Source organism: Dermacentor variabilis, chromosome 8 (genome assembly GCF_050947875.1).
Source record: "Dermacentor variabilis isolate Ectoservices chromosome 8, ASM5094787v1, whole genome shotgun sequence".
NCBI lineage: Eukaryota > Metazoa > Arthropoda > Arachnida > Ixodida > Ixodidae > Dermacentor > Dermacentor variabilis.
The window spans coordinates 36,049,362-36,150,388 of NC_134575.1; the positions used below are offsets into that span (position 1 = coordinate 36,049,362).

At 50.8% G+C, this 101,027-nt stretch overlaps 3 protein-coding genes across 3 annotated transcripts; 1 reads left to right on the top strand and 2 right to left on the bottom strand.

The window, feature by feature from the left end:
- Positions 1 to 862: 862 nt before the first annotated feature.
- On the top strand, positions 863 to 19,500 carry LOC142590995 (FAD-dependent oxidoreductase domain-containing protein 2-like). Its single transcript, XM_075703370.1, has 10 exons — positions 863 to 955; positions 3,207 to 3,402; positions 5,941 to 6,107; positions 7,307 to 7,719; positions 10,769 to 10,987; positions 11,667 to 11,833; positions 14,096 to 14,261; positions 15,836 to 16,095; positions 17,392 to 17,527; positions 18,881 to 19,500. Exons 1-10 carry the CDS (start codon positions 929 to 931, stop codon positions 19,068 to 19,070), a joined length of 1,941 nt encoding a protein of 646 aa, XP_075559485.1. The 5' UTR covers positions 863 to 928; the 3' UTR covers positions 19,071 to 19,500.
- An 11,968-nt stretch (positions 19,501 to 31,468) lies between these two features.
- Positions 31,469 to 57,326, bottom strand: LOC142591361 (uncharacterized). Its single transcript, XM_075703685.1, has 12 exons — positions 57,147 to 57,326; positions 53,685 to 54,886; positions 51,893 to 52,386; positions 47,049 to 47,156; positions 45,598 to 45,717; positions 44,361 to 44,507; positions 41,852 to 42,076; positions 37,777 to 37,946; positions 35,295 to 35,643; positions 33,994 to 34,317; positions 32,975 to 33,190; positions 31,469 to 31,839 (listed from the first exon to the last, which is right to left on the bottom strand). The coding sequence occupies exons 1-12, from the start codon at positions 57,254 to 57,256 to the stop codon at positions 31,645 to 31,647; spliced, it is 3,660 nt and encodes a 1,219-aa protein (XP_075559800.1). The 5' UTR covers positions 57,257 to 57,326; the 3' UTR covers positions 31,469 to 31,644.
- Positions 57,327 to 59,907: 2,581 nt separating this feature from the next.
- LOC142590996 (uncharacterized) lies at positions 59,908 to 61,131 on the bottom strand. Its single transcript, XM_075703371.1, has 2 exons — positions 60,917 to 61,131; positions 59,908 to 60,820 (listed from the first exon to the last, which is right to left on the bottom strand). The coding sequence occupies exon 2, from the start codon at positions 60,782 to 60,784 to the stop codon at positions 59,975 to 59,977; it is 810 nt and encodes a 269-aa protein (XP_075559486.1). The 5' UTR covers positions 60,785 to 60,820; positions 60,917 to 61,131; the 3' UTR covers positions 59,908 to 59,974.
- Positions 61,132 to 101,027: the final 39,896 nt, after the last annotated feature.

Below are 101,027 nucleotides of genomic sequence, written 5' to 3' on the forward strand. Positions count from 1 at the left end.
CATTCGGTCTTTATCCGCCTTAAGACTTGGCGCAACTGAGTACGGACGGTTCGCATACGATCAGACTCTCCAGCACGGAGAAGCAGACGACCGGAAGGCTTTGAGGAGACGTCTGCGTGTGCGAATGTGGAGGCACCAATCGGATGCGAGAAGTCTGATCACGTGTGCGCGCCGTGCCTAAACCGCGTGTAAACTATGCACGAGCCGCGGCGCGAACCTCATCTTTAAGTTAACGAGTCCTCGGCGGTGTCGCTTTAGTGACTTCTGCGTCGACCGCAGCAGCCGCCACAAGCCGTCTGCTCGGAGGCATCGAGGCCAGCCCACGAAGGTGGTGTGCGCTTACCACCATACAGCGATTTGCAACGTGAGCAGACGACAGCGCGATCTTCCTTTTAATGTCTTTTAGACAAGCCGTAACGAAGTGCTGCGGAAGTAACAGCAAAGAACGTACATGGGCAAACGCCGTACTGACCAAATTCCGATATGTGTGTGCCTATTGGCGCGGCCATCTGCTGACACCATGTGAGACGAATATCATGGTGGTTATGTGCGTCTTGTGAACATAGAGCTTCCGAGTGATTCTCTCATTCTTGGGAGGCCGTAATGATCGAACTTACGACTCGCGCGCTGACTTCACTTGACACGGATCTCACGTGGAGGTCACTGGCGAGAGACGTGAAGTAGTTTCTCCGTTGGAAACGCTTTCTAAGGGAGGGTTTATGGACAGCGAGCAGAAAGGTTTACCTGGCCGGTACATTGTTTTATGGGTTTGTGCTCGTTCTGCAATACTGTTGTATGTTTAAGAAATTCCGGACGCGGCCTCTGACCGTAATGCCTATAGTTCTTCGCTTGACGCAGGCCCCCAAACATCGCGTCCATTGGTGACCTAAGACAAAACCACAGAGTGGCTCGTTGAGAAGACATCAAGATGACAAACGTCGTGTTGGCATTGCGGGTAAGTGAACAGTATTGCCTTTCACGAGCCTTGATTCTTTGTTTTTTGGGGTCAGAAACGTCGTGCTATAGTCGGTATCGATCAACATCTTTAAAGGGCCCCTCACCAGGCCCCATAGCAAATATTGGTTACACGCTGGAATTGCTTACTTGTCCTTTAGAGAGCGTTCTGGCGCAAAAATTTTTCAAATCGTCTCATTAATAGCCGAGACAGAGATATTTCAGTGCCGCGAACCCATGATTTCAGGAGGCGAGCTCCACAGCCAAGCGAGACACTCTCTCCACTAGCCCCGTCTAGCCTCCGCGATCGAAATTCCTTCCCTACGTTGTCCCATACCGGCCCTATATAACGAAGTTGTACTAGCAACGAAAAACTTCGTTAAATCGCAAATTTCGTTAATTCGAGGTTTCAAGGGTTCTGAATTAAAAACAACTTCACAAATTCCCTGAGCATTCCGCATGAATAATATCTTCTTAGTAAGCATCTATAAACAAATCGCAAGAAGGTCTGGCTATAATAGCGCGGTTATGAGCGCCAGCGCGTGCGGTGCAGATCGCATCGAGAGGCATGCATCGACGTGGCTCGCAGCCTCCGAGATATGCGTGCGTTGGGTCGCGTGGGGCCGTTCATCTTGGACGCCATAGATGAACGCGCTTGAAGAGGAAGCTTGAGCTCGGGCCCAACTCCGATGCGGCCTATTCAAGTACATGTAAAACGCAAAAACGTTTTTCTGAGATAACCCCTGGAACGATTTTAATTAAGCTTGTTGCATTTGAGAGAGAAACCTAAATTCTAGTGACTGTTGGAAGCGGAATTTCGATTGGGGACCTGAATTTTGTTAAAAGAATTTTCAAATATTCGGAATTTCGAAAAAGAAATAGAAGCACGAAGTTTACAAACTAATATCTATGCATCAAGAATAGATATCGCTGTTCTCTAAACGGCATTCATTAGACCATTCAAAGCGGAGAAATTGGATATGTCAATTTATATATTGCGTGAACTTTTGAAATTGTGTGTAAGGGTTCTGCAAAAAGTGAATTTACACATTACTAAGTTCTTTTAGACTCATATGTAACGTGTCATCTTTGTCTTCTTTAGATGTACTATGAGATCCAATTCACAGAATTGTGATATCATTTTTCATTGCTGAGTTACGGAGTTGTAAACTTCATAGCTTCGTTTTCTGAAAATTTGTGATTTTTGGCAGTTATTATTAAAAGTATGACGACCTAAATCGAAAGTTAGAAACCAGCAGTCACTAAATTTTAAGTTTTTGTTTTAAACGCAACAAACCTCGTCAAATTTCGTGCAGTGGTTGCCGAGAAAAACGAATTCTCCTTTACATGTATTCAGATAGGAGCACCCGAGCTAAAGCTCCCTCTTAACGCCTGCAGCCGGCGCCCACAAATTACCTCGGCCGACATAGTATTTTGCTAGATTTGATAGCTATACAGGCCCCAACTACATGATCGAAATGGCAGGAAACTTCGTTAAATCAAAACGGTGTCGCGAAGTTACTTGATTAAATCACGAAAAATAAATGCACGGTTTTCAATGCAACTAAGATCGGGAAAATAAAAATAGTTCGTTACATCGCGAATTTTGCTAAATCGCGATTTGGTTGTATGCACTTGTATAAGGTGGATGCAGTGGAAGTAGTAAATGCAGTAAACCCTCGTTATATAGAACGAAATAATCGGGATATGAAACAGATTTCGTCATAAGCGCAATACTTCGAAACATGCATATACGTCACTCTGAGCTGGAGCATGCGGATTCCCCATTCCGCACTTTGCACTAAGCAAAGTCTGGCGCCACTCCACTTCGAAAATAATCCGCTACAAACTGCACATGAGCTAAATTCTGGACCGCGTCGAAGTTTTAATAAAGCGAGCTTTCGATATAAAGCGTACTAAATAACGGCATGATAACTTCTGAAGGGACAAGAAAAAACGAATATTAAACAAATCCACGTACTGCACCCATCATTCGCATATACACTGTAAAATAATCGACACCCTTAAAAGCAAATAGTGTGTAAATCTGTGTATAACTCACAGCCTTACGTCGGTGTAAGGATGCGAGCTATAGACAGATTTACGCCCTTATTCATTTTCAAGGGTGTCAGTCATTCTATAGTGCAGGGTAGCTGAACGATCTCGGCACTCGAGTTCTCTCTAGCAAATTTGTTCGAAACTCTCATGCTGCAGCCGACGTAAAAGAGACAATGACGATTATGTCCAAACAGAACTCCCACCTGTCTGTCCTGGTCGCGACAGTCCTGTTGCTGGCGTTGGCCGCCTCCGAAGAACAGCGAGGGTCGCAGGACAAGAAAAAGTTCGACTACTGCATTATCGGGGCCGGGCCGGCTGGCCTGCAGATGGCCTACTACCTGAAAAAGGCCGGCAGGGACTACAGGGTCTTCGAGAAGAGCAACATGACAGGTACATATATAGACGCGAGGCACGTAGGTGAGAATTAACCACAACTGCACACAACAGTTGAACTCCTTTATAACGAAGTGCTTGCATACTCCTAAATCATTCGTTATAGAGGTCACTTCGCTGTAAAGGCCGCGCACATCACAGCGCGCAATAGGAACCGGGACAGAATTATTCCTTCGCTATACAGGTCATTTCGTTGTAGAGGCGTTCGTTGTATAGAGGCATTCGTTGTATAGGAGCTCGCGACTGTACGTCGTCCATAACGCTTCTTCCCCGGACTCTGTTCTGCATTGTTATCGGAGGGCCGCCCGGTGAGCGTGCGATGCAAATGAATGTTTCATCTTTGTGTTGTTCTTCACGCTTTATTTTCTGTTCTGTCCCCTCCATCTTGATCTAACTCCTGTTTATCATTCACTAACCTTTTTCTATATACATGCCTGTACGTACGCGGAAAGCTTCCTGCAGAACGCGCTATGGGTAGTGGCACTTCTACAGCGATATCTGTCATGGTCTCACTCGATCCCCCGATCGTTTTTATGTCCGCCGGTGTCGTCGCTTGGAATACTAAAATGCTTTGCGAGAAAATTAAAAAAAGGGAAGAATTATTCTCACTGTACTCTAGGAAATCGAACTTACGACCAACAGATTGGCAGTCCACGACTCTACCTCTCAGCTACTCTTTTATTTTATCATTATTATCAGGCGGGAAACAAAACCGAAAATATATTACAGAGCGAGCATCGCCACACATTCAAAACTCGGGCAGCCAACACACCCATGCGTTCAACAAGTGCATCCAGTTGGGCAGATGTTCCTGTGCAGCATACGCACTTGCCACATAAGCTGCACTTTCATGATAAAAGGACCTTGTAGGTCGCGGGCTGTCGGCATGGCGATCACAAAGTCTCCCGACGGTGTATGGACCCAGTGTTATGAACATATAGGGAGAACCGCCAGTATTGCTTTTTTTTTTCTTGCGTGATATTTGTTGCAGACAGTTAACATATTGCATATGCAAGCATTACACAGGCAAAAGGTCCCAACACACCTTAGCTTAGATTTAAAAAAAATGACAACCCAACAATATGACAATGACAAATGACAATGACCGGCTCTTCTAATGCCACAAAAAACATGCCGCCAATGACACCCCTGAATGCTCCCTAACCTCTCGCTTCCCCAACTCCCTCCCATGCCTCCTCCTTTCTTTATTTTTTCTCTTGTTCTTTCTCTCTTTCTTTTTTCTTCGTCTTGGAGTCGCCCCGGCTTTTTTCCTTTTATTTCTTTTCTTTTCTCCCCGCCTTCCCACTCTCCCGCTCTTGTCCCCTCGTCTTGGGAACGAAGCTCACAGACGTCGGACGACAGCGCTCATTACCTCTGAAGTCTGTCCCTCTATAACCAGCCGCGACCGACAACACCCGCACGTGACCTCACTGCACTAACCCTTTAAAGCTAACATGCCGAGGATGACGAGGCCGCCTTTGACGAAGACAGGTCCTCCTATCGAAACATTGGCCAGCATTTCTGACGCACCTTATCCCTGTTTACAAACTAGTGTGCTATTCCATCTGTCAGCCCCTTTCTTGATATCGGACTTCAACGAAACCGAGCATATTTGCCTTCATAAAAGGGCGGCAACGACCAAGAACCAATCAATCGAGGGAACCATGCAATCCGATTCCCATTCTATGCGGTGATAGACGCGTTTTAGGTGCGCAAATCATTTGAATGAACTGTACAGACGAAAATACAACAGCAGAGAATGCGGATCTTTGAGAGCGCGATCGCTCCGGGAGCCCCCATGGCGGCAAAGGCCCACTCAACATTCGCGTATTAGATATAGATGACCGTCCGCACCTTCTTTATGCTCTAGCACGCTGCCTTCCTAGCTGCGGAGGCGATACTAGAATAAGTTCTCTTCGTCCGCATAGAATTATGCATATGTCGTGATTGCTATATATATATATATATATATATATATAATCTTCCCGCGTTCGGCTCCTCGTGTTTTACTGGTTGGGGCTGCAGCGTCGTCTTGATTTCTTCAAGGCTGCATAGCGTGAGGCCGAACGAATACTGTTTTAGCAGAGACAAGTGGCCAAGTCCGGAGAGGTAAATGAGGATCGAAGAAAAGCCGTCTCTTCACGTCACCTCTGGGAGGCGCAACTTCTACGAACAATACGACACACACAATTTTTTTTTCTAATTCTCCAAATGAGATCGCTCGCGTCTGCGAATGTTTACTTAGGGAAACGTCGCACGAAACAAACACCTATACGGCACATCACATTTCGCCAGGCAATCACTTCCAAGTAAAACTCTTGCTTGGGCTAGTTGGTTCATGCTTGAAGTAGTAAAGGCAAGGCGCAGAAGACCAGGACTCGGGAAGAAGAACACAAACGACAGGACCGGCGCCGGTCCTGTCGTTTGTGTTCTTCTTCCTGAGTCCTGGTCTTCTGCGCCTTGCCTTTACTACTTCAATCACTTCAACGCTCCGCGCTACGGTCGAAACTGTAATTTTATTTTTTCTTCGTGTAGGTTACTTCTTCGGTACGTACCCGAAGCACCGTAAGCTCATCAGCATCAACAAGCTCCACACAGGTCAGCAGAACCCGGAGTACAACCTCAGGCACGACTGGAACTCTCTGCTCAGCGACGACCCGTCGCTGCTCTTCAAGCACTTCTCGAGGGACTACTTCCCGCACGTGAGTCTGTGCGAACAACTTGATTTCATATATCCGGGTATGATAAACCTCTGCTGGAAGGGGAAGTTCGAATACCTGTGCGTGCGTTTCCGCGTCCTTGTGTGAGCTGTGTGCGCGTGTCTATCGTTGTTGTTTATGTTTTTCTTTTGTAGCCGTAGTAGTTGTGAAACGTTTTCCTATAGGTCGAAACGAAGCTGGCAATCGATGTAAGAAAACCCCAGCCGCACAAAGGGAAAAAAAAGTCGCATATTTGCCCGAAAATGCGAAGCATCGATTGCGATAACAAATTAGTGAACAGCTAGCTATACGAAGTAAGAATAGTAGCTTTATATGTCACAAACTTGAAAACATAGGCACACTAACTAAATTAACAAGCATGGTGTCACGCGCGCGCACGAGCAAACATGAACACATCGCACTCGATGACCGCGGAAACTCGCTGTTAGAACGCTGGAGTTAGGAAGCGCGGCAGCAGCAGCGAGCGAATTGTCCTTCGTGCTGCGTCTCGCATCAACGCGAACTAAGCCGCGAAAACGCAGCGCGTGGCGGCCCCGGCCGCCCGGAGCAGAACGCGCACCCCTCCCTACCCTCTCCTCATATCCTCGCGCGCGACAGAAGACGGCGCGCTTCCTCCCCGCATTCCTCGCTTGGGCGCGCGGGTTTGAGCCGCGGTCGCCCGCTCACTCTCGCGCGATTTCATTCGCACGTACAGCACACCGCGCGCGGCGACCATTTTATCGCCCTTGAACTTTACACGGAACCCCACGGCGACGCCGACGTCTACAGCGACAACAGAAACGCGCCTGGAATGTCCATACGATTGCCATATCGCAATAATAAAATTGAAATCGCGCAAACCGCAGGTTATATATTGAAGGAAAGACTGCTTCAGCAAGGTGAAAATACGCAAGCTACGTGTAACCATTCGTCCAGCAAACCACCTTGCTTAACGCGGTTTATATATGCTCGTAAACTTCGCACTCGGAACGGTAAGGTTGTTCGGCGCTGCGAGCTCCTCGCAACCCTGGTGTCCTCAAGTCGAACCGTTAGCTTCAGTGTACGTTTGCTCCAAGGCTGACGAGGCTTCTCTTGTCTGACCGCTTCCCCCGCCTCCGTCTTCCCCTGAACCCTTCGTCTTATTTTGGCTTCCTTCAAATCGCCGCACGTCCAGTTCCCTCTCGCTCAATCTCACCGCTCAGGCGGACGCCATGGTCAAGTACCTCGACGAGTACCGGCGCAAGCTCGGCCTCGACGTCCAGTTCGACAGCGAGGCGCGCAACGTTCGCCGGCTTCCCAGGGAGACGCCGACGGGCCACCGGTTCCAGTTCGAGGACCAGCGCGGGGACACGTACTCGTGCAAGTACATGCTCATGGCCAACGGCATGTCAAAGCCGAACGAGCCGTACTTCGAGGGCCACGAGATGACCGTGGGCTACGAGGAAGTGTCCACGGACGTGGCCGACTTCGAGGCCAAGACGGTGCTCATCCTGGGCCGCGGCAACTCGGCCTTCGAGACGGCGAACCACGTGGCCGGCGTGGCGAACTACGTCCACCTGCTGGCCAGCTCGCCCCCGCGCTTTGCCTGGAGCACGCACTACGTGGGAGACCTTAGGTACGGTCGACGCCGGCCTCGTGCAGAGAGGGTGTATACGCACATAGATAGAATCACGTACGGGACGGCACACACAAGGGGTGCGATCTTGTACGCGTTCCAAAATAGAACGGAGGAGGCGTTCCGTTCCACCGAACCGCACACGATTGGTCAATCTAAAACGTGACGAACGCCATGACGTCAATTGTGATGCGATATCTGCTGTCAATCATTCCGTGTCGTCTGCTGTCGGACGAACGCAACGGAACGCACAGCCTATCTCGAGACGTAAAGAACGGACCGCCTCCGTTCGATTTTGGAACGCGTACAAGATCGCACCCAAGGACAGTGCGTTGTCGAGCAATGTACGCCAAAGAGAAGCACAGAAAGTGGGTGTAAGTGGGACCTGTTAGCTGGCACCTATTTAGCACCAAAAGACAGACAGACAGACAGACAGACAGACAGACAGACAGACAGACAGACAGACAGACAGACAGACAGACAGACAGACAGACAGATATCTGCTGTCAATCATTCCGTGTCGTCTGCTGTCGGACGAACGCAACGGAACGCACAGCCTATCTCGAGACGTAAAGAACGGACCGCCTCCGTTCGATTTTGGAACGCGTACAAGATCGCACCCAAGGACAGTGCGTTGTCGAGCAATGTACGCCAAAGAGAAGCACAGAAAGTGGGTGTAAGTGGGACCTGTTAGCTGGCACCTATTTAGCACCAAAAGACAGACAGACAGACAGACAGACAGACAGACAGACAGACAGACAGACAGACAGACAGACAGACAGACAGACAGACAGACAGACAGACAGACAGACAGACAGACAGACAGACAGACAGACAGACAGACAGACAGACAGACAGACAGACAGACAGACAGACAGACAGACAGACAGACAGACAGACAGACAGACAGACAGACAGACAGACAGACAGACAGACAGACAGACAGACAGACAGACAGACAGACAGACAGACAGACAGACAGACAGACAGACAGACAGACAGACAGACAGACAGACAGACAGACAGACAGACAGACAGACAGACAGACAGACAGACAGACAGACAGACAGACAGACAGACAGACAGACAGACAGACAGACAGACAGACAGACAGACAGACAGACAGACAGACAGACAGACAGACAGACAGACAGACAGACAGACAGACAGACAGACAGACAGACAGACAGACAGACAGACAGACAGACAGACAGACAGACAGACAGACAGACAGACAGACAGACAGACAGACAGACAGACAGACAGACAGACAGACAGACAGACAGACAGACAGACAGACAGACAGACAGACAGACAGACAGACAGACAGACAGACAGACAGACAGACAGACAGACAGACAGACAGACAGACAGACAGACAGACAGACAGACAGACAGACAGACAGACAGACAGACAGACAGACAGACAGACAGACAGACAGACAGACAGACAGACAGACAGACAGACAGACAGACAGACAGACAGACAGACAGACAGACAGACAGACAGACAGACAGACAGACAGACAGACAGACAGACAGACAGACAGACAGACAGACAGACAGACAGACAGACAGACAGACAGACAGACAGACAGACAGACAGACAGACAGACAGACAGACAGACAGACAGACAGACAGACAGACAGACAGACAGACAGACAGACAGACAGACAGACAGACAGATAGATAGATAGATAGATAGATATAGCGAAGCACGACAAACCTGCCCCTGTCTCGAGGTTTCTTGCACTAAATTACTTTAGCTAACATGTCATATACAACTACACACGCTTCCGAAGGTGCGGGCTGCAAAGAATACAAGTACAGACACACAAAAACGCGGACATCATCAGTCTCTGGTGCAGCTCAAAGAACACTTGGGAAACACAGCACGATTAGGACAATAAGGAAGATAATACGTCAGAAGGAAGCGGGAAAAAAAGGGGGTGAGGGTTGATGTGAACGGGCGATATGAAATCGACGTGCGTGATATTTGGTGGGACACGCGCTATAGGTGACACTCCCGATACTGTAGAGCTGGAGTTACAGATAGGGTCAAGAACGAAGATGTGTCCTTCCCTCGTCCTTCGCGCGCAATGAGAACACTATTGGCATGGAGGCAGTGGCGCTGACTGAGGAGTCCGTAGTCACGTACACCCAGCCACAAAATATTGCATTCTAAATGTGTTTGCACCTTTACCGTTAGGGCCTTACAAAATTTTCTAGGGGATGACAACATAGCTCTAACTAGACGTGCGATGGCAAAAAGACGCAGTTGAAAACTATGTAATCGTTCTGACAGCTTTTTGCGCACAGAAACATCCGACGGGAGAGCTTTCATATCTCTCCCTGCGAAATTCCCTTGTCGGATATTTGTGTGCGCCCAAGGCTGTCAGAATGATTACATAGTTTTCAGCTGCGTCTTTTCGCCATGGCATGTCTAGTTAGAGCTCTGTTGTCGTCCCCTATAAAATTTTGTAAGGCCCTAATGGTAAAAGTGTCAGTGCGATAAGAAAACACCCTTCAGGATGTAAAACATTCTTAGAGTGTACGGAACACGAAATCTGAGAAAAAAACTGTCTGAGGAAATCTGAGAAAAGCCACACAACGCAGCCTGGTATTCGCATATGCAGCCTCCACTATAGTATATGTGAACAACGTTGTGAAGTTAGCTTTTACTGACTACACTGTTACAGGCTGCTCGGAAACTGAACGTTTTCTTAGATCCCGCGGTCCGTAAACTTTTGTGGCCGGATGTATACGCGTTTGGTATTTGTGCCTGGAAGTCCCTTTGATATCACACACGTGTCTTTGAGCGTCACACGCCTTCTCGCTCTGCTTCGGCCTTACGCCTGATTTTTCTTATTTGCTCTTCGCCCGCCTTGCACGTGCCTCCTCTCCCCTCTTGTCGCACACTCGACGCCCTCGTGTGGTGACGGTGCAGTTTCGAGCACCGCGGTCTCAGAAATGGAAGGACGCAGGTTCGACTCCACGTGATATAGCTTTCATATTTTTTTTTCTACAACGGGCTACGCACGCACGCAGGGCCGTGAACAACGAGCTGCTGGACCACTACCAACTCAAGTCGCTGGACGGCCTGCTCGAGGCCAACCTGAACATCCTGCAGCTGGTGCGCACGAAGTCCGGCAAGATGGCGCTGCAGCTGCGAAACGACAGCGCCTACAACTACGCGCCGCCCGAAGACGAGTACGACGTGGTCGTCCGCTGCCTGGGCTTCACGTACAACGACGACATGTTCTCGCCGTGAGTGCACACTCCGTGCACCGCATATTATATATATATATATATATATATATATGTATATATATATATATATATACATATATAAACATACTATAGGCGGTTAGTCAGTAAGAGAACGTTCCGTAGGTTACAGCTAGCAATATACTACTAAAGGACCCGCTTCAGCAGTGCGTTAATCGAGGCCGTAGTGTGGTCGGTTTGTAAAGACTATATATGTTTCCAAGACGAACTGTTTAAAGGCTAGTTAAAAACTGGCGTCGTAAAGTTAAGGTGTCGGAAGGTAGTTTGTCCTGGGGAGGAAGACAAATGCTGCGGCCAGCAATGTCTCTGCCTTGACCGGCTTATAGCTTAGCGTACTGCAAGGAGGTGCGCTTAGACATGCGCCTTCGTGTGCCTCGCTCTGTCCTTTTCTTCCAAGCGTATATACCACAGCACAGTATAAATTACCAAATCGCCAAAGAAGTCGCCACAGCTTATGCATGGCGTGTTGGAGAGCCAAAAGGTCTGTCGGGTCTTACATACAGAACGACTGAGGGTTGAGCATGCTGAAGTTGGTATATAGAGATTCACACGTTGGTTGGTTCACGCGGGGCCCGAGGCCGTTCTCGAGCAGCCTCGCGATTTCGCATACTCGAAGCGGCTGAATTAAAAGACGCGACTTGTGTGTGTGTGCGCGCAGGTGCACGAAGCCTGAACGGGCCACAGGACGGAAGGCCAAGTTCCCTCTCGCCAACCGCGACTTCGAGTCCGCCAACGTACCGGACCTGTACTTCGTCGGCTCCGCGGCCCACTCCCTGGACTTCAGGGAGACCGCCGGGGGATTCGTCCACGGTTTCCGATACACGTGTACGCATCGCGCACCGGCGACGTGTCCGTGCGTCGCCGCAGTACCATAGTTACCAAAAGCAAAGCAAGAACTAAACTTTCTCTATATTGGAGCTATAGCATATTTTTTAGACAGCCAGATAACTTCGCCTCGAACTTCTTCCATCGTGCCGTTGACTTACTTTCCGGAACCGTAAATCTCTAAAAGCCGTCGTCACAAGGCAGCGGCGTTGAGCGGCGACTTCGACACATGCACAGCTATATATAGTGCTCGGCAAATGAAGCGCGATGCACAGAACTCGCATGGCGGCCGGCACGTTTTAAGGGGCGGGGGGGGGTGAGGAGGGAGGGGCATAAGTGAGTGCCGGTTGGTCGCTAAGGGGCCGTACGCCGTCACAGTGCATCACAGGGATTTTCGCTGTCGTAGTACACAAAAAAAAAAAGTCGCTGTTTCGCCCGAAAGGCGAATCATCGATTGAGATAACAAATGCGTAGACAGCTGTACAAAGTAAGATCAGTAGCTTTATCGGCCGTATAAACTTGCAAACATTCGCTTACTACCTAAGTTAACAAGCATGGTGTAACCGCGTACAAGCAAACAGGCGCACATCTCACTCGATGACCGCGGACTCTCGCTGTCAAAGCGATGGCGCGAGGAAGCGCGGCAGCAGCAGCGAGCGAAGTGGCCCTTCGGGCTGCGTATCGCTTCAGCGCAAACTGAGCGGCGAGAACGGAGAACGCACAAAAGTACCAGCCGCCGTCGCACCTAGACTCAGCCCCCGACGGAGAGAGAGAGTAAAACATCTTTATTTATAATATTTGAGTGGCGAGAGCAGTGTGGGAGGAACCCTCAGTCCAGGGTCCCTAAGATGATTCCGGCGATGTTTCGAGCCCGTTGTATCACAGCTCGGAGGACCTTGGGAGGTCCGTCGCGGCGGGCATCGTCCCACAGCTCTTTGTTGCGTAGGGGGTAAAGGAGAGTTGGCAAGGGAGGAAAGAGGTTAGCAGTGCACTCAATCGTGACGTGGAAGATTGTGGGCGAGCTGCCACAGCCAAGGCAACGATCTGCATAACAGTGTGGGTAGCATTTATTGAGAGAGACAAGATTTGGAAAAGTTGCGGTTGTAACTGGCGTAATGCCACTGCTTCCTCCCGCGAGAAGGACGGCGGTGGTGCGGCGTGGGTGCGACGAATGCGTGTATAATGACGGAGTGTCTTTGTAACGGAGCAAGGGATCCTCCCCCCCTCCCCCCCCCCCCCCACTGAACTAGTCGCCTCACCACGCCGAGTTGCCCGGAGGGAAATTTCTCGGGCAACCGCATGTGCGCGTTCGTAACTCGGCAGCGAGGTATGACCAGGGGTCCAGAGTAAGTGGATTCGGGGAGATGTGGTTGGTGTATTTTTCGGGATCTGTTTGAGAATCTGGTGCGCCGCTCTCGGGATGCCATGTCCATCGCTTTCAACATAGCACGCGTGCGGCCGCGCAATGTTCAGTTGCTCCTGGAGTACAATAACCCCGCCCCCCTCCCCTCCCCAAGGGGCCATGCGCGCGACGGAAGACGGCGGGTTTCCTACCCGCTTTCGTCCTCTGCACGCACAAGATTCAGCCGCAGTCGCCGTGACGTCACGGATTTCTCACCATGAGGTCATGTCTGCTAGGGCGCAGCTCGCTTTTTTAAAGGTAAAAATGGACTATGAGCACTGTACTCTAAAAAGGCCAAAAGAGTGATTATAAAATACTGATGGGCTAGCTGGTGAGCCATGATATTGAAGCAGCGCACTTACATCCAGTCCAGGGCCTGTGTATGCCCTTTCTATGTGTACGTGTACGTGTCAGATGTAAATGCGCTGCTTCAATATCGAAAGTGTGAACTAAATTTTCAAGTACGACTAATTTTTACTGAGCGACAACGGCCCAAACACGAAAAAAAAGACATTGTAATCTGTGACGTCACACTGGCTTGCAGGGGAGCGCGAAATTCACGAAAAGAAACTTCGATCTTCATTGTCACTTCTAACAATCAGAATATTACACTGAAATCAGCCTAACCAACTTTTCTTTTTAACCTTAGTGCCCTATTAAAGGTTGGCCCTTTGTACCGAGTGGTTACAGAGGTCGCCTTGCCATACAGGGATAATTGTCACTCTCATCCATGGCCTGACGGGTTTCTCCTGTCCCCCTTCTCCTGCCAATCGTCCAGCTTTCTCCTAGCTTATCTCCGCGACCTGTACTTCCGCACGGCGCCGCGTAGGCATGACGTCACCGCGAATCAATGTGCGCAGCGCGCGCCCTCCACCGGCTGCTGGAGTGGAAGAACCACGGCGTGCCCTGGCCCAGCGAGCGGCGACCCCTGGCGCAGCTGACGGACGCCATCTTGACGCGGGTCAACGAGGCCTCGGGCATCTACCAGATGCACCACTTCCTCGGCGACGTCGTCATCGTCGACCGGTACGTATGCACGACGCGAGAAATCGATTTAAGGCAGTAAGCTTGCTGGGCTGGATGGTGGTTATTCGTACAAGGGGACATTGCACTAGCGCGTAAAAAGCGACGGTGACAGGAACACGAAAAAGCGTTCCGTGCGTCCTTTTCATGTTCCTGTCCATGTCCGTTTTTACGCGCTAGTGCAATGTCCCCTTATGCGAAAATCGACTTTAGGCAATACGAAGTGTGGACCGGAAGCTCTGCAGCCAATATGCGAGCGTTTGCGAGAACTATTTCCTGCGTACTGCAGGGGGAGGGGGGGGGGTGTAACCTGGGACCAATTAAGTGCTCGGGGTCGGAAGTACACGAGGCCGGACGAGTATTACAAGCGTTTCCTTTGAAATTGACGTAGTGGACGATCCCACCAAGCGATCGCTATTTTAATGCGAAGCATTGTCGACGAGTTCAACCCATTTTTTTTTTTTGTAACGGGTATCTCTAGCCTCTTTCGCGAAACACGAAAACGCTCTACAAGTGTGGCTTATGTCAAATTCCCTTGATATCTACGTGCGGGCATCTAAATTTTGAATGAAGGAACCGTACATAGGAATCGCTAATGTCTGTGGGCTGAAAGAAGAGTATTCACTTTAGATTGATATATTACGTCGAAAGAAAAAGACAGCTGAAGAGCACGCATTTGACCAAGGGAGAGGGACAAGCGAGTGTTATAGCACGTCGTTTAATGCTGGGTATCTTGTACATAAAACATTCGGGGAGGGGGGGGGGCACCTGTCACGTGGTCCCTTCCGCCTCACCGCCACGCTGGCTATTCTCTTTGTTCACGTTCCCATGGCGCTGCTTTCTTTTATTCTCTTTAAGTGGCCCTGAAACCCTTTATGAACATAGAAAATAAAAGTGGCCGATCTGCTAACGAGGCCCCTGTGAACATGCGAGCCAAATATTATTGCACTGTATATGCAGCAGGAAACTTACAATCTCGTGTCGAAAGCAGTGAACAGTCGCTTGCTCTCGCATCCGCAACGCCGTCACCGAAAGCATCTGGCCCACCAACGCTACTGGCAGATTTCGTGATCGCGAGAACCTTCTCGGTAATACACAATTGCTAATTTTGCAATTGCTAATAAATGAAAAATATTAATGTCTGCGATATAAAAAGAACGAAAAAAAAAAGGGGGTTTCACCTTTGCACTGCGCGTAGCTGCGTCAGCTGCACGTGGCCTCCGAGATGGCAGCGGCGTGCTGCCTAGCCTATTCTACTGCGGTCGCCGCGGGGGGGCCGCGACGAGCGCCTTCATCGCCGCGAATCTCCGAGGCTTCGCCCTCTTGGCATAGCCGCGTAGCTTCCAGCGCCCTAGCGGAGGCGAAACTAGAGATAAAGCCGGGTATCGGTGCGATAACTGCTCTTACGCTTGAATGATTCGAAAAGAAAACTCCGGCATCAGATTCGTGGGGCGACGTACATTAAAGGGAGGCTACATTCTATAGTTAGAAAAAAAATAGCGCTAGTGCAAACAAACTCCGCTAGTCAACTCCCGCAAACGGTTAGCCAATCCGCGCTTCCCTCCGATCGTTGCCAGGAGCAAACTGGAGTTCGAGTACCTGCAGGAGTTCCCGCTGCCGCTGCTGCCGCAGTTCGAAGAGAAGACGGGCCGCAAGGTGGAGGGAAAGGAGGTGATCGTGGTGGCGCTTCGTTACAATCCGGACTTCTCGGGACCCCGGCTGGACACCTTCCACTCGCAGCGCTCGACCGACGACGTGGAGAAGGCGCACCTGTCCAACTTCCTACACCCGGTCATCTACTACTACAACCGCCTCGCCCAGGCACCCGGTGAGCCGTGCGGGCCGTTTTGGGACACGAGGAGTGTAAGGAAACGAGAATGAGTTTTAGCCTGTATGAACCTCATCTTCGGAACAGCACTGAACACTGAAAAGGCAACGCATGCGACAGCGCTGTCGCATGCATACCTGACAACCTGTATACCTTCTGTGGTAGAGAAGCTACTACGTAAACAGGGATAAAGTGCCTCAGAAAGGCACTTCATCCTCTGAGGCATATTATGCCTGTTTATGTAACTTCTATACCCCAGGGTGATACTCTATCTGTCGGCCTCCTTCCTGATTTTCGTCCCGTGAACACTAATATTCGTTAAAATATCTAGATGACGTTATATTGCAAGGATGGGAAGGCGGCGAGAACTTAGCGTGCACCTTTATTTAATGTTTGCCCTCAGCTAGTGCGTAACTTCCGTGGCATAGATACACACTTTATTAACGATGATTTACATTTAGCCGCAGCACGCGGAACATAAGCGGCGGCAAACTTGTAAAATTCGAAACTGACAAGCAACACACTGTTTAGAGATCACAGCGACTCATTCAATGTGAGCATATGAGCGTTTTCTTCTTTTTTTTTTGCATTTCGCGGTCCTCGTGGAAACGCGGACGCGTCGCGAACGGGATCGAACCCGCCGCGACCTCGATCTCCGAGCAGCAGGATTCCACGTCCACGAGGGTTGCACACGGCAGGTTGGATTCTTATAGGCTGGCGTCGCCGTGATGTCCACTGATTCTGGATACTTCCTTTTTATATATACAGGAAGCGCGACGCTAATGCCATTCATTCTCCTTTGAAAATTGCGTATAATATCGCACTGAACATTTTGCACCTTTATGGGTGAATAAAGGGTGTTTCATTGTCCCGCGGCTAGCACGTACCCTGACGTTTAAGGGCCAAGATTGAATCGTTGCTGAGGGCCAGTGAAAGTATCTTGTTTGTAGACTCTTTTTGTGGCGAGTAATAATGATTAAAGCTGTGAGTACATGACACGAAAAGTGAAGGAAGTAAATTTTCCAAGCTATCATTGTCAAATTCTCTTTTGTCAGATATATCTGCGAGCCCAAGGTTGTCACAGTTATTAGTTTTCAACAACGCCTTGTTCTCATCGCACGCCTATAGTTAGACCTGGCCGTTGAGCCATAGTTTATACTGCCCTAATGGTAGGTGCGTTGCCCATGCGACAAGCCAACACCATCATGGCCGTGAAATTCCTCTAGAGTGTGGTCTACCTGGAGCTTTAGAAGTTAAGCTGAAGAAGCTTTTTACGGTGTCCGCTCTAAGTGGTGCTCTTTGCAGCGGGCGAACGTGTAGAAGAGCTCGAGAACCGCCACGGCAACCCCAGCGTTCCGGTACCCGACAAGATTCACCACATGCTCGAAGACTTCCTGACGCGCTGGACGTCGCCGCACCTGCACGTCGAACCGCTGCGAAGGTATTCAAGCTTATACGCGGTTGACGCCTACACGCGTACGCGATGACCGCATTAACCGAAACCGAAACCGCATTAACCGAAACCGCATTACTCTCTACGCGTCCGCATTCCTAAACATGTGGTTCCGGAAGTATACGCCAGTTATCGAAAGAAATTCGGCTCTCCCGCGACGTCACGGAACCGAGCCATTGGCTGGTGCATCCACGTGAAATTATTGGAAATTCCGTGGAAACTGAAAAGAAAGAGAGCTTAAAATTTCTTTTTTTTCCCCCTGAATGAGTGCAAGTAGAGTTCCCCAAGTAATACACTTTACCATGTCTAAACTGATATACTGTTATCGAAAAAACCACGAGCAGAGTAGTTGACATGAAATTTTCCCGCTTCTCATTTCCGGCCGTAAATCAAGATCCCAGGCCTCCAGACCCTATAAGTGCTGGCAAAATTCCAGCGCGCCCGAAATATCAGACTATAACAGATTTTCTGCGAGCCACTTTCGATTTCGTTTCCCGGGAAATGCATGTGGGGCCCAAGGTGCCAAGAATCACTTGCTCCCTCATACTTTTTCTTTTGTTATTGTGAAAACTCCGGTTCAGTTTACTATATTATAGAGAAGGGTTAACCAGCACGAGTGACCACTCCCGTATACAGTGAGGACACCTTCCGTACTGCAGTAGGGCGGCAAGTTGCGCTAGTTTGTGGAAGTGTCACCTTGTAACACGGGGGTTGCTGCGCTACGAACACACGGACGACGTCTAGAAGCATAGAAATGGACGCCACGCGCACAGTCCTGTCCAATTCTACTTCTGTCGTCTGCGTGTTTTGCGCTATAAACACACGGACGACAGAAGTATAGAAATGGACAGGACGCACACAGTCCTGTCCATTTCTACAGTCCTGTCCATTTCTACTTCTGTCGTCTGCGTGTTTTGCGCTATAAACACACGGACGACAGAAGTATAGAAATGGACAGGACGCACACAGTCCTGTCCATTTCTACAGTCCTGTCCATTTCTACTTCTGTCGTCTGCGTGTTTTGCGCTATAAACACACGGACGACAGAAATATAGAAATGGACAGGACGCACACAGTCCTGTCCATTTATACAGTCCTGTCCATTTATACTTCTGTCGTCTGCGTGTTTTGCGCTATAAACACACGGACGACAGAAGTATAGAAATGGACAGGACGCACACAGTCCTGTCCATTTCTACAGTCCTGTCCATTTCTACTTCTGTCGCCTGCGTGTTTGCAGCGCAGCAACCCTGCAGTATTACAAGGTGACACTTCCACAACCTGGCAGGCGGGCACGTGCATGCAGCTGCAAATTGCGCGTTCTGCAAAATCCACGCGCAGGTTCCTGGAATCGTGCCTGGGTGTGGACCTGCGTCGCTACCGAAGCACAGAGTGCTTCGCCAAGCTCCTGGACGGGGCGGCGGCGGACGTGACGTCACCGCTGCCGCTGAATTGCGTGCAGCGGCCCGAGTTCGAGACCGGCAGCCACTTCCTGCACTCAGAGCACGACGACACCTTTGCACGGAACTAGGTCGACCACGGCTTGCCGCCGACCACAGTGGAAAGCCGATGAGGGCAGCTCTGTGTACATAATAACGCTCTGCACACCGTCCCATTTCCCTAACCTCGGGCCCAGCAAGCTATAATTTCATATTCCCATGCTCGTGCTTGTGGAGTCGACATCGCTGGACACGGGCCGAAAAAAAAAAACAAGTGGAATGAGGGGAGGGGATGCAGGGTCAATACTGCTATTTATATTCGCTCATTCACGCGCCCACCAGATACGTGTGATGCAAATCGGCATAGATGTATGTATCACGTGAACAAGTTGCTTCTCTGTATAAAGAATTGTTGTGATGCCGTATTTGTGTGAAATATCTCGCAGGCATCGTGACAGGTTTTGGCTTTGTCCGTTTTAGATCCGAGCTTGAGGCCAACAGCAACGCAATTTCACTTTGGTTAAATTTGTTATAAATGAGTAGTATATATACCATGCACTGAATCAATATTGACAAAGCCGCAGGTCTGGTAGTCATAACGTTTTCTTGTTAGCTGTCTCTACAACAGCACCTGAGCAGACGACGCATGCACCTGGTGGCCTTCTGTCTCTTAGGCGAAAGTTTCAGCACACTGCACCTCCGAGATTCTTTCAACACTCCGCGCGGGTGCTGCCTCATCTTGGAGGCCATGCGTCACTTACGGTTAGGGCTTGCCGGCGTTTTTTTATTTTTCGGTATCAAAGACGGCTGTTTCTTGCGAGCTTCTCGTGACGCTTGCGAGCTCGCATATTAAACGCCAAATGTTACACCCCCGGAGGTCTCTCTCTTTCTATTTCTACATTACCTTAGGCTTTTCATCCGATCCAAAATTTCATTGCAGTTGGCTTTTCATTGAAGCTTGTGGTTTAACATAATACAGGGACTATAAGAGAAGCCATACTAAAAGGTTCCTATTGACTTTGGCCACCTGGTGTTCATTGGCGTGCACCACCAAAAACATGGCACACGAGTATTTTACGTACCTCTCATGGCCACCCTCATTAGTACGTAGCTGTGCCGGTCCCGAGCCGAACCCACGAACCAGCGTTCAAGAGCTGAGTGTCTCGGCCGCTGAGCTACTGCAGTGCGTAGATCAAATCTTAACAACGAAGAAGCACCGCACAGATACATACACTCCTCAAAATGAAGCTGCCATGTCCTATCTCACTGTCACATTCTAGTATGAAATACATTTCCTTCCTTTCACTGTGAGTGGTTCTTGGACAAGGAACCTGCAGACCCACAAAAGCCAGTGCGAATCGTGCATTAAGTTGACGGAACCCAATGAAATGCAAACACAATCCAAACGCAAACCATATCCATTCATCATAAAGCAACAGCAACGACACTCAGGCTCCCAAGCAGAAGCATGTGGGGCTAAGATTGAACCCAGATCTGGCCAGCTGTAGCTTACTGCTGACTAGGCCATTGCGTAAGTGCACTTGGATATAGTTCACGCATAGTGTGATACGTGGAACAGTTCATCACTGGCCCGAGACAAGCACAGTCGAACGCCTTTATAACGAAGTGCTTGGAGCCTCCGAAATTATTCGTTATACAGGGCACTTCGCTGTAAAGGTCACGCGCTGCACACCTCACAATAGAACCGGGGCAGGCTTATTCCTTCGTTATACAGGGCGCCTCACTGTAGATGCGTTCGCTGTAGACTGCACTTTCTTGAACTGGGAGTACACAGGCAACCGAACCAAGTTAGGAAAACGCATTAAAGAGCACAGCAACACGCACATTACACTGCAATACGAAGACCAGTAGAACCTTGTTGATACGTTCCTGCATGTCACGTTTCCTCGGCTCTATACGCTCTGCAACACGGCTACCTTAGAGATCCTATCAGCCGCGAGATCGAGCATGCAGAGTCGCCGTCTGGCGATCACAGGCTGATGCACGGACCCAGTGTGGATCACGCCGCGCGTCGTCTGCTAGGTGCCCTACGTCTCGACATGTGCGTGAACGGCGTGAATATCCTTAAAGACCCGTTCTCCCGTGGCTGTCATAAAGGCACGTCTACAATTTTTTGACGGTGTACAAAGGCATTCAGCGTTGCGCTGTTGTCTTTGCGCTGTAGTAAGATGAGTGACTGCCCGTGTTCCGATGGTCCTACTAGCAACCTGACGGTTCTATACCAACGTACTGTCTCTCACAGTGGCTGGCTTGCCCAATTGAGCTCACCAACTGTTTGCATTTCACAGCGAATAAAAAAGAAAAAAATGAGCTGTAGAGTGCGCAATAACCTGCTATTTTAAAGAATATCAGGGTTTTACGTGCCAAAACGACGATCTGATTATGGGGCTTGACGTAGCGAGGGACTGCGGAATCATAACCTGCTATCCCAAAAAATTAAATTATGGGGTATTACGTGCCAAAAACTACGATTTCATTCTGACGCACGCCGTAGTGGAGACTGCGAGGGGGGAGGGGGGCTCGGGAATAATTTGGAGCACCTGGGGTTCTTTAACGTGCACCTAAAACTAAGTACACGGGTGTTTTCGCATTTCGCCCCCGTCGAAATGCGGCCGCCGTGGCTGGGATTCGATCCCGCGGCATCGTGCTTATAACAGCCCAACACCATATATATAGCCACTAAGCAACCACGGCGGGTAACTTGCTATTTTACCTGCGTTGTAAAGGAATACATACTTCCTTAAACCGGTGCAAGACTGGCAGAGAACGCGGTAGTAATAACTGCCGCAACGTTATTAACAGAGCACAGGCGGAACGTAGGCGAAACATACCACCCTTTCGGCCGATTTACGCTCGAGCCGCCCATCGCCGCACGCCGCACCGCACGCGTGCGGTCGCGCGAAAGATTGCACGTGTCAAACACTTGTGCACAAATTTCTGTTTACAATGTGTAAGGTATACACTGTGCGCACAGTGTAAATGGTAATTTGCGCACAAGTGCTGGATACGTGCAATTTTTCGCACGACCGCAAGCGTGCGGTGCGGTATGCGATGATGGGCGGCTCGAGCCTAAATCGGCCCTTACCCAAAATAAAGAAAAAAGGAAGCCCCGTGAACGTGCCGGAACAGAGACTTTGTGGCTGGGTGCAAGTCCCACCATCGAGTGACAGTTTGCGCTTGCTTCAAATAAATGGAAGCGTTGTGCGCACTTTGCGCAAAGGCGTGGCATTGGAGGGCAGTATAAGATCATATCACTGCAGTCAGCGCGCTTCGTCACCGGAAAATCGGGTCAGATCGTTCCCAGCGGTGAAATGTACGCCGCCGCGTACATTTCAATGCCTGCTGTCGATCCGCCTATATCCACACTAACGTGGCTATACGATGCTGCCACCTACAGTTCGATCTCGCGGCCAATAGGGCCGTGCGTGCCAGCTTCCCGCGTGTGATGGTTGCCTACCCGTCATTTATTGCTTCCAAAAACCGCGACAGCTCACCACCTGCGCAGCAGCGGCATGATCAGTCATCAGCAGTGCACCTACGGTGACCGCTGCCTATATGTCACTGCTGAAAACGGTAACTCAAGTCAACTCATTTCAGCAATAAACTTCGCACGAACTGCCGAGCAGCGCAGGAGGATCACATTGCCGACGGCCACGTAGCTGTCACGTGTCACGAAGCCGAAAGCCGAGAGGAGGTGCACACGGGAGCCACAAGTGGTCGTCCCGCACCCACATTCGCAGGCGCTGTCGCCGTGCCCTTCGACATATCTTGCGCGGTTACGTCGATATAGGCGTCCGCACGGAAATTGAAAAGGGGCTGCGAGCTCTCGATAAGAGGCCTGCTATTATCGAACATTCGACCACAGAACCAGATGAAAACCAGAAACTTCACTTGGTGTAATTCACGGCTACGACCACTACAAAAAAATAAAAAAATAAAAAACTGCATGCTTAAAGTTCACTCTAACTGCTAGGCAGCGATAGAGAGCTTTACTTATTTTTTTACGTGAAACTGAATTCATAACGCTGAAACAAATTATAACAGCTCCGTCTTTCTCTTCTTTTTTTTTTTTGCCTTTCTGGAAACGGTCACGAGCTCCTCGGATATGGCATGCTCCTTTTCCCTTGTTACCGATTGTGTATCTTTTTTGGTTAAAAAGTTAATTTGTACACCTTCCATGATGTAGACATGTCTAACTGATATATCGAGTAATTTTAAATGTACGGCTACGTATTTAAAGCTGCCCAGTGAAAAGCATTGGATTATCTCATCTTCCCTACATTAAAGAAATGTCGAACCTTTTTTCTGAAACATTCGGTACAACCTCTAGAGAAAACAACGAAAACGCAGGAAAACATTAGCATGGTACTCGGAGAATGCAATCTGTTCACGTGGGCGCACATGTATGAGATTACTGACGAATATTTATTTGAGGCCTTGCAGTTCTTAAGGTCAAAGAAATTAACTCTTGTTCCGAAAGGCGCTCTCAACCCTTTTTTTTTTCTACAAGTGCTGCCAAATGAAGATGGCCAGACACAGCAGTTTCCGCCCCTCGCAACGTTGTTATTCAAAACCGCAGCTATACAAAAGGACGCGTCGTGTAACATTTCAGACCGTGAAGCCTGCTATATCTTATTCCACCACTCTGCTGATTGTGAGTAACGACTGGGCGTGGGAATCCATTGAATTGCAAGCAACCGAACATATAAACCGATTGACATGCACTCTTCTGAACATGAAACACTCACAAACTAATAATTTTACGAAGGAATGAATTGACTTACAGACAGAAATAAAGACAGAAATCCAGTCAGTGACCTGCAAACGTTGCACTAAGGATCGCAAGTGTAGCATAGTGTGAGAGGGTAAACGTGATTAAGTACGGTACATAGGTTGACGTATACACTAAATATACCATATAAAGTACGGCATTACATACGCCAAATTGCACTCTAAAGGCAGGAATATTTTAAATGCGTAAGCATTTGTACGCTTACCCAACGAGAAAAAATGTCCCTCCTTCCATCCGTCAGTCCGCCATGTAAGACGATCGCTTTCAACATAAAGCTCGCTGCAGCGAGCGTCTTCGTGCTGCCTGTCGTGCTGCCTTCGTGCTGCTTGTCCCTTCAACGCGAACGAGGCGGCGAGAACACAGCGACCACGAAGCTCACAGAACGAGCCGCGCCCTGCCCCTTTCGCAGATCGCTTTCAAGGTGCAGGGCCGCACGTCTCCCTTCAAAGCGAAGCGGCGAAAACACAGCGCGCGAAGCTATCAGCAGTCGGCGCACTCCGTCCGAATCGCAAGATCGATTTCAGCATACACGTCCGCGCAGCTGCCGTCGGTGTACGTTTGATCACGGTTCACAACAGTTCGACGCCGACGGATAAGGCGCTAACGGGCGATAACAGCTTGCAGTGATCGTGACGTCATCAGCGCACCTGGCGCCGCCACCTGCGGTACTTTGCTTGCGTCGTCAATGCAACCTTGCGCCGCCGCCCGCACCAGTTTGTGTCGCCGCCGCACTGTCGTCTGCACACTGGCCGGATCAAGTTCCTTAACACTGATAATTGCACCGTGTTGTGTAGAGAATGAGCGAGTGGCACATGTTACAAAAAAAAAAAGACGGCTCTGTACGCGGTTCTGGGTAGACTATCGGCGCCTGAACAAGATCATCGCAAAGATGTATACCCGCTACCGCGAATCGATGACGCCATCGATAGCCTACGAGGAGCTGAATTCTTTTCATCCCTGGAATTACGAAATATTTCATCACGGATTTACGCTGGCTACTGGCAAGTGCCCGTGGCTGACATCGATAGGCCGAAGACAGTCTTCATCACACCCGACGGCTTACACGAATTTAACGCCATGCCGTTTGGACTTTGCAATGCGCCGCCAACCTTTGAACGCGTGGCGGAGACAGTTCTGCGCGGTTTGAAGTGGCACACGTGCTTACGTAACCTAGACGACGTTGTTGTATTTTTGCCCCTGACTTGATCGCGCACCTTCCACGCCTCCGACGTCTTTTGACGTGCCTAACAAACGCTGGCCTGCAACTGAACCTAAAGAAGTGCCGACTCGCAGCGCGGCAGCTCACGATGCTAGGTTACGTCGTCTCGAAGGATGGAATCCTCCCCGATCCAGACAAACTTCGTGCCATCGCCGAATTTTCTAAACCGACGTGCGTCAAAGAACTGCGCACTTTCGTACGCTTGTGTTCCCACATCAGGCGCTTCGTCCGAAATTTTGCCGCCGTCATATCGCCCCTGACGAAGCTCCTTGGAAGCAACGGATTCCTCCATTCGTAGTCGCAACCGAGTGCGAGGAAGCGTTTGCAAAGCTCCGTCGTTTGCCGATCCCGTCTCCTCCCATTTTGCGCCGCTATACGACGCCACGGCACCTATTGAGGTACACAGAAATGCCAGCCGCGTTGGCCTCGGCGCTGTCCTATCGCAGCGCAAGCAAGGGTTTCCTGAATATGTTGGGGCATATGCAAGCCGTACGCTTACTGGCGATCATCTGCGGTGCCCGGCGATCATCTGGGCGCTAAGTTCTGGCCCTACTTGTATGGTCGCCAATTTGATGTCGTCACGGACCACCATGCACTATGCTGGCTGTCTCGCCCGGTCGCTGGGCAGTTCGCTTGCAGGATTACGATATCCGCGTGCTGTACCGCAACGGACGCCAGCATGCTGACGCCCTCTCACATTCTCCCTTGCCTGACGACAATGCCTGCTTCTCGCTATCCCAGAGTGACGTTTCTTCCATCGACATTGGGACCATCGCTTCCGAGCAGCGCACGGACCCCTGGATTTCCTCCATCATAGACTTGCTTACTGATCCGTCATCGCAGCCAACGAATCGTGCATTGCGCCGTCAAGCTCGCCATTCGCGACAACCTGCTTCACCGACGCAATTACACCACTGACGGCCGCCAGTGGTTATTAGTAGTACCTCGAAGCCTCCCAATTGCCGGACGTTGAAATAGTGTGGACTCCAGGACACGAGTCCCTCCGTGGAAATCAGCGTGCGCACGCTGTAGCCCGAGCTCATGCCTCCCGGGCGCCACAAGAGAGGGATACGGCCGCCTCCATGGAGCCCGTACCTTTACAATACAACGCCATACTACAACACCACAGATTGAACAGACGACAATACCCGCCTCCACACAAGACCCTCTCACGTGAAGACGCCGTAACATGGCGACAACTACAAACCAACACATACCCCCATCTAAGCAGACTACACGCAATACACCCTACACTATATTCATACAAATGTCCCCTTTGTAATGATTACGCCTCCCTATATCACACCACATGGGCGTGCCCCAACGTGAAGGCGGCCCCGCAAATACCAAACCCCACACCCGAGCAGTGGGAGGCCGTGCTGACTAGTTCGGACCCTCGTAACCAGCAGCAACTGGTGCGGCGGGCCCGGGAGACAGCAAGAGCCGCAGGAGCCCTGGACTAAGGGCGCCTCCCGCACAAGCAGAAAGACACCTGCTTGTCCTTTCTTTTTAATAAATGTTTCTCCTCCTCCTCCTCCTCTGAAAGATCTGCGCATCGTTCCACTCTGATCCACAGTGCGCAGAGGCGGGATTTTTCAAAACCTACCAGCGCCTCCGACAACGCTACTACTGGCGAGGAATGTACAACTACGGTCAACAGTTCGGTCACTCATGGCCCGACTGCCAGCGCCGAAAATCTTCACCCCCGCTCTCGCCAGCTGGTCTGCAGCCCTTACCCTGCCCTAACCAGCCGTTCGGCCACGTTGGAATCGATCTGTATGGGACACTTCCTTTGACATCAGCTGGCAACCGCTGTGATATTGTTGCAGTCAATCACCTCACACGATACGCCGAAAGGGCCACCCTCCCGGCAGCTACAGCGCGCGACGTTGCCACATTCCTTCTTCGCCGATTCATTCTTCGGCATGGCCCACCTCAAGGACTGCTCAGCGATCACGTCTTCCTGTCGGAAGTAGTTGAAGCCATTCTCAAAGAGTGCCACGTTGTTCATCACACAACTAAGGCGTACCACTCTCAAACGCACGGCCTCACAGAACGTTTCAACGCTTCAACCGTACACTCGGCGACATGCTTTCAATGTACGTCGCCTCCGGCCACACGAACTGGGACGCCATATTACCCTTTGTAACCTAAGCGTATAACACCGTTACGCCACTGGATTTTCACCCTGCTTCTTACTATACGGTCGGTGCCCTGCGCACACCGTCGACACAATTCTGCCGCACCGGCCGGATGCATCCGAGTGCGTGCCTATTTCTGCCGCGGTCAGACATGCACAAGAGTGCCGCGACCTCGCGCGGGCCTTGCGATGATAATAATAATATTTGGGGTTTTACGTGCCAAAACCACTTTCTGATTATGAGGCACGCCGTAGTGGAGGACTCCGGAAATTTCGACCACCTGGGGTTCTTTAACGTGCACCTAAATCTAAGCACACGGGTGTTTTCGCATTTCGCCCCCATCGAAATGCGGCCGCCGTGGCCGGGATTCGATCCCGCGACCTCGTGCTCAGCAGCCCAACACCATAGCCACTGAGCAACCACGGCGGGTGGCCTTGCGATGATCAAGAGCGCCAGCGGAGCATTCGCGGTGACGCCACTTTCACGGGTCACCTTCGATCCGGGAGCGATCGTGTGACCCTCAGTCCCTATCACTGCCCCTCACCTCTCTTCGAAACTGGTTCCGAAGTACGAAGGCCCTTATCGTGTCCTCGAACGCGCATCTCCTGTAAACTATGTAACAGAACCAGATGGAGCCATCTTCAGACATGCCCCGCCGTGGACGAGACATTGTCCGCGTCGACCGTCTAATAAAGCCTTACCACGACCCGCTCATCGTGACGAGCTGCTAAGGTCGCCCGTCGGCTCCCTTATCGCTCCCGGGGGTGATTGTAACGGAGAGAGACGCTAGTGGGTTCAGCGCGACTGGATCAAAACGCTAGTGGGTCGAGCGCTCTTGCTCGGGGCAACGGCTCTCGTGCTTAGAAGCTGTCACTGTCCTGACCTTTGACGTTGCACTGCTCCGAGCTCTGCCAAATGCTTGTAACGTAGACGACCCGGACCGCTATTCCGATCAACCGGAATCGTCGGACGATCTAGCCTGCATCTCGTACCAGCTGCACATGCCGGGGCTACGGCCAACAAATCAATGTGAAAGTAACACTGCCGCATTGCTTTTTGTGCGTGTGTTATAGACATTAGACTAAAAGTCGTGTGCTGACAACAATTCGTTTGGACAATATATTAATGGCCAGGAAATATTTCGAACTTTCACGAAATATTTTATCAAAAAACCACAGAAGTTGCCAGAGTGTTTCTAAAGGTAGTTCAGTATGGCATACCTGAAGCAATAATTCATGACCGACATTTCCTATGCAGTTACACCCACAAACGACATAACCGCCCACTCAGAGAACTTCCGTTACTTTTCTTTTTTTTTTTTAGGGGAGCGCGTTATTATTGTACACGGTACTGCTCAACGACAACCCGTAGGTTTGTGGGCGTTTTTTCTGTTGCATATTCTGACTGCAAGTTACCAGAGAACCTTCATATGCTGCGTCATCGAAGACGTCATACCCTTTATCCAGGAATGAGTATGCTTACGAAAGCGGCGGGGGTAGGAATTCCGGATCTTATAAGGAGAGTTAATGAACCACCACCCTTATGTTCAAGAGCTACTTAATAGCTGTGACAGTTCAGTGTAGACTAGTACATTTCAAGACTCTACCAGCGTCTATACATGATTTAGATATACTCATTATACTAACGAACTAACGTAAAACAATGTTTCTTTGCGTAAAATAAATTTGACAGGAATACTATCTCTGTATACGTCAGTGCGACGTAGCATTCTTACACAAGTGAAATTAGTTTCTCGAGTCTAAAAGGTGCTCACAAATTAGGTGAACTTGCAAAACTGAAACAACTTATTCGATGAGCTTGCGCCGACTGAACAGACCACAAATTGACATTCATAGTGGCGATGGACTAGTCCACGGTCGGACTGCAGGGGGGGGGTGATTCTGTAAGAGTCCACCTAGTGGACTGTCCAGTTCGACCACTGCTGACTGGACGCAGCTGCACGAGAGAGGAGACGAGCGGCCCTAGCCACTCAGCAGCGACCGAAATGGACAGTCCACTAGGTAGACTTACAGAATACGCCCCCCCCCCTCCCCTGGACTCTCCGTGGGGAAAGCGTGCGGTGAGTCGTGACTCAAGTTTTCGTCCGCGGCTCGAACGCCGCTCTCTTCCGGCCATTGCCGACAGATTGGAATACAAAAATTGGAAGACGCTTAAACTACGCCATTAAGAGTGGAACGCGATAGCATTCAAAGGTCCCCCACTGCTGCAGCTTATGTAACCGTAAGGTTTACCGGGAAACGCTGGCGGCGAATGCTATGCACGAAAACGAGCTTTCTGGTAGAAACACGCGGCCTCTTTCGTGGGCTGATCCCGGAGGTAGTGCACAGCCACGCCAGAATAAATTGCATCATATTGAACTTTCTGTGGGCGTGTGCCCGAATAAAGCGTTTGGGCCAGTGGGTTTTCTCGATGCTGTTGACACTATTTTTGAAAATTTTCTACACCACTCGGGCGCCCAACTGGCTCAACATCATGCGCCTCCATCGAATACTGCGGACCGTCCGCGGAAGCCAAGGAGAAAGAGCGCGCGGCACGCTCTTTCTCCTTGGCTCCCGCGCAATTTGTCGGCCAGTGTTGTGCAGCCACTGTTTCTTGTGCAAGTCGTACGTCACGCTTTCCTTGTGGTATCAAAAAGACTGGGTAACCGCCTTCAGGCTTCTTGCAGCAGTTATATGCGCTACAGCACGGCGTAGCGCTGGCACAACACCGCAGCAAACACAACAGCGTGCAACGTTGCTGCGCCGAGCCAGCCGAGCTAAGGAGAAAAATGGCGCCGACGAAAAAAAAAGAACCCAGGGAATGCGCAAGAACCGCGCGTTTCCAAGGGCAACGGCAAGGGGACCAATCGTCGTGCAGAAAAAAAGAACGGCCACAAAACTGGTTCCCGCGGAGGGGACGCGCAAAGGGCGAGGAGGAGGCGAGGAGGTCGCGTGGCGGCGGCAGAGTTCAAAGAGTGGCGGTTTTTTCGAATCATCAAGGGGCTTTGCTTGAACCACTGAATATGCGTCCAAATAAAGAAGTGGGGCACTGGGTGTGTGCAACTGGGCAAGATGTGAATAATTTGGTAAAAGAAAGAAGTGGTCTGCGTGCCGAAAGATGCAAAGGGGACGGAACGGGACCCAAGCCCGGATACAACGAGAAGCTTTGACCTGCAGACCATTTAGGAAGTCGGCTGCACGGAAGTGTAGAAATAGTCGGCAACAGAAACAGCCAGGTCTGGAGAATGAAGCTTATAAGGGGAATAAAATGGGACAACGGCGTGCCGTGGGGAAGGAGCATTCAGCTACATACAAAATGAAGAAGCGAAGACATTTCAGCAAGCATCGAGGAAAGTTTCGCTCACAATAGATTCCCACGTATTCGCCGGATCTGCGGATTTATCCCCCCTCTGCTAATTCTTCCCTTCAATGTTCTTATTTACGAGGTCATTATTTCGGCCTTAAAATGTTTGTTCTCCCAAATAAGTGACTATGGCGCCTTTGCTTAGTGCTTTAAGCTAGCAATTGCACATTGTTAAGCGGAATGAGTTGATGTCCAAGGGTGGCCGCAGAGGCTAACAAACCTTTGAAGCCTATGAGTGACGTCACTGCTTGTGCCTCATTGGCAAGCATCAAGCAAGCATCCTTAAAAACCGTTCTCCGTCGAAGCTTTATGGTTGCCCCACGGTGAGGCGCAAGCAGTCACACCACTCAAGAGTAGCGAGCAGTTGCGCTCTTCGGCTGTAAAGTTTCGCTTTTCTTGTGTGAAATTGGTGGCATTTATTACGCTGTAAAAATTGTAGCAGCGTGAAGTTATTGCATTTCTGGTAGCGGTTACGAGCTCCTCGATCGATGGCGCACTTCGTCTCTGTGTATTAAGAGCGATTGCGTGCCTTCATGGTTAAAAATTTAATTAGTATAGTTTGCATAATTACATGTCTAATTACTAAGTCGAGTATTTTCAGAAGTACGACTATGTGGTTAAAGCAGTCTAGAGAAGAGGAAAAAAACATTTTATTATCTAAATTTCGAGACTGTTTTTTGAAACATTCGGTACAGGCTGTAGAGAAAACAACGAAACGTAGAAACAAATTAGCACGGTCCTTTTGGCGAAATCAATACGATCACACGGCCGTAAAGTCACGAGGTTATTGACGAATGCTTACTGAGGCCTTGCAGTGCTGAACGTCGAAGAAAAGAACTTTCGAGATCTAAATGGAGCTTAGAATCTTTTTTATTTATTTATACTTATTCACAGTCGCTTACAGGCTCCTAAGTTGAGCATAGTATAAAGGGGGTAACTTGATTAGGTGCGTTACATAGGTTGACAACTACACCAAACAAACCACATAATGTACATAACTGCATACGCGAAAATGTGTTCTAAACGAATGATTAATTTTTCATATATTTAAGTAGATTACGCAGAGTATCTAAAGGCTCGATTGAACAGCGTAGGTATATACAGGAAAGCGATTGAGCTACGCCATCAGCTCATTGCAGTTCGCGACTCGTGCTCTCCGAGATGGCAGCCAGCTGGGGCGACATGCGCGGGCTGTCTCCGGGACAGAGGCCCGCGAAGTCGTCCAGGAAGGCATCGAACACCGCGACGGGAGCGTCGCCCATGTCGTCGTCGTAGGCGCGGTGCATCCGCTCCTGGAGCTGCTTCGGCCCCGCGTACGCAGCCACCTGCAGTGCACCGTTATTTTTCCAGCGATTGACGGGGGCACCAATACCGATGAGTATAGCTTGAAAAGTCGAAGGTCCGTTCGACTCGCCCGGCCCTACGTGAACTATAGTTTGCTGGAGTTACGTGGCCACTTTTTGGGGAGTAGCTCGTGCCGCGAACCGACAGCCTGGCACCTCCTGCACAAGCTCAACCCATCTACGTCTATACCGCAAGTGCAGGAAATTGACTGCGAACTCCTTCTGACGAAACGCTTGCATCAGGTGAAACGAAACGGCGACGTACGGATGATGCCGCGTTGCACTCTATAGCGAAATGACTACAGTGAGCTGGAGCCCCTTCCTGGACTGATTCGGGAAGTGCGGGTGATCCGAACGAAGCAGAACAATTCGCCCGTAGAAATTTATTCATCTTTCTATTTACCCATCGGACAATAATCTCCTGCACTGTTTACAGTAAACGCCAACTCGCCACGAGAGGCGTGGCAGCCATTGGTGCAGTAGAGCGGCGCCACCGTCGAACAGAAATTGATACTTGTCATTGGGAGAGCAGGGACAACTTGCGTCGTGCGCTACTCTGCTAGCAGCTGCACCAACAAGCTACGCGTATTTGCGTTCGCGTATCGTGCGGTAGCCAGTCATCGGTCCATCTTCTAGCGTCTCCGACGTCGACTCTCTGACGCCGCTGCAGCTGCTGCGAGAAGAAAAGGGTCTCTTTCGAGAAGTTTTCGACACACGCCGACCGCAGCTCAGTGGTGCTATGAGTGCGAGTGTTTTGGTGACATATTAGGCACGTGCCGACGTAAACGAGACGTCAAGATGGCGTACCCGTATAGAGTTTCCCAGAATTCTACCTATGGGGACGCTTGGCACCTCCATCTATGATATTTTCTATAAGGGCTCTCTGATGTAAGAAAGCCCCTGCCTGCCCGGCATTACCACGCATGCAGCGAGACGGGTGCACCACTTTATCATTTCCTCCGAGCAAGCTTCAGAAACTCCGACGGGAAAACATGGCCTCCGAGACCGGAAGGAGGTGCGCGGTGTCGCGCCTCCCGATCTCGCAGGCCATGGTGGTCGCGCCACCGAGCCCGCCTGCGCCGTCGTAACCCATTCTCCGAAGAGGAGCTATACTCACGTAGTACAGTATGCTGGTGTCTAGCGACTTCTCGATCTGCATGATCGCTACGACGCACTCTTTGTCGGCAGGGTTCACAATCACCGGCTTGACGTTGCACACGCTCTCGAAGCTCGTCTTGTTGGGCCGCAGAACGAGGCCGGAAGTGGGAGGAGGGGTCGCGTGCGCCGCCGCACCGAGCGCCACGCTTCTCGTGACGAAGGTGTCGCCCCCTGCCTGCGTGGAATGCGCCGAGGAGGGCGCACTAATTACACTGGGGGTGCTTGCTCGTTGTAGCATGAATTTATTACCGGGAATCTCAGTTATGCAGGTTACACTGTACGTGAGGAGGAACGGCGGCGGCCTCTATGTTAGCCTTTGAAAGGAGTAATTTTGCTCCCTCATGGATGGCATATAAGAACGGTTTCAAGACTTAATAGACCACTATATATATATATATATATATATATATATATATATATATATATATATATATATATATATATATATATATATATATATACATAATGGCAGTTTTATACCGCATGGTGTCGAACGCGTACAAGCAAACACACTCGATGACTGCGAAAACTCAGTATGTTGGAGTGAGGAAGCGCTGAAGTAGCACCGAGCGAATCGGCCTCGGAGCTGCGTTCTCGCATCAATGCGAACTAGGCCGCGAAAGACACAGCGCGTGGCGGACACTATCCCTGTCAGACATGACTTTCATGATACCGCGGCGCGCGCCCGCCCGGAGTAGAGCGCGTCCCCCTCATCCCCCCTCCCTCACCCCCCCTCCCTGGATGCCTTTTCCGCGACGGAACACGGCGCGCTTGCTCCCCGCTTTCCTCGCTTGCGTGCGGAAGATTGAGTCGCGATCGCCTGCTCACTCGCACGTACACCGGACGACGATTTTATCGCCCTTGGACTTTATACGGAACCTCACGGCGACGGCAGAAATACGCCTGGAGTGTCCACGCAATTGCTATCGCGACAAAAAAGCACGGTGCTTAATCCGCGCGTGCTCTTTTGTTTCTCACCGACACGCTGTAGGCGAACTTCTTGCGGTAGGCGGCGCTGTAAGCGTCGCGTATCTCGCGGAACCGGGGAGCAGCGTACAGCCTGGCGCCGCTGCAGTCCACCGACGACCGCGGCCGCAGCTTGTGCGTCGCCACGACCACGTGCTCCACGCTGTCCAGCACCGGCTCGAGGTCGTAGGCGCCGACGTAGCGCGGCAGCGGAGGCACCGTGAGCATCACCCTGACCCGACTGGCGCCCAGGCTCTCGACGAGCACGTGGAACAGCTGCGGCTGCCTGAGCACGTCGCACTCGTCGCCCGGGTGGTTCCAGTCCAGGTTGACGCCCTTGACGTCACACGGGGGAGGAGCCGCGGGGAATCGAGGCAAGACAAGAAAACAGCAGCAGGCAAAGGCAAAACACTCTAACGGGAAAGGAACTTACTAGAACCAGGCAAAGTATATATATATATATATATATATGTGTGTGTGTGTGTGTGTGTGTGAGTGTGTGTGTGTGTGTGTGTGTGTGTGTGTGTGTGTGCAGGAAAGAGGCGACGAATCTTTTGGAAGTGAGACACCTTAACGTTTTCGGCTGCTGGACCTGCCATCGTCAGAGCCTGTGCTCTGACGAAGGCTGGTCCACCAGCCGAAAACGTTATGTAAGCACGTCTTACTTTCAAAGGTTTCGTCGTCTCTTTCCTGGATACATTACGTCGGATCCTGCCTGCTGAACTTTGAAGAAACCATATACTTGTATGGAGTTCTGTGCTCTACTTTCCCAGCAACACTATCGTCCTTGCCCATCACAGTGGCGGAGCGCCTGCGGCGTTATAATGTGGTTCGTGTGAGGCGGCTGGATGCAGTTCCCAGTCCCGGCGTCTGCGTTCCGGTGGGTCCGACGAACAAGAACAAGATGAGCTGGTTGGCTCATCCGATTTTGCTCAATCAGCCAATCGGCGCGCGCCTGACGGCGATATCATTGCCGAATGTGATCGCCGCAGATTTCTCACAAAGAAATATTCGCAGCTGATGAAACATTCGTCCCTGTCCGCAATTTGGACTTGTGCTGCACGACTGCAGGTGGACGTCAATTTTTTTTCAATTTCATTGACTGTCCTACCGTTTGCGGGCTTCCGCTGAACTGATTTGCCACTAAAGTATAATATGTCACGGATAACGTATATCCTATCTGGCCACTTATGTATAGAATCCTTATTTTCATCGAAAAAGGAACTTCACTTTGAATCATTCGCCCCCTACAAGGGACCCCTAGCTTCGGTACGCAACACAAACGAGAAGCCCCCAATAAGGACTTTGCTTACGTCATATTTGGCTCTCTCCGACGAGCTCGTGTCGTTGACGATTCCTTCGACAGTCGCCTTTCGCCACGCGGGATCCCGGAGCATGCGCACGAACTCGGCGCTGTCGCTTCGGCGGCCACCGAAAGTGGCGTAGAGGGGACATCGCCTGCCCCTGTGTCGCAGCCTGCCGTCCAGCCTCGAGGCCGACACGTTCTCGAAGAGCTCGGCGTCCAGCGGTCTTCGAAAGCCGCCGCCGACGCCATCCGAGCCCGCGCCGAATCGGCTCAGGGACAGGCTGTAGAAGATCACCGCCGAACACAGAGGCGTCGGAATCTGGAGGGGAGTGTAGGGCCTCTTCGGATGGAAAAACCTGAAATTGTGTCGGGGACACGGGGGACACTTTTGAATTACAGAGCCGATCCCACATTTAAGGAATGTCACCCGCTCTAAGTGTCAGCCATCAGCCCCTGATGTATCGACATCTGTAATGTTGGAGGCTGTTTGTTGTCGGGCGCAGGGTATTAAAAGCACCTATAGAACATATCATGAGAAGCCAACCAACAAAGACACCAACTAAAACATAGGGGAAATTATTTGAGCTACCGTTGCGCAGTTTCCACATCCACTTGCATGGGTACTTATGTGTTAGGGCTAACATTGCGAATGTTGGCCAGCGCCACCACTCGCACACCTTGGCGGCGGATGTGGAACATACTTTCTGCCGCAGGCGTCACGAGCACGTGATCTTTCTGGGTGCAGGCAACTGGTTACATAACGGAACATGTTACATACATGCACGTGCAGTGATCAGCGACTGAAACGCGGTACTCGGACCGTATGGCGGTCTATTTCTTTTTTTGCGCTACCGGTGGGCGCTGGTCGATCGCTGGTTGATCACTGGGGCCCCAAATTCAGTCACAATGTGTCACAAAGGCCCTCGCTGTCATCGTGTGTAACAATATGCATCAGAGCTCGGTGTGCCATTGCAGCGCCAGCCGGAGGCGAAAAAAAAAAAACACACGTAGTTATGTGCCGCGAGTATCGCATTTCAATCGCTAAGAACTACACGTACAGTCTACCGGGAAAGTTTTCGGAGCACAGAATTCATGACGAATACAATTTTCGTCGCGGCTTGTCCACGCAGCCCAGAATTTACGCGAGAGATTTGATGGATCGTGCGTTAAAGCATCCCCGGAACATTGCTATTCGAGGGCAGGCATCCATCCACGGATAAAGTTGTTTTTTTTTGTCTATTCTATTGCGTGCACATAAACTTTACGGGCGCACGCCCAAACACGCAGATACAGACGCACACATGCACGCATTTTTATTTCGATAGAAATAATGTTTGTGCCCATGCAAGCGTCAACTGAATGCAACAAAGGGGCATAGTAATATGACAGTACAACATATTAATATAGTAGAACAGCATATATGTAAGATATAACCGAACAGCTGCAGCAAGAAAAGCAAATACACTTTCCCACGGCGTGAAAGTTGCGTTTGTGCTAAAGTATATAAACATGTGCTGCATTCCCGTAATAAAATTCAGTTGGTAGCCAGCTGCGTTATGTCTGCGTTCTATACTCCTTTTTTTTCCCGCCAACATTTTGTGCCGTTTCAAGTGTAAAGCTAGAAGATGAACCAAATAGCCCACATCACGCGTCCTTTTTTTTTTTTGCCACGATTATTCCCGAGCTGAAATTCTCGACTCTCAGCCAACGTCAAAGTTTGCTACGACTTCTCGGGAGGAACTTTGCGATACCTGCGAAAGACACCGGCGAACATCAAAACGACTAGAGGATGTAAACCCAAATCAGATCCTACTGTAAAAAAAAAAAAGTATTTTGAGAATGCCGCTATTGTCGCCATAGAGTCCCGTACAATTACTAGAAGGCGCTAGTGTCCAGTGGAACTGCAAACAAGGTGGATTCAGCCAGCGTGAGAAGGATGGTTAGCACAATGGTTTGCCAAACATTGTCCTTTTGGCTTTTAAACGGATTCGTGGTGTTGCAAACCGACGATTTTCGACAAGGTATTTCGTCATCAATCGTTCAATCAATGTTATTAAAATTGTCCGACGGTAGGATTTGAACAAAGGACCTCTAGGCGAGAAATACCGATACAGAAACCATTACGCCAAGGACTAGCGGACAAGCGGAACCGCTGCAATTAGCCAGAGTTAGCAGCGGTTATGCGTGTTCGCAGAGCTTTATTGCCTTCTCCATTACAGAAAAAAACAACGTATGAGTCGATATGAAATTTAGGCCAATGAAGGCATAGAAAACGTAATAATGAGAGAAGCCACGAGGACGTCTGAAGCACGAGCGCGAAAATCACGCAAATCAATGCACTAACCATCATTCCCACAGTGGCTGAACGATCGAAGCGCCAGAGTTCGCTCTAGCAATTGTTGTGCGAAACTATAGACGGTCGCACATAGCCTCCGAGATTCGTCGCTCACCGCCCGATCTCGGAGACCACGGATCGTTGCTATACTCACTCCGCGTCGAAGACGCAGAACACGGGCCGAAACTGGGGCCTCGGTTCGGAGTCGCCCCTGTACGGTGCGCTGTAGGCTCCAGCGACGGCCAGAGCAGACGCGTTCTCCAGCTGCCTGGATGCACTGCCGTTGCACGATATTGGAGCGTCGGCGTCTTCCACGTACACGTCCTATTAGCAAGAGAGAGAGAATAAGCCCGGTCAGAACTTATAGCGCCGCATACTTAGACGGGGATGACTGTGCATTTCTGGACAGCTGCTTGCAGGTGTGCCACGGGGCGACCTTCCACAATCCCTGCCGTACCCTCCATACAACACCCTACAGCGGAGCGATGGGAGGAGCTGCTGGCCACCGAGAGCCTGGAAGATCAGCTGAGTCTGACTGACGGGGCCTGCAGAGCGGCAGCCGCAAGCGGAGCCCTGGGGAGGCAATCTGTAAGAGTCCACCTAGCGGACTGTCCATTTCGCCCCTTCCTGATTGGCTGGGGTCGCTCGTATACTCCTCGCTCGTACAGCTCCATCCAATCAGCAGCGGCCAAAATGGACAGTCCACTAGGTGAACTTTAACAGAATGCCCCCCCCCCCCCTGGACTGAGGCCCCCACCCATCGCTAGCCAAGAACCTCCCACCACTCGTAGTCTCTCCGCAGCAATTTCACTGCAAATAAATAAGTTTTCACCACCACCACGACACTCGTACTTATCGAAGTGACGTTTGTATACTTCGCGTCTCTTGCAGAACTTGCGATTTCGCGCGCACTGTGACGCGCTCGCGTACAGACCCTTTTCACGGCGGTCTCGTGGGCGCCGCCATGTTTGATTACGTGGCGACGAGTCCATTGTCTGTGCGTCAGCTGCCTCCGTTTCCTCCGTGTTCACGATGGATGCGCACGACGCCGGTGCGGATCAGCAAACCTCTGTTTCGGCGGATATCGTAGACGCCGGTGACTGGGTGGACGACGACGCGAAGCTTTTACTCCAGTTTCAGGGGACATGTAAGCGCTTTCGGAGTTCATTATACGCCTTCCCAGACAGCACGAGCAGCGTGTTCGGTGGTTGTGCTAAAAGCGATGCCATAGAAATGCATTCGAAGCAGTCGAAACTTCGCGCTTATGAATTAAATCAGGATCAGTGTGTTTTACTCTTTCTTCTACAATTTGAAAACGCTTTTAAGCAGTGGCTTACTGACATGTTTCTGACCCAGTAAAGCTTCTCGGTAGGGTCCCTATCTGTTGTTTTCCTGCGCAATCACTCGCGGGTGTGCTCAGCTACGATAGATATTTCTTGCCGTGCTCAAGACTTGAAACACAGACGTTCTGCACTTTGTAATAGCTTGTCGCAAAGACGTATTATCGCTATAGTCACTCGGTTACTCCGTGGACCACCACGAAATGTTCAACTTCGAACATCCGTGTGCTGTCGGTGTTGTCGTCGTCGCCCATGCTTCGGGCGAATTGATTCAAGTGTGCGCCCAATCACTTATTTTTCATACGTTTGCGATACAGTGGGCGCAAATTTGCGTGCGAATTGGGTGGATACGGGTAGATACAACATGCGATAAACTTACCATATGCCAAGAAGCGGCGCTACTCCCTTTGTCACTGCGTAACGAGCAGTACTCATTCCTGCCGGTCTTCAGGGGTTGAAGTTCTGTCTTTGGAGGTTAGCAGTACTATACGATGGAGGACGAGCGATTTTTTTAATCCTCAAGAAACTCCGTGCATCTCGGAGGGCCGGCAACACAGGCTGTCCTTATGTGGCAGCGGCTCGCCTGACTTGGTCGTCACACAGATTCATTATATAATCCTAATAAGCTTGTCACTATTCTTGCAGTAAACTGCTGCCCAGGTCTTCTTCCCTCTAGGTAGCTACCCATTTCGCAGCGTGAATGGAGCACAGTGCACTTCGAACAGCCGACAGCTGATCGGCCCATAGCAGAGCAGAAGCGGTAATCTATAGTTTCGTATTCGTGAGCTTTCTCCGAGACAATGTGCAGCGCCCCGCCGAAAGCGCCACCTCGTTCCTCGAGGGCGAACTGCTCCTCGACAAAAATGGTCGCTCAATACGCCTCCAGCTTTCTGTTACAGTTAACCCCCAAGTTGGTGAAGAAGTCCAACAATAATGCTGTAAACAAATGTGTGACCGATGGTGGGGATCCGACTACCCGCGCAGCATTAAACGTTAGGTCGCGATCGCACGCATGCTTCCCTCTTGCCGAAGTCGCTCTTTCAAGCGCTGGGCGCGTGCGTAATGTGCAGCTTCCCGTATTCTTCGCTCGTCGCAGCTAGTACTTCGAGACGTCCCGTAAGGCTGCGCTGCCTTCAGAATACTGTATTGCCTCTGGGATCGGCCCATACTTTCCGTTGGACACCACCAGTGTGGGCGAGGCTCGCCTATAACGTTATCGCCTTAAGATAACCAACGCTTCCGTATAGTTCCTTCATCACATTTAAATCGGTTACTGCGAACAGCCCTTTCAAGCACCCTAATGAGTACGCAGGCTATGCGCACGCAAGACCTTGTAGGAAAGTTTGGCACTCGAATTTATATCCGTTCATCAGAACGACGCGGAGGAGAAGAAGAGAACCTACGAAAGCGGGCTAAATAAACAAATGTCATAAAGTTGGGCAAAGTTGACCGAACGACACCGAAACGATCGGCTGAATTAACGAACAGAAAAAAAATTGGGCAGAAACTATGGGCGAACGATTTCCAAGGTCCAGAGATATCTAGCTGTCCCGTAGACCTGCTGAAATATGCTGCCGGGGACTCTGATTTGCTAGCCGCATTTATTGGTACATGAGGCGCTGTGGTTGCCGCTAACTGTGATCTCCTTCCACAAGTTGCCAGAGTATTAAAGCACATCACGAGCCTTGCAAACACACATCTCGTGCACTGGCACCCAAATCGGCACACGAAATTACCACTTTGATTACAACGTCTCCAGGACCGCAGCAGTTTGCTCGGCCTTGCAGCGTCCGCGTAAAGCGGGGAGAACCAGAGAAAGAAGAAGGAATAACTTACGTGGTAGCCTAATCTGAAACGCTCCGCAACTAGACTGACTTCCAACATCCAGTCCACAAAAGAACCCATCCAAATGTGTTTGTGAGCGTCCTACGTCGTGCAAAATAATGCGCACGAGCATCGTTTTTAATCTTTAGAGAAACTTCTCCAGGCGGTTATAGTTCAGTATACTTCCCCTCCATCTCATACCTGCCAGTTCTTCTTGAGCTTCTGCGGCCACTTCGCCCGTCTGTCTCGCGTTTTCGATGAGCACGACGTCAGCTCTCGGGCTGTTTCTCGCTACTTCACACGAACAGCCCCGGAGCATTTTCTTTTTCTTCCTTCGGGTATACTGCGCATAGCTGTTCGCAACTGAAACACCCGAGCCTTCCTGCACACTCTGTCGCTGACGTCGCGAGCCTCAGCACACAAACACAGGCGGTTACTGCAAAACAGACCCAAGAACGGACACAGGCTCTGCCCGTTTCCCGCAAACGGTGGTACGCGGCGAGTGCGCAGGAATTCACACTAGATTCGAATCCAATTCTTCGGTTTAATGGGGCCAATCTAACACACCGGATATATGAGAGAGACACGTCGCAACGGGGCGGTCTTAGAGCCAGTCTTAGAACGACAGAGAGCTGAGCTAGTTGGTAAGGATTCGTAATGCGAAGAAGGGGTTAGGTGTGCAGACACGGACACAAGAGGAGAGAGGAGTGCTGTCCACTTCTCTACTCTTGTGTCCGTGTCTGCACGCTTTACCCCTTGTTAGCCAGTCGCCGACAGAGTTACTTACTGTACGTGGTTCCCAAAGGGAGGCCTACAGTAACTGTAGTCGCTGATAGTGTCCCTGTGTTTGCTCCTCGGCATATACAGGGACACTGGCCCTGAGTTCGCGACTCCCTGCCACGGCGGCCGCATTCCGATGGATGCGGAATGCAAGAAAATACTCCTGCATTTAGAATCAGGCGTAAGCTAACGGATCGCTGGCGGTCGAGACTAACGCAAAAGGCTCGCCGTGTGTCACTCCAAACGTGGCAGGCGCATATATATACCGGGCTGTTGTTGACTTGCCTGCTTTCGGACGGTCACGACTTGCCCGTCCGGTTCCGTGCCGTTGTGGGAGGAGTGCGAGACGGCGTGTCGCCTGGCACCGCCGGCGGCCGCCGAGGTGAGCAAGGGCACGAGAACGAAGGCCAGCGGCAGGAGTATCATGGCACCCGCGGCCGAGCACAGGATCCAGGGTTGCCAGAGCCGAGTCCTCGCGACGGCCGGTAACGGCGATTCCGCCGGCGGTTCCTGCGAGACGATTCGTGTCCGCGCGCGTTGTACGCGCGTGCGTTGTATGTGCAGAGGTCGCGATCGATCGGGTGGTTAACTACACAGGGTGTCCCAACTATCGTGTACCGAGATTTAAAAAAAAAAAAGATATGCAAGTACCACGTAACTGGACAGAAGCGAGATAACGTTGTCTGCCGTTGCTTGGAGATGCTCAGATTATTCTTTTTCTTGCATTTCGCTTCATTACATGATTCGTCTAAAATGATTAATGCATTTTCCAAACATTATTATAGTTACAGGAAAGGTGTCAATGAGAAAATTGTAGAACCGCGCGAAAAGCTCCAGATAAAGCGTTCTGCTGCTCACTGCGTGCTACATAAAAGTGTTTTTTCCGGGCGTGAAAGGAGCCCGCCGCGCGATTGGCCGCTCGAGGCACTTTAATTAGGCAGCGTGCAAGAAATAATCTGAGTATCTCCTAGCGACGGCAAACAACCACTACCTTGGTTCTGTCCAGCTACGTGGCATTCGCGTATCTTTAAATCTTGGTGCATGAAAGTTGGGACAACCTGTACAACCGGGCACACAATTGGGTAAAGTATTATGAATCATAGTTGCACTTTTGAAAAGATTCCGACAATCTATAGACTATACATAGGCTCTAGAACTTTGTCTGTCTGTAGATTTGTATTTTCTTCCGTATGAAAGCCGAAGGGTTCCTAAAAAAACTGTAGTTAGCAAGTCTGGACGGCCCTTCGTGGCGCGGTGAGACTGAAGTACTGATTTATTAACAGTCTATAGACATTATTCGACATAGAGTGTGAGGTCAATAGTCCGTGGAAAACCTGTTGGCAGTGCCGCAAAGCTCTTTACATTGCCTGTAGGCAGTGTACAGAAAAGCAACAACGGATTTTCTATACGTGAAGCAGGTACTGTCTAATAAGGATGGAAGTAGGTATAGGCGGGGGTAGTTTTACATTCTGACCTCTACTATAGTAAGTACCATCGCAAACACGAGTGAAGGCATGATATAGCCAGCGTTTTGAAGCCTTATCGGTATCGAGAGCGTGTTTCTAATCTTTGTCGTATGCTACATGAAATTCTTGGGAGGTTAATTTTTTAAAAATAAATGCACCGAATACTTCATGGAATCGCCGCAGCGAGTGTCTGTGGTGAGTGAATAGACGCGGTCTCTACGCATTTGAACCGCGGTAGACCGAACGTACGTGGCTCCAAGACAAGTCAGTCAGCTAACAACCCCGCCATGGACTTTCAAATTGTAACTTGCGCGTTGTTTTCTCACTGTGCGCACACTTTGTTCATAATCAAGACGTTGGTGAATTCTGAATAAGTCGACTATGGTGGTCCTTATGATTTGTTGCACAACTTGTGGTGTAATCTTAAGGCGCGGCTTAGGGTTCGGGGTGTATCGCTTCAGCGGTAAGAGGGTTGGTGCCAACATACTTACAACCGAAGATACAACCGTACGAAGCCAACCGAAAAATGAAGCTGTGGAAAGCAAGGAGGACGCGCCTGCGGCCGGAAAGGGCGAACCGCATCCGAACCCGTGATAGCGCGATTTGTACTGGTTAACACTCCCAGGACTATAGGTTTAATACGTGCGCAGAAATACCCAAGAAAGTTGACGGGCTTGAATGAAATTAAATTCTGGGGTTTTACATTCCGAGACCACGATCTGATTAACATGCAAGCCGTAGTGGGGGACTCCGGATTAATTTTGACCACCTGGGGTTCTTTAACGTGCACCCAATGCAGTGTACACGGGGGTTATTGCATTTCGCCTTCATTGAAATGCGGCCGCGGTGGCTGGGATTTGATCCCGCGACCTCGTGCTTAGCAGCGTAAACGCCAAAGCAGCTAAGAAACCACGCCGGATTGACGGTATAGCTCAACTCCTCAGTTAGAACATCACACTCGTCATGCGGAGGTTGTGGGTTCGATTCCCGCGCGCGGCGAATTGACTTTTCTTCTGCTTTAACTTCACATTTCCCTAACAAGAACCCGAAGCATATCGTTGATTTAACCCTTGTTCGTGTTTATTCTGCATTTCATTAACAACAGCACTTTAATTTTTTATATAGTCTTTTCTTGGCTTCATCATCCATTCGCTTCACACGATTGTTGCTAAAACTCTAGCCCTTCTATTGCCCCGTGTGGCTCCTATAGTAATGACGTTAATTCTAAACGCGGTGTCTGTGATTTCAAAGGTATACACGGCTGACGCCGGTTGCAGGAAGCTCCTATCGGAAGAGCATGCGAACGACTCAGCCAGGGATTAACTCACCCGTCTCGGCTCAGCCGTGACCGACCAGTCGGTCTGAGGATGAGACCTGAATTCTATTGTGGGGACTTCTCTGTCTTCAATGGGCGGTGGCGGGGCCTGCAGCTTGGCGATGCTATCCTCCGTCGGCATCGACGGTGGAATAACGAGCTGCGAGAACAAACGAGGAACCGACATGGCAAGGTAGAATCAAACAATTGAGAGAAGTGGTTCTTGAAGGGAGAAGGAAAGGTTGACGCTGTTTTCTGCAGCCCTTGCGGGAGCACGGCTCAGCGTCAACAGGGGTGGGGGGGGGGGGGAGTGGGAGCAAAGGAGATAGGAGAGTAGAGAGTTAAAGTGACGCCATGGGCAGCGGCTGAGCAGTCCGGCAGGGAGGGCCCATTGGGTCCGGTAGGAGTGGTGATCTGGTGACAAGGCCAGGGGGGCGGTGATCCAGTAGGAGCCAGATGATTGGGGCAGGTCGAGTAGCCTGTAGTGGTTTGGATCAAATCAAACAATTGACACGCGAGGCTGAACGGTGCTTTCTCACTCGCCAGCCGAGTTTGTGTACAGACCGAGTTGTGCTGGAACGTGCTGTGGCTTGGTTGGTCACCACCACCACCACCACCAACAACAACAACAACAACAACAACAACAACAACAATGCCACGCAGTTAAAACGATAGCAGTATCAACGTCTTCATCGTCACCGGAGGCAGTCCCAGTATAAGAAACGTTGTGGGCAACGCACGTTGATTCTGAGCCTGTTTTTGAAGACAATGCTGTGAAACAGGGGCAGGGAACATGATCGTGCAGGTGAAGTTCAGACTGCACCTACACGGCAATATTCCTAACACTGAGTTCATAACATGTTTTCTTTAAAACATGCGTTCAAACCACGATGTTCCAATGTTCCTAAGCCTGCCCAGATAGCCCAAGTCAGAAACTCATGGTCTAACCCCATGACTGCCCAACAAAGCATAATTTCGACCAAGGGCCAACATGACAACAAAGTGAATTCAATATGATTGTTGGACATTTTCTTCTTTAACAGGTACCCGCATTATTATCATCATCATCATCATGATCACCACCACCACAACCACCATTATCATCATCATCATCATAGGGACGTTGATTACAATATTTCCTAGTTGTCCAACACCGCCTTAAGCAGGTGCTGTGTTCGATTCCATGTTCGTTCGGTTCGATTCGAGAGACACGCGAAAAGAAAGCATCATTGGCAATAAAGTGCACTCACGCCTACACCGAGATAACTCGAAGACGGCTCCAGTTCGGTTGCCACTGTTGTGACAGGCTCAGTCTTTGCCGCAAGTTCCGTGTCACGTGTCCCGTAGTCGCCTGACGTCAGTGGGGCCGCCTTTTCGGGAGCAGAAAGAAAGGTGATGGCGGGACGAATTAAGCCGGTCATGACCGGGTTCTGCCAACGCAGAAACTACAACTCCTCCATTAGTTCTCTTGTAACCAATGACCTAGCTACGTCAGGTTTCACCCATTTAAAAGAGAAAGATTTGCCTCGTGATCAACAGGCTTATTTCTATATTAAAATACGTGTGAAAAGCGGAAATTCTCTCATCACACAAAAGCTCAGCCGATTTGAGTGCAATCTGTCGCATCTGAGAGAGCAAGCTAAAATACGTAATAGTACGGAATACATTAATTTCGTAAGCTTATGCTGTCTCAAAATTTGCAGTTTCAGAAACTTTGATAACATTGCTAATCGTTGAGTTGTAAACTTGATGCTCTCGTGCTTCTTTTTTAATTTTTCTACTTGAACAATATTAGCAAGAAATTGATGGCATAAACCAAAAATCTGCTTGAAACACCTGGTATATTTTAACCTTTTCTTTTAATTGCCAAATACCTCATCAAATTCTAGGCAGCATACGCTGAGTAAAATTATTTCTCCGTTCCGATGCATCTATAAAGAAGGACCTGTGGTAATGCTTCCTCTTGACTGCTTGGAATTTATTAAACCCGATAATTCAATGCGATTCCGTACCACTACTGACACCGCTTTAACACTTGATTGTGATCACAATGCTTCCGTTGATTGGGATGCATACGCAGCATGTAGTAAGCATTCTCAACGTTCGAGGTCAGGAAAGAAGCTAAGACGAATGGCGTGCTCGAGCAGTGGTGTAACAAAACCCGAAAGATTTTGCTCGCATTGCATTTCGGCAGGTGCAGCTGGAGACGATATGGCGGATTAGGGCGGTCTTGTATTCGAATGCGCTGTGGTTCCGTCTTCAGCGAGAACTCCCTCAAAGTTGGCACGCTCGATCAAATTCCACCGCATAATCGTCACCATTCTCAATGCGACAAAAAAGTTGTGAGTAACGCACGTACATTCTTAGACCTGTTATCGAAGGCAATATACTGTGGAATGAACATTGCAAGTTAGGGACGCATTCGGCTAGCTCACAACACTTTGACGTTCTGCAATACGTTTGTATTCAACCAAAGAAGAAGAAGAAGAAAACTACATGGGATTGGAACTAGGGTAATCTTTCTTTTTGTCGATATGCCTTTCGCTTTCGAAAACAGCAGAAGCTTTCGCGAACTAATGACTCAGCTGTCGAATATTGCCATTTATTCTCACTAAGACATCTGTTAAAACCTTGCGCATTACTTGCGCTTCTTAGTTGGAGCAGCCAGTGTTCTTTATACGTGCGTTCGAGGCACACTTACGTCAGCGGAGGAGCTTTTCCACTGAGGCACCGTGGTCTCCCCTGTATCGGTCTGCTTCTCCCGTTGCAATTCAGATGGTGGGTCCGAGGGCTCGACAAGCTCGCCCACCTGACAAAAGTAAAGCCGCCGCACCGCGTATCGTCCTAGAATTTCGAGTGGTAATTCTATTCTCTACAAGCCTGAGTAATACATAAAGAGGCTATATTTCTGACGTAGCGGTAGTAGAACGTTCATTTCTATGTTGCATAAGTACGTGGTTCAAGAAAGAGACAAAAAAAAGCAAAAATAGCGTTTGGAGCTTTACAGGTACTTCTGAATCCTAAGCTCGAAAGATAAGCACGTATGTTGCTGCATAAAATGAAATGTTACCCATCATACAGGCTGTGCCAGCTAATTTTAGCCAGTGTTTAAAAATATGCGAATGCAACGTCGCTGGACGGAACCAATAGTGATATTGTTTGACGTCGCTTGGAGATACTGGAACTATTTTATGCATTCCGCCTAATCGCATAATCAGTCTTAATTAATCAACTTCTCAAATATTATACTTAGATTAAAAGTGTCAATGAGAAAATTGTTGAGCAACACGAAAAACTTTCGATACAGCTTTCTGTTGCTCAATACTTGCTACATAAAAGTGTTTTTCCGAGCGTGAAAGAAGCCCGCAAATGCACGCAAAATTGTCGCGCGACTCGCCGTTCCAGGAACTTTGCGTGTGTTCGCAGGCTTCTCTACATGCAGTGCCCTAGACTTTACATAAAGTTGTTTAACTTTATGTACAAAGCTGTTCACAAGAAGTCCACAGGCATATTGGGTGCCGAAAGTTATTGTGTCATCACCCGATCGAACCTCGAACCCTCGTCCAATGTTTAGGCTAGGGTTCTTCGTGGTCACGGTCACCACTCGCCCGCGCTGCCGGCCCTTGCAGGCGAGAAGGAGCGGCTGCAGACGACGAGAGCAAGACCGTCTGCGGGCGGGTTGTCCACAGTCCACTTTGTTTATCTTTTTTTTTCCTTTAGCAACAATAGCAGTTAAGAGCCATAGGATACATATATGCATGCAGTGCCCGGAACTTTACATACAGTTGTTTAACTTTTTATATATATAAAAAAAAGCTGTTCGCAAGAAGTCCATAGGCATATTGGGGGCCGAAGATTATTGTGTCATCACCCGATCGGTGACCGAGTGGTCAAGGATCACGACGTCGTCTGGTCGGTAGGCGGAAGGTTCGAGATTAGTGTAGTGACGGGGTGGCCTCATAAGTCACCCCGACTCGGGCTGTTCGCTGGGTGGACTGCGGTACTGTGGCCCCTGTTGGCCACCGTCGAACCCTCGTCCAAAGTTTAGGCTAGGGTTCTTCCTGGTCACGGTCACCACTCGCCCGCGCAGCCGGCTCTTGCAGGCGAGAAGGGGCGGCTGCAGACGACGGGAGCAAGACCGTCTGCGGGCGGGTTGTCCACAGTCCACTTTGTTTATCTTTTTTTTTTCTTTTCGCAACACTAGTAGTTAAGAGCCATAGGCTACATATATGCATGCAGTGCCAGGGACTTTACATACAGTTGTTTAACTTTTTATATATAAAAAAAGCTGTTCGCAAGAAGTCCACAGGCATATTGGGGGCCGAAGATTATTGTGTCATCACCCGATCGGTGACCGAGTGGTCAAGGATCACGACGTCGTCTGGTCGGTAGGCGGAAGGTTCGAGATTAGTGTAGTGACGGGGTGGCCTCATAAGTCACCCCGACTCGGGCTGTTCGCTGGGTGGACTGCGGTACTGTGGCCCCTGTTGGCCACCGTCGAACCCTCGTCCAAAGTTTAGGCTAGGGTTCTTCCTGGTCACGGTCACCACTCGCCCGCGCAGCCGGCTCTTGCAGGCGAGAAGGGGCGGCTGCAGACGACGGGAGCAAGACCGTCTGCGGGCGGGTTGTCCACAGTCCACTTTGTTTATCTTTTTTTTTCTTTTCGCAACACTAGTAGTTAAGAGCCATAGGCTACATATATGCATGCAGTGCCAGGGACTTTACATACAGTTGTTTAACTTTTTATATATAAAAAAAAGCTGTTCGCAAGAAGTCCATAGGCATATTGGGGGCCGAAGATTATTGTGTCATCACCCGATCGGTGACCGAGTGGTCAAGGATCACGACGTCGTCTGGTCGGTAGGCGGAAGGTTCGAGATTAGTGTAGTGACGGGGTGGCCTCATAAGTCACCCCGACTCGGGCTGTTCGCTGGGTGGACTGCGGTACTGTGGCCCCTGTTGGCCACCGTCGAACCCTCGTCCAAAGTTTAGGCTAGGGTTCTTCCTGGTCACGGTCACCACTCGCCCGCGCAGCCGGCTCTTGCAGGCGAGAAGGGGCGGCTGCAGACGACGGGAGCAAGACCGTCTGCGGGCGGGTTGTCCACAGTCCACTTTGTTTATCTTTTTTTTTTCTTTTCGCAACACTAGTAGTTAAGAGCCATAGGCTACATATATGCATGCAGTGCCAGGGACTTTACATACAGTTGTTTAACTTTTTATATATAAAAAAAGCTGTTCGCAAGAAGTCCACAGGCATATTGGGGGCCGAAGATTATTGTGTCATCACCCGATCGGTGACCGAGTGGTCAAGGATCACGACGTCGTCTGGTCGGTAGGCGGAAGGTTCGAGATTAGTGTTGTGACGGGGTGGCCTCATAAGTCACCCCGACTCGGGCTGTTCGCTGGGTGGACTGCGGTACTGTGGCCCCTGTTGGCCACCGTCGAACCCTCGTCCAATGTTTAGGCTAGGGTTCTTCGTGGTCACGGTCACCACTCGCCCGCGCTGCCGGCTCTTGCAGGCGAGAAGGGGCGGCTGCAGACGACGGGAGCAAGACCGTCTGCGGGCGGGTTGTCCACAGTCCACTTTGTGAATTTTTTTGTTTGGTTTGGCAGCAACAGTGGTTGAGAGCCATAGGCTACATATATACATGCAGTGCCGTGGACTTTACATACAACTGTATGATAAAAGCTCTATATATAGAACACCCTCTGCTGGCGGGTGTGGCCACAGTCCACTTTGCTTGTCTTCTTTTACGGCGAAAGCCTTTAATGGCTCATACTCGCGGCGTCCGACCGTCCGTCCGTGCGTGCCCTGGAACGGTGCCAGCTGTGGCCTCTCCCCTCACACATTCTCAGCAGTCACGTGATGGCACAACAGTTGCACCGCCACAGCTGTGGCCTCTCCCCCTCACACTCTCTCAGCAATCACGTGACGGCACATCGGCGCGTGTGGCAAAGCTCCTTCGTCAGACGTCTCGTTGCAGCAGTGGAGTTAGTCGGATGGCTCCCAAGCGGTACGGTGATGATTCCACGGCAAGCGGTTCGGAGAAGCGCCCCAAGAATGTGGACTCCCTCGATACCAAACGCCAGAAGAAGAATTAGTGAATGCGCATGCGGCGGGCTAACATGTCACCGGGCACCAATGCCCCGGGAAGCGGAACGGAAGCGATTAAGGCGAAAGCCTTTATTGGCTCATACTTGCGGCGTCCGACCGTCGGCACACGCTTTCACCGAACACACTTTGGAATTTGCAAAGTGTCCTTCAATATTTGTTTTTTTTTCCTTTTCGCGGCAAGAACGGTAGAGAGCCGTATGCTACATATACAGGGTGTCCTAGCTAACTTTAGCCCTAGTTTTAAGATATGCAAATGCTACGTAGCTGGACAGAACCGAGGCAATGTTGTAGCGTTTATATCGTGCATAATTGTGCACTTTTAGCACACCATTAGAATCTCAAATGCTTAGTTGTATCTATAGCCGTTGCTGTACGTTGTACAATAAATGTGAAGAATCTAATTACCACGCACATTCTACCATGAATTTCCACAGTAACCGACGCTGTTGTATAACGCGCAAAATTGGGCATATGTGTGTGGTCTGCTGTCAAACCTGCCGTTCGCGAGGGCTGAGACTTTTGTCAGGCTTTATGCCTTTGCTCTCAGTCTACCCTCGTTTGAATGAACGAGAAACAAAATTCAATGTTGTTTGCCATCGCTTGGGGGTGCTCGAATTATTTTTTATTCCGCCTAATTAGACAATTAGTCTTCATTATTGATTCAACTTCTCAAACATCACAATCAGATGAAAAGTGTCAATTAGAAAATTGTAGCGCGACATGAAATACCCGTAAATTTACGCAACATTGCTGCGTGACTGGCCGCTCGAGGCACTTTGCGTGTATTCGTGGGCGTCTTTCACGCTCGGCAAAACACTTTTATGTAGTACGTATTGAGCAACAAAGCTGTGTCGCGAGTTTTTCATATCGCTCTACAATTTTCTCATTCATACTTTCATTTAATCATAATATTCGATATGTTGATTGATTGATTAATTAGGACTGATTACGTAATTAGGCGGTATGCAAAAAATAATTTGAGTATCTCCAAGGGACGGCAAACAACGTTACCTTTGTTCTGTCCAGCTACGTCGTATTTGCATGTTTTTAAACTCTAGCTAAAGTTAGCTGGCACATCCTGTATACAGGGCATATGTAAAAGACAACAAAGATTTATTAGACACTTACGAATGCATCTAATAAGCGGACAGTTATACATGTAGTAGCAAACAACGCAATTTACTCGTGCCTAAGCATAAGGAAATATAACGTGTTATGCTAGCTAATGCTCCTAAGTCCTTTGTTTCAGTGAGAAAATGTGTTACCACTACACAACAAGACTAAAGTTTAGTTCCCCGTTTGTTCACCGTTCGCATTCTCGGGTATTGCATTGTTCCATAATCCATAATCACGATCGTGCCGCAATCGGCGCGAATTCCCTATCGCGGGATAACGACATATATCCGCAGATACCGACACCGAAGGCTCACCAGAAGCGCGCCAGTGGTGCTCCGACCGCGGTCTTCTTCGGGAGGCGCCACTGCGGTGTCGCTGCTGTCGTCTACGCCTGTAGTGCTTGTAGTAGTAGTAGCGTGTGTTAAGCGCGGTGTCTCGTTACCGACCTCTCGTCGATCTCGATCGCCCGAGAGAGTCGTCCAACGAGGCTCCTCCGCGAGGACTCGACGTTCTCGAGGCAACAGCCTCTCCAGGACGCGGGCGACCTTCTCCTCAAACCGTTCCCGGTCGACGCTCGTCGGAGAGGCAGCGCCCGTCGACGCGACGCCTTCGGAGCCGTCTGCTGCGACGGCGGGCAGGACGACGACGACGGACGACGACGGCTCGGCGCTGGAGACCCGTTCTATGGAAGGCGTCGAGCTGGCCGGTCCGGCGTCCCGGTGACGTCGCCGACTGGCGTCGAGAGCGGGAGACGCGGAGAACGACGCCGTCCCGGAAGCGTCGCTCGTGGCAACAGATCTGCTGGCGGCTGCGATTCGAACGTCGCGTGGTCATATATAGATATGGCGCGGTTGTCGGATGTAGCAAACGGACGCATCCGTGGTTTCAACGCGTGGTCTCGCGCGTGCGGTTCGAGCGGAAGCCGTCGAGGCGACAAATTTGGGGTAACAGCGAGGTGAGAAGATTCGTAACCAATTAAAAAAAAAAACGCAAGAGCGAGCGTTCCTCACCATGACAGCAGTACATAGAGCTACTGTAAATGCTACAAAAGGCAGTGGTAAGTAGCACATACAGTTGGACATCTGGAAGGGGCGGCGCAAGACGACTAAGACAGAAGTCAGGAACACACAGGACAGCGCTGATGTTCAACCAGTGCCACCTCGCCCAAATGTCGATCCTTCTACAGCACATATACAGTAACGTTACTGTAGTACTACAGCAGCACCACAACACGCCGCCTAGCGAGCGGAACTGGCAAAATGGGAAGGACTTACAATCATGATTCGCGATGACTCTTCACGACTCTTACGACTGTTATTGCGAGGGAAGAGGCGCGCTCGAAAGCGACACTCCGAAAATTACCAGGCCCATGGCTTTAAATTTGACAAAGTTCAGCGCTGAGCACTCATACCGGCGTCTATGCTATGCGTGTTTGAAAGGTAGTTTCGTTGCTTTTTTTTTTCGTAGCCCCAGCAATCGGTGTCGACTATATACACTGGTCATCGTACTGTTATACCAGCGGACGCTGCGACTCTCATTTTAATTGATAAATCAAAGAAGCGCGCAACTTCCAATGACTAGTGCACGGTGCCGCGAGACATTCCGAAACGCAGTTTGCGGGCGCGCCCATGCGATCGTGTTGCTTTTCATCGCGCGTTAAAGGCATTAGGGTTCCAGAAGTACAGCAGTGACGTGTGGTCGCAGCAGTCCTCGCAGAGCATGTGTCCTCATGTTCAAGAACATACTTATGGATAGAAAAAAGAATTCGACCGAAGCACCAATTGCGATAGCAAGCTTTGAACTTACCGGACGGCGTCCTCACTTTTGACCACGAGATCTAACAGAGTGTCCGCCTGGCGGGCACTGGATGAACCACAGATAAAATGGATCGCGCCGCGCGCGCCGTCTGCTATGACACTACGTGTTCGCATGTGCGTGCGTGTACGGTGTGAATACATTCAATAAAGACCATTTTCTTAACCATATTCCTAAAGGGCATTGATAAAGGGATTTTCGCCTTTCTAATCAGAAATATACAATTCGGCAAATCAAATCGTCACGTCCAAAGAGTACAGCGAATGCCACGGAATGTGACTGCGTACTCACTTTGCAAGCCTGTCTTCACTGGCCGGGCAGATGCGAACGCCGCTTGTGTTCGCTTGTGTCCAGGCGCACTCGATGGAGTCGGTCTGCTGCCCACACGCTTCGCAGGCCTCAGGAGGTTCGTCTGGCTGGCTCTGGAAATGGACGCCGGACGTGACGTCAGCGTCTCGTCAGTTTGAGCGGCTGTGGTCCTCTGCTCTCTCTTAGGGATCGCCGTTTGGTCCACGCGGTCCCTCCGGACCGTAGCGTCGTCCCGGCTGCGTTCAACTGAACTCGAACTGGTGCTGCTCGATGATGTCGAAGACTCGCTTCCGGAGCTGCTACTGTCGTCACTCGCGACACGTTTCCTAGAGGAGTAGCGTAGAGAGTGACTGGGCTGGCGTTCGCGACCGCTAATTGTGGCGCTTTCTCGAGGAATGCGCCTCCTCGGTGCTTTCGGGGTGTTCGACTGGCGCCTCTCGGGGATTCCTACACGTGACGTCAGTTTAGTGGGCCTCGCTCCACCAGCTTGCACGCGTCCTCCGTTTTTCTTCAGCTCCAGCTCCGAGGTGCTCGAGCTGCTGGACGAAGAACTGTCGTCCGAAGACCCTTGGTTAGCGGGAATGAAGCTCTTGGTCGACGCAGGTACGGCGGACCTCGACGATACTCCAGTCTCGGCTCTTCGTTCCTTGCTCCCGGGTGTCCTTTTGTCCTTCATCCCGGAGAAACGGACGCTCTGCGCAGGACGCGCCTGAGAGTCTTCGGTCCTGCTCGCTGCTCTCCGAGGCGACGACAGGATGGACGGAGTCCTGGCCGTGGTCGCCGAAGGGCCGGCACCGCTTCCGGTACCAGGAATGGCGGACGTACCCCGCGCTCGCTTCAGGTCGAGTCGAGGCCCTGCGTCGCGCCCAGGACTACGGTTGGAGCGATGCACCTCTGCGAGCCGTCTCGGCGATGCGTGCTCGGTCGGGTACCGCCGATCCGCGGGCGCCAATGCGGCGATGCGGTCACGTGTTTTGGGAGTGACCTCCCGCGTGCGGGATGTCGCGGCAGGGGATTCGCGCCGTGATCGCATAACCGGAGTTCTCCTTCGTCGAGCCAGCGGTCTTCCGGTGTTTGGGTCAGCGGTTGTGCTTCCGTAGCTCCTGGAAGTGCGCCCTGTAACGTCCGCAGAACGCGACAGGAGCGTCCGCGCATTCTCCCGGGCATCCGTGTCTCTGCCAATGCTGAAATCAAGCAGTTACCGGAGAATGCGCTTATTTATTTGTAAACGCTACAACCTTCCTCTGTGCTTATATTTTTGTGGGGTGTGATCCCGACATACCCTGATACGTAAAAATTAAAACTATAGGGTTTTACGTGCCAAAACCACTTTCTGATTATCAGGCACGCCGTAGTCAAGGACTGCGGAAATTTCGACCACCTGGAGTTTTTTAACGTGCACCTAAATCTAAATACACGGGTGTTTTCACATTTCGCCCCCATCGAAATGCGGCCGCCGTGGCCGGAATTCGATCCCGTGACCTCGTGCTCAGCAGCACAACACCATAGCCACTGAGCAACGACGGCGGGTACCCTGACACGTAAGATGTGGCAAAGAAAAAAAAACAACACTAGAGAAATTGCGAGATTGTCTACTAATGCCAAAGCCTACTTTGCGTCGGCTATTACTGCGCTTTGGCTTACTTGCTTTTCCTAGGTCATGCATTTCTACCGACCACTTTTCCGGCGACAGAAAATGAAATCTGTGCGCTTAATGATGTGGAGATGAGTTGCCAGAAAGCTACATGGCCCCTTCGAAGTGATCGTATCAACTGAACCGGAACGCCGTTATAACCGGTTTCACCACAGTTTTTTCTTCCCTTTTTTCTTTTTTTCCTTTTCTTTGTTACGACCTTGAGGCGGCGGCGTCACCGGTTCGTTTAACGCCACCAATCATTTATTATTATTACTATACTATTATCACATGTACGAATCAGTTATTCTTATTTTTTGCACTCAGCAGTTCCACAGCAGGCTTCTCCGCACACACATGCGTAATGCAAAAAAGTAAGCTTTCAAGGCGGCCCAATGAGTGCGGTTTTCTTTCTGATCAATTTCATGTGTTTTCGTTTCAAGCGTACCTGATCGCTTATAATGCTACCAATCACCTATGCTTAGATTATTATAACGAATAAATGTTTTAACTTCGCAAATCACGCATTTTTGTGTAGGTACAAGGCATTACACTTCTCGTGTGACAGATATTACTGGGCCACTCACCGAAGAACGCCTACGCATTAAAAAAGCAAACATTAGGAATGCAGTTTTATACGTCACGAAGTTCTAACATGGCAATGCGGCACGGTCAAATTAGTACGGTTCAAACAGATGTGCAGCACCGTTAGCCAACGAAAATATATGAAACTAGAGTAAAGTCAACAAGCTATCGCTTTTAGTACAATGCAAAATATCCATATAGTACGTTGCCGTACAGTTTAGATACAAGAAATACTGTTAGAGATAACAAAAGTGGAAACTATAGTATTGAGGAAAGTCACTAATAAAGAAGGCGAATAATCGTAGCTGAATTAGCTAGAGGCCAAACTAGCTCAGTGAAATGAACCGCATGAATCTTACTTATTATCTTATTTCCTTCCATTTCAGGCTTGTTAAGCGGGACTTCTCTACCGTTGTGCACTCGAATCAACAAACATTCTGCTATTATGCTGTGCCCCGCTTGAACTGTGATTTCACGGTTAACAGGAGAACAGTTACGATTGCATACAGAAACGGTTAAACCAAGCATTTAAATGACACTGCTGGTTAGTTATCACATGAATATCCTGGGACTGTGTCTTATGTTGGCTGATTCGGAAAGCTGTTGTGCGCAACTTCCAAACTACAATGATGATGATTGATCGAGTTTTATACCAGAAGGGCTAGCATGACTATAGAGAGCCTGCCAATATGATAGGTGCGTGGCAGAGAAACAAATATGCGTCTCGTGGAAAAAGAACAGCTCCAGCAGTGATCGATACTGGATGACTTGCACGGTATGATGGCTACCTGGGTTTATGAGCAAATAATTTTGTTTCTTTATTGTCGCGAAAATGCACATTATATTACGAAGGACGCCATTGAAGACAGGACTAGATTTAATTACGACCCGTTTATTTTATTGTGTACCTAATGAAAATGCACGAGTCACTTCGCCATTACGCCTCTACAGAAATACGACCACTAACGGCTGGAATTGAACCCGCAATCTCGTCCAGGGCTGCAGAACGCCATATAAATAGTGAGATCTCACGGCAGGTGGCGTTTGTGTTAGAGCGAGTCGCCAGAAACTTTCAATGCAAGAAAACTTCACGCAGCCGCTACCGAAAATGAGACCAAGGACAGCTGAGGCTGCACGGAATAATTTCACGTGAGAACCCTGGGGCAGCCTTGGCTCACAGACCAACATTTTCGACTGTCACCGAGCAGACTCGCCGGCGTTCTCACCTGGCAGACCTTGTCTCAGCGTAGCCCTCGCCTTCCGAGCCGCTGCCGAACTCATCAAAGCTGGGAGAGCTTTCTTCAAGGTGCTTTCTTCGACGATATTGCGGATTCATGGCCTTTTCCTGCCCCGTTGAAATACTTCTTCTTCTCCTTTCTCTACAAGGCACGGACTCACGGGGGGTCGGGGGCGGGGGATCGACCTCGGATGGGAGGAGGAGGAAGAAGAAGAGAGGAAAAGACGGGGTTGCTTATTTCGTTTCACGTTACTTTCCCAAGAAAGAACTGACAACAATAATAATTTTTTCCCCGTCCGATTCATGGCCGATCCCCCAGAGGGGGTTGTGCCATTTCACTAACGCACAGGAGCAAGGTTGGTCAGACCCACTGAGCTCCGCTGAAATTGCTCCCTCTAGGGGAGATCGGTTTGCCAGACCGGCTCGCTATCCTAAAGTAATGGGGTAAATGCACTTAAAGACGGCAAAGTGCGAGAAGAACCAATGTAAAACAAAAAAAGTCAAAGAGCAGATAGAGAGAGAGAGAGACATTTCTTGTACAATCCCCCATAGTGTGTATAGGAGCCACATGACTGATAAGAAACAATAACACAGAAAGTGAAAAAGCAAGGAGAGAAAAGGACGGGAGGACGACCAGACGAGCATAGTCCAACCATGCTCGTCTGGTTGACTTCCCACGACCGGGAGGTTGCCACCTCGGACGTGGGTTTACCGGACCTCAGTTCGGCACCCCGTGAGCAGTGCGTAGCCGGCCGGCGCAACCTTTCGAACAGGTCAAGCTGATCAGTTGGAAAATGTCCTCGTTCCAAGTTGGCGCTGATGTGTCGCAAGTCGAGAGACACCCTGATCTGCACGTTCTCTTTACGCGCGGCGACGAGACTACGGACCCAATCAGTCAGCTCTCAGGTGCGACGCTGATACCCTGCAGTGTCAAGGCGGCCAAACTCCACTCTAAGTACAAGGGATACATGTCTCGCTGGCTGGACTACCGATTGGGCTCTCTCATGTCATTCCGTCTTGTATGGATGTTTTACGCATTCAACATAACTGAACACATCAAGACATTCCCAGACAACTGTTTCCTTCAACGCTGGTTGTGTAGGGACTTGCGATACACTGTTGATGATGCCGAGCTCTTCACAAGCGCAAGGCACCAGTGCTGCACCTTCGCGTTTCCTGATGACGAAGAATTTGATCAGCGCTTCGCATTCGTTTCACGCGGTTTGAAGTCTTACAGTGCCCGAGTGTTCAAGGGCAGTCCCACTGCATCGCCTCAGAACGGCGTTACTCCAGCTGACACTCGCAGCTTTTTTTTTTACGTGCCGACGACACAGTGAAGAATGTGTCCGAGTAGGCCGTGCGGTCTCTGCAATGATCGTTAAGCAGCAACAGCGTTCTTCATGAACCCCAATAAAAGATCCGCTTCAACAGCTTCGACCCTCATGGGGAATAGGCTTACGTGTATAGCCTCCTATACGATATCTACCATTGTGCTGGTTAAATGGCTCTGTTCTCTGCGTAAATATGCAATGAGACAGCAAACGCTGTCGAAACGTTGTCACTGCAGCAAATACGTGCTCTTACGCGCATAATTTATTTATTAAAGTGAAAAGCTTTTTAGAAGGATTCAGCTACTTGCTTAGGCCTGCTTCACACAGCCGTGATTCACCAGTTGCCGTCACCGCCGCGAGGGTGAGAGAGAGGCGTACGTTAGGAGAGAGCGTTCCCTTGTAAGGGTGATGGTTTGGGCTAGTTGGTTTTCCATTTTAGATTGTGTGGTACAGCGCGAATCAGGGACAAGATACGCGAGAAAAAGAACGAAGACAAGCGCTTGTCGTCGCTTTTTTTCTCGCGTACCTTGTCCCTGATTCGCGCTGTAGCACACAATCTAAAAAGTTCCCTTGTAGTCGCTGAGTTGTGCTTTCAGCGGGGAACTAGAAATAGCGCCTTCTCTCATCTGTGCACGGTCACTTTTTCTCTTTCTCTATCGGCAGTTTCTGCTCAAAATAAAGCGGGACGCCGACGACGTTCCGAGCATCGGCCAACATGGCCGGCGTCCCGTTTTCGACAGATCAATCGACGGGGAAGGGCTATCTCCCGACGGACGCCGGTGGCCGTGAGCGTGACAGCTACGGGGCGAATCAGGGCAGTATGTACAGGCCGTGTACTTTGTTGGTGAACGTAGATACATTCTGCGTAATTTTTTTGTCTTCTTCTTCCCACGCTTACTATTGCGATAGCAATTACATGGATTCTCGAGGTGCATTCTCGCCGTCGCCGTTGTTGTGATGTCCCGCCAATGACGACGACGCAAGCGCGAACCGCAAGTGATGGATTATAGACGGCCTCCTGAGACGCGAGAAGCGCGATCTGGCTGCAAAAAAGAAAGAAAAAAGAACATCGACGCATTCACTGCTGGCATTTGCTTTGTGCGCGCACAGGCACATTTTGGCAGCTACGCGCACGTCACAACCGAGGTGAAGTTTCAAGCCAAAAAAATTTACGCAGTCCTTTCTTCGGACGCTGACCAAAGTCAAGAGAGTTCTTTTCCCTTTCCCTTTCATCTCGCGCAACGTCGAAGTGCGGCACCTGGCACGCCACCGGCACGCGCGCTCACGTGCTGCAAGGCAGCGTTCCAAGACGCCATCGCCGAAACGCTACGTAAGCCTTGTCATCGCTTTCAACGCTTCGCCTATCACGCGACACTCTCGATTTAACTATATACAAACGAACAGAAAAGAAACCCAAGAAGGAACGCCCACGACAAGTACTTTTAATTTGCCGCGTTGTTTTTTTTTATTTTTTCTTGCAACGTCGTCACTCGACCTCTTCCTTTTCTTCGGCATCCGAACCCGACGGCTGGCTGTCGGTACTGTCGTCGGCACGAGACTGTGCAAACGGGCGCCTCGCGTTAGCGAGGCGTCCGAGTCTCGGCCTCCCGCGGTAGCCGACCTCCGACCTTCCGTCGCTCTCGCAGACAAACTGGTCGTCGACGCGGACGACGTCCGGCTGCCCCTTGTCCGCGAAGACGCCGGAGAGACCGTACGCGTCTATGATGTTCTTGAGATAGTCGGGCACTTGCGCGTCGGCGCTCAGAAGGCGGCCGCCGCGCAGGGCCGGAGGACGGCCGCCGCCGCCGGCGACGGCGCCGCCCGCGTACCGGGCCTTGAACGCGTCCTGAAACGAGCCCGGGAATCCGAGCCTCGTCAGTGCCCTGAACGCGCCGACAAAGTTTGGCGGCTGGCACATCGAGTTGATGCGGTACGTCTCCCTGGCGATGACATTGCAGTACATCCGGCACACGTCGTCGACCACGTCCTCGCTCACCAGCTCGGCGGCCTGCTGCTGCTGGCCTTCCCACTCGACCTCCGGGTCGGCCGGTTCACCGACTGGAACGCCGTCGTCAAGTGCGGGACGACAATGCGGCGGCTCGACCTGGCGGGGGTCGACCGGCGACGGCGGTGACCCGAAGCTGGACCCCGCAGTCTCCGAGACTGACGCGCTCGGTCCTCCGGCGTCGCTCTCCGCGGCAGTCGAGTTGCGCCGAGTAGACCCGTCGTCGCCGGAGGACTCCTCGTGTCCTTCCTCCTCGCTGCGTTCGTTGGAGCTTTTGCCCTTTACGTCCATGGCGTGCTAGCTTGCCTGGACCAAGCTGGTGTGTACCTACGCCGACCGAAGCCGCAGAAGTGTTTAAAACACGAAAAGGGGCGGTTGAGGTCGGTTTCTAAAAAACGCAGCAGACAAAACAAACCAGCTCACTTTGTCTTCTTCTGCAGGGAAGAGAATACTTGTTGTCAGCGATGATGATAGCAAGGCGGCGCCACCAAGTCAAGGGCCGAGTAGATTAAAGAAACAAAAGCACAACGCAAAATGGTCTCGATTTAGAAAAAATGGAAGAAGAAAGTGACGTGCATGTGACAAGGGATGCGCAAAGTGCGCCGACGCTTTTCAGGACAACGCGTTGAATTTTCCTATGGAACGCAAAAAAAAAGAGAAAAATATTCGGCACACACTTAAGACTGCTTACGTGTAGGAATGCGACTTTTGGCGAAATGTTCTTTTTTATTCGAATGTTTCTTGCGCGCGCAAACTCTCGCGTGCGTTCTAATATGCGCCTCAGCAAGGCCATGCAAATCGAAACGCGCCATGCGTCTCAAAGCGCTCGCTTGCGCGTGAAGGAACTCTCCGTGGTGTTCAATACATTAGTGCGTTTTATTTTATACACTCAGGACGAGGCGCCGCCTCCTTCCCGCTGGCTGCGCCGTCACGTGCGCAATGACGCAGGCACTAAATATAGGCCGTGGCCTCCGCGATCAGCTCCGTTGCATGCCGCCGGCGCTGATCGCGAAGGCCACGTATAGGCGCACCTTTAGGCAACCACAACTGTGGAGCCAGCGTTGCGTCGGGGGAACGTATACTCGACTCGTCTCGCTTCCCGGAGGCCCGGGTTCGATTCGGACTCAGACCGAAATTTACGAAATCCTCTCTTCAAAGCGATTGATTTACTTCCCTCACAGGAAGCTCCATGAGAAATTCGGCGTCAATCTCAAGCATTTTTAATGCGAAAGTATTGAAATCAAGAACTTGACGAAATCTCGCCTGGTTGGGAAGTAACGGTATAGTTTAGACAACCCCATTTTGGTCGGCGAAAGCATTATAATATGCCCCATCACGCGAAAATCCGTCGGCGTAATCGGCGTGACCGAAAGATGGTACCAAAAATGGTCAACGGCGCGAAGATAAGAGGGCCAACAAAAGGAATTAACCATCTCAGACCGCGCCTAGCCTACCACCCTTACAAAGCTAGGTTGGAGCAACTTGAAAGCCATAATCATTTAACCCAACCAGACAGGCAATTCTGCCGAATGTTTAGCTTCGACACTGCTCTCCTATATATGCGACCCTGTAACACTGAGCGAAGCATCTCCTCTGCAACTTCCACCTGTTTTCACATCCAACGTAAGCGTATTCGGAGCGCAATTGGCCAACTGGACGGTCGACCCTCTACAGAGACATAGATTCTGGGCACTTGACCTCGTCCAGCGTCAACTTAGAAAGCTTCGTGTGTTTTCATCTTTTCTTTTAAGCCAAGCTTGCATTGGGACAAACAAGCTTCGATGGCGGTCTGGTCACGCAAGAACGCAGCTGCTCTGAAAGCATAGCAGCTGCGGGAAAGGCCAGTTTGACGAGTTGACAGCTTCGCCGTTGCCGGAGCGTGAGTCATTAGCAAGGATTCCAGCTGCACAGGCGCGCGCTCACGCCATGCGCGCAACCAATCAGAGCCGTTTTGCTCCCACCTCAGAGGGAGAGGGCAGGAAAATGTATCGCACGCGCTGCGCCGGCTTCGCTTCCGTTCAGTTCAGTCTCGGAAAACGGATGGGACGGCCACGCGTTGTGCGTCTCCCCGAGGAACGGGCAGCCTTCGACGAGCGGCGGCGGGAACTCGTCCGTGAAAGAGCTCGCCATCGGCGCGCCGATCCAGCCGTCAAGGGCTAAATTTAGTCCGACGTAAGGTGAGCATGCGCACACGTTACGTCACGTTGGCGAGAACAACAGCACCCATAGTTCGACCGATGGCCAACGTAACCGGACGCTGCCAGCGCGCCCGGCGGCGAGGGACGCTCGCCTGACCGCCGATGCATATCTAGCTGTACATCTGGCTGACCTCCCTGTGTTTCCTGCCCTTTTGTCGCTCTCTCTCCCTCTCTTTGTGAGTCATTGAATTCTTTTAGGACACTGTGAAAAGTGGCATATAACGTTTTGAGTGGTCCTATTCGCACTAACGACTTCGTAGTGAGATCTTTTTTAAAAAAGGCGCCGATACAAAATGCAAGGTGGCCACGACAACTTCAAAGTTGCACGACAATCTGATTTATTCTACGTAGATAATGAAGAAGGATTACACGAGTTTCAGAAATGTAGCGTATATCCACCAATACGAAATTGTAAAACTATTTCCTAAAATACAATAATGTTATAAAACTGTCCGTATGTGGGACAAAAATACTACCCCCAAGTCCGTGAAGTCATATTCCCTTACCGGAGCAGGTGTGCAGATGAACCAAAGCACTTTCTTTTGCAAGAGTAAATGCAACAAGCTCGACACAAAAAGAATTTTTAGGTGATAGCTGATGCTAGCACCTGCTAAGGCACAGTACATGACATATTACATTATCATCATAGTGAACCCAGCTGTTCCTGCAGTAAACGATTCATATTTCGCAAATCTTTCTCCCTTTTAGCAAAACAAGAGAAAATTAATAAAACATTTCGTCTTCTGCATTTATCCTTAAAGCAAATCTCGGTAGATCCACGACAGTATTAAAAATAACCAGGCTATAACAGCCGCAATAATCTGTCAGACGCAGTGCCTGCGGCTGGCTCGATATATTGGTTAGGACTTGAGCTGGATCTAGGATAATTGCAACCGCTTACGTATTCGTCGGGCTGCAGCAGTAACTGTTATGCGATACTGTTTGCTCATAAACGTGTGTCGCCGATTTGAATCTACATTATACGGCCTAAGAACGACGCACCGGGATGATGCTTCGGCCACCCGACATTACCGTTACGTGTACCACAGTTCGCTGTGCCGAAGCGCGTTATGCTGGGCGCAGAGGAAGACGAAGTGACGCCGGCATATAGTTTCCTCCATGGACGCAGCCACTAACCTCACACTTAATTTACTGATTGACTGCATCCCTGAGTGCAGCACTGACGTCAGTCTCGTGGTGGCGCACGTTCTCCTGGCAAAAAAATGTGGCAAATCGAAGGAAATCTATATACACCGAAGTTATCTGGATGGGATCTATATATAACCCGCCGTGGTTGCTGAGTGGCTATGGTGTTGGGCTGCTGAGCATGAGGTCGCGGGATCGTAGCCCGGCCACGGCGGCCGTATTTCGATGGGGGCGAAATACGAAAACACCCGTGTACTTAGATTTGGTGCACGTTAAAGAACCCCAGCTGGTCGAAATTTCCGGAGTCCTCCACTACACCGTATATACAATACAATATATACACCGTATCGTGTCCATGTGTAGACACAAAACAATGCCGGGCCGATCCGCGGCGGAGGTGACGCAGGCGTTAAGCACTCCCTACCATTCCTATAGATTGTGCAAAGCCGGGCCGACACGCGGCGGTGGTGAGGCAGGTGTTAAGCCTCCCCCTACGCGGGGCGATCCCGAAGATAGTGCAATACCTGGCCGACCCGCGTCGGAGGTAAAGCAGGTGTTAAGCACTCCGTATACGAGTGGCGATCCCGAAGCTTGTGCAATGCCGGGCCGATCCGCGGCGGATGTGAAGCTGGCGATAAGCACTCCCTGTAAGTGGACTGATCCCGAAGATTGTGCGAGGCCGGGCCGATCCGCGGCGGAGGTAAAGCAGGCGTTAAGCACTTCGTATACGAGTGGCGATACCGAAGATTGTGCAATGCCGGGCCGATCCGCGGCGGATGTGAAGCTGGCGATAAGCACTCCCTGTAAGTGGACTGATCCCGAAGATTGTGCGAGGCCGGGCCGATCCGCGGCGGAGGTAAAGCAGGCGTTAAGCACTTCGTATACGAGTGGCGATCCCGAAGATTGTGCAATGCCGGGCCGATCCGCGGCGGATGTGAAGCTGGCGATAAGCACTCCCTGTAAGTGGACTGATCCCGAAGATTGTGCGAGGCCGGGCCGATCCGCGGCGGAGGTAAAGCAGGCGTTAAGCACTTCGTATACGAGTGGCGATCCCGAAGATTGTGCAATGCCGGGCCGATCCGCGGCGGATGTGAAGCTGGCGATAAGCACTCCCTGTAAGTGGACTGATCCCGAAGATTGTGCGAGGCCGGGCCGATCCGCGGCGGAGGTAAAGCAGGCGTTAAGCACTTCGTATACGAGTGGCGATCCCGAAGATTGTGCAATGCCGGGCCGATCCGCGGCGGATGTGAAGCTGGCGATAAGCACTCCCTGTAAGTGGACCGATCCCGAAGATTGTGCGAGGCCGGGCCGATCCGCGGCGGAGGTGAAGCAGGCGATAAGCACTCCCTGTAAGTGGACCGATCCCGAAGATTGTGCGAGGCCGGGCCGACCCGCGGCGGAGGTGAAGCAGGCGTTAAGCACTCCCTATACGTGGGCCGATCCCGAAGATGGTGCAACGCCGGGCCGATCCGTGGCGGAGGTGAAGCAGGCGTTAAGCACTCCCTTCCCTTCTCTCTCTCTCTCTCTGCGCCGATCACGAAAATAGTGCAATGCCGGGCCCATCCGCGGCGAAGGCGCAGTTCGCCACTTAGAGGCCCACATACACAGCTTCGCTGGTCATCCTTCACAGAGTGGAAGGGCGCTGAATTTTTGGTGATTGCATACGGGGTCGAAACACGAGTACAAGCAGGCACGCGCGCACGCACGTTATTATACTGATCCTTCGGTTAAGCGAAGTTCCTGACAATTAGCGAGTACAACGGACGCTTTGAACGCATCGTGATGTCAGAGTCAGCATGCGCATACGTACGCAGTGCCATTCGAATCCATTCCATCCGGAAGAACCGTTTAATACCTCACTACCCGTTCAGCCGCGAAGGCGAGCTTTCTCGTTCTTTTTCTTTTTCGTTTCCCTGCACGGCCGGTGCCGCGGAGGCGAGCGCCATCTGGTGGGGCTGCAAGGAAAGCCAGCGGCGCGCGCGCTGCGCTGTGATTGGTTAGCCTATTCGGCAAGGGAACAGCAATGCCGCAGCGTCCACGGCCACGAAATCCGGCCGAGGTTCGCTAGGAAAAGTTCGCTCTTAATACAACGAACTATTCATCTCCGTAACAGTGCATGCTTTAGCGCCAGGAAGCGAATAGGTGGATTACGATGCTGACTGCAGGCTGTTGTGCCATTACCACAAGCCCGGATTCCGAATCTGCAAGGTGCAGAATTTATCCTGCGAGCGCCCTTTGGACAAACCCGGGGCTGCGCCGAAAGGCACAGCGCCCTAATTCTCCCTTGACTAGTCAAGATGCTGAGCCGTCAGGCAGGGGTGTCCTCCGGAGAAGCATCGGCGGGCAACATGTTCAAACGTGTCGCCAAGTGCCAGACAGCCCGGCGCCGTACCTCCCCTTCCCTGGAGGTCACCGCGCCCGCCAGTTTTGAACGGGGTGGCCAGCGTGGTCGCTGATTGGACCCCCCCCCCCCCGACGACCGTCGAGTGCTCACTTTGGATTGGGCCGTTTGAGTGACAATGGTTTCTGGGGGCTTATAAGCCGCGGCGCGCCGCCTGGAAAACCGGATCCGCCGACCCACCGGGAGCAGAGTGCCGCTCTCGACTGGAGTGAGATGTGTCACGCGTTTTCGCCGGACGTCGCCGTGCGGGAACAGTCGCGTTTGCTGTGAGCTCTCGGCCCCAGTGCCGATCCCTTCATGTCCTGTATAATGACCTGTATATAGTGTATAAAGTCCCTTTTGTTATTCTCACCGACGCCTGACTCGGAGTCTTCGCTACCAACGCTCTGTCACGAAACGGGTGACGAGCGCTACGGGACCACCTCAAAGTCGTAACAGTGGTGCCAGCGGTGCAAAGTCGTAACAAGGCAAACGTTCTGCGGGCACAACGAAAACAACAGCCTTGTCGGACATCAGTCAACTGGAGCATCGCTCGCATGGGAGATATATTAAAAAAGTGAAATGTAATGTTCAACACGCCAACTTTCAGAAGCATGGTGCTGAAATGGTGAACGAGTGGATGACCACCTAGAAGAACAGGACACAATGATATCGTAACGATATAGAACACACAAAACTAACACAATACATAAACCTTCACATATCAATAAGTCTTTCCCGGCCTACGTCACGACTAGTCCGTCACGTGATCTTCTGGTACACGCGGAAGTGTTTCGTGGTCAAGAAAGCAGGCCGCACGCGCATTGCCACATGCTGACAACTTCGTGTATCGCTGGTCCTTTCTGCGCGTGTTTTGTGTACGTCCGCAGAGGCGGTTCGTCAGCCGACGAGCTGTTGAGCGGTTGGATACACAAATACCACGAAGAAGGGCAGCGGGGTGTAAGCTATTTCAGTTTCCCAAGAGACGAGAAGCGACGACAAACGTGGGTGCTTGAAATGCCTCCGATCCATTCAAATGTGATCGTGCTTCTTGACCGCAATCCTTGATGCCAATCACCTGCACCCTCAATGAGCTCGACCAAATGTCCCCACAGATTCCTCCTTGGTAAAGCCGTACGCCGTAAGCAAGAGATAGGATTTCATTGCTCCCGCAGTGTATATGGTACGTCGATGCGTGTTCGCGATCTAAACATGTATGTTGCCGAATCGCACGTTCAGCAAATCCTTCGCATCGTTTCTACAGCTATATATCAGGAAATTCATTAGGGTGTTGCTCGCCACAGGCGCTCAACGTCTCGACGTACCGCTGATGGGCAGCTTCGGGCAGCGAACACACCTACTCGGACAAACCCGTTGCAGTAGGCGCCATGCATGGTTGCCGTGACACGAGGGAAATGTTTTGTCCAGTAGCTCTACGCGGACGCGTCGCACTTCGCGGTGCTCACAGTTCGTGACGTGATGCTGTTTACGAAAGAGGGAGGTCCATTAATGTCGTGACCTCTGTTCTAGCATTTTAGGCGAGGCCGGCGCGGCGTAGTTCCTGTGGCTTAATTGCCTGCGTGCCGTTCACTCACATGAACACGCGGTTTTATTTAAAACGAAGCTTTTACTGCGAACACCCCCCCCCCCCTGCGTCTCTTGCTGACTGTGCGTCGCTAGCTCACACTTGACTGCGCAACGGCGGCGCCACAAAGGAGCGAGGGCTCACACTACTTGAACCGCAGCAGTGGAAGGCCAAGCGGGAAGTCAATCTGCGTAAAGCTCCTTAAACTTCGCAAAGTAGCGGCACGCTTTGAAGAATGCCGCCTCCTCCTCCTCGCGCGATCTGGACGAGGCCAACGCTGCGCCGCTATTGGCCTAATAGCATCACGTGGGCCCTCGCACCGTGCTTCAGCGCCATTTTTACTCGAGAAGCGCATGTTGCCGCCGTTGCTACGCTCGAGCGGTGTAGGCGGCGCCACGGTCGAGGAGGAAGCGCGAAAGAGAGAAGAAACGAGGAGGAGTCAAGGCGGAGGAGGAGAGTGTTGCTACTTTACCAAGTTTAAGGGGTTCTAAATCTGCGCATGCGGGTCGTTGGCGGCGGCTGGTCAAGAGGGCGACGGGGCCGCGACTCGGAGAGCTGCGATGAAACGGGAGATAGGGCACCCAGAGAGATGTCCTCACGTTGCGCATGCGTTGTGCCGGCTGGCGACCATGTGGCCGCTCACATGTGCGCCTCCAGGGGGAGGTCGGGCGCCCCGAACAAATGGCGCAGAGAGGTGTGCTGCTACTTCAGCTCCGAAACACCAAATAAACCACCACGAACCCATTTCGTTAACCGTTATATATTACACATATGTGTTACATTTGGAAGACATTGCATTGTCTATGAAATACCTGAATAAAGCATTCTGTTCCACTTCGCACTCACATTTATGATAAACATCGCCTACTCTAGGCGCGGGGAAAAATATAGAAAGCGACGTAAGCGAATGTGCTTTCAATAATGCAATCGCCACGATATCCCATGTCACGCGTTGGCAAGCAGCAGCTTCTTCACAATAAATGTACACGCACCAGATTACAGATGCGCGAAACCGTAAAAAATTCTGACGTCTAAAAAATTACTCCAGCAAGTAGAAGAGCAGGAAAGCGAAGTTATCACTCCAGGGGCAGGTCACTGCTGCTGATAGCACTGGTCAGGTGACGGGCGCTTATTACGCCGACTGGCATATACGTCATTCGCTACACCCGAACGGGACCGCAAAAACTGACAGAAGGCCCCGAATACCAGTCCGCACAGCCCGCACAGCATTGGCCCGTCGCCACTGATCTCGCCATGGCTACGCAGTTGCCAATTTCGCCAGCCGCAGCTCTCACTGGGAAGTACACGGACGCCGCCCGCGAACTTGTGCCGAAGTGCACGCGAAGTAGCACGGATCGCGCCTGCCAACTCTTGGGTTACCTCACAGCCTGCAACGAAGCCCTGTGGTGCGTGGGACTCCAGATTCGAGAAGACGCGGGAGATGAAATCGGAGACCTAAGCGTCGTCGTCGTTCGACGATGTCCTCGCGGATTCCTGTGGTTCAGCTCGGAGGACGTTCCCGGGCTCACCGCGCTGGCACTTCTACGCCTTCTGTTCGCCGAGCATCGATGCATCGTCGCCGTGCAAGTGAACGACGCGGTGGCGAAAACCGGTGCCGTGCTTGAGCAACTCGCGTTGGTACCCACTCTGAGAAGGCTGACGATCGTCTTGGATCCGAATGAGAGGTCATACGATACCGGCCCTCTAGTCCACGTGGTGCAGTCGGTAGTCGTTACTGAGCGAGTAGAGCTCGAATTCATTAGCGGCTTCTACAGTACGGATGCCGAGACATCATTGCCCGTCCTGCTGCTCGAACAAGACGAAGCGAGACTGACGGCCCTCGACGTGACAGGCTTGGCAATAGACATCAGAGTGGCCGAGAGGCTAGTCGACGCACTGCTGAAAAACGGCAGCGTTAGTGAGCTCGCCGTGGGGTCCCACGTCTTCGCACCAGGCGCACAAGCCACGTCTTCGGAGCGCTTCACCAGGCTTCTTGCCGAAAAGAAGACAACTTTAAAGCGGCTGACGCTGGACGGGTCTGACTTGAAGAAGGGGAGCAACAGCTGGCGCATACTGTCGACTTTAGTTCGAGCCATCTGCAAAGTGACGGCGCTGGAGGAGCTGGCCGTGAACTGGCTCTGCAAAGAGCGCGACTGGGCGATTATTGCCGAAGTTGTCACCTCAAGCAGAAGCCTGCGTGACCTGAGCGTGCGGTGCTGGCGTTGCTGCGACGGGTGGTTGTCCCACCAACCCGATTTCCGGCCCATCGCGTACGAGACCATCGGACCATGGCTGTCAGCCTTGAGAGCAAACCACACCTTGCGGAGGCTGACCATCGACCTGTCGTTATACACCAACGAACAGTGCTGCTCGTTCATACGCGCCATCGCGGCCAACGTGTCCATACAAACCGCAACTGTGCTGAACATCCCCGGCGGCGGTTTCCGAGACATCTACTCGACAATACGGCAATGCCGCGTTGGGCACAGACTGGTCGTCGAAGACCATCACGTCGCACCTGCAGACGTGAAAGCACTTCAGTCGTTCCCAGAAGCGCAAGTCGTCACACTCAGTTCTTTGCACTCCCCCGACGCGGCGGCCCTCTGCGAAGCCTTCGGCGAGCTCGCGGCGTGCGACCACGTCACTTCGCTTCGCCTGCGGTTCGACCGTTACGACGCAGCCCTCTGCAACGCTGCCGCCGACTACGTGGCGGCCAACTCGACGGTGAAGGACATCGAGTTGTTCCTCAACGACTTCTACGAGGAACTTGACGAGGACCAGATGAAGTGCCTGTCTCGCCTGATCGAAGCCCTGGCGTCCAGGCGCAACTTGGCCAAGATGAAACTGTACTTGGCGAACTGGCGGGCCGACTGGTTTTCACACGTCGCCCATTGCGCTCTGAACAGCAAGACCCTGTACGAACTGTCCCTCGAGGCGCTCGACTGGCGATCCTGCGAAGCGTTCCTGGGCTGCCTCTTGCCCGGACTGCCCACGAATCACACGCTCCTTCGCGTAGCTCTGCCCGCCTGCTCGGACCTTCACGACCGGATGAGCACCGTGCACGACATTACTCGCCGCAACTGCGGCATCGTCCAGCGAGCGGCCAGGTTCGTGCTGGGCGACGGTGACCCCTGCTGCGCGAACTCGCTGGCGCTCGTGTCCCAGCACCCCAAGCTCGTCGAGATCGTAGGCCAGAAGGAGGGCGTCACCGACGCGGAAGCGGTGGCCAAGATCAGAGACGCCCTGCAGCGTTGCACCTCGCCAACGCAGTCGAAGAGTTAGTGAGGCTGGACAGCGTAATTATTCGGGGTGCAAGGTCGAGTGCCGCGCGCCCGGGACGGAGGCGCACGTCGTTGAAGCCTACCGGACGGCGAGGTCGTGGCTGCAGACATAGGACAGCATAGCCGAATGTAGCGGATATATTGTGGTGTACTGACACGCGCTTACCAGAAAAAAACCGTAAAGGTACCAGGACAAAAAAAAAGTTATTTGAGCGACCGTCACACCGGCTAACATATTTATTCTCGCAGTCTATAGAGCTTATCGCCCGGATGTCGGCGAACTGAAATCGAAGAATGCCATCCTCCGGTCAGTGCGTATGTTTCCAAGTTTCGAGTATAGATTACAGGATCTTGCTTTTACGTGTCATGTGCAAAAAAAAAAAGAAAGAAAGGGAAGCCTCCTCTTTACAAACACAACAGCAGCGCGCTAGATACAATCGACAAAGCAAACGACGGTACACACTGGTTTTTTGAAAAGTGGGAGTATATCGCAAAATGGGGAGCATGAGTTACATATCTGTATATTACGAACAACAAATAAAGGGTAAGTCGATGTCGGTGCATCCGGCCTTTTGCTCTCCGTGTGCCTAATTGCATATCGATCCTTTCTCGCGAAACTCCTGGCAGTTGCCAAAGTATTCGGAAAGTTTGTCGTCAGGAATGTAAAATAACACTTATGACAGATGCTCTTTTGGTCTTTAGTATATCGCCTCTATTCTCTTAGCGGTCGGCTCTGCGTATATTTTCGACACTTGCACCGAACAGTTTGTACGGAGCCTGCTTTGTGCGAGTCAATGGACACTCGAGAATGATAAAGAAAAATTTCCACGCTAGCTCTCTCTCCCAATCTCATTGTCATCACTCGGTGTTCCGGTTTTAAGAATTCTTTATAATTTTTTTCTTTCATTAGTGGAGCTACATTTACCACCCTTTCTTTAAACAGCAAAGGCTGTATGTGACTAACTTTCCGTAGTTCTTTTTCGGCGTCCGGAAAACAGAAATCACTGCGGGTCGATCCTGGCGATAGTGCAGAAAGGTTCCAAGCTCAATGGCACGTACTCCTGTAGCCTCGTGGACCTGTAACGCGCCCATGAACAAACCTTGTCACACGCGGTGCTTACGTGTCGAAACGTCAGTGCATACGTATGAAGTTAAAAAAATAGGAAAACGAAAAATTAAATATACAAAGGAAAATTGAGAAAAAAGAAAACAACCATGCCACTATTTGAATATGGAATGGCAGCGAAAGCCGACGACAGTCAAAGCTCTCACACTAAATGCAAAGTGCTTTCGCTGCCATTCCACTTTCACAGAGTGGAATGGTTGTCAATCTACTACCCTCATTCTCTAACACCAATTTTCGCAAGGATCGACTGACGCTTTTCGCTATCTTTTTTTCCACAAACATTAGACGACTGGAATAAACTAACTGAAGCATAACCCCAGAGCCCGTGAGCTGTATATCATTCGTGTAAATAGTCCTCTGATTTTTTGTATTAATAATAGTTGTATTGTAATCGAGTTTAAATTTTTCTTAATCGTCTACCTTATGAACAAAAAATTTCTGTGGAAAACGTGTTACACACTTGTTTCATCTTGTTCTTGTGTGTATATAATCTTTTGTATTTTGCTCACCCTGCTTGGACTTTTTGTCCACCGTATTGTATAAATAAATAACCAAACCAATAAATAAATAAAACAATAAATAAATATATATTTCGCTTTTCGTTTGAGAACATTGACTGTTGTCAGCTTTCCATGCCATTCTATCTTTAAAGAGTGGAATTGTTGTCCTTTTTTTCAAGGACAAATATGAATCCCCATCTCTGATTTTTTTCTGATTATTCCGATACCTATTCGCGTGAAAAAAAGGAAACGAGCAACATATGCCTTTCGCGACTGCGAGGCGACATTATAACGTCACCTCTGTAGAGTTCTACATCTAAAATTTTACCTAAACAGATCTTGTTTCGCAAACTTGACCTCTGTTCTTTCTGCATCAAACCTGAAACTATTGCTATCTTCTTTATCTCTCAAAATAATAGAAAAATAAATTCCGGCGTCTCATGTGCCAAATCCACATAATCATGGGGCACACAACTTTCTTCGGAATTTCGAAGCGTCCATCTGTCGGAAAGGCTATTAATAATTAACCGCCTGCAATAGACAAAGAGCTCGTCCATCACTACACTTTTTTCCCTTCGATTGAAAGTATCGCGAGGCGTGAAATTTCCGCGCTGCCTTCGTAGAGCGTCAACACAGGCCGCATCGCAAACCGCACTCCAAACAACTGGTCCAGAAATTACAGCCACTAAGTCTGTGGAGACTTGCAGTGTTCTCGGCCTGATGGCCAAGAGCGGTGCCCCATAGCTGCCGTGTCTTGAATGACTGCGCAGTGCTTAGCGATTTTACGGTGAAACTTGTTTTTATGCGATTCCTAGACAATCGCGGCAAATTTTCGCCGTCGCCGTGATGTCCCGCATAAAGTCAAAGTGCAGTAACAATGAGCGCACGGCGCGCCATGTTGTTGCTACGGGTGCGAGGGTAAGCTTTCAAGGGTGGGCCTAGGGCCGAGAGACGCGCGCCGAGCGTTGGAGGTCACGTGATAAAGCGCGCACACGCTCATGTAATAGAAGCAGAGAGCCAACAGCGCATGCACGTCTCCTCCTCAAGCTCGGTCACAGTTGAGCCAAAATAACGCCTCCTAGCCAGCACAAGGCCGGTGCACTTCGATTCATGACGCCATGCTACCTCGCCTCTAGCTGACTACCAGAGAATCTAATGGGGACGCTCGCGAGCAAGCCGAGGTGATTTCGACGTCACCGCTTTCGTCACGCCGGGCTTCGCAATCGCAATAGCGGAGCACGCTATTTTGATCTGGTTGAGCCAGACGCAGATTCGGTCATCTTAAGATTGCTAATTGTCCCTGGAGTGTAATAGCACGCGTAATGCTTTAAAGCGTGCGCTTTGCTTTTTGATTGAAATTGCGTGAACAATGTTCGTAGACGGGGCATGTGTCAAGAAATACGCTTATCTCCTGTTGCGTACTCCAGGGTAGCGTACCGTACTGCTGCCGAGAAGTAGCGACGCCTGCCTATCGAAGCTCGACCGACATTACTTATTGGGTAGCGTGGCGTTGTCGAGCGGGCTGCACGTGAGGCAAATCGTCTCGCCCCTGCTTGGTCGCCATGATCTACCGGATGCACGCAGCCCGCCGACAACGCCACGCTACCCAATAAATAATGTCGGTCGAGCTTCGATAGGCAGGCGTCGCTACTTCTCGGCAGCAGTACGGTACGCTACCCTGGAGTACGCAACAAGCAGCGGTGGGATCGCCTACAAACGCAACAAACTGGTTGCTAACGGTGGGATCGCCCCTGAAGTGCAATACTCCGCAAACCAGGGGGGCGGGGTGAGGGGTGTACTGGTGATCCATAAGCTTAACAAGCATCTTGACCTCGTAGTGACGTCGACACTCACGCGTCCCCTGGTGTTACCTTCCCCGCACGGCTCTCGCGTCTTCTTTAATGCGGCTTCTCCGCGTAGCTAAGCACCGCCACCAGGGGGCGGTGTGATTGCAGATTAGTGTGGATAGATGGCACGATGATAGATGGATGGATGGATGTTATGAGCGTCCCCTTTGGAAGCGTCCCCTTTGGTGGGTTGGGTGCTGCTCCGCTAACGCTGCCTAACGGCGGGGTTATTCGGGTGCAAAAGGGATGAACCTGTTCCTCTTTGGCTAATGGTCGGCCATTTCTGTGGACGTTCCGTGCGCTCGCCGGCTGTTTGCGGGACCGTCCTGAGAACGACTTCGGAGTGGGACACCGGAATGGACGAACCCGATCGTTCGAACGCGCCACCGTTCACGTTGGCGTGAACGCTGGCGTTCACGTGCCTTGTTTTGCTTCTTCGCCTGTCTGCAATCGAAATTCTACCATGGAACGCATCGTTTACATGAACGACCATTTTGTTCGAGGGATGCATTTTTCTGCTGCGCCGATAATAAAAGCTGTAAAATACTTTACTGCGTCAGCTATAGTAACATCATTGATAAAATCCAGTGTTAAATAAGTTGATTCATTAAATTGCTTCCAGTCAGCCGTTTCTAGTTTCCATCGAGGCATTTGTGGTGAACGGTCATGTTGCTCTGCTAGCTTGAGCAATATAAGAAAATGGTCACTCCCTAGTGAATTTTCGATTACCTCCCATTTCAAGTAAAGAATTAATGAAGCGGAGTCAAAAGCCAGATCAATAGATGAGTGCGAGTTATGCGTGAAGTAAAAAAATGCAGGTTTTCTTATTAAAGAGGCATGCACCAGAGCTTACCAGAAAATTTTCGATGAGTCGCCCTCGAGTGTCGCACCGGGCGTCTCCCCACAGACTGCTGTGGGCATTCGAATTACTTGCGATCATGTATGGTTTAGGAAGCTGATCCACTAGGCAATACAATTCCGTTTTTCTAGCTGTGCAGATAACGAGCAGATTGTAACTAACCTGTTAAAAATGATTGCCTGTGAGGCGACTGCCTCAAGATGCGTCCGAAGTTCAAATAAGCGACATGCTACACTCTTATCAACTACGATGGCTACATCACCGGACGAAGCATCAGCATCGTCACGATCTTTCCAAAAAATGTATTGTCGGAGAAAGTTTGTCTCCGTGGGCTTCAAGTGCGTCGCTTGAACGCACAGCACTTTCGGATTGTAGCTATATGGATGAGCTCTGTGATATCGTCAAGGTTATGGAGAAGTCCTCTCACGTTCCGTTGTAGTATCTGTGTTTGCATTATGAGAGAAGTGTTATTGCTGTGTGTTGGAGAAACTAGATTTGGGTCACGGGGCCTTCCACAGGCGCCACGACACGAAGTCTGTCTTTTCTGGAGCGCTCCATAGAATCGCGTCGCTCCTCAGGCGCTGAATGCGCCGGCACGATCGATGTTACGTCCATCGCTTCCTGCGAGGCGCTGGACACGAGCTCTTTCACGCGCTGTGTTTGGCGAGAGGGCTTCGTCTCAATGGACGATACCCTCGAGACCACCAGCCCGGAGGTCGATGACCCCCTTCTAGGACTGCAGAGCAGCGATGGCTGCAGCCGCCCAGGGGACCGATGGCGTCATTAGAGACATTCAGCCTGTCCGCTATTCCGGCAAACGGGATCGGTTTTGGCGGATTGCTGGATTTGCGGGGGCGTAAATGTGAGCGGCCAGAGCAGTTCCGCCGCCTAGTGGCGTAGAGTTCAACCAGACAAACACAGAGCTAAAACTGCAGTAGCCCACTATGTCCTGCTTCGCTGCTGGTGCAAATTTTTGGCAGCGGCGCAATTGTGAACACGATTACGTCGCTCTCGAAAATTTACACCTGCAGCTAAGCAGAATATAGTAATTAGCTTTGTGTTTGTGTGGTTGAGCTTTGCGCCACCAGCTGGCGCCACCAATCTGGCCGCTCATGTTTACGCCCCCGGCCCCCGACGTGAAATCGCGGGGAGGTTTCTTTTTGGCGTCCGAAAAATTCAAAGATTTCTTGCCCCCTCTTCAGGGAGCGATCAAGTAGCGGAGGGAAGGAACTAGCCATAAGTGAGAGTGTATTTTTCGACAATAGCGCCAGCCACCCACCATGGAGCCATACAGGGGGACGATGAAGGGCCTGTAGAAACAGGGCCTACAAACACCAGCTGTACGCTACTACTATAACCAAATATGATATAACCTAGGTTGGCTACCAACACAAGGTTAAGCCTTGCTGCCAGGAAGATTGGAGGTAATAAAGAAATGAGTAGGAGATAGGAAAGATGCAAAGGCTAGAGAGAAAGACGAAGATTGGAGTCCTAGGAGGACAGGAAAAGGCAACATCACAGGCCACAACAACAACAACAACAACCACCGATTCGCCCCGGGTGGGTCAGTCCGGGCGTGCCGTCTACGTGAAGCCGAGGCCAAAGAGGTGTGTTGCCTCCGCCGAGGGGCCGTAAAGGTCCAAACACCCGGCATCGGCTCAACCCCCAGGATCCCCTTTTCCCGGGACATGGCTAAGCCACCCACGGTTAGACATGGGAGGGTCCAACCCTCATGTGCTCTGGTACCGTGGTGTTGCAACACACCAAACGCCCGCTGACGCAGACCCCCCTGCATGCGCACCATGGACTCACCTCCGATAAGTCGAAGCGCTTTCATTTCTGTTTTTTTTTCTAGCGTAATTATTACAACAATTAGGGATTCAAATAAAAGTTTGAAAACAGCCGTTATTCCATGAGTCATACAATCGACGGGGTTTATTCTGCGTTCTAGTACTAAGGTGAAACAACTTCGGAATGCCCCATCAGTAAGAACAACTCTTTATGAATAATCATTCATTTAAATGCTTGCCATCAAGCTAAGCTGTTCCATCTTCATTACATCTTTGTTCAGAGAGCACCATATCTACGGGACCTACCTAATGCTAAAAGTTACTTAGTGAAAGAAATGCAGAGTTACCTTCTCATCAACATCATTACGATTCGCCTATTACGGGTGGCATCTGGTTTTTCAGCAATCTTTGCCCTGAGCCGAAGTAATCGGACACGATTGAAGCTGCAACGCAGGCGCGTATGCGCAGTGATGTCAATCATGTTGCTGCGTCAGGCAGCTTTAAAAACGCTCAAGATACGTCGTACGCGCAGAGCAGGCGTTCTAGCGTAGATACGGCATACCGGCAACACATATATCACAGATTACGAAGAGCTGTCCAGAAGAATGCCACGTCTGTTATCACAGCAGCGGCTAGCTTCGCGACCCGCCTCCCAAAATTTGGCCGCACAACAAAGGTTCGCACGCATTATTGCACTATGCGAGGTTCACTATATCGCGTTCCGCACGGACGTGTCAAGGGCCGGCAAATATAAAAAAGCACAATTTCAAGCAGCTGCAATACGTTTACTAAAAAAGAAGATAGGCTCAGCAAGAGGACACGCTGGATTTCCACATGGCGAGGACTTCGGCAGTTCTCCCGTTATCCTTGCTTTCATTGGAGTGTTGGAACGTTGATGCCGAGATAGTTATATTTTCCTGCACGCGGGGCCAGACTCGCTTCTGTCACCTACAGCAACACCTGAGAGCCTTCAACAAGGTACTGTGGAACGTGGGCCTCCAGCTCAGAGAAGATGCGCGGAGCCATCTCGGCGACGTCAGCGTCGCGACGGTGTCGGGCGTTTGCAAGGTGTTCCCGTATTGCACAAAATGCCAAACCGACCAGGAAGCAGCCGTCGCCCTCTTGCGCTGCCTGTTCAGAGCGCACCGATGCATCGTCTCGGCGGAGTTGAACTACGCCGTGGCAAACGCCGGCATGCTCGCCGAAGCCATGCAATCTTCGTCGAGTTTGGAAAGCCTCACCGTCTTCGGTGTGGCGAGCGATCAGCCAGAATTATTCCACGAGTTCGCCGCCAAAGCCCGCTCCCTCGAATGCAGGGCCGTATTCTGGGTTCCGCAAGGCTACGTGCACTTCTTGGATAGCATGAAGATCCCCGGCTGCTTACTGGAACAATGCGATGCCCGACTCACGTCGCTAGACGTAGCGGAGCTGTACATGAGCCCGTTCACGTCGAAGAAGCTCGTCGAAGCTCTCATTACGAACCACACCATAACGAACGTCGCCGTCGGAGAGTGCGTCTTCGCTTCCGGTCCGTTCGACGGGTCGTCGCATTCGTTCGAAGATTATCTGTTGAAACAAAACGCAACGCTCAGGAAGCTCACTCTGAGAGGGCCGGAATTCGATAATGAATTCGTCTGGTTGCAGGCGCTGGCCGACGCCATTTCGACGATGACGACGCTTCAAGAACTAGACGCCCAGTGGCTTGGCACGAGCCCTTACTGCAAGCGGTTCGTCACGGTCGTCTCGCGCAACCGCTTACTCCGCTGTTTGACGCTGCGGCTTGACGCGGTGGACAACCTAATGGACGAGCAGCAGCGGGACGAAGACATAGAGGCCGCCGACGATCGATCCTGGATCTCGTCGGTGAAGGAAAACTACTCGCTACAGAAGTTGGACCTCGACCTCTCGTGGTCCACCACCGAAAACTGCTGTCTCTTACTTGAAGCTCTCGCGAACAAGCAGTGCCTTCAAAGCGTGACGCTGCGTAATCTCCCGGATGTTGAAAGGCTTGAAGAAGTTTGCAGCGCCATACGTAAGAGCGGACTGGTCCACAATGTCAGCATCACGGACTATTACGTTGAGTACATGGATACGCCAACGCTTTCTGACTTTCCTGAGGTGACAGGTGTCACTCTATATCTGCCGCACTCCGAAGACGCAGTCCATGTGCCGCGCTTCTTCCATCGCCTTCTTCCTTGCAACGACATCTCATCACTTCGCGTGTCTGTAGATTTCTTAGAGGTAATTGTTTACGCATCACTGGCCACTTACATAAAAGGCGCGTCCGTGCTCAAGGAAATCTGGCTGGACATCGATGTTGACATCGACGATGACTGGGACGATGAGCCTCTGGCTCAGTCTATCTCCGACATGTGCACGGCACTCTGTTCGAATCTTAGCCTCACCAAGATAACCTTGGAGTGGTCGGTGAATTTAAGCGACGAGGACTGTCAAGCGCTCGCTGGCACCGTCTTCGGCAACCGACGCCTTCACGAGCTCACCCTCAAACTCGCAGCAGACGATAACAGAGCAGCCATCCTGCGCCATCTCTTGCCACGATTTCACAAAAACTACAGCCTGCTTCGCCTCGAAATTCCATTCTGCCTAAAACCTTACCCCAACACCTTCGCAGTCCAGGACATCGTTCGACGCAACTGCAGCCTCGTTGAACGAGCGACCAGGTTCGTGTTGGGAGACCAGGATGCTTACTGCGCATGCGCCGTGGAGCTCGTTTCGGAGCACCCGAAGCTCGTGGACAATGTTCGACGCAGGGCGGCACTGAGCGACGAGGCCGCAGCTGTGGCCTTGATCCGAAGAGGCCTGCGGAGTCTACGCCTCGCCGACGTGCACGAATTCATGCGGTTGACTGGCGTCGTCCAGGAACGAGTCGTGTGCCACGCACGAGAGGACGGCGTCACGCAGTTCGACAAACTGAACCACGAGTGCTGGCTGCACATTCGCCGGTACCTGATTGTAGCAGATGTGTTGAAACACTGACGCGCCCGTTAACCTCGTCCAACTACGTGACACGTACGGTACTGGTGCAACGTCGTTCCACTATCTTCTTGTACGAACGTCCTCCCAGACAACCCCTACTCTAGGGATGGCTTTTACAATCGTGAAAGTGTACGACGTTCAAGGCGATGCATCCACTGCCGCTCAGTCTCGCGGTATATCACGAGCGGTACGCGCAATCTTCTAGTTTGTTCACCAACCGAGCTCATCCGGGACTGGCATGCTACACGTTACATGATGGCTGCCATGTCTTTCTGGCGAGCGCATCGAATGACTGCGAACTCGTCCTTTGCGAAGGCTGAAATGAGTGATTCACGTGCGGCAGCATGCAGGTGCCGCCATGTTGAACTGGTTAAACAGATGGATTGGTGGATGGATGGATGGATAAAGTTGACCCGGTTAAACAGGGCGGCGGCTCGCGTCAGCTAGCCGTGACTAGTGCAATATGTTGTTCAGAATGCGTATGTGAATGGAAGGGACCTACAAATCTACTGTAGGTCAATATGCACGCACGTCAGTCCAGTGCTTCTGAGTAAACCTGCATGCACTTGAAGTATGAAGTCTAACGATACACTGGAGCCTTCTCGTGTGTGTGCACCGACTACGTTACTTGCAGCAAGCGACGTACGAGCTTATACAGCCTGTGCTTCTGTTCACTGTTGAAACGTGGACTCGCCTTAGGTAAACGGGGCACGTTGCTTCGAAGTCCATCTGTGACCCTGTTTCCAGGACAGTGCACCTGACGATAGCTGAAGCGCTTCGTACGGTACCTGGCGGTAGGGGCACTCGCCTTTTACTTGTATCCACTTTTATTTCGATCGTAGATGTAAGCGACATGCCTGCCTATAAGACACACTTCGTGATGCAGGTGTATGCGAGGTGAAACTTTCGCCAATGTATGTTTTTTTTGTCGTCAGTCAGCATCGACGTCATCGTCCATCGTCTGCTTTTATTCTGCTCTCCCTCCTCACAGTGCCATGTCTGAAGTTTTCTACGCATCACGCCCAATGTCAAGCATTTTTGTCCTCGAGAATTAAGAAATTCTTCGTCTTGGGGCGAAATTGCTGGAGCATTATGACCAACGTTTTGAATACCTCTCATATATTTGAGCATCATAAAAAAAGGTAGCATAGCTGCTTTTATACGGTCGTGGCTTTGCACACCTTCCTCAAAGGCCACGGCTGTCTCAGACATTGTTATAGCAGAAAGTTTCGCAAGTTGGTAACGTGACGAGGCATTGGAACTTGTGATATATGTTGCCCAGGGTATGGAGAGCTTTCAAGACGTAAATAAAGACGTTTGTTGCTGCCGCCATTTTGATTCTCTGTTTTACATTTCCGTCTCCATCCGCCGTCGCAGTAAGCAGCCAATGGCGTTGGGCTGCTAAGCACGACATCGCGGGATCGAAACCTGTCCGCAGCGCCCGTATTTCGATGGGGGCGAAATGCAAAAACACCCGTGTATTTAGTTTAGGTGCACGTTAAAGAACCCCAGGTGGTCCAAATTTCCGGAGTCCGCGACTACGGCGGGCTTCATAATCAGGAAGTGGTTTTTGCACCTAAAACCCCATAATTTAAGTAGTCAACACACTTGCCTAGCGCGCTCGAAGTGTATGCTTTGGGCTGAATTGGCGATGTCTAGAGGTCAACTTTCGATAACGCCGATTTGGAGACAGCGTAAAGAGGCATGAACCGACACACTGATATGATATCATTATTATGCCGAGGGTAGTCTGAGATAGCCGGTGGACGCTTAAAGATTATCCTTGAATTTCTGGTTGCATGTTGATATGTTTTCCATGATGAATGACAGTTATCATAAGCTTAACACCTCATGGCTTTTAACATCAAGTCGCCAACAGCGACAAAGTATAGAATGCCAATCAAGATTTTTGCAGTCAAACGTATGTATATTTTCAGCTGATATACCTGTTGTATAAACTACAAAGCGGCGACATTTTAGCGCGATAGCGTTAAGGAGCCCGCGTCGCAGAAATTCCAGCGTCGGCGTCAGACGTCGCATTGGGAAAATGATTTTTGAGGGACGTATACCCAGGCCTTCCATATGACGCAAAGAATTGACTGAACTTATTGACATTATGAAGCTAAAATATGTAGAAAAATCGAAAACTACGACTTGCGCACAAGCTGCAGATATGAAGCTCTCGGATCGTAATTTCATTATACGAGAAAACATAACTATGTTACGCGAAAACTCAAAGAAAACCCTTCATGCACAAAGAAGGGCCGCGGCGTTCACAGACCAGCCGCGGCGCCCGCCACATTGCGCCCGCCGGCGCCATCTGTGTCTTGTGGGCCACGGAGCGGCGAGCCCGGTTACAAGATGGCGCTCGCCTCCGCCGCATCGCGGCCCACGCAGGAGGTCGTGGTTCCACCACAAAGCTCGCCTTCGTGCCTAGCGTTCGCGGCAAGCGTTTGCGGATAAACATTGCGGTTACGTACGCTCCAGTTGCCGGGAAGCGTGATAAGCAGTCGCGGATCTTTGAATGCAATCGCGTTCCACTCTTAAGGGCGAAGCTTAAGCGTCCTCCAAATTTTTTTGCTGTGTTCCCTCACTTCTCGCTGTCATCATGGTTCAACTCAGCTCAATCATGGTTCCAGATTGGCCGTGTAACTTTTGGAGATATGCTTATATGACTTGAGCTGAAGTTTGCATGGTGATAATGGTGCTTACGCCTCATCGACTGAAGCCATAAAACGTAGCTTCAAACGCCATGGAATGCTGCTAGTATGTTTTGAACACGTAACTATGTTCGAGTGGCAACAGTCACTTATGCGTTATCATAATCCGGAATGATTGGCTGCTTTTCTTCTCGCTCACGCAAGAACTGTAAGTCGTTTTTACAACAACCAAAATGTCGTTGCGGCTTAGGGTGGCGTTGACAGCAGGGAATCCATCACGCCCATCTACTGCTACGTCAGATTGTAGGAAATGAAGGAAAACGGTTTAGCTGGCTTAGTTACCCGGCTCCAGTACGGAAGCCGACTTCAAGCAGGAGCAAGTTAAACGTCCAAGCTGACATCACGACATTCTGTCCTCACTCTCGAAAAGCCTCCGTCTTTAGTCCCGTCATTTTCCCTAGGCGAGTCGACTTGGGAATCTGAGGACTGTCCAGCATCAAATCACACTCCTCGACTTTGTGGCAACACCACGCCCATGCTCGCAATAACCTGCAATTACTCCGCCTACGAAGAGACTGGTTTGGAATATGTGGCAAGAAAGCGACCTGCGCCTCTCAGGTCGTCGACGTTGTTCCTCTCCTTTTCATCCCTCGCTCAGGCTGCCAGGTAAAGGGAGAGCCTTTTGTGGGACCCGTCAAGTGTTGCTTCGTTGACGTCTGCATAGGCGCTGATGAATTGGTGGTTGCTTGACTCGTAGCAAACGTGCAATTAACGCCTTTGTGGTGTTGAGACGTAAACATATGTCACATTTCTCCACCCGCCTCTTCCCAAGGTGGAGAAAAAGGACTCCCGGTCCAAACAACCACACAGACCCAGGCAGTGTAACATTGCATGGTGATGTAGGTGAAGATGATCCCGGAAGCAGCGCGCCATTTCACCACGTGATGTGCGTGAAGGGCTTGGGTCAATACCAGATGCCCCGACGCAGCGTGACGAAAATGAATTCTCCACACGTGAGGTAAGGGGTAGAATTTCATTCACACTGTGTGTCTCAATGTTTCGCCCTAGAGAATGCGTATAACATCGGAAACATCACACATCAGCTCAGACCTCTTTCTAAACCTATAGCCATTTGTTCCTTCTCATTTCGGCGCAGACATATAAAAGCAGTCGTGGCGTACCAGCATCGTTCGTTGTGCTAAGCTGCTTATTTGACAGTCGCGCTTCTGTGGCATCTGTACAGTGATGTGACATCCCTGTCCCTCAAAGTGAACTTTGTGACAAGGGCACCATGCAGTACAGTAAATGTGAACAGGTTCTCCCCGAAGGCATTCTGTGGCTTCGAATCTCTCTCACCTGGAGAGAAAAATGGTTAAATCCTCAAGGACCTGAGTGAAGTCTGAGCCAGCCGCTTTTCCATTCTTCTTGGAATGCTAGCTGACGTGTGGTCCGTTCCTGCCCTGTATCACATCTGTCGTTCATCTTGCAGTTTGGGTCGGATCTTGTCCTTAGCAAATGTTTAGAAAGGTTGCCACGTTGACTGTTTGGTGGTGTTTAAATACAATGTACAAGTTTACAAAATCTGAGATTGCATGAGGCTGGCGTGGAAACCAGGATATTGTCAAAGCCCATCACACTTTTGAATTGAATCTACGCCTATATGCAGATGAAGGCTCCTCGAGAAAGACACATCACCTTTGGAAGCTGTCTCTTCCTTTTCCTCATGAAGAGGAAGCATGGCCTTACATTTCCTGCCGTTCAAAACCATCTAAATCTTGGCCAATTCCCCTCAGTGGGTACGCGCCATCGAAGAAGGAAATCCAATCCAATTCCATTTATTTCCTGTGCTCGGCACCCTCTTCAATGTGCACCAAACCACGTCTTCCCGTGTGTTATATGTCTACTTGCTACATGCTGAAACACAAGGTTGGTTTGTCCAGTTTCCGCGACAAGTCGCACAAGTAAGAATGCCCCTCTCATTTAGGGAAAAGTACCCCACATGCAGGGTAATTATAGATTGCACGCAGATGAGCACAGAAATGCCACCCGAAGTCGGCGACCAAGTGAACTGCTGGAGCAGTTACAAGAGCAAATTTACACTTCACTTTCTTTCTTGCATAGCACCGTGTGGCTTCATTTCATTCGTTTCGGAGGTGTTTGGTGGTCGTGCTAGTGACGCATATTCTCGGGCAAACTATGGCCTGCTCGAACTTTTAGAAGACGACTTGGTTATGGCTGACATAGGCTTCCCCCACATTCGCTCCGACCTTCATTCTTGCCAGGTTAGCCTTTTTGCTCACACGAACGAGCAATTCACCGCTTCGGAAGTGGCGCGGACACAAGAAGTAGCTTCTCACCGAATTCACGTTGAACGATGTATTCAAAGAATCCAGGTCTTTAAACATCCGGACTGAAAGGCTACCGCAAGAACTTTGAAGCGGTACTGACAAGATCGAATGACTGTTGCATAATTGCGGACATGCAGAAGCCAATATTCAAAGGTCAAGAATGATTCAATGAAGAGTTTCATGGCTGTCCTAGAAAAAGCCATGTTCAGTACTTTGATGCGATCTTAAATTTGAGGCTGCTAAATATTTTGTTTGCATACAGATGAGCTTAGAACCATTTGCTCTGGACATTTATCATTTTTATTGGATCGTCATTTCTATATTCTGCTAATGGAAAAATTGTCCATGGTCTCTGTTGTCAAATGTTAGTGCGTTTCATGTGCGCCACCTGCCGAAACCGATGGATCGGACCACAACTGTTACGGACCAACTTCATCGCCGGTGACTCAGTGTTCTGCTGCTCGAAGCAAGGACGAGGGTTCGAGCTGCACGTACGGTGGCGCCATTTGGACCGGTGCGGAGCACGGAGATGATCGTGAGCCCGGCTTCCGCTTGGTAGCCAGAATTATGCCCAACATGCTAACAGAGCTCTTGCACAACATGCACAACATGCCAACAGAGCTCTTGCATCCCTTTGTGACGTTCAACAGGTTGGCCCAGGTCAACGAACCGTCGCTGACAATCTCTCTAACTACACTGAGGCTTCACAATTTCCCAAGCTTTCTACTCCGGCAGCGTCGTCTGCCAACGATAATACAATGCATACTACACTGCAAATGCGCTTACGCAAAAAGAAATAAAAAAATCTCACTGCCCCTACACTCTGTGAAGGACAACAAGCAAAGCTGCGTATGTGCGCCCTTTAGTGGCGAACTGCACCTTCGTCGTCGGTGGGTCCGCCATTGCACAATCTTCGGGATCGGCCCATGTATGGGGATTGCTTAACGCCTGCTTCACCTCCGCCGTGGCTCGGGCCGGTATTTCGTTATCTTCGGCGTCGCCTTACGTATACGGAGTGATTAACGTTTGCTTCACTTCCGCCACGGGTCGGGCCGGTATTGCACTATCTTCGGGATCGGCCCAAGAATGGGGAGTGCTTAACGCCAGTTTCAACTCTGCCGTGGGTCGGCCCAGCCTTGCAATATCTTCGGCATTGGCTCACGTATGGGGAGGGATTAACGCGTGCTTCATCTACGCCGCGGGTCGGGTCGGCACTGCACTTACTTCGGGATCGGCCAAGGTATGGGGAGTGTTTAACGCCTGTTTCACCTCCGCAATGGGTCGGCCCGGCATTTTACTACCTTCGGGATCGGCCCACGCATGGAGATTGCTTAACGCTTCCTTCACCTCCGCCGCGAGTTGGGTCGGTATTGCACTGGCTTCGGGATCGGCTCACGTGTGCGGAGTGCTTAACGCCTACTTGACCTCCGCCCCGGATTGAACTGGCACTACACTATCTTCGGGATCGGAACACGGATGGGGAGTACTTGACTCCTGGGTCAATTCCGCCACGGGTCGAGCCGGCGTTGCACTAACTTCGGTATCGGCCCACGTATCATCATCAGCCAGGTTACACCCACTGCAGGGCAAAGGCCTCTCACATACTTCTCCAATTACCCCTATCATGTACTAATTGTGGCCATGTCGTCCCTGCAAACTTCTTAATCTCATCCGCCCACCTAACCTTCTGCCGTCCCCTTCTAAGCTTCCCGTCCCTTGGAATCCAATCCGTAACCCTTAATGACCATCCGTGATCTTCCCTCCTCATTACATGTCCTAAGATATCATTATCTCGCGTTTGTTCCCTCACCCAATCTGCTCTTTTCCTATCCCTTAACGTTACACCTATCATTCTTCTTTCCATATCTCGTTGCGTCGTCCTAAACTTACGTAGAACCCCTTTCGTAAGCCTCCAGGTTTCTACCCCGTACGTGAGTATTGGTTAGACACAGCTATTATACACTTTTCTCTTGAGGGATAATGGCAACCTGCTGTTCATGATCTGAGATTGCCTGCCAAACGCACCCCAGCCCATTGTTATTCTTCTGATTATTTCAGTCTCATGACCCTGATCCGCGGTCACTACCTGCCCTAAGTAGATGTATTCCCTTACCACTTCAAGTGCCTCGCTACCTATCGTAAACTGCTGTTCTCTACCCCCCGAGACTGTTAAACATTACTTTAGTTTTCTGCAGATTAATTTTTAGTCCCACTCGTTTGCTTTGCCTCTGCAGATCAGTGAGCATGCATTGCAATTGGTCGCCTGAGTTACTAAGCAATGGAATATCATCAGCGCCCCATGTATGGGGAATGCTAACGCCTGCGTCACCTCCGCCGCGGGTCGAGCCGGCATTGCACTAACTGAGGGATCGGCCCACATATGGGGAGTGCTGAGCGCCTGCTTCTCCTCCACCACGGTAGGACCGGTATTTGACTATCTTCGGAATCAGCCCATGTACGGGGAGAGTTTAATGCCTACATCACCTCTGCCGCCGGTCGAGCCGGCATTGCGCTATTTTCTGGATCGGCCCACGTATGGAAGCTTTTTTACTTACCACAACGACACGAAAATTTCCTTGGACAGTCGAGGTATACAGATCCACCTTCAAAGAAAGAAAAAAAGAAATAGGGAAAGAAAGAAAAGGAAAAAGAAAGGAATAGTTGCAATGCTACCACCCTTCAAAGAGCCTCCCACGGACTTCTACAGTTCGTGCATCGTGGGCCCACCTCCAATGGGTCCAAGCGCTTTCGTATTTTTTTTTCTCTCTAGCACAATTCATTTGACTCAAATGCTGGAAAACAGCCCGTATTCAGGGAGTCATACACTCGATGCGGGTTATTCAGAATTCTAGTACTCAAGTGAAACAACTAACAAATACTCTGCCAGTAAGAACAGCAACTATTTCTAAATAATCTTTCATTTAAATGCTTCCCATAAATCTAAACTATTCCATCTTGATTACATCGTTGCTCAGACCACACGAGCTATCTACAGAACCTTCCTATACTGCTGAAAGTAGTTTTGTGAAATTTATGTATAGCTGCCTTCTGATCAACACCATTTAGATTCGCCCACTAAGGGTCATATTGGGTTTTTATGCAGTCTTTGCCCTGCACCGAGGCAATGGGAGGCAACTTGGTGCGATAAAGGCACGTATGCGCAGTGCTGTCAATCATGTTTGTGCGCCGGGCAGTTCTAAAAACGCTTAAAATACGTCGTATACACAGAGCACGCGTGCTAGCGTAGATACGGCAAACCGGCAACACATATACCGCAGATTACGAAGAGCTCTCAAAAAGACTGCCACGTCTGTTGTCACATTAGCAGCTAGCCTCGTGACCCGCCTCTTAATTTTGGCGCATTACAAAGATTCGCACGCATCATTGCCCTATGTGCTGTTCACTATCCGCTGTTCAATATAAGAAGCCAGAATTTCAAGCGACTGCACCGCTTTTACTAAAGAAATAGGCTCAGCAGGAGGGCACGTTGGATTTCCAAATGGCGAGAACTTCGGCAGTTCTCCCGTTATCCTTGCTTTCACTGAAGCGCGAGAACGTTGATGCCGAGGTAGTTATATTTACCTGCACGCGGGGCCAGACTCGCTTCTGTCACCTACAGCAGCACCTGAGAGCCTTCAACAAGGTACTGTGGAACCTAGGCCTTCAGCTCAAAGAAGATCCACGAAGCCAGCTCGGGGACGTCAGCGTCGCGACGGTGTCGGGCGTTTGCAAGATGTTCCCGCATTGCACAAAATGCCAAAGCGACCAGGAAGCAGCCGTCGCCCTCTTGCGCTGCCTGTTCAGAGCGCACCGATGCATCGTCTCGGCGGAGTTGAACTACGCCGTGGCAAATGCCGGCATGCTCGCCGAAGCCATGCAATCTTCGTCGAGTTTGGAGAGACTCACCGTCTTCGGTGTCGCGAGCGATCAGCCAGAATTATTCCACGAGTTCGCCACCAAAGCCTGCTCTCTGGAAGGCAGGGCCGTATTCTGGGTTCCGCAAGGCTACGTGCACTTCTTGGATAGCATGCAGATCCCCGTCCGCTTGCTGGCACAATCGGGAACCCGACTCACGTCGCTTAACGTAGCGGAGCTGCAAATGAGCCCGTTCACGTCGAGGAAGCTCGTCGAAGCTCTCATTACGAACCACACCATCACGGACCTCGCCGTCGGAGATTGCGTCTTCGCTTCCGGTCCGTTGTACGGGTCGTCGCAGTCGTTCAAAGATTATCTGTTGAAACAAAACGCAACGCTCAAGAAGCTCACTCTGAGAGGGCCGCACTTCAATAACGAATTCGTCTGGTTGCAGTCGCTGGCCGAAGCCATCGCTGCAATGACGACGCTGCAAGAACTAGACGCCCAGTGGCTTGGCACGAGCCGTTACTGCAAGCGGTTCGTCACGGTCGTCTCGCGCAACCGCTTACTGCGCTGTTTGACGCTGCGGCTTGACGCGATGTACAACGTATTAGACGAGCTGCTTCGGGACGAAGACGCAGAGGCCGCCGACGATCGATCCTGGATCTCGGCGGTGAAGGAAAACTACTCGCTACAGAACTTGGACCTCGACGTCTCGTGGTCCACCACCGAAAGCTGCTGTCTCTTACTTGGAGCCCTCGCGAACAAGCAGTGCCTTCAAAGCGTGACGCTGCGTAATCTTCCGGATGTTCACAGGCTTGAAGAAGTCTGCAGCGCGATACGTAAGAGTGGACTGGTCCGCAATGTCAGCATCGCGGACTATTACGTTGAGCACATGGATACGCCAAGGCTTTCTGACTTTCCTGAGGTGACAGCTGTCACTGTATATCTACCCCCCTCCGAAGACGCAGTCCATGTGCCGCGCTTCTTCCATCGCCTTCTTGCTTGCAACGACATCTCATCACTTCGCGTGTCTGTAGATTTCTTAGACAGAATTGTTTACGCATCACTGGCCACTTACATAAAAGGCGCGTCCGCACTCAAGGAAATACGGCTGGACATCGATGTTGACGTCGACGATGAGTGGGACGATGAGCCTCTGGCTCAGTCTATCTCCGACATGTGCACGGCACTCGGTTCGAATCTAAACCTTACCAAGATAACCTTGGAGTGGTCGGTACATTTACGTGACAAGGACTGTCAAGCGCTCGCTGACGCCGTCATCGGCAACCGACGCCTTCACGAGCTCACCCTCAAACTCGCAGCAGATAACAGAGCAGCCTTCCTGCGCCACCTCTTGCCACGATTTCGCGAAAACTACAGCCTGCTTCGCCTAGAAGTTCCCTTCTGCATAAAACCTTACCCCAACACCTTCGCAGTCCAGGAGATCGTTCGGCGCAACTGCAGCCTCGTTGAGCGAGCGACCAGGTTCGTTTTGGGAGACCAGGATGCTTACTGCGCATGCGCCGTGGAGCTCGTTTCGGAGCACCCGAAGCTCGTGGACAATGTTCGACGCAGGGCGGCACTGAGCGACGAGGCTGCCGCCGTGGCCTTGATCCGAAGAGGCTTGCGGAGTCTACGCCTCGCCGACATGCACGAATTCATGCGGTTGGTCGGCGTCGTCCAGGAACGAGTCGTGTGCCACGCACGAGAGGACGGCGTCACGCAGTTCGACAAACTGAACCACGAGTGCTGGCTGCACATTCGCCGCTACCTGATTGTAGCGGATGTGGTGGAACCCTGACACCCCCGCTCACCTCCGTACCACGCACAGTACTCGAGTAATGTCATTCCATTATGTTATTCCAAGAGAGTCCTCCACGCGACCCCTACTCCGGTGAAAGCCTTTACAATCGTGAAACTGTATGACGTTCAAGGCGTTGCATCCACTGCCGCTCGGTCTCGCACTATACCACGAGCGGCACGCGCAATCTTCTACTTTGTTCACCGGCCGAACTCATGCGGAACCGGCAGCTGTCCTCAACGAAGACTGAACTGAGTGATTCACGTGCGGTAACCTGCGGGTGCCGGCATGTCGAACTGGTTAATTAGGTTATATGGATAAGGCTTAACCCGTTCCATCGGGCTCTAGCAGTGACTAGTGCTATATCTTGTTCAAAAAGTGCAGGTGAATCAAATGGACGTATAATCTACTGCAGGTCAAGATGCATGCACGTCAGTCCACCGCTGCACGGTAAACCTATATGCGCGTGAAGAATCTGGTCTAGCGATACACTGGTGTCTTAGTGTGCGTGCGCAACGACTGTCTTGAAGCAAGCGACGGACAAGCTTATGCAGCCAGTGCTTCAGTTCAATACTGAAACGTGGACTCGCCTTAGGTAAACAGCACACCCTACTTCGAAAAGCATAGGTGGCCATGTTTCCAGTGTAAAGTGCACCTGACGATAGCTAAAGCGGTTCGTCTGTACCTAGCGGTGCGGGCTTTCGCCTTTTACTTCTTATCGAGTTTTATTTAGAACGGAAATAACCGACATATTGACTGCTTGCGAAATTTGACTTGCACGGTGTAACACTCGGCGCAATTAGCACAGCTCATCCTTCACCAATGCTACCCCGACATTTATTCGTCCGAAGATTGTAAAGCGTGGGGAGCCAGAGGGACGCTGCAGCACATGCTGTGGGCATGCACCGGTAGGGAGCAGCAGGTGTCCCCGACGAACGGGCCCTGCTCGGCCACGACCTCGCTGATCAACTGTGGGCCGTCCGGCACGCCGAGGAAGCCTCCCGTGTCCAAGGACTCGAGGTCGTCACCTCGGCTGAGGTGCTTATGGTCCCACCCCACCCAAATCGCTGGACGTTTAGAATAAAGTGTTCGGTCACTCGCTGCTCGACCATATTCATGGACTAGAAGGGCCGGTGGCTGTTTGTCAATCAGCGTCCGCGTCATTGCTCACTGCTTTTATTCCACTGTCCCTTCTCGTCGCGCAATGACTCCAGTGCTTGACGCATCACGCCCGACATGTAGCATTCTTTTTAGGAATTAATTCTTCGTCTTCATACGAAATGGCTGGAGTGTTACGAGCAACGTTTTGAAAACTTTTCATATCTTTGTTTATTAATCTAAAAAACAACTTGGCAGAGCTGCTTTTATACGGTCATGACGTTACACTCCGTCAAAGGCCACCACTTTCTCACGACAATGTTAATGCAGTTTCGCTAGTTGACAGCTTGACGAGGCTTTCGAACTTTCATATTTGTTGCCCAGGGCATGGCAGTGCTTTAAAAGCGTAAATAAAGGCGTTTGTTGCAGCCGTAAGTTTGATTCCCTGTTTTTCATGTCCGCGTCTGTCCGCCGTCGCAGTAAGCGACGAATAAACACACTTGCCTATTGCGCTCCAAGAGTTTGCTTTGGGCTGAACGAGCGATGTCTAGAGGGCATCTTTCCATAACGCCGATTTCGAGACACCTTACATGCAAGCATGCACCACCACACTGTATGATAGCAGAGCATTATACTCAGATTAGTCTGAGATAGGCAGCGGACCTTTACAAAAATGGTTGTTGCATTTCTGGTTACGTGTTGATATGTTTTCGATGATGCGTCAGTGTTACCATGAGCTTAAAGGGACCCTGAAACGCTTTTGACGATTTTCTACAAACGTACTGAGTCGTTAGAGTAGGTCCTTCTGATCATTAATTGACACATCTAAGTGCTCTGCGTAAAGCGTGTAATTTATTATAAGGTTTTAAAAATGCTCATCGCTGCCGATCGCAGAGCACTGCTCGGCGGAATTTTAAGCCGCCCCTACCAATATGACCAAAATCACCCATATGACGTCAGTGGGGCGAGCTATCCGATTGGCTGACCAGGGCGCGTGATCGATAATTTTTCCAACTTTATGGTAAACAAATGATCTTCGTAATAATTGGAATGTTAATTTGTTTTTATGAAAAGAAAGTAGCATAAAGAGAATGCACAAGAACAATTTTTCAGTACATTAAGCACTTCCGGCACACAGCAAGTGTCGTCTGCTTGTGTTACAACGTACTCCATTTTGACGACAGCTCCGCGGTCACAATTGGTCTGTCTTTTCGCGAGCACTATGATTCGACTTTGTTGCCTTGTGGACTGCAAACGTAGCGACTGGCAATATGTCAAGCTGCGACATCGTGTCCCACTGCAAGGCAGCGTACGAGCAAACTGGCTGCTGCGCATCGGACTACCGCTATCCGATCGGCGCCAGGATTTGCACGTTTGTGGCCGTCACTTTACACCGGAAGATTTCTAACGCAATAGCGTTTCGCGAGTCCGGTGTTAGGGCAAATATAAGCGCAAGGGGACAGGGTCTGGCCGCTTGACTGTTCCGTAACGGGATGAGACGAGATGAGCAGAAGGGCAAATGTGAATGGTCTGCACGGTGACCCACCTGGTGGCATTTAACGCCACGTTCTGTAACTTGAGTCAAATTTCTCAGCGTAGTCTCAAGTATGACGCCGATAGCCAACACATTTTTTGTGTGTTGACTCTAACGTCTGTTATCTGATTTGGCGCCACCGCTTCAAGTTACACCAATACGGACTATCTGTTGCGTCGCCTCAGGTTGTCGGTAGCGAGTTCTGGTACAAATAGAATCGTACTGACTGCGGTATTCTGAGTTGGTCCTACCGTTGGCGTGCTCGAAGACATGGATGCCTTGGTGGTAAGTTTTCGTTTCGCCTTGCGGCTCCGCACAAGCTCGAAGGCGTCATCAGAGAAGTCCTCACTGCTGAGCGAGTAGACGCTGGTGTCATCGCCGTCGGTGTCGCTCTGGAGGCCGGTCCGCTTCCTAGACGCAGCCGCCGCTGAAGTCGCCATTCCCGGCAGAGGCACGGGGATGTCAACTTGCATCCGCGCCACGAACCATGCCGGCTCTCCAAAGATGTACGCAGAAATAAGGAGAAAACAGCTAGGCTGTCAACGTGACAATTTACGATAGTAGGCATACTTCGCAGGCCGTCAGCGAGAACAAGCCTGTGCTAAAGTTGAAACGTACACGGCATGACAACAGCCTCTGACGCCCTCGGGGCGTCGATTGTTTTTTTCGGTTTATTTAGGCGTTCATTGCCTGAGATGAAGACGCTAAAGGCAGATTAACTCCGCCAGACAATGGTCCCTCCACTACTCCACTGCTCAGCAACAGTGACTAAGCAGCGCTTTTTTTAATGCGTAACTGCATTTCTATGCATATATACCAATAAGGAAACCCGTCCGTCCGTCATGTATAAGACCACCGCTTTCAAGACGGGGTCCGAAACAGCGAGCGAATCGACCTTCGTGCTGCCTCTCGTTTGAGCGCCAACTAAGCGGCGACAGAACACACCGCACACCAAGCTATCAGCACTCGGCGAACTGTGTACCCATCGCAGATCGCTTTCAAGACTATAGGACCGGCGCGGCCGCGCCATACGCAGCCGCCGCCGGAGTACGGTTGACAATGGTTCGCATCGAGAGGAGGAAGCGTCGTCGGCCACGTTTACGTACGAGGTGGTGCGCCGAACGTGACCATAGTACGTCGCGTACTACAGCAGGCGTCGGCCAGTGCTCATCCTCCACGAAACAGCGTCCTCATCCAAGCGCACCGTCATGTCACACGAGTGAACATCGCTACAATACGCGCCTCTCATTCGTCGTCTCCTGCTGGTCTCGGTTAACATTCCGATGTTGCGTGCGCGATTCTCCGTTTCACGATTCCTTCGCGCTGTTCATGCCGAACACAGCAGCATACAACGAAGAAACATCAAGGGATTGGCAGCAAAATGCACCCGAATAATTTAGATAAGTGACGAGAAACAGAGGCAAGTTTCTAATGTTCATGAAAAAAGCACCCAAAACAATAGATCTGTCCTTCGCGATTATTTTTGTTTTCCGGTACGTGTGCTTCATTCACCATCAGTCAGTGCTGCAAATGATTAGTAATGCACAATATCGATGATTATCGATAGGATATAGAGCGAAACGCTGCTACTCTTCAGACGGGTGCCATAGGTCGAACCCGGTTGATCGGACACAACCGTTACGGACCAACTTAGCCGCCCCCGTCTCAGCGTTGTGCTGCTGGAAGCAAAGGTCGAGGGTTCGAGTTGCACGTGCTGCGGCACTACACGGACCGATGCAGAGCATGCAGATGCCCGCGTGCCTGGATTTTCCTGCCTAGTCAAAATTGAACAGATCATAAAAATCACGCCGAATAAGTTCTACCTAACGTGCTAACAAAAGCCCTTGCTTCATTTCGTGACGTCAAACAGGTTGGCCCTGGTGAACTAACCGTCACTGACAATCTCTCAAGAGATGTACACTGAGACTTCACAATTTCACAGGCTATTTACCTACTCCAGCAGCGTCCGGTACCGATGATAAAACGAAGATGCATACTGCACTGTATATATATAGACTTCCGTAAAAAAAAGAAAGAAAGAAATAGTTGCAATGTTACGACGCTTCAAAGAACCTCCCAGGGTATTCTTCAATTCGTGCATCATGGACTCGCCTCCAAGACGTCCTAGCGCGTTCGGTTCTTTTTTTCTAGCGTAATTAATACATCAAACAAGGGACTAAAACAAATGTTCGAAAACAGCTGTTATTACATTAGTCACACAATCGATGGGGTTATTCTGCATCCTAGTACTCAGTTGAAACAACTTACAAATTATCCGCCAGTAAGAACAACCATTTCTCAATAATCGCTCATTTAACTCCTTACCATCAAGCTATAGGCTGTTCAATCTTCATTAGATCCTTGTTCAGACAGCGCCACATCTACGGGACCTTCCTACTCCAAAAAGTTACTTAGTCAAATAAATGCAGAGCTGCTTCCTCACCAGCAACATTACGATTCGCTTATTACGGTTCACATTTGGTTTTTCTCCTATGTTTGCGCTGCGCCGAGGCAATCGGAGACGACTTAAGCTGCAATGCAGGCGCGTATGCGCAGTGCTGTCAATCATGTTTCTGCATCGGGTAGCTTTAAAAACACGCTTAAAATACCACGTGTGCACAGGGCACGCATTCTGGCGTAGATACTGCAAAGCGGCAACACGTATATCGCAGATTACCAGGAGCTCTCGAATAGAATGCAACGTCTGTTATCATATTAGCGGCTGGCCTCCTAAATTTGGCCGCACTATAAAGGTTCGCACGCATTATTGCATTTTTCTCGGTTCACTATCGCGTTCCGCGCAGACGCCTCAAGCGTCGGCAAATATAAAAAGCCACGATTTCAAGCAGCTGCACCGCATTTACTAAAAGAATACGCTCAGCAGGAGCGCACGTTGGATTTCCTTATGGCGAGGGCTTCGGCATTTCTCCCGTTATCCTTCCATTCGCTGACGTGCGAGAACGTTGACGCCGAGACAGTTATATTTACCTGCACGCGGGGCCAGACTCGCTTCTGTCACCTACAGCAGCACCTGAGAGTCTTCAACGAGGTACTGTGGAACGTGGGCCTCCAGCTCAGAGAAGATGCACGGAGCCAGCTCGGAGACGTCAGCGTCGCGACTGTGTCGGGCGTTTGCAAGGTGTTCCCTGATTGCGCAAAATGCCAAAGCGACCAGGAAGCAGCCATCGCCCTCTTGTGCTGCCTGTTCAGAGCGCACCGATGCATCGTCTCGGCGGAGTTGAACTACGCCGTGGCAAACGCCGGCATGCTCGCCGAAGCCATGCAATCTTCGTCGAGTTTGGAGAGCCTCACCGTCTTCGGTGTGGCGAGCGATCAGCCAATGGTATCCGAGGAGTCTCCCGCCAAAGCCTGCTCTCTCGAATGCAGGGACGTATTCGAGTTCCCGCAAGGTTACGTCCACCCCTTGGACAGCATGAAGATCCCCGTCCGCTTGCTGGCACAACGGGATGCTCGCCTCACGTCGCTAGACGTAGCGGAACTGCACGTGCACCCGTTCGCGTCAAAGAAGCTCGTCGAAGCTCTCGTTACGAACCACACCATCACGGACCTCGCCGTCGCAGAATGCGTCTTCACTTCCGGTCCCTTCGACGGGTCGTCGCTGTCGTTCGTGGATTATCTGCTAAAAGAAAACGCAACGCTCAGGAAGCTCACTCTGAGAGGGCCGTACTTCAGTAACGAAGTCGTCTGGTTGCAGGCGCTAGCCGAAGCCATTTCGGCGATGACGACGCTGCAAGAACTAGACGCCCAGTGGCTGGGGACGAGCCATTACTGCAAGCGGTTCGCCACGGTCGTCTCGCGCAACCGCTTACTCCGCTGTTTGACGCTGCGGCTTGACGCGATGTACAACGTAATATACGAGCAGCAGCGGGACGCAGGCGTAGAGGCCGCCGACGATCGATCCTGGATTTCGTCGTTGAAGGAAAACGACTCGCTGCAGAAGTTGGACCTCGACGTCTCGTGGTCCACCACCGAAAACTGCTGTGTCTTGCTTGAAGCCCTCGCGAACAAGCAGTGCCTTCAAAGCGTGACGCTGCGTAATCTTCCGGACGTTGACAGGCTGGAAGAAATCTGCAGCGCGATACGTAAGAACGGACTGGTCCACACTGTCAGCATCGCGCTCTATTACGTTGAGCACTTGGATACGCCAACGCTTTCTGACTTTCCTGAGGTGACAACCGTCACTGTATATCTACCGCACCCCGAAGACGAAGCCACTGTGCAGCGTTTCTTCCATCTCCTCGTGGCTTCCAACGACATCTCATCACTTCACGTGTCTGTAGATTTCTGGGACGAAAATGTTTACGCAACACTGGCCCCTTACATAAAAGCCGCGTCCGCGCTCAAGGAAATCCGGCTGGACATCGATGTTGACATCGACGACGACGGGGACGATGAGCATCTGGCTCAGTCTATCTCTGACATTTGCACGGCACTCTGCTCGAATCTAAGCCTTACCAAGATAACCTTGGAGTGGTCGGTAAATTTACGTGACGAGGACTGTCAAGCGCTCGCTGGCGCCGTCTTCGACAACCGACGCCTTCACGAGCTCACCCTCAAACTCGCAGCAGACGATAACAGAGCAGCCTTCCTGCGCCATCTCTCGCCACGATTTCACGAAAACTACAGCCTGCTTCACCTAGAAATTCCCTTCTGCTTGAAACCTTACGACAGCACGTTCGCAGTCCAGGACATCGTTCGACGCAACTGCAGCCTCGTTGAGCGAGCGACCAGGTTCGTGTTGGGAGACAAGCATCTTTACTGCGCACGCGCCGTGGAGCTCGTTTCGCAGCACCCGAAGCTCGTGGACAATGTTCGACGCAGGGCGGCACTGAGCGACGAGGCCGCAGCCGTGGCCTTGATCCAAAGAGGCCTGCGGAGTCTACGCCTCGCCGACGTGCACGCATTCATGCGGTTGGTCGGCGTCGTCCAGGAACGAGTCGTGTGCCACGCCCGAGAGGACGGCGTCACGCAGTTCGACAAACTGAACCTTGAGTGCTGGCTGCACATTCGCCGGTACCTGATTGTAGCGGATGTGGTGGAACCCTGACGCGCCCGCTAACCTCGTCCAAATACGTGCCACGTATGGTACTGGTGTCACGCCATTCCCGTATCTTCTTGCAAGAACTTCCTCCCAGACAACCCCTACTCCATGGATAGCCTTTACAGTCGTGAAAGTTTGGCCTTCAGTGCGCTACATCCACAGCCGCTCGGTCTCGCGGTATACCACGCGCTACATGCGCAACCTTCTAGTTTGTTCACCGACCGAAATCATGCGGAACCGGCATGCTACGCGCTACATGAACGCTGCCGTGTATTTCTGGCGAGCGGAGCGAATGGCTGCGAACTCGTCCTTTGCGAAGGCTGAACTGTGATTCACGTGCGGCAGCATGCAGGTGCCGCCATGTTGAACTGGTTAAACGGATGGATGGATGGATAAAGTTGACCCGGTTAAACAGTGCGGCGGCTCGCGTCAGCTAGGCGTGACTAGTGCTAGATTTTGTTCAGAATGTGTATGTGAATCGGACGGATCTATAATCTACTGAAGGTCAAGATGCATGCACGTCAGTCCAGCGCTTCACGGTAAACCTACACGCACTTGAAGTATGTAGTCTAACGATACACTGGCGTCTTCGCATCGTGTGCGCACCGACTACGTTACTTGCATCATGCGACCGGCGAGCTTATACAGCCTGTGCTTCTGTTCACTGCTGAAACGTGGACTCGCCTTAGGTAAACGGGGCACGCTACTTCGAAGTCCATCTGTGACCCTGTTTCCAGGACAGTGCAGCTGACAATAGCTGAAGCGCTTCGTACGGTACCTAGCGGTAGGGGCTCTCGCCTTTTACTTGTGTCCACTTTTATTTCGATCGTAGATGTAACCGACATGCCTGCGTATAAGACACAGTTCGTGAAGCAGGTGTACACAAGGTGAAACTTTCGCCAATGTTTGTTTTTTTGTCGTCAGTCAGCATCGACGTCATTGTCCATCGTCTGCTTTTATTCTGCTCTTCTTTCTCGCCGTACCATGTCTCAAGTGCTCTACGCATCACGCCCAACGTCAAGCATTTTTGTTCTGGAGAATTAAGAAATTCTTCGTCTTGGTGCGAAATAACTGGAGCATCATGAGCAACGTTTTGAATATCTCTCATATCTCTGAGTATCATTATACAAAAACTTGGCACAGCTGCTTTTGTACGGTCGTGACTTTCCACACCTTCCTAAAAGGCCACGGCTTGCTCACACAATTTTATAGCAGAAATTTTCGATAGTTGATAAAGTGACGAGGCTTTCGAACTTGTATATGTTGCCCAGGGCATGGAGTGCTTTAAAGGCGTAAATAAAGGAGTTTGTTGCTGCCGCCATTTTGATTTTCTCTTTTAGATGTCCGTCTCTCTTCGCCGTCTCAGTAAGCAGTCAATGGTGTTGGGCTGCTAAGCACGAGGTCGCGGGATCGAGTCCCGGACACGGCGCCCGTATTTCAATGGGGGCGAAATGCGAAAACACCCGTGGTACTCAGATTTAGGTGCACGTTGAAGAACCCCAGGTGGTCCAAATTTCCGGAGTCCGCCACTACGGCGTGCCTCATAATCGGGAAATGGTCTTGGCACCTAAAACCCTATAATATAAGCAGTCAACACATTTGCCTAGCGCGCTCCAAGTGTTTGCTTCTGGCTGAAAGGGCGATGTCTAGAGGACAACTTTCGATAACGCCGATTTCGAGACAGTGTACAGAGGCATGAACCGACACAATGATAGGATATTGTCACGTGGTAGTGACGTTAAAGAACACGTAGCAATACCGTGAAAGACAAAACGAACTTTTATTGGGCGAACCTATGACCACAAAAACAGGCTACACTTACAGCACAACGATAGCGGCGAGCACAGTCCGCGATCGTCGAAAATCTGATCAACGGGTCAAGCGCGTCGGCTTTTATACATCAATCGTCGCATGTTCCAGACTAATCGCTGGGACCCGCGTGTCTTCCACAGAGCGTCGCGCATACATGCAATCAGATTACACAAGGTTCGGTGACAGACAGCGGGTGGAGCCATCGATAACAATCCAGAAATTTCCTATACATGCAGGCGCGTCCTGTGCTGCGTGATAACATTTGTTAAGCGGTGAAACCTGGTCACCCGAGAAAGATAAAGATGTACACGTGTCAATATCATTATTATGCCGAGAGTAGTCTGAGATAGCCGGTGGACGCTTAAAAATTGTCCTTGAATTTCTGGTCTCATGTTGACATGTTTTCGATGATGAATGACAGTTATCATAACCTTAACACCTAATGGCTTTCAACATCAAGTCGCCAACAGCCACTAAGTATAGAATGCAAATCACTATTTTTGCAGACCAACGTATGTAGATTAGCTTATATACCAATTATGTAAACTCTAAAGCGTCGATATTTTACCGCGATAGCGTTAAGGTGTCCCGCGTTGCAGAAATTCCAGCGTGGGCGTCAGACGTCGCATTGGCAAAATGATTTTCGAACGAC

Excerpts from the sequence above, each read along its gene's own strand:
- LOC142591361 (XM_075703685.1), bottom strand. The coding sequence starts at position 57,256 with ATGAATCCGCAATATCGTCGAAGAAAGCACCTTGAAGAAAGCTCTCCC. Across the intron at positions 54,887-57,146 it reads GCTGAGACAAGGTCTGCCAG|CATTGGCAGAGACACGGATG; the intron begins GTGAGAACGCCG and ends GCTTGATTTCAG. Across the intron at positions 42,077-44,360 it reads TCACGGCTGAGCCGAGACGG|GAACCGCCGGCGGAATCGCC; the intron begins GTGAGTTAATCC and ends ATCGTCTCGCAG.
- LOC142590996 (XM_075703371.1), bottom strand. The coding sequence starts at position 60,784 with ATGGACGTAAAGGGCAAAAGCTCCAACGAACGCAGCGAGGAGGAAGGA.
- LOC142590995 (XM_075703370.1), top strand. The coding sequence starts at position 929 with ATGACAAACGTCGTGTTGGCATTGCGG. Across the intron at positions 10,988-11,666 it reads AACGACGACATGTTCTCGCC|GTGCACGAAGCCTGAACGGG; the intron begins GTGAGTGCACAC and ends GTGTGCGCGCAG. Across the intron at positions 17,528-18,880 it reads CACGTCGAACCGCTGCGAAG|GTTCCTGGAATCGTGCCTGG; the intron begins GTATTCAAGCTT and ends ATCCACGCGCAG.